At 41.5% G+C, this 140,988-nt stretch overlaps 7 protein-coding genes and 1 long non-coding RNA gene across 17 annotated transcripts; 3 read left to right on the forward strand and 5 right to left on the reverse strand.

The window, feature by feature from the left end:
* The first annotated feature begins 3,672 nt into the window (after positions 1–3,672).
* Positions 3,673–20,468, forward strand: LOC115364428 (myosin-4-like). The gene is made up of 39 exons (XM_030058998.1): positions 3,673–3,876; positions 4,311–4,454; positions 6,013–6,169; positions 6,258–6,285; positions 6,383–6,491; positions 6,605–6,697; positions 6,790–6,853; positions 6,952–7,050; positions 7,171–7,274; positions 7,361–7,499; positions 8,404–8,522; positions 8,620–8,769; positions 8,874–9,044; positions 9,124–9,430; positions 9,939–10,021; positions 10,321–10,408; positions 10,492–10,609; positions 10,680–10,803; positions 10,924–11,060; positions 11,296–11,551; positions 11,693–11,935; positions 13,958–14,134; positions 14,225–14,370; positions 14,756–14,846; positions 14,952–15,341; positions 15,962–16,088; positions 16,184–16,302; positions 16,391–16,587; positions 16,667–16,850; positions 17,059–17,224; positions 17,324–17,448; positions 17,559–17,867; positions 17,949–18,152; positions 19,055–19,180; positions 19,272–19,442; positions 19,726–19,830; positions 19,920–20,015; positions 20,110–20,241; positions 20,351–20,468. Exons 1-39 carry the CDS (start codon positions 3,673–3,675, stop codon positions 20,369–20,371), a joined length of 5,823 nt encoding a protein of 1,940 aa, XP_029914858.1. The 3' UTR covers positions 20,372–20,468.
* A 1,028-nt stretch (positions 20,469–21,496) lies between these two features.
* On the reverse strand, positions 21,497–34,174 carry LOC115363673 (myosin heavy chain, fast skeletal muscle-like). Its single transcript, XM_030057950.1, has 38 exons — positions 33,971–34,174; positions 33,653–33,796; positions 33,406–33,562; positions 32,731–32,758; positions 32,505–32,619; positions 32,301–32,393; positions 31,911–31,974; positions 31,724–31,822; positions 31,531–31,634; positions 31,312–31,450; positions 31,099–31,217; positions 30,847–30,996; positions 30,547–30,717; positions 30,155–30,464; positions 29,983–30,077; positions 29,797–29,884; positions 29,556–29,673; positions 29,321–29,444; positions 29,092–29,228; positions 28,749–29,004; positions 28,350–28,592; positions 28,087–28,263; positions 27,853–27,998; positions 27,678–27,768; positions 27,197–27,586; positions 26,971–27,097; positions 26,643–26,761; positions 26,334–26,530; positions 25,242–25,425; positions 24,994–25,159; positions 24,775–24,899; positions 24,222–24,530; positions 23,856–24,059; positions 23,647–23,772; positions 23,381–23,551; positions 22,130–22,234; positions 21,741–21,836; positions 21,497–21,658 (listed from the first exon to the last, which is right to left on the reverse strand). The coding sequence occupies exons 1-38, from the start codon at positions 34,172–34,174 to the stop codon at positions 21,497–21,499; spliced, it is 5,853 nt and encodes a 1,950-aa protein (XP_029913810.1).
* Positions 34,175–44,386: 10,212 nt separating this feature from the next.
* Positions 44,387–60,701, reverse strand: LOC115364429 (myosin-8-like). 3 transcript variants are annotated; one of them, XM_030058999.1, is made up of 38 exons: positions 60,501–60,701; positions 60,235–60,378; positions 59,451–59,607; positions 59,303–59,330; positions 58,989–59,103; positions 58,779–58,871; positions 58,627–58,690; positions 58,433–58,531; positions 58,185–58,288; positions 57,923–58,061; positions 57,330–57,448; positions 57,097–57,246; positions 56,831–57,001; positions 55,016–55,322; positions 54,818–54,888; positions 54,086–54,173; positions 53,881–53,998; positions 53,658–53,781; positions 53,221–53,357; positions 52,762–53,017; positions 52,131–52,373; positions 51,704–51,880; positions 51,420–51,565; positions 50,577–50,667; positions 50,099–50,488; positions 49,841–49,967; positions 49,633–49,751; positions 48,131–48,327; positions 47,852–48,035; positions 47,593–47,758; positions 47,372–47,496; positions 46,982–47,290; positions 46,115–46,318; positions 45,511–45,636; positions 45,256–45,426; positions 45,050–45,154; positions 44,874–44,969; positions 44,387–44,790 (listed from the first exon to the last, which is right to left on the reverse strand). In XM_030058999.1, the coding sequence occupies exons 1-38, from the start codon at positions 60,699–60,701 to the stop codon at positions 44,647–44,649; spliced, it is 5,805 nt and encodes a 1,934-aa protein (XP_029914859.1). In that variant the 3' UTR covers positions 44,387–44,646. The 3 variants fall into 3 exon arrangements, with proteins under 3 accessions (XP_029914859.1, XP_029914860.1, XP_029914861.1); XM_030059000.1 differs by having other exon boundaries at positions 54,998–55,322; XM_030059001.1 differs by having other exon boundaries at positions 60,235–60,368; positions 60,497–60,692.
* Positions 60,702–66,757: 6,056 nt separating this feature from the next.
* sco1 (synthesis of cytochrome C oxidase 1) lies at positions 66,758–71,609 on the reverse strand. The gene is made up of 7 exons (XM_030057638.1): positions 71,381–71,609; positions 70,770–70,859; positions 69,876–69,966; positions 69,519–69,716; positions 68,174–68,266; positions 67,456–67,571; positions 66,758–67,348 (listed from the first exon to the last, which is right to left on the reverse strand). The coding sequence occupies exons 1-7, from the start codon at positions 71,522–71,524 to the stop codon at positions 67,214–67,216; spliced, it is 867 nt and encodes a 288-aa protein (XP_029913498.1). The 5' UTR covers positions 71,525–71,609; the 3' UTR covers positions 66,758–67,213.
* Positions 71,610–72,212: 603 nt separating this feature from the next.
* On the reverse strand, positions 72,213–74,911 carry tmem220 (transmembrane protein 220). The gene is made up of 6 exons (XM_030057639.1): positions 74,751–74,911; positions 74,634–74,663; positions 74,480–74,540; positions 73,281–73,404; positions 72,783–72,842; positions 72,213–72,684 (listed from the first exon to the last, which is right to left on the reverse strand). The coding sequence occupies exons 1-6, from the start codon at positions 74,856–74,858 to the stop codon at positions 72,552–72,554; spliced, it is 516 nt and encodes a 171-aa protein (XP_029913499.1). The 5' UTR covers positions 74,859–74,911; the 3' UTR covers positions 72,213–72,551.
* A 2,252-nt stretch (positions 74,912–77,163) lies between these two features.
* Positions 77,164–90,600, forward strand: map2k4a (mitogen-activated protein kinase kinase 4a). Of its 3 annotated transcripts, XM_030057635.1 has the most exons (13): positions 77,164–77,650; positions 78,677–78,712; positions 80,019–80,051; positions 81,780–81,882; positions 82,033–82,207; positions 82,507–82,626; positions 83,200–83,319; positions 83,419–83,470; positions 83,577–83,704; positions 88,200–88,277; positions 88,700–88,848; positions 89,132–89,177; positions 90,040–90,600. In XM_030057635.1, the coding sequence occupies exons 1-13, from the start codon at positions 77,479–77,481 to the stop codon at positions 90,151–90,153; spliced, it is 1,326 nt and encodes a 441-aa protein (XP_029913495.1). In that variant the 5' UTR covers positions 77,164–77,478; the 3' UTR covers positions 90,154–90,600. The 3 variants fall into 3 exon arrangements, with proteins under 3 accessions (XP_029913495.1, XP_029913497.1, XP_029913496.1); XM_030057636.1 differs by lacking the exon at positions 80,019–80,051 and having other exon boundaries at positions 77,165–77,650; XM_030057637.1 differs by lacking the exons at positions 78,677–78,712; positions 80,019–80,051.
* A 2,240-nt stretch (positions 90,601–92,840) lies between these two features.
* Positions 92,841–113,616, forward strand: elac2 (elaC ribonuclease Z 2). Of its 3 annotated transcripts, none has more exons than XM_030058546.1 (25): positions 92,841–92,920; positions 93,116–93,332; positions 93,434–93,484; positions 95,935–96,005; positions 97,316–97,380; positions 97,493–97,550; positions 97,652–97,717; positions 97,841–97,981; positions 98,838–98,893; positions 98,994–99,052; positions 99,774–99,846; positions 99,958–100,070; positions 100,183–100,281; positions 100,407–100,545; positions 102,912–102,997; positions 103,334–103,455; positions 103,666–103,762; positions 106,870–107,008; positions 107,196–107,234; positions 107,816–107,925; positions 108,337–108,436; positions 108,528–108,648; positions 110,325–110,403; positions 110,837–110,981; positions 113,135–113,616. In XM_030058546.1, exons 1-25 carry the CDS (start codon positions 92,860–92,862, stop codon positions 113,381–113,383), a joined length of 2,556 nt encoding a protein of 851 aa, XP_029914406.1. In that variant the 5' UTR covers positions 92,841–92,859; the 3' UTR covers positions 113,384–113,616. The 3 variants fall into 3 exon arrangements, with proteins under 3 accessions (XP_029914406.1, XP_029914408.1, XP_029914407.1); XM_030058548.1 differs by having other exon boundaries at positions 92,882–93,002; XM_030058547.1 differs by having other exon boundaries at positions 92,882–92,970.
* On the reverse strand, positions 111,380–121,797 carry LOC115364117 (uncharacterized). Of its 4 annotated transcripts, none has more exons than XR_003928640.1 (6): positions 121,734–121,797; positions 120,486–120,547; positions 119,981–120,090; positions 115,716–115,820; positions 115,101–115,211; positions 111,380–111,482 (listed from the first exon to the last, which is right to left on the reverse strand). It is a non-coding gene; the product is annotated as an uncharacterized LOC115364117 (long non-coding RNA). The 4 variants fall into 4 exon arrangements; XR_003928639.1 differs by lacking the exon at positions 111,380–111,482 and adding an exon at positions 113,604–114,946; XR_003928637.1 differs by lacking the exon at positions 111,380–111,482 and having other exon boundaries at positions 113,604–115,211.
* Between the last annotated feature and the right edge of the window lie 19,191 nt (positions 121,798–140,988).

The following is a 140,988-nucleotide window of genomic DNA, read 5'->3' on the forward strand; positions in this document are numbered from 1 at the left end:
GAGGAGCGGAAATGAAGTGCAGGATAAACCCTCCTAAACTCTAAATTTACCCACCCGGTTCACTTGCACGGAGGAATTCTCCACCTTTTGCAGGTGAACATAAACCTGTGTGAGGTCAGCTGCTGCTCTGCATCAAAGGAAATAGCATCAAACCGCTGTGAGGTATGCGGAGATGGGGTCTTTTAAAGAGGAACGCTTCATTGATTTTGCTCACATCAATCTATGTTTGCCTTTTAAACGTTCAACCAACTGGAGGCGATGCTGCAGCTCTCTCGTCTTCTCATTTCTCCGTGGAGAAAAGAAATGTGCAGCGCTCACTGACTTCTCCCCAACAGGAGTTTCCCCAGCTGGTCGGGGGGGGGGGGCATCTTTCCCATCACCTCCCCGCCTCTTGCCTCCTTAGAAACTAGTTCATCGTCTCTGTGGTGCCACGGCAATACCCTCAGGTCTTCACAGGCTCCTTGTTGTCTGATTTTATAAGCATTTCATAAACATAACGGATGTACAAGGTGACAGGGTTCAATTTAAAGACACGTCCGTATAAACCATGATGAAATTTAACCCCAGATGCCAAAGCCACGGTAAAATCCTGTCTCCTCCCTCACCTTGCTGTTTGTCCAGTAATTTTAGGCCAAAATTGGGATCAACCTAGGACAACTTGCAATTCACTGTTATATAGTAACCTTTTAATTCAAGGTTACTATATAAGATAAGATAAGATAAGATAAGATAAGATAAGATAAGATATTCCTTTATTAGTCCCACGGTGGGGAAATTTCACGCATCACAGCAGCAAAGTGGATAGCAAGATACGAAGCACATATATATATATATATATATATATATATATATATATATATAGTAACCTTTTAATTCACTGTTTAAATATCTGTTCTGGCATGTATTCCAATTAGCACATATCAAATCAGATAATGTGTGATATGCATGTGTAAACAGAATATTTCAAAGAACTTGTAATCGACTTTTTTTCGTCTTTGTGTGTGTAATCAACTTGTGAATTTTTATAGTGATATCTCAAAGAAAAAATTTGAACCCCATTCAGCTGTGTGTTAAAAAAGGCATATATTTTTTTTTTTTTTTTTTTTTTTTTGGTATTATATGGACATATATAGGCCTAGGTGATTTTCAAAACTTTCCACCAATGGGATTCCTTGAGACTTTCTTTCCCTCACTCAGGACAAACTGAGGATACAAAATCAGTTGAGTTTGTTTCTCTTGCAATTTCTCCCAGGTTTTTTCATAAAATGACTGGACTATGTGGCGTTATTAAATGACTTGATAGCAACGAGCAAAAGCTTTGTCCTAAACACCGGACCGAAACAACAGACAGGTGTATTCATCCTGTGTTGGATCTGGTAACACCGGTCACCAAATGTCCCCACGGATGGATAACAGCACACTTTTCTTGATGCGCTGTGCTGTTTGGACTGGACGGCCGCCACAGTCTCATTGTTAAAACAACTGAGCCCCCCCTCCCCTCTCAGGCTTTGATGGCTTGTATTTCCGTCCCAGCTGCCTGCAATAACCCTTTAAAAAGAATAGAACCAATCCTCCTCAAATCCCCTTGTAGAGGTTGTCTGCCGGTTCGTGTCCGGCCTCTAATCACACTCGTTATCTACGTCCACCAAAATAGCCGTTGTGAGACGCTCACAACACGTCGGCTAATTAATAGGAATATTGAGCCGACTCCTGTGGAGATCTGCGGCGCTGAAGTGGGCCGCTGTCTCTCCAGAGATCCTATAGATGTTTAAATAACCCGCTGCATCATGTCAGTTCTGTTAATAGCCACTGTAGCTGCTGCTGATCTTCTTCAATTTGCAGGATGTGGACAGAAGTAAATATTGAACTTGGCTAAAACGCTTGCCACTACATCAATGAAGAATGAATTGATTTTATTTATTTTTGTGTTTTGTCTTGCGACCCACCCCATCCGGGATTATAAGACACCAAAAAACACAATTAATCTGCAAATCATGACAATCACTTTACACACAGAAAGAAGCAAAAAACTAAATTAAAGGAAACATTTGAGCAGCATTTGTTTCATTTACACCAAGAAAAAAGTAAAAGCTCTTTTGTTGGCAAATCTCATGCTTTCTCTAGTGAATCTACGACTATAAGTGGCCCTGCTTTAGTGTTTGATGTTACAGAGCGATGAAAGGAGGACTCAGTCATGGCCAATTCCAAACCGAAAAGGGAGATAGAAGTATCACATATCACTGTTCACATTTTGTGAATGAAGCCTGTTTATTTTGTAATTTCAGTATTATGGGGCTTTCACATAGCACACGCACGGCGCAGACCTCGGCCGGCGTAGTCGCGGGGAGCACAGGTCTGAGCGCAGTGCAAGGCTGGTGCCGGCGCCCGTATGCGCTGCGCCCAAGTTGAACATTTTTTAACTTGGGCGCAGCGCAAAAATCTGGCGGAACGGCAAAAAAACAATGGAGGAAAGCATCACTGTGGCTTTCTCTCTGTGTGCAGAGCGGTGGGACACCAGACTACAGTCCTACCATGATCTCATTAAAACAGCCCAGTCATGGAGAGAGAGATCCAACAATTTGGGAAAACCAGGTGCGTTTAAAAACTGGCAGAGATATATGATGTTTTTGCTTTCCACAATAGGCAAATTTTTTTTTCTACAATCAAAAACCAATACTGTTGTAAACTGCAGGAAATGATTTACTACAGGGACAGGAGGTGGATGTATTTGGAAGTGCGCCCCACTCTGCACGCTGTGTGGAAGGCCCTTTAACCTCTGAGCAAGCTGCCCATTCTGTTCACATTTTGGAAATGAAGCCTCATTTTGTTGTAACTTGATCATTTCATCATTAATCATTGCAGGACAATCTTTTATTCAGTGAGGTTTGGCCTTGGATGGAAATGGAGCTGTTTTCTTATGTTTCATTCATTTTTAGACTTGTCATGTATCCTGTGACAAAATTATTGTTTAAACGTCCAAAATAGGACAGACATTTTTAGCTTACGGCCCTTGGACACAGCTGAATTTTGCTGAGTGGCCCCTGAGCCGTCTTAAGTTGAGCGGCCCTGGCCTGTACCACTGCTGCTGAATGACCTTCTCACCTGCTGTCCTCTCTACTGGACAGATTATAAATCAACCAGTAAAGTTAAAGTGCAGAATCACTTCTTTTTTTTTTTTTTTTTTTTTTTTTTTTTGGATAAACCAGTGTTGGTATGTGCCCTTTTCCACTTCAAACGTGACATTTTCTGGTCTCCAACGCTAAATATAACTGCACCGCATCTTGTGCTTAATGAACTTATCCGTGATGAGCAACAGGTTCGTGTAACTCAACCAGCTCATGCCCATGTAAAGGAAGAGGGCTTTGCATCAAGGACAATGGTGTGATATAAAAAGGGCCACGGCAACTGTCTGCGTTTATTATCCTGCATCATCAACAAGGTAAGACCACGGGTGACGAATGCTGCTGCATTTTAACGTCTCGGTAAATGATGACACATTGTGAATTTGCAACTTTTTTTTTTTTTTTGAACAACAGGTTTTTGTAGGAGACACCAGAGCAGTAAACAGGTGAGCTTGCTGGATCACATTTCAAACAAACAAGCGGCTGCCTGCAGGGGCTCGGGCCGGGGAGATGCTGAAGGAGTTTTTTCTGTTTGATTCAGGAAAGGAAAATGAGCACAGATGGGGAAATGGCAATCTTTGGGCCGGCTGCCCAGTACCTGCGGAAATCGGAGAAGGAGAGGATCGAGGCTCAGTCACGTCCCTTTGATGGCAAGACGGCATGCTTTGTCAGTGACGACAGAGAGCTGTATGCGAAGGCTGAGATCCAGGGCAAGGCGGATGGAAAAGTCACGGTCAAGACTCTGGATGACAGAGTGGGTTTACTCAAGGCTTAGACTGATATATCGTCCACTTAGCTGATATATTGACCTTTTATTAAAAACTGGGCATGGGTCAGGCCCTGCTGCTTCCATATGATGGAGGTTCCTCTCTGACTGCAGCAATAAAAATGCAGTTTTTCATTTTTATTTCACATAGCAGACTGTAGAAATCACTCCAGTAAACCTGCACTAAAGCCAGCTTCACCTGCCTTAAGGTGCATTTAAAGAGAATTTAAGAGAGTTTTGGTGTTTCATTATGGACTAAGACAAAACTGGAAGTCTGTCTTTTTTAAAAATATTGACACAAATTATTGTCTATCAGCAGTGGCCTTCACAAACCTGTATTTTTCTAACCCTAGTCCGCCGTCAGGGCTTTAATCAGTTTCAGTTTTGGGTGTCAGACGGTTTTTTGTGTTTATGTTTGTCAGACTTTAACCGTCAGGGAGGAGCAGGTGTTTCCCATGAACCCGCCCAAGTTTGATAAGATCGAGGACATGGTGATGATGACTCACCTGCACGAGCCCGCCGTGCTCTTCAACCTCAAAGAGCGCTACGCAGCGTGGATGATCTACGTAAGTCACATCCGGTTTGATACAGATCACGGACTAATGAAGCCAGGCCTCGTCCTTCACTAAAGTAGGATTAAAAAAAAAAGAATATTTGTCTCATTCAGTCTGGCACAGAGTCGAAAAACCTTCTCGGCTTTAAAACAAGTGAAATCTGTCAACAGGCCGGGATTAATTCATTTATTGTTCATGCCAAATGCTGCAGTTCCATGTGTGCGATGATATATTTAGACAAAAGTCCTTGTATCAAGATAACATCACTTCATTAAATGCAATTTTTGAATCCTAGGTGATTTGCAGTGGAAATAAGTGTCATTATTGCTATCTGGAAGATGTGTGGCAGTTTCTGTGGGTTTTGATGATTAAAAAAAAGATGAAAAAATTCCTCCTTGACAGTGATGTCCATGACGATGTCACACATCACATGAATGAATTAGACACAGATTTTTTCTGTGTCTAAAATATCGAAAACATCATATTGCAGAAATTATTTCACAGCAAAAGAAAAATAATAAGAAAATCAGAGGAGTGTAATTTAGATGTGCAGCTGAAACACTGATTTCTTAATTTTGTGTAACTCAGATCTTTGTGATTGGCGTGCTCGCTCGCTGACCTGTGTTGGTGCCGGTTATCTTCCTCGCCGTGGACCTTTTTGCTCTGACATTTGTCTTGACATTAAACCTGCTGTGTTTTTTTAATCGAAAGGCCCTATCAGGAATTGGAGTATGGCGCCCCCTGTGGAGCCACAGTCTTCAGAGAGCAGCTTTGTTCATTTACAGGACTGAGCACACAATGCTACACACACTGCTACACACACTGCTTTAGTCTCATAATGTTTAAGCTGTTAATGTAAGTGAGTGTGTGACAGCCAAACATGAAAACGTGAGGTTTGATCCTCAGTGGTACTGTAAAGTGAAAAGGTCTCATTTCCTACCATTCAAAAATCGAATATTCTTAAAATTGTACTTAACAACCATTTTAAGCTGTTTTTGTTAAAGATGACTCAAATTTGTCAAGTATGGAAATTTATTTTTATCTGCCACTAAGTTTATTCTGTGAAGTCAGACCACTATGGGAAAAAAAATGCTGCTTTGAAACACAATCTGAAACTTAGTGTACATGATCTCTGGATTTAGTAAAAATAAATAAATAAATAAATACAAATTAATTAATAAAACCAAAAAAAATAAAAATAAAAAATGGACATAGCTTAAGATGTAAATTCTTCTTAGAAAATCAATTACTATTTAAAAAAATAGTAAAAAAAAAAAAAAAAAAAAAAATTAAACAAAAATACATTTAAAAAAAAAAATCTAAAAACCTAAAAAAAAGAACTATTGCAATCTTTAAAACATTTTTTAAAAAATGTAAAAACAACAAAAAACATATTGCAACATATTTTAAAATCAAGATTAGTCTGTGCATTTTGACCAAAAAGCAAACAACACTGGCAGAAGCAGTGATTTTTTGTTTTATTTTATATTTATTTATTTATTTATTTAAAGAGAAAAAAAGGGGCAGTTGCAGAGGGTTAATGTTGTTTCTGCCTGCCTTCTGTTGCCAGACGTATTCGGGCCTCTTCTGTGTGACCGTGAACCCCTACAAGTGGCTTCCCGTCTACAACCCCGAGGTGGTCCAGGCCTACCGGGGCAAGAAGAGGATGGAGGTTCCTCCTCACATCTTCGCCCTGTCCGATAACGCCTACCAGTTCATGCTCACCGGTACGTCACCAAACTAAGTGCCCGAATGTAACCGAATAGCCCGGTGTTGAGTCGCCGTGTCGTCACCTTCTTCTCTTTTGCTCCACAGATCGTGAAAATCAGTCTATCCTGATCACGTAAGTGCTGGGTGGCTTTAAAAAAAATCTGTTGCCTGACTTTGATGAAACCGTCAGATGCTGAAGTGTCCTGTCCCGTTTTTCATCTCTCGACCAGCGGAGAATCCGGCGCAGGCAAGACCGTCAACACCAAGCGTGTCATTCAGTACTTTGCGACCATCGCGGTGTCTGGAGACAAGAAGAAGGAGACGAACAGCAAAATGAAGGTGAGCTGGGGGCTTTCATCAGTCTGAGTTTTTTGACAGGCTGTCGGTGTGGAGTCACTCGCTGACTTCAGACTGGGGCCTGATGTCAGATATTCATCCTTGCTCTTCAACAGGGGACCCTGGAGGATCAAATCATTCAAGCCAATCCTCTGCTGGAGGCCTTTGGGAACGCCAAGACTGTGAGAAACGACAACTCCTCTCGCTTTGTGAGTCAGCCCGAGTCACTTCCCTCTGAAACTGACTGATCAGAAAATGTACACAGCGCTGACACTAAGATATGCCTCCTTTTCTCGAGCAGGGTAAATTCATTCGGATACACTTTGGCACGACCGGTAAACTGGCATCTGCAGACATTGAAACATGTAAGTTTTGGCTCGCGCAAAGGTTTCGTTTGTACGCTTTGAAAGGCGAAGTTTCTGTTTATAGATTGTTCTGCTTGTGTGTCTCGTTCCCCCGGAAGATCTGCTGGAGAAATCAAGGGTGACGTTCCAGCTGGGGGCCGAGAGGAGCTACCACATCTTTTATCAGCTCACTTGCAACAAGAAGCCTGAACTTATTGGTAATCTGGTGCATCATTTTGTCTACTCCACCTATCCTTCTCTGTTTCTCAGTCACACACACGGTTGCAGACAGGCATCCGAAGAGATTTTTAGCTTGACCCGATGTTTTTTCCCGTCAGATATGCTTCTCATCACCACCAACCCCTACGACTTTGCCTACATCAGCCACGGGGAAATCAGCGTTAAAAGCATCAATGACGCCGAGGAGTTAATTGCTACGGATGTGAGTCGACTCGGTGAGATCTCACGCGCCGGCGCAGTCTTTTCAAGTCGCTGTCAATTTGACATGTTCCTTTTTTTATGAAACAGGAAGCCATTGATATTCTGGGCTTCAGCGCTGATGAGAAAGTGGGCATCTACAAGCTGACAGGCGCTGTGATGCATTATGGGAATATGAAGTTCAAGCAGAAGCAGCGAGAGGAGCAGGCGGAGCCCGACGGCACCGAGGGTGAGGATCATCACTTAAGTTGTAATCTGCATTCATTATTCTGCCGCGGCATTAAAACCTCTGGGTGCAGTTTATCAGGCGGCGCTCAGATTGATCACCGCTGATGGCTCTCAGACGCAAAACTGCATTTTCTGTGAGGAAGTTTGTTGTCCTCCTCTGGCAATGAGACGTGAACAGCAACAGCACCGCATTCTCTTTATCCCGTTAGTTAGTTAAATATTTTACTGGCACAAACAGATAAAATATTTGGCTCCAAACAACATACAAAACATCGTCTAGAGAATAAACACAATAAAGCCAATTATATTACACAAACTGAAAACTTGGCTTTTCAGTTTTATACTTCACACAAGTGGAATAATCAGCTGAAACAGACAAAATCAGACTGTCTGACTGCTTATGAGAAATTTCAATGACAGTGTCATACTGACTGCTTGTGCGTTTTCTGAATTGCATGTGTTTTTTCTGTTTTTTAAATGTAGTTTTATATTTTCTATGTATTTTTTGTAAAAAGAGAGCTTTCTCTCAGCTGGTCCTCCTTGAGTTAAATAAAGGTTTGACTGAATGAATGGCAAGATAAAAGGGTTTGAAATGAAACACATGCTGGTTTGCAAAAACAAGCACCGGTACTTCCAATTATGATCAACAAATTTAAAATACCTGTCTATGAATATCAAGTAATATCAATTTAAAAATCATCCTAGTAGACTGATGTGCAGTCAGCCTCTCTTTTTTTGGACATAATTGTGTATGTTGGATTCAGATATTATGTGATGGATTACACATGACAGTCAATTTATTATTATTTTTTTCTTTCTCAGGAATGGTGTGCATCTGTTTTTGCAAGTAAATGCTTCATATTGTTTATGTTTGTTGTTGTTGTTTTGTTGTCTCCGTTAAACAGAAGCTGATAAAGCAGCGTATCTCATGGGCCTGAACTCCGCCGACCTGCTCAAAAATCTCTGTTATCCCCGGGTAAAGGTCGGGAATGAGTACGTCACCAAAGGACAAAATGTTCAGCAGGCAAGGCGACACCATGCTCAACACCGAGTGACACGTTTCTCTTCGGTTGCTTTTAACTCGACGAAGAAACGACTCTCTTCCTCTTCCCTCTCTCCAGGTGTACAACTCCATCGGCGCTCTTGCAAAATCAGTTTATGAGAAGATGTTCCTGTGGATGGTCGTGCGAATCAACCAGCAGCTCGATACCAAACAACCCAGACAGCACTTCATCGGCGTCCTCGACATCGCCGGCTTTGAGATCTTTGACGTGCGTGTTGGAAATCCTCGCTCATGGCAAACAACGGCTCATCAAATTAAGAATCTGTTTGTTAATCCTGAACATGGTGTGTGTGTGTGTGTGTGTTTTTTCAGTTCAATACACTGGAGCAGCTCTGCATCAACTTCACCAACGAGAAACTGCAACAGTTTTTCAACCACCACATGTTTGTGCTGGAGCAAGAAGAGTACAAGAAGGAAGGGATCGAGTGGGAGTTCATTGACTTTGGCATGGACCTGGCAGCCTGCATCGAGCTCATTGAGAAGGTATGTTATTAAAAATATTGCAGCTGGACTCAAAATTAAAATCCATTCCAGTAATTTGTAATAATTGCTTGTTCCCCAGCCGATGGGCATCTTCTCCATCCTTGAGGAGGAGTGCATGTTCCCAAAATCAACAGACACCTCCTTCAAGAACAAACTCTACGACCAGCATCTTGGCAAGAACAACTGCTTCCTGAAGCCCAAGCCAGTCAAGGGCAAGGCCGAGGCCCACTTCTCCCTGGTGCACTACGCCGGCACCGTCGACTACAACATCAGCGGCTGGCTGGAAAAAAACAAGGACCCGTTAAACGAATCCGTGGTGCAGCTCTACCAGAAGTCGTCGGTCAAATTACTGGCGATGCTGTACGTGAGCTTCTCTGGAGGAAACGGTAATGAGGTGTTTTTGGAATCGCACTTCAGATCGCTTGGCCCCGTATCTCTAAACAGCGCCGTAATAGACAAAATGATTAAAACACTTTAAAGCAATATGTTACTGAGGCAGAGCTTTTTCACAGTTCAGGCACACATAATTAGCATGTTTGTTTGTTTTGTGAGGCCAGTAACTCTTCATTTTTATGCCAAAAAAATAAAGATATCCAGTGTGTCTGCCCAGAATTTTAATCTCGTGGGTTGGAAAAGCTTCTGAAATAGCATTTAAAGCATGAAACAGCTACTCATCGTTGAAATCTATAGTAGAGAAAGGCATTTCCCATCAAAAAAACATTGCAAAGAGTGTCTGCAACTTACCACCTTTAAACGAGCAAAGCCTCTTATCGAATGATGACATTTAATGTAAATGATTAAATGCACACTAACAAAAGTAAAACATCATAGTCATCCCTGAGGGTTTATTTTTTATTTATTTATTTATTTATTTTTCTTGCATTGTCATTACAGAAGCAGCAGCAGGAGGGAGCAGCGCCAAGAAAGGAGCCAAGAAGAAGGGAGCGTCTTTCCAAACTGTGTCAGCACTCTTCAGGGTAAGGTTTCCCAGACATTTTCCTATCCAGACTAAGTTTAAAATAATAAAATCATAATCTCTTTGTCCGACACTAAGAAGAATAAAATGAGAACTGACTGAAAGATATTCATATTAAAGTTTGAGAGAGATCTGAAATGAGAGAGTCCAGATATCTTGATACATAAGATGAACAGAGTGTACTTCACTTCCTTTGAACTGAAGTACACTCTGAACATAGGAAATTCAACTAAAGCTCGCGAAAACTGAAAGCAAAATGAAGTGTAATCAGTCCAATTTTACTGATTTATTTATTTTCAGGAGAACCTTGGCAAGCTCATGACCAATTTGAGAACCACCCACCCTCACTTTGTGCGGTGCTTAATACCAAATGAGACGAAAACACCAGGTAAATTTGATAATCTCCTAATTGCAAAATGTATCCTCTAAGAGCGTCCACAGCTGAGAGTTAGACTGTCACCTTTATGACAGGTGTGATGGAAAACCAGCTGGTTATCCACCAGCTTCGCTGTAACGGCGTGCTGGAGGGCATCAGGATCTGTAGGAAGGGATTTCCGAGCAGAATCATCTACGGGGACTTCAAGCAGAGGTAAATACATGTTTAAGTTGAACAGTTAGTGGTGTCGAGTCGTATTTTCAACCTGCTACTCCTGCTGCAGGTACAGGATTCTCAATGCCAGTGCCGTTCCCGAGGGACAGTTCATGGATAACAAGAAAGCCACGGAGAAACTGCTGGGCTCCATCGACGTCGATCACACCCAGTACAAGTTTGGACACACCAAGGTCCTCATTCGTTTGAGCATGCTGGTCAAAGCATGGTTACCCTCAGGATTAGGAATCTCACCTACTTGAACGTGACTGTAACTGAATAATTTGCATATGGATGATCAACTGTTCTTTCAGGTGTTTTTTAAAGCTGGTCTCCTGGGAACCTTGGAGGAGATGAGAGATGAGCGCTTGGCCCAGGTTGTGACGTCCACTCAGGCTCTCTGTCGCGGCTACATCGTCCGGCTGGAGTACCAGAAGATGGTGGCCAGAAAGTAAAGATATTTATTGCTTTAAAGCTGCACGTGGTCACTTCATACTTTGGCAGCTCCAGGCAGCAGTGGTATTTTTCAAAGTTGGGAGGTCTTCATTGCTCTGATCTCTTGAAACGGGATGTCCATATAGTCTGCAAGTAGTGGAGATGGGACACTTTTCAACTTTGAGCTGTATTTTTACAAAGATTCATGTAAAAGCTTTGAGTAGAAGCTTATCCAGATTTTCCTTTCACAGGGAAGCGATCTATACAATCCAATACAACTTCCGCTCCTTCATGAACGTGAAACACTGGCCATGGATGAAGCTGTACTTTAAACTCAAGCCCCTTCTGAAGAGCGCTGAGGCTGAGAAAGAAATGGCTCAAATGAAGGTGGACTTCACGAAGCTCAAGGAAGACCTGGCCAAATCAGAAAACAGGCGGAAGGAACTTGAGGAGAAGGTGGTTTCCATTGTACAAGAGAAGAACGATCTTCTCCTGCAAGTCCAGGCAGTAAGTTAACCCAAAGCAAGGTTTCAAGAGGTAACAGAAAATCAGATGATCTCTAAATCAACATAATCCTGACCATTAGTGATATCATTTCATGTGTATGGAGGGTTTAGCTATAATATCGGCTCATAAACTTGATCTTAGGAGTCAGACAACCTGCTGGATGCGGAGGAGAGATGCGAAGGACTCATCAAAAGCAAGATCCAGCTGGAGGCCAAGCTGAAGGAGGTGACAGAGAGACTGGAGGATGAGGAGGAGGCAAACGCTGAGCTTACCTCCAAGAAGCGAAAGATGGAGGACGAGTGCTCTGAGCTCAAGAAGGACATCGACGACCTGGAGCTCACCTTGGCCAAAGTGGAGAAGGAGAAACACGCCGTCGAGAACAAGGTAATGCCATATGCTGCCGCAGACACGGCGCCCCGCACACGCTTATCACGCACTGCGCGTAGGGCACCAAGTGCCTGGGGGGGCACCAAAAAAAAAAAAAAAAAAAAAAACAAGCTCGTGAAAAATCATCATAATAATAGTAATCATAATAATGATATATTTAAAATTGTGTAAAGTGTGTAAAACATGTTAATAGATACAAGCAATACAAAAATAACATAGGCTTATTTGCTCGAGAAAAACATGAATCTCCTGTGCGGCCCTCTCCCCAGTCCACCTTTGGTGCCCCCCTCCCCCATCCCCTAGTGGTTTGCTCCATTACGCTTCAATCGCAAGTTTGGCAGACCTTTATTTTTGGACATGTCATCGAAAAGGCAGCAAGAGTCGGGGGCGGAAAAGAGGAAAAGAAAGAAACAACGAGATGATGCTCGCGCGTCACTTGCAGGTAAGACAATAACAAATGTTAATTTTGTTACTTTTAGCCCTAGTATGCATGTCTATGCTCGTGCCAGATAATACTACCGTCAACAACCTTTGTATCGTTAGCTCCCACTAGCCATGTTCAGATGTAAGTGTTACGTTTCAAATAATTGATGCTGGGCTAGCTAGTTATTTTTAGTTGTGTATATGGATATGTATTTGGAGTTGAGATGTCTGTATTTGGCGTTTGTTATGTTCTATGAACCAACGAGTATGTGATTGTGTAGTGAAAAACAAAAATAATGAGTTGATGAATGGAAAACGGGTCTTGGTAACCTGAACTTTGATGTGATATGCCAAATTAGACAGGTGATTGATTATCAGCCCTCTTACACCGGCGATGTCTGCACCGACAGGATTCGGCATGCCGACGTTACATAACGGTGTCTCCATGACCGTTTAAGATATTCAGAAACTTTAAAAAACATCTGAAACCGGAGCTTTGCGCCTATATAGAGTGCCATTACGGTAGCATGTAGGACTACTGACACTTCGACCGTCCAATCACAGAAGATTCCCAGTTTGTACGGTAGCTTAGCACTACCGTAAATCCTGAACCAATTGTGCTATCGAAAAAATTACGACGGTTTCCAAAAGCAGAGAGCCGGAGCTTTCCGATGGAGTGCGGATACACCAGTCATTACGGTGACCGACTGGCCGGCAGCTCACACAACATTTTCGTGAGGTTCATAGGCCAAGAGCGACATCTGCTGGTGAAACTGTAATTTGAAAAAATCAATATTAAAGTTGTGTAGATTTCCCCTCTTCATATTCATAGTTTTCAAACTATGTACAGAATTTTTATATTGTGCCCCATTAATCCTTGTCTATAAAGGTAAAATAATAAATTTTTCATGTACCAGTGTTTTAAATATAGGCCTACATAATACTATAATTAATTTTGAAATATTTTTGTACCATGGTTCAAAACTGTATTTCACTGTAGAATCCCTGAGTATTTTGTCTTGTATTTGTGATTACAGGCTCAATGCTTCGATATGTGCAAGGAGGAACACAAAGCCAAGTGAAAGATCCAGATGATCAACCATCTACAAGCAGACATCAACCATCCACAAGCAGACGTCAATCACCAACCAGTTCCTTATTCAAGGATACTTAGTACTGTTTTTACAGTTTTGACAGATCTTTATTTAATAGTGGTGTCATTTATTTTTTATTTTAAATTATTTTATTTTATTTATTTATTCAAGTGTTTGGTGCCATATTTAGTTAGTGTTTAGTCAGTGTGTTATAAAAAAAATATTATTATTATTTATCTCTTATTTTTTCCAACAGTTTTTGAAACATAAATGTTGAAAAGTTATTTTGTAAAATAAAGAGAAACGCAATGACAAATACTGAATTATTGTTCATTTCTGGTGGCGGTGGCGGCGGCGGCGGCGTGGGGGGGGCACCACAAAGCATTTGTGCTTAGGGCACCCAAATGGCTAGCGCCGGCCCTGTGCTGCCGATCACTTTTCATCACCATGTGCACAGTTACAGGAGAATAGTCTGATTGCTGATTCTGTGCAACGATTTCAGGTGAAAAATCTCACTGAGGAAATCATGAGCCAGGATGAGAACATTGCCAAGCTGACCAAGGAGAAGAAAGCCCTGCAGGAGGCCCATCAGCAAACACTGGACGACCTGCAGTCAGAGGAGGACAAAATCAACGTTCTAACCAAAGCCAAAGGCAAATTAGAGCAACAGGTGGATGAGGTGAGTCATGAAAGGCAAGGCTAAACTGCTTAACGGACCTTCTCGTCTATTTTTCAAGATGCATTGTTGGTTGTTGCTCATATTTCTTAGCTGGAAGGCTCACTGGAACAAGAGAAGAAGATCCGCATGGACCTTGAGAGAGCCAAGAGGAAGCTTGAGGGTGATCTGAAACTTGCGCAGGAGTCCCTTATGGACGTGGAAAATGAGAAGCAGCAGCTGGATGAAAAGCTGAAAAAGTAAAGAGTTCATCGATTTTAAGTTCCGCATCAAATTGATTTGACATTTCAAAACAAACCTTTAATTATCATTTAAAATTCATTCATGTTTATTATATACTAGCCTACTCCTCTCCACATAGAGTTTTGCCTTGCTGCTTTAAGTGTACTCAAAGCACAGTGTGTGTGTATGTGTGTGTGTGCGTGTGTGTGTACAGTATGTGCTTTCTTGCTTGTTTGTAATTTCGTCTGTTGCTTTTTTCTGCTTTTATTCTTTCTGTAAAGTATCTGACAGCTGTATATTTTAAATGTTCTTTAAAATTAAATAAATCTGAAGCCTAAATTCAAAACGCACTAATGTATTTTTTTCTTTTTTTTTCCAATGATGCTTCACTTGAATTTACAGGAAAGACTTTGAGTTGTCACAGCTGCAGACTAAGGTTGAAGATGAACAAGCTCTTGCTGCACAGCTACAGAAGAAAATAAAAGAGCTCCAGGTGAACTTGTTCAGCAGGTTGCATTCTGGCTGATATTACAAAAATAAATCAGTTTAACTAGTTTCTGCCTTGAGTTACAGTGCCGCCGCAATCTCTCGTCTGTAGGCTCGCATTGAGGAGCTGGAGGAGGAAATTGAGGCTGAGCGCTCTGCCCGGGCCAAAGTGGAGAAGCAGAGGTCTGATCTCTCCAGGGAGCTGGAGGAGATCAGCGAGAGGCTCGAGGAGGCCGGAGGAGCCACCGCCGCTCAGGTTGAGATGAACAAGAAGCGTGAAGCCGAGTTTCAGAAGCTCCGCAGGGACCTGGAGGAGTGCTCGCTGCAACACGACGCAACCTCCGCCGCTCTGCGCAAGAAACACGCCGACAGTGTGGCCGAACTGGGAGAGCAGCTCGATAACCTCCAGAGGGTCAAGCAGAAACTGGAGAAGGAGAAGAGCGAGTTAAGACTGGAGCTGGATGACTTGTCAAGCAATATGGAAGCCATGGCCAAATCAAAGGTTAGCTATGATTCATTGTGACTCAAGTTTAGTGCTCAGGTGATTATTTCATGTAAAGGAATACTCCATCATTTTGGGCAAAATACGCTTTGTCCAACTTACTCAGACTGAGACAAGGTGTTGGATACCATTTTCACCTCTGGTTCAGTTCCTATGGATGGCATTTCGTGTTAGCTTAGCATAAAGACTTGAAGTCTATGGGAGTCGTTAGCCTAGCTCTGTCAAAGTGAAAAAATAAACCTTACAGCAACTCTGAAGCTGTCTTATTTACACAGTGGATCGTGTGTATTTGAAACACATATCTTGGAAATTCGAAAACAAAGAAACAAAAGTGGTTTCACAGGCTAATTTGTGCTGGATCTTCCTCTACCTTCAGCGCTGCACAGATCACTGTGATAGACATAAGGATAAATGTGTTCAGCGGTTCCAGTTCCACCATCTAACCTTTCCTGAATCCACTCTCATTAAAAAAAAAAAAAATCCGTGTACATATAAAGGTGAAACTGGTACTGAACATCTTTCTCAGTCGGAAACATTGGAGTATTCCTTTGAGGTTGTACTTGCCATGATTAAACTGTAACGGCAGGCAGTGAGCTGTATCTTTCCTTTTCAATGTGTAGATTAATTTGGAGAAAATGTGCCGTTCGCTTGAGGATCATCTGAATGAGGTCAAAACCAAAGATGAAGAGCATCAGAGACTAATAAACGACCTTTCGAGTCAGAAAGCCCGGCTCCAGACAGAAAATGGTGAGGAATATTTTAGAACATCAGAGGAGTTAAGTCCACTGGCCCATACACTCACAGACCGAGGCATTTATGATTTTTTCATACTTATTATCCAGGGGAAATGTCTCGCCAGCTTGAAGAAAAAGAATCCCTAATGTCGCAGTTAACTCGGGGAAAGCAAGCCTTCATCCAGCAGATCGAAGAGTTGAAAAGACTCAACGAGGAGGAAGTTAAGGTAAAGACCCGCTGAAGAGGCAAACATGCTGGATATGTTTTCCAGTTTAAGGGGTTATAACATGCATTTACTCTTTTTTTCTGCAAAGGCGAAGAACGCCCTGGCTCATAGTTTACAGTCAGCTCGTCATGACTGCGACTTGTTGAGAGAGCAGTACGAGGAGGAGCAGGAGGCCAAAGCTGAGCTGCAGCGCTGCATGTCCAAAGCCAACAGCGAGGTGGCTCAGTGGAGAACCAAGTACGAGACCGATGCCATCCAGCGCACCGAGGAGCTCGAGGAGGCCAAGTGAGAACGATATCCAGCAATATAACAATATCGATCGCTGGATTCTTATACCGTCTCACGATATTAATTTTCCCCACAGGAAGAAGTTGGCGCTGCGTCTTCAGGAGGCAGAAGAAGCCGTGGAGGCCGTGAACTCCAAGTGCTCCTCTCTTGAGAAGACGAAACAGCGGCTGCAAGGGGAGGTGGAGGACCTGATGATCGACGTTGAGAGGTCCAATTCTGCCGCTGCTGCTCTGGACAAGAAGCAGAGAAACTTTGATAAGGTTTTCATTGACTTTCCTAATCTTAAGATTTAAAAATCAAAGGGCTCTGGGGTAACAGGGACCAAAAAACTATCAGGCACCCTGTTTATGCACCTGCTTGCATAAATGTCCTCCAAGTTTATCTATGTTGGAACATAAAGCAAAGTATGCAAGCTTACAAAACAGTGAAATTGCATCTTTCCTCTGATGATGAACTGTACCTTTGTAGGTTGTGGCTGAGTGGAAGCAGAAATATGAGGAGGCTCAGGCAGAGCTGGAGACCGCTTTAAAAGAGGTGCGTTCCCTGGGCACAGAGAACTTCAAGATGAAGAATGCCTTTGAGGAATCCCTGGAACAACTGGAGACGCTCAAACGTGAGAACAAGAACCTGCAACGTAAGTCAAGGCTCTTTGTGGAGCTAACGCTTTTGCATGGCAGATATTATTCGTGCGAGGAAATGATGGGACCTCGACGGACCTTTCCTTTTGTTTCAGAGGAAATTATGGATCTGACTGAACAGCTTGGAGAAACAGGCAAAACCATCCATGAACTTGAAAAATCAAAGAAACAAGCCGAGCAGGAGAAAGGGGAGGCCCAGACGGCTTTGGAGGAGGCCGAGGTAAAGACCGTAAGAGTATCGGGCAATACATATCTGAACTTTGTAATTTTTTGTGTTGTTTTTAAACTAAATCTCTGGTCACCATGATCGTATTTCATCTCCACTTTCAGGCCTCCTTGGAGCATGAGGAATCCAAGATCCTGCGTGTCCAACTGGAGCTGAACCAGGTGAAGTCCGAGGTGGACAAGAAGATAGCCGAGAAGGACGAAGAGATCGAGCAGCTCAAGAGAAACAGCCAAAGAGTCATTGACTCCATGCAAAGTAATTTGGATGCTGAGGTCAGGAGCAGAAACGACGCCCTGAGAGTGAAGAAAAAGATGGAGGGAGACCTGAACGAGATGGAGATTCAGCTGAGTCATGCTAACAGGCAGGCTGCCGAGGCCCAGAAACAGCTGAGGAACATACAAATCCAGCTCAAGGTGAAGATACTTTCCAAAGGGAACACTGACATTGCACGTAGTTCAGGATGATTGCCTACCGTGTGTATTTCCATTCTCTAGGAGGTGCAGATTCACCTCGATGAGGCCCTGAGAAACAGCGATGACATGAAGGAGCAGGTTGCCATGTCTGAGCGCAGGAGCAACCTGATGCAGGCTGAGATCGAGGAGATCAGAGCTGCTCTGGAGCAAACCGAGAGGAGCCGCAAGACAGCCGAGCAGGAGCTGGTGGACGCCAGCGAGAGAGTGCAGCTGCTTCACTCACAGGTTCAGCCTGACCTCTAACATCAGTAACTTTTAACTTTTAACAGGATTCACTGTCAATAAATCACCACATTCAAGTATTATAATCACTGTAATCACCCACATGGTCAGATTTATCAGGAAGTCTACTGGATTGCTTTAATGCCACATTTCTCAATTGGGGTACGTGCGCCCCCAGTGGTATATGGAGATACTACAGGGAGTACATGAAAGTATATCACAGGATTTTGAGAATATGTATTTTTAGATCATAATATTAAGATTTAAAACATGAAATAGAACTACCAGAAGAACCAGTTCAAAAGAAAAAAAAAAAAAAAAAAAACTTTATCACTGACTTACTAAAATTTTATGGCCACAGTATAAAAAAAAATCTGATCAGGAGGCATTAATTACAACTTTTTCACTCCATTTCTCTGTCAAATTCTTCAAAAGGTCCAATATTGTTCGTTCATTGCATGACAGCTGGTGGGCACTGTCACTGATAATGGCAGATGGTGGACAAATCTTCACCAATTTTCATGTGTTGTAATTTTGTAATGTAAATGTTATTATGTGTGTGTTTTGCACCTTGTTTCCCCTGCTCAGGGACTACAGATGGATGGATAAAAAATAGCTGTCTAGGTATATCTCTGTACAATATGTAATTAATTGTGCACTGTCCTTGTTAATTAGATAAATAAATAAAACCTCTTCAGTGAAGCCAAAAATGCCTGAGACAGCAGGGACAGCAAGCACTGTTATGAGACATGGGCTACTAATTATCTTGATGATAGTTTTTTTTTCCAAGACAATAATTACACTAAGGTATCTTAATTAATTTTACAGTGATGTGCTGATGTTTAAAAATGCTTCTTACAGTACATTTGAAGTCGTATCAGTGTTGTAATATCATACATTTACAGAATACCAGCCTGATTAACAGTCGGAAGAAGCTGGAGGCTGATCTGGTTCAGGTTCAGGGTGAGATGGAGGAGAGCAACCAAGAGGCCAGAAATGCTGAAGAGAAAGCCAAAAAGGCCATCACCGATGTAAGTGTATGTGTTTGGTTGAATAACTAATATCAAGAGTCCGTATCTGCCTGCAAAAACAGCAAAACATTAACTTGTTTGCATTGCTCAGGCCGCCATGATGGCTGAGGAGCTGAAGAAGGAGCAGGACACCAGCGCCCACCTGGAGAGGATGAAGAAGAACCTGGAGGCCACGGTGAAGGACCTGCAGCAGCGACTCGACGAGGCTGAGAACCTGGCCATGAAGGGTGGGAAGAAACAACTGCAGAAACTGGAAGCACGGGTAATTCATCATAGCAAAACCACTGAAGAAGAACTCTCCTTAAATAAGTAGAAATGCCTTACATGCCAGGAGTTATTTATAAGACTGGCATAAAATGTTAGAGACTGAGTGTTTTTTTTTGTTTTGTTTTGTTTTGTTTTGTTTTTTTCCATTTTGCTCATTTGTTTGTTTTCTCTGGTTTCCATTTAATCATTTGGAATTTGGGAAGGTGATTTATGATAATGCACCATTTTGGAAAAAACTCCCCTCTCTACATTATAACTTTAGCATTTCCCTATTTCAGGTGCGAGAGCTGGAGAATGAGCTTGAAGCGGAGCAAAGGCATGGATCAGATGCGGTGAAAGGGGTTCGCAAATTTGAGCGCAGGATCAAGGAGCTCACCTATCAGGTATCTCAAAATGTATTTTATTTAAAAAAAAAAAAAAAAAAAACTGTGTCTATAACCTAAAATATATGTTTTCTGCTATTGACAACCAGTCCGAGGAAGATAAGAAAAACATCATGAGGCTGCAAGACCTGGTGGACAAACTCCAGCTGAAGGTCAAAGTGTACAAGAGGCAGGCTGAGGAGGCGGTGAGTGATTTTTCTGTCGACCCTTAAGGCTGAAATGCATCGAATTTGCCCTCTAGAAAGCTCCCTCACCAATCGATTATGTGACACCTGATAGGAGGAGCAAGCAAACACCCATCTGAGCAAAGTGAGGAAGCTGCAGCACGAGCTGGAGGAGGCAGAGGAGCGCGCTGACATCGCCGAGTCCCAGGTCAACAAGATGAGGGTCAAGAGCCGGGACATGTGCAAGGTGAGTCAGCCGGCTTCTGGCAGTCCATATCTATATCTCATAAACACTTTTACAGAAGAGAGGCGTAATAATCCCAACACATGATATGTATCTTTTCTTGATTTGCCAGGGGAAAGACAGTGGAGAATAGACTCGTCTGACTGCTATGAAGACGACAAAGTGTGCTGTGTTTGAACACCAACTAGTATGCAACATACTCTTAACCTACTCTTATAACTGCTTGTATGCCTTTATGCTGTGGTAGTGGATGTATGTTGCCTTAAATTAAATAAAAAACTCAAAATAATGATTCCTTTTTATTGTTTGGATAATGGATTCTTTTTATTGTTCATATGCAACAACAATAGGTATAATAGCTTTTATTTGAAATTACAACAATTTGACAAACTTGCTGTTCTTCGGTTTTATTGACAATCACAATCAAAATCATGCATCTAATCCAATGTTGTCTCGCTGGTCCGAGGTGAGATTGAGTGTACTGTAACTTGAATATGACTCGTTGTAATAAGTGGATTGGATTGGAGACATGATAAATGATCAGTTAGGCAGTTAATAATGGCATTGTTAAAGTGATAGCCACAGTGCAGGACACCCCAGTCTGTACGCAATCTGCATCACAACTACAAACTATTTCCAAACAATTTCTGTTCAGCTACATTTCTGCAGCATTTAAAACAATGGGAATTTTGCATAAATTATTAAAATAATGTCGCTACAGTGGTGAAAAATCTTGAAGTGAGGTTTTTGGTGGAGACTGGTATTAGTAAGCACACAAGAGTAAGGCTCATTTATGCACTAATTTGTAAATTAATTAATCCAAACAGAATAAAATAAGATTCATGTAATTAATGTATAATATGACATCTATAAATTACAATATTGACCTGTGTGATAGATGAATGATGTTATTGTAAGATTTAGGCTTGAGGTTCGAGTTAGCACGCTGCATGGTACACTACAGTGTGCGTTTTGTTCAAAAATGTAAACACTACCGGCGCTACCACGCACATTTGACATGAAAAAAATTGCACATTTGCTGCCAAAATTATACCCTATTCTGTTACTCTCCTTGTCCCTCTTGTGCCTGGAAAATAAACAAATAAACACATAAATACTGTAGATAGACGCGCAAAGAAGTAAGGCACATTTTGGAACAGCAGTAATTATAGAAATTCAGCATTTCACCGTCACATAGGCTACTGCACAAGCTCTGGTATTGTTCTTAGAAAATCACTTTAAGACTCAGTGATAAAGTTTACAGTGTACATGAATCACCCGATACCTTTGTGCCTATTTCGCGGCTCTTCGCCCGCATCTTGTTGGCCTGGGATTCGGCGATGTCAGCTCTCTCCTCGGCCTCTTCCAGCTCGTGCTGGGCCTTCCTGAATCGGGCCATGTGCATGTTGGACTGTTCCTCCTGTGGACCAACAGCGTTAAATGCACCAGCACGAATCATCAGGCATCACTGATTCACTTCCTTTCAGTGACAAATTACTCACGGCTTCTTCGGCTTGTCGTTTGTAGGCCTTCACTTTGATCTGAAGCTTGTCCACCAGATCCTGGAGTCTGGCGTTGTTTTTCTTGTCTTCCTCCGACTGCAGAAAATAGAGTCAAACCTCTGTTGATGAAGTGAACCGCTGGACAAGTCTCCTAGTGATTGTTTTTTGTGATTTTTTTTTTTTTAATGCATTTTGACACTGACTATCCAATCACAATTATTGCATAAGGCATGCCGTGCAAGAAAAGATGATCCAACAAAGTGCCAAAGGACATGAAGGCAGGTTTGAGCATGATGAATATGAGAAGCAGATAAAACCGCCCAGCACACATCAGTCTAATTTACCAGAACAATGGTGGCTGCCCCTCATTATGGAGGATGTAATCTCACCTGATAGGTTAGTTCTTTGATCTTCCTCTCATATTTACGGACTCCTTTGATAGCATCCGCGCCGCGCTTTTGCTCAGCCTCAAGTTCATTTTCCAGCTCTCGCACCTAGGCAAAAGATCAACATATAGGAGAGGTTTTTATGTTTCTAGACATGTTGGTTTTGCAGACAAGCTGTAGGATTTTTTTTATTAGGTCTTTAGTTTAACAACATGTCTGAAATGTCATAACTGGTGCAGGCTGCTAGCTGTCTGGTCAGCTAACTTCATGGACACTCAGCATTGCTTTACTTTGCCTCCTGTCAGGCATTTGGCACTGACTAAAGTCTTTTGGTTCCCAGCCCCTCTTATGTGACTTTCTGGGAGTCTTGTGCTGCATATATAAGAGATGGTTGAACTGCTAGTGGATCTAGTGGATCACTTTGTCCCTGGTGCCTTTGAGGAATCAAATGCCACTTTACAGAAGTCCAGCTCCAGATTTTAAAGTTTTAGTAGTGATGGATTATCACTGAGATTCGTTACTGAGATTTTGTCTTTTTTTTGTCTCTATCCACTCATGAGTCACCCAATGTGTCCTAGTTTCATTTAATGCACAGATGTATAACCTCATTCCAAGGTTTTCTCCTCTGTACAGAACAGAAAGCCAGGAAGAAGGTCCCTGATTTTTGTGGGGGGAAAGGGCCGAGCCAGTAAGACACACCCACCATCCTCGTATTGGTCTCTGAAGTTGTCCATCCAAATTTAAACAGAAAAGCATAACTTGTTATGGTCTTGTTATGGTATTTGAACAAGTTTCTAGAATACCATATTTGAATATGGACCCCTAGAACTCCATATTCCACCAACCAATTGTTTTCGTCGTGGGGAAATATATTGTACTGGGTGAGCAAAAGTCGAAACTCAAAAATTATCTTTTTTGATAAAAACAGATGTCAAAGGAAATAGGGGAGCTTACAGGTAACAAGAACTAAAAGGCCTTGTTCAGACAGCCCAGATCTGTTTTTTGCAAATTAGATCCAAGCCACATTTGGAGATGGTTTGAAATGCAATTCAATGGTTTGATTGGAAGTTCAATCTGATTTCTACAGATGCATCTCAGTCCTGATGCTCTGAACGCTCAAATCAGATTCAAAACTTTCTTTTACATCACTCGCAACGTGACTCACAACAAAGACATTAAATCCAAAGTGACGAAACTGCATCAGAGCGGCATCACAATGTACACCAGCCTCCTCCTCCAACTAGGGACACGCACCCGAGTCTCCAGTTTCTGAAGCTGCTTCTTTCCACCCTTCATGGCCAAGTTCTCAGCCTCATCTAAGCGATGCTGCAGATCCTTCACCGTGGCCTCCAGGTTCTTCTTCATCCTCTCCAGGTGAGCACTAGTGTCCTGCTCCTTCTTCAGCTCTTCGGCCATCATGGCGGCCTGCAAGCACAAGAGGAGATTAGGCCTTTCTTAATTTCATCGGTAAAGGTCGATGTTAACCAGATTAAGACTTAAGGAAGGGGACTATTACTTACATCAGTAATGGCTTTCTTGGCCTTCTCTTCGGCGTTCCTCGCCTCTTGAACAGCATCTTCTATTTCACCTTGGAGCTGGATGACATCCGACTCAAGCTTCTTTTTGGTGTTCAGAAGACTGGTGCTCTGCAGAAGGAAAAAAACAGCTGTGAATCATGAGGGACGCAAATTGAAGCCGGTCGATAACAACACCTGGTGGACAAACTGACCTGAGAGTGGAGAAGCCCTGCTCGCTCGCCGGTATCAATAAGTTCTTGCTCAGCTATTTTGCGGCCCCGCTCCGTCTGCTCCAGCGCCGCCCGAAGCTCCTCGATCTCAGCCTGCATCAAGCTGGTTCTGCGCTCCATCATGGCCACCTGCTCCTTCATGTCGTCCTGTCCTCTGATGGACTCGTCAAGGTGGATTTGGGCATCCTGAAATTGCATTGACTCTTTGTTGAAAGGACATTGGATAAAGGATAAAGGTGCATTTTTTTTCCCCTGGACATCTCGTGTCATAGTTTGCAACGGTTTACATGATGTCTCTGATATCAAGATGGCACATAACTGATGGATGAAGCAGAGCTGTGATTCTACCTTGAGCTGCCCCTGGACATTCCTCAGCTGTTTCTGGGCCTCGGCAGCCTGCCTGTTAGCATGACTCAGCTGAATCTCCATCTCATTCAGGTCTCCCTCCATCTTTTTCTTCACTCTCAGGGCGTCGTTTCTGCTGCGGACCTCGGCGTCCAGAGTGGCCTGCATGGACTCGATCATTCTCTGGTTGTTCCTCTTCAGCTGGTCGATCTCCTCATCCTTCTCCACCACCCTGCGGTCCACTTCAGCCTTCACCTGGTTCAGCTCCATCTGCATGCGCAGAATCTTGGACTCCTCGTGCTCCAGGGAGGCCTTTAAACAGAATATTTATACCGATCAATTTAAAGGTCAGCTGCCTCACAAGTCCATCATCATGCATCTATCCTGCAGTTACACAGTAATCATATAGGATAGAAGACTTGAAAATGCAATTTCTCACAACAAAAAAAATCCGGTTTCTCTGATCGGTGAAAAAAATCAAAACTTTCTTAATATTCCCTGCGGTCATAGTGCGATGGTGCATGCAGGGTATTTACTAATTGCTCTGTCTTGCTACCTCAGCTTCCTCCAGTGCAGTTTGCATATCACACTTCTCTGTCTCCACTTGCTTCTTGAATTTCTCCAGTTCGTGGATGAGCTTTGCATTCTCCCCAAGATGCTCTGTCAGGTCTGAGATTTCCTCTGTTTGGAAAAGTGAAAGGCAGAAAAGTTGGTTTAATGTTAGAATAATTTTTCATTTAAAGGTTATTCCTCACAAATAACAGGCAGCACTCACGTTGCAGATTTTTATTCTCCCTTTTCAGTGTCTCCAGATGATCCAGGGCTTCCTCGTATGAGTTCTTCAGTTTGAAAAGCTCGTTGCTTTGAGACCGAGTTTCCTTCTGAGCGCCCTCAAGCTCCGCCTGAGACTCCTCATACTTCTGCTTCCAGTCGGCTACAATCTGAATCAGTCGAGACATTAGATCTACTTACCAATGGGACATAAAACAAAGGCATGTAAAAGCATATCGCTTAAGAAAATACCTTGTCAAAGTTCCTCTGCTTCTTATCAAGGTTAGCAGCCAGGCTGTTGGATCTCTCCACGTCGACCATGAGATCCTCCATCTCACTGTGAAGTCGCTGTTTAGTTTTCTCCAGTGAGGCACATTTTGCATTCACAGCTTCGATTTGTTCCTCAGCCTCTTGGAGACGTTGAGCAAGCTTTTTTCTGTGGGGAATAAGGCAAAATCATTCATCATTTATTTTGTTGTTGTTTTTTACTGATGTGCAAATAATGAAAAGGTTAAAAATCCAATCAGTGCCCAGCTTTGATCAATATCAGGTAGAAGTATTTTAGGAATGAAATTGATGATAGCCGCTATTTTGCATCTGTCATTTTGACAATTTTCATGCCTAAACATGTCCCTCAAAAAACTTGTTCTTGTCAGGGTGGAAGAGCCTCTAAACCGACCTTTAGACCAGGATATAAGGTCAACACATCTTAAAGGCAGTGAGAACCACCACACCTGGTTTATTAATTCCCTTGAAAAGAATCATAAAGTTACAAAAAAAAAAAAAAAACAATAAATAATAAAACAATTAGGAACTGCACAATAAGTTTAAAAAATCATATTCTGATTATGTTGACAGATACCGGGATTATGATTCTATTTGCCATTTTAGTGGGAGTGTTCATTTTTGCATCACAATTTTCATTTTTACCAGACAAAATAATAGTAAAATGATGATGATGTGATTTTTGCTGTAGTCTGCACCAAGCCATCATGTTTTTATTTTGTTTTTGCTTTTTTTTTTTTTTTTTTTTTTTTTTTACGTTGGAGAATATGATTTGTAGGCCAGGGCATCTCTGTATCTCCACAATACCTCATTCATAATGGTACACTGTCACATTTAACCTTTCTTCCAAAAAATTGCAGCTGATATGATTTGTATGTTGTTCTTATCCATTTATTTAAATATGATTTTGAGAAACTGTGCAGCCCTAAAATGAATGCAAATAAAATGAGGGATAAATGGTGCAGGATAGTATTGATGTGATTCGTCAATATCTGATATTTAATGAAAAGCGTTTATCAGTCTGATATATTGATCTAATCCTACTAAGCGATGGATTACTTTGCCTCCTCCAGCTCGTCGGTGCGCTGGATGGCGTCGGTCTCGTATTTGTTCCTCCACAGAGCCACCTCGGTATTGGCTTTGGACAGGCTGCGCTGGAGCTCGGCCTTGGCCTCCTGCTCCTCTTCAAACTGCTCACGAAGGAGGTCACAGTCATGACGAGCCGACTGCAGACTGTGAGCCAGAGCGTTCTTGGCCTACAGAGGACACCAACATGGATCACAATGACAAAAAAAAAAAAAAAAAAAAAAAAAAAAAATCCAATGACCGGTAAACCGACACAGTTTGCGTAAGCCACCTAAAACTTACCTTGCTTTCCTCCTCAATTTGTCTTTTCAGTTCATCGATTTGTGTTGTGAAACTCTGCTTTCCTCTCGTCAGCTGGGAAATGAGACTTTCCCTCTCCTCCATTTGTCGGGCAAATTCAGCTGCAAACAGCAAAACAAGAAACTGTGTTTTATAAGGGTGCACGATATTGGATTTTTTGACGATATCTAATATGCCAATGCCGAGAATGAGCAGAAATTTTCATTTTGGGACGATACGCCTTTATCTGCTGATGCTGATATATTGTGTTTTAATCAAAAGCCTGTACCTGTATGAATGGTGAGAAAATGAACCAGTGTGATTGGATTACCATTCTCAGTTTGGAGACGAGCCCTCTGATTGTTGAGATCAGTAATTTGGCGTGTGCTTTCCTCGTTCTTGGTCTTCAGCTCTACAACCTGATCTTCGAGTGAGCGGCACATCTTCTCCAGGCTGACCTTTAGGTTTTTTTAAAAAAGAGCAAAATATTAAGCACATACCCAGTGAAGGGCGTTCTCTTGACTTTCAGCACGTTCGGACATTTCAGATTCCTGTACCTTAGTTTTTGCTACTGTCTCCATGTTGCCGGTCAAGTCGTCAATTTCCATTTTGAATTCACTCTTCTCCTTTTCCAGCTTCTGCTTGACTCTTTGGAGGTTGTCGATCTGTTCTCCCAGCTCAGCCATGCTGTCCGCCTGCTTTTTGCGCAGCGCGGCGGTCGTGGCCTCGTGGTGCAGGGTGGATTCCTCCAGGTCACGGCGCAGTTTGAGGAACTCGGCTTCACGCTTCTTGTTCATCTCAATCTGAGCGGCGGTGGCTCCTCCGGCCTCCTCCAGCCTCTCACTGATCTCCTCCAGCTCCCTGGAGAGATCAGATCTCTGCTTCTCTATCTTGGCCCGGACGGCTCGTTCAGCCTCCACTTCCTCTTCAAGTTCCTCAATACGGGCCTTGAGCATAAAAAGAAACCATTGTCAAGTAGGAAGTAGTTGCCACAAACTTACAAATTCAGGCATCACTCATAACTCTGGGCTATATTACATGTAGCTCCTTCATCTTCTTTTGAAGCTGGTTGTTCATCGCTTGTTCATCTGCAATTTTGCTGAGCAGCTGATTGTTTTCAAATTCTTTTCTGTGAAGAGAAAAATATGGATTTTGTACATTTCAATGCAACACATGCGTTTCTTTTACCCACATAAACAGTGCATGACCTCACTTTTTTATTTTTTCCTCGGATTGTTGCTTGTCGTTTTCTAGATCCATTACAGATTCGTGCACGATTTTCAGATCGCCCTCCAGCTTCCTCTTGGCTCTTTCAAGGTCCATACGGATCTTCTTTTCTTGCTCCAGTGAGCCCTCAAGCTTGGAAGCGAGTTGCACAAATTTAATTAAGTTGTTTGTTAATGATTGGCAACATATATTAACTTAATCATTGTTTGCAGCAACTCACATCATCCACTTGTTGTTCAAGCTTAGATTTTGCTTTTGACAGAGAATTGACTTTGTCCTCCTCTGCTTGGAGATCATCCAGGGTCTGCTGGTGCGCCTCTTGGAGGGCTTTCTTCTCCTTGGTCAGTTTGGCGATGCTTTCATCTTGAGCACTCATTTCCTCTGTGAGATTTTTAACCTGCAATGTGCACACCAATATGAATCAAGACACAAAATTAAAATAACAAAACAAAAACAAAACAATCCTTGTGAAATTTTACAAACCTTGTTTTCCGTGGCATGTTTCTCCTTTTCGACTTTGGCCAAAGTAATCTCCAGGTCATCAATGTCTTTTTTAAGCTCAGAGCACTCGTCTTCCAGTTTCCGCTTCTTGGCGGTCAATTCAGAGTTGATTTCCTCCTCATCATCCAGTCTTTCGGTCACCTCTTTGAGTTTGGCCTCAAGCTGGATTTTGCTTTTGATCAAACCCTCACATCTCTCCTCTGCATCGCAAAGATTTTCTGAGTCCTATGAAAAAACAAAAGAACACATCAGCAAACTGTATTGGCACATTAAAAATCATTCTTCTCTGTCACCATGCCAAAGCAGACCTTCAGCTGTATTAACTGTTAACAAGTTGAGCAGAGAATTCAGTCACTGACATTCACATCTAATGATACTCACAGCTTGTATTTGCAAGAGGAGATTGTTTTTCTCCTGCAACAAAGAAACCATTTTCTCTTCAAGGTCTTTTCGCTTGGCCTCTGCCTTTGCCAGATCCTCCTTACATTTGATGAAGTCTTCCTTCATGGTTGCCATCTCCTTTTCGGTCTCTGCACTCTTCAGAAGTGGCTTTATTTTGAAGAACAGCTTCATCCAAGGCCAGTGTTTCACATTCATGAATGAGCGCAAGTTGTATTGCAGGATCCAGATGCAATCTCTGTTAAATACAGCAGTGTTTGTAGTCAATGTGCTCTTATTTTATCAATGTATATATAAAAAAAATTTTTTTTAGAAATGACCTTACTTTTGTGCAATGAGTTTTGAGAACTCTTGTCTCATGAGGAAACCACGACACATGGCTTGAGTCTGGGTGACCAGAGAGGCTAGTTTTTCATCTCGAAGCTCCTCTAGAGTGCCGAGCAGACCAGCTTTAAAAAAGACCTGCAATCATATGTTGAAACAATGGGAACACTGCTGAAGATGCAACTTAATTAATAAGATAATGTATATAATCCATTGCTATTCCATAATACCTTAGTAGTCCCAAAACGGTATTGTGTGTGGTCAATGTCAATTGAACCAAGAAGCTTCTCAGAGGCTTTCTTGCCATCAATGAACTGTCCTTCTGGGATAGCACTGGCATTTAGTATTCTATATCTGTTCAGATGAGGACAAAGAGAAATAAAATCATGTGTATGAACAATCTCCATGAAAACAAATGTATTAGCTCCACTCATGTAATTGCTTAGGGTGGGAATCAGTGTTTACCTCTGCTTGAAGTCAGCGTACAGGATCCTGCTGGGGAATCCCTTCCTGCAGATCCTGATACCCTCCAGCACACCGTTACAGCGCAACTGATGGATGACCAGGTGGTTGTCCATGATACCTGTATGATTGGCAGAAATTAATCAATGATAATAGCCAGTAGCATATCTCTACATAGCATTTTGCCTCTTTCGTTGTACCTACAATGAAAATGAAAGAAACGTGTGTGTTTGCAAATCTCTACCTGGGGTTTTCACTTCGTTTGGAATCAAGCAACGGACGAAGTGAGGATGGGTGCTCCTCAAGTTGGTCATTAGTTTTCCCAGGTTTTCCTACAAGGTGACAACTTTTTTGACAATGTCTTACACTGAAAACTATACATTACTATCACTGCATACATTACAATCGTGTATTTCTACCATGGCTTTACCCTGAAAACTGCTGACACAGTCTGGAAGGAGCCACCCTTCTTCTTCCCTCCTTTCTTTCCACCTTTGCCGCCACCGCCGGCATCACCAGCCGATTCTTCATGAAAAAGAAATATCCGTTGTTAGAATCCCAAAGACATTAATAATTTCTCTTACACTTTGTGAATGCCATACCTGCTTCAGCACCCGAAAACGAGGCATACAAGTAAGACAGCAGTTTAATGGATGATTTCTGGTAAAGCTGCACGACAGACTCGTTCAGCGGGTCCTTGTTCTTGTCCAGCCAGCCGCTGATGTTGTAGTCCACCATGCCGGCGTAGTGCACCAAGGTGAAGTGAGCCTCGGGCTTGCCTTTGACTGGCTTGGGCTTTTGGAAGGCATTATTTTTTCCAAGATGCTGGTCGTAGAGTTTGTTCTTGAAGGAGGTGTCTGAAGCCTTGGGGAACATGCACTCCTCTTCAAGGATGGAGAAGATGCCCATCGGCTGTTGAATGTGTTATTAGCACATGTGAGATATGTTTGATGTGAATTAAAATATCAATTCGTATTTGATGCATTTATCTCACCTTCTCAATGAGCTCAATGCAGGCCGCCAGGTCCATGCCAAAGTCAATGAACTCCCAATCGATCCCTTCCTTCTTGTATTCTTCTTGCTCCAGCACAAACATGTGGTGGTTGAAAAACTGTTGCAGTTTCTCATTGGTGAAGTTGATGCAGAGTTGCTCCATGCTGTTGAACTGCGACAAGAGAAAACCATTCATGTAGCTGCATTTTGTGAGGAACCAAACTATTTTTTTTTCAGTACTGTAGAAAGAATTTCACCATCAACTGACTAATGGTAAACAGTGATGTGAGTCCAAACTCACATCAAAGATCTCAAATCCAGCGATGTCCAGCACTCCAATGAAGAATTGCCTGGGTTGCTTGGTGTCCAGCATCTCGTTGATTCTGATCACCATCCATAAAAACATTTTCTCATAGACAGACTTGGCCAAGGCACCAACTGCATTGGTGACCTGAGGATTCAGCAGATACACTAAAGTCAAAATTTGCTGTTTCACACAAAATTGTACGTTTTTTTTTTTTCATACACTATAACCTTTGAGCTGTCACAGCACCTGGGGCACTGTCTGGCCTTTGGTAACATATTCATTTCCCACTTTCACTCTGGGGTAGCAAAGGCCTTTCACCAAGTCGGCGGAGTTCAAGCCCATGAGGAAAGCGACTTTGTCTGCCACTGATAGATACATATGAAATGCACGATGTAAATGGTTTATCAGGACTGGATGTTTTGAATAGAGTCTTTAGAAATCTAAAGAGCAGAGCCTCACCCTCTGTGCCGTCGGGCTCTGCCTGCTCCTCCCGCTGCTTCTGCTTGAATTTCATGTTCCCATAATGCATCACAGCGCCGGTCAGCTTGTAGATGGACACTTTCTCATCGCTGCTGAAGCCCAGGATGTCAATAGCAGTCTATAAAATTGAAAAACATCCCCGTTAGCAGAGGTTAATGAAGTGCCCGCCTGTGCCATTGAAAATAATTGAGCGCTCACATCAGTAGCCACCAGCTCCTCTTTGTCGTCAATGCTGGCCACAGTGATCTGACCTTGACTTATCATGGGGAAGTCATACGGGTTTGTACTTATGAGAAGCATTTCTGTAAAAAGAATCAAACATAAGAGGTTTTATTTTGGAAATTTAGTTGTAAAAACATCTGTCCTGCATGGTGTAGTGTTCTCACCATACCTATGAGCTCTGGTTTGTGTCCAGTCATGATCTGGTAGAAGATGTGGTAGCTCCTCTCATCAGAAAGCTGGAAGGTCACTCTTGACTTCTCCAGCAAATCTAGATGATGGAACACCATATTAAATGATGTTTAGCCATTACAAATATCCGTGAAATAAAAGTGATATGTGAGAAAAGACAGACTTACATGTTTCAATATCAGCGGAGGCCAATTTTCCTGTTGTTCCAAAGTGAATTCTGATGAATTTACCCTATAAACAGCAAAAAAAGTAAAATTTAGATTTTTAGAAAGTGTTGTTTAGCTGGGAAGTCACCTAAAAACACATTCCTGCGTACAACAAAGATCAAGATTATGTCTTAGGCCGATATTAAGCAGTGCAACTTGCATGCGATTAGTTGCATGTTGTGAATTAAATTTTTACTGTTGCTATCTCACCAAACCCATATGGAGCATTTCAAATAATGATGCAAATCCAGTGCATGATTTTCACCGGATGGAGCCAAGTTGCATCAAAGTGTCACATGTAACGCCGGCCTTAAACCGAAGGACTGATGCATTCTGGGAGACTGGACTTACAAAGCGCGAGGAGTTGTCGTTCCTCACTGTCTTGGCATTCCCGAAAGCCTCGAGCAAAGGGTTAGCTGAAATGATTTGATCCTCCAGCGTCCCCTGGAAACCACACACAGCTCCATTAGTATTCCACACATTGCTTAATACAGTAATTATTTCTTGTCCCATGTTGACGGATTATAAATTGAATTCGTGCCATGTTTTCCATACCTGTATTTTGCCAGATGTTTGCTCTTTCTTATCGCTGCCACCTGACACTGCGATTGTCGCAAAGTACTGAATGACACGCTTGGTGTTGACAGTCTTCCCTGCACCAGATTCTCCACTGTAAACACAAACTAGATGTCAAGACGGCCAAAACATATATTAAAACATATTTTTTTCATTCAAATAAAAAATAAAAGAGACATTCTCAATTTATATGCAAAAGACTCACGTAATCAGGACGGACTGGTTCTCACGATCTGTCAGTGACGTGAAAACATGAAAATGCTTCAGTGACACTTTCATCTTGGCAATGAAAGTGCTGCATGTTGCATGATTGGAATAAAAGCAATTATATTTACTGGGGTTGAAACTGATGTTTGTCTGTGAAGGATGATACTAATATTCTGCAGACTGAGGCTGTGGATGTCTGATATTTGGTCCCGATAATCAACATCTTTTAATTTGATTATTCTCATGCCAAATCATTTGTATTCAGTGTTTCCCTAATAACTGTACCCTTGTCAGATTGGAAAACCCATCACCGAAATATCTGAAATCTGTGGTTTGGTAAATTCCTTTAAGGCAGGGTGATCCATCCCAATCAATCAGTTGTAGAGGAAGCAATGGGATACATATGGTCTTTAAATGAGGAATTAATTCACAAAAACCTTTAGTGAACATTCAAATGAGCCAGTAAAATAAAATAACATTTTACTACAGATTTTATGGAGTGATTTTATGCAGCTGTAACCAGGGAGCAGCCACCACCATACTAGAGGCGGAGGACGCTGACGAGCTGCTCTCTGATATTTAATGAAAGGCGCTGACATCTGACACCCCGACTTAAACCTCAACGCCCTTCAGGGCTGTGCTGCTCCGAGCTCAAAGGATCACTCTTCCTCACCTGTAAGCATATTTTGATATGCGTTGTCAGACACGGAGAAAATATGGGGCGGCGCCTCCATGCGCTTTTTGCCTCGGTAGGCCGACACCACCTGTGCGTCGTACACCGGGAGCCACTTGTAGGGGTTCACAGTGGCACAGAAGAGGCCAGAGTAGGTCTGCAGACGACAGGTCGTGTGAGATTAGAGTGAGAACCACGCCGACAGACAGGGAGGTAAAAGTGTTTCCTGTTTAAAATCCTCACTTACATAAATCATCCATGCGGCGTAACGGTCTTTGAGGTTAAACAGCACGGAGGGCTCATTGAGGTGGGTCATCATGGCCATGTCCTCGATCTTGTCGTACTTTGGGGGGTTCATTGGATGGCAGTCCTCCTCCTTCACTGTTACAGTCTGAGAAACACAAAGATGCCACTGTTGTTTTGTCTTGAGATAATAAAAGACACTTTATTAAGTTGTTGGCCCAGCAAAAGTAATAGGATATGCACACACAGAATATAAAAGAAGCAATTAAAATTAAAACCTTCATGCTTTCATTATATCAATCATCATCGTAATAGCAGTCACCTCCCCAGCTTCAGTCTTCACGGTGACTTGGCCACCTTCTTTCTTCTGGATTACACCTTTGATGTAAAGGTCCTTGGCGTCCGGCACAAAGCAGGCTGACTTGGCGTCGAATGGCCGGTTCTGAGCCTCAATCCTCTCCTTTTCGGGTTTGCGGAGATAGATGGCTGCCGGCCCGTACTGGGCCATCTCCGCATCAGAGCTCATGGTGATACCTCACTGATTTCAAAACAAGACAAGCATGCACAAGGAGGCAAATCACACTTTTCATGAGTTTGATGTATTTTCCACTGACATGAGCAGATTTTTGTCTCTGTCTTACCCTGCTTCTGCACCCCGGTAGAATCTTATTAGATGCACTTTGATGTTGCAGCAAAATCAGACAAAAAATTGAGAATGCAGAGGATAACTGGTGCCCGGCAGCTAATGCTGATCGATGTCTGAGGTAGAAGGGAAAGATGCTGGCTCTTACCGCTGGGTTAGTGAATGTCAGGCCTCTCAGTGAGCCCCGTGGAGAGGTTGAGCCCCTTATATCAAGATGAATGTGCTGGTCAAGCAAAACGGACACTCCAAATTGGGTAATGTCATTCTATTCAAATCTCAATCAAGTCACATTAGCGAATTCTGCTCAGCACTTAAATATGGCACAGGATCCTCAAGTGGTAATAAGAACATGTCAGCAGCAACAGGTGATGATCCTCAAGCACTATTTTTACATGCCTTCGATCCTGTCAAGCCGTGTTGCGAGCTACTTATACAATCAATGCATCTGTTTCATAACATGCACCTTTATGAGCTGCTGGGTTTTAGTTGGCAACAATCTGAATCTGTATTACCAGCAACACCTCATTCTGAACATGAAGCTGATTCATTTAAAAAAAAAAAAAAAATGCCAGGCCTGTAACATTAATTTCAGCTAATTTCCTGTTTATATTTGCCTGTCAGCGCGCCTGCATCTTACAACCAATAAGTTAATCAACATAATTTTGTGCACTGGTGTTATTTTAAAGGGAGAAACTATCATTAAGTGTATTTATGGGTGTAAACTACATGACACCAATAACAGCTTCAGTGTCTCCAAGATGACCTTCATGTTCATCCTGGACTAGAGGAGCCACCTGCTCATCGTCCTCCAAGCCACCTTGCTGCACATTTACTGGCATAAGCCGCTCTGCAGTGCGATGCAACTTCATTTTTTGGAATTTATTCAGAGAAAGAAAAGAAATGTTTGATGGATGCACAAGCGAAATTATTCATTATTGGGTAATTATAATGAAATTATAGAAAGATTTTTTTTTCTTCATAAATTTAAAAGTATAAAATGCTACCTATACATGATCAAACTGCATTACCTAAGATGAAACTTCATTCAATTCAATTCAGTTTATTTAGCAGACTCAGGTCCATAAATACACACATAATAATTAATCCATGGGGGCCAATTAACAGGATTAAACAGGGAAAAACTGAAAAAATACAGTTAAAACAGGCAATACAGAAATCATTAAAGGCAATAGCAGCAATAGACAGAAAGTAAATATTGTAGTATAACAAAAAATATACCACAGGACCAACACATGTGCACTGAAAGAGCAGGAAATATGGGAGTGTAGATCGCTTATGGATCATTTATGGATGTTTTCAGTATTAATTGCTTACTTAAATAAGGATAACCTATGGATAACTAAATTTGACATATGTGTATGGTCAGAGAGGGGGAAAAAGAAGTTTTTTTCCAATGCCTGTGTGATGAAATACAGTTTAAATGTTGTTTTGTTTTCCTCAAGTCCCATATCTGGGAAGGGGAGACTCCCAGGAGTCAACGCACACCCCTCACTTCCGTCAGATGTGAGCGGCAGCTGGTCTTCTCTGTGGCTTCTTACTTATCACCGCTCTGCTTCCAGCCCTATATATCACTGTCAAATCTCCCCTGACACAATGCCTAACTCTTGACAAGCGTTAATCTGGAACGAGGTTTTGCCTGACATTCTGCAGGAGGACGCGCGCTGCCAGTCATTTATAGCCACACCTGCACCCGGCCAGCTGTTCCACGTAAAGATAGACATCCTGCGCCTCAAAGATGCCAATGTTACTGCCTCTGACGGCGGAAATAGGATAAGATGAAACTTTAATGTTCCCCGTGAGGAAAAACAGGGATCAACTCAAATTGTTAGTTTGCTGATATTTTAAAGGGATCGTTCACTCAAAACACAGCATATTCCCTTTTACTCCCAGTGCAGTTTCCACATCCAAATAGTTTCTGTGAGGTTTCCAGCAATGTTGTGGTCTCCCCTGTCTCCCAATACAATGATGACCAGATGGGTTTTCATTTGTGGAGCTTAAATCATCAAAAATGTACATGCAAACAACTCAGCAGCGATGACTCTTCAGAATCAATGACATGGATACCTGGGATAATCCATAGGCCTCAGTGCAAAGAGTTGTTTTGGGAACTATTTCCTGCGAAAGGACACCGGCAAAGTGTATCGATCCACTAGCGAATTGGAGGCGGCAGCGTGACACAGGAAATGTTCTGAACAATATGTTAATATATGGATAATCATTTACATTTTTTGCAATAAACAGATTGATTTATGATACAAGAATAGCCGATAGCTAGAGGCTGTTGCATTCAAGGACCCTAAGAAGTCAGAAAACTTTGGCGGTAACACTGCAGAGAAACCAGATATTCATGTTGGACTGATCAACCCTGGACTGGATGATCATACAGAGCATCAAGACTTATTACAGCCACATCTTTTCTTTGTTTGTGAAAACAGAAAGTAGGATAGGAATTTACTGTTTTTTTTCCATATCGGAAAGGAAACAGAGCAGACACAGAAACATTTTGGACGACGCGATCCAAGTTGAGGTCAGCAGAGCCACTTTTGGTTTCACAGACAGAAATTTTAACGTCATCTCTGTGCACACCTTACGATTTTTAATAAAGACACAGATTTGATTTATAAAATGGATAATGCTGTTGTGTTGCGTTTTGGGGTAAACCTCCAGTGGTAGAAAAGCTCTTCAAAGCCATGATTTTACCACTCAGTATTTTCCGCTTTTCCATGTGGAGTACAAATGCTATGTGCCCATTGTTCGATACATTATTTTGTTTTATTCCCACAGATTTACACCGTGTGAAGCTGAACACCATTTTTGTCTGCGCAGTTTTGTCATGCCAACTCGTTCGATAAGCGGACGCTTCTGAAGAAGTCGTCCGGTGTGTTTGCGAGTTAACAGATAATGATGTCTGTTCTGTGCTTGCGGTTGTTTGAACATCACAAGTGGGTGGCAACACGTGACCGCCTCGTCCCACATTTAGACCGAGCACGTCTGAAACCTGAGCTGTCACAGCGTCAGGGCGGGGGGGAGGAGGTGTGCAAAAGCAAGTGTGAACAGCAGCGTGTCAGCTCGGAAACATGTCACATCGTGTGTGAACGCCGAGCGCTCAGGCACCGTGTGTTCTACACTCCTTAACAAGGAAAAAACAAGACGAATAACACAATCCGAGCTTGGAGTTGTAATTATTTGTTGGGGATATTGACCTGGACCATGACCTGTGTGTTCCTCTGAGCTTGAGGTAGAAGTCAGACACACAGAACATCTGCACACAGCAGGATTACGCTGGTTTACTGGGTTTCTGCTGGGCTGGTAGCAGAATTATTGAATGGCAGCCAGTCAGTGTCGCCCGGTTCTAACACAACGCAGATGAAGCAGCTTACTTACTGTCACACAGGTTTCTCTCTTAATCTGAACTGACACTGAGTCCACTGAGACATTTTGATCAGATTTCATACACATTTGCCAAAATACACTACAATGAATAAATTAAATTAAAAAAGAAAATGATAAAGAAAATGAAATTATGAAATAAAAAATGAAATAATTGAAACAAATGAAATAAATAAATGAAAAAATAAAATAATAAAAAATGAAATTATGAAATAAAAAATGAAATAAATAAATGAAAAAATAAAATAAAATAAAATAATAATTAAAAAAAATTAAAAATAAAATATCCCTTTTAACAAGTAATTGTGTCTTGTCTGCAGTGCTCACATCTTGCTTCAAAAAAGGCAAAAAAAACGAGAAATCTGCCTGTGGGATGAGATAATCCCTCTTGTTTTTTACACTAATCAAGTTGTGTCCAGAATTTTCTTGACTTGAGTGTCATTTTCTTGATCCTAGCAGGCAGATATTTTAATTTAAAAAAAAATATATCATTAATTAAAAAAAAAAAAAAAATCCTGATGAAACTGCACCGGAAACAAGTGCATAACACAGACAGAGTTTTTTTTTTTTTTTTTTTTTTAAGAAAAACTGTTTTAACACAAAATATGATATGGTTCATTAAGATGGAGTTTTTTTTGTTTGTTTGTTTGTTTGTTTGTTTGTTTTTTTGGCAGTGTGTGCATCTCACCTTAGAGGAATCTATGTGCAAAACCTATAAAAGCTTAACTAGGCAGTAGTGTAAGACATGACATTTACATTAAGTCGCTGAGTCTAAAGTTTTGGCCATTTGCACACAAGCCTTGAACTGTGAAACTTTTTTAATTAAGTGGATCCCCTGCAGAAAATCTCCACTTACTGGCCTCCAGCGGAGCTTCTCTCTTTTCTTTCTTTTCCTAGGAACAAGTATAAATCTGTGGAAACAAAGCAGAAAAAGGCAGATCAGCCTCAAGGATCCAGAAAATGTCACTGGATTCAATCAAATTTTGGAAACAAGTTGAGTAGCATTGCAAATTTTTTTTTTTTTTTTTTTTTTTTGCAGTGTAACTCTATAAGATGACTGTCCTGTTAGTGTCATCAATAACCTGTCAGCAAGTACCACCATGTCCTCTCTGCCCTTTCTGCTCAGCTGGAGGTTACCCTAAACATTTGCCCCCCATCTCTAAAGAGGGTCTCACACACACACACACACACACACACACACAGCAGTAATTAAGTGTACTTTACAGGGATTTCTACAACTGTCATGTACATACCAGCTGCTGTGGATTACTGCACCCCTGACATGAAGGACGACCCGGGGCTGAAAAACAACCCGGGACTCCGACCCAGACCGGCCCGTGACAGCTAGTGTGTGTGCACGCTCCACGGAGTGTGTGTGCACGCTCCACGGAGTGTGTGTCACCAAACCTTGATCTTAACTCAAGATAACACACCAGCTGAGATATCACAATGTTGACTGGATGCTGTTCTGTGTGGTATTTAGTTTAACAGGAATACTTGCTAAGACGGTGGTTCTCAACTGAGAACCAAAAGAGGGCCACAAGCTGATTCTATGTGGACCATGAGCATGTAAGTCCACTTTGTCAAAAACAAGGGGGGAAAATATCTAGATCAAGATCATATCAAGATAATTGAAGTAAAAATTTAAATATACACAGAATATATGAATACTATTAAAATATAACTTTAAGAGATTACATTTTGAATGGGTATAAAATATACATTTTCAAGTGATAAAGCAGATTTTTTTATTGTTATTTATTTTTTGAAAGAAATTAGAAATTATAAATGAGTTGACAGAGGTTAAGGGAGAGTCAGGATTCAGTAGATGATGCCCATTTGTCACTTGGTTGTCACAAGTTGGCTTGTGCTGATCGTCTCTTCCACGATGAAGAGCCACGTCGAAGATTTCCAGAGGGATCAGCTACTCGAATAGACACTCATAGACGATTAGAAGTCACCTGGTCAGTGCCTCCATGACCGCATCCAGTTGTTCGACATAGAACTCGGATAAAGGACAACCAGGAGAATGACTTCATTTCATTTTTGGAGCCTTGAAATACTGAAATATCATTTCCCCAAATCAGACAGCATGGTGCAGCGCAACAAAAGTAAAATGTTACCTGGGTCACCGTCCAAATACACTCAGACAGCACCAGTCAGTCAGACAGGTGTGTCAGTTAAACACATAGGTATATATAAATATATTAGATTAAAAGAAAATTTATGGTAAGTTGGGTAAACCCTATTTCATTTGAGCTTCAATGTTCCACTGTCAAATTTAGCAGCCCAATCTCTGTTCCAAACCTCAGCCAAGAGGCTTCAAGCGTCCAAATGGGACCAATTTCCAGACTTACACTGATCATTAATCTTAATTATGCCTCTGGGATCCTCTTTGAGAAAATATGGATGATCAAGCAGGGCCGCTGTTCCTCAGATCTGGCACAAACATTTAAAAGGTGTATGCATAAAATGATCTACTTTCCCAATTCACTCCACATGTTAAATACATGTCTCTAAAGGTGTCTGCACAAGTCAGCAGTATGCAGACTCCGGTCTCTCTGCATGGACTGCAGAGAACCTCATGTTACAGTGGAAGAAACCTCTTTGTTTTAATGCAAACCCGGCTCAGTGGAGCTGTGTGTGTCCTTCAGCTGCTGCATCTGCGATTCCACTTTTTTAGGACGGCCTTCAGCACTGTTGTTCAGGGACAACAGAGGAGAAGCAGCCTCTCAGCATAACTCTGCCTCATTTTTTCTTTTATCTCTTCTTTTGTTTCTTTTTTAGTTTATTTGTTTGGCACCTTTCAAACATGAGGACGTTACAGAAAATTTAAGAAGACTTAAAAACAAGATTTTGAGGACACAATGTAATTAGAGTCAATACAAATAATATTAGGGGTAAAATAAGACATAAAAACAAGATTTAAGATTTAAACTCTGAACATACTGTTGATTAACAGTGGTATTTGCTGCTCTCCTCCACCAGGTTTGGTCCATTAAATCCTTCCCGGCAGCGAGGACGGGAGCTGATACAGATGGTAGCGCTGTGGCAGAAAATAGTTCCTCCATTTTGGAAACAAGGGAAATAAAAACTTGCATTGTGCGTCCTTCAAAACTATTTTCCAGCATCATGTTCAAAATCATGTTGTTTTCCAATTAGGGTTAGCTGTTCATTGTGAAAAAAATATAACATTCATTAACATACATTAAAGAAAAAAAAATCAAATCTTCAACTTTATTTCAGTGTTTCTATATTTATTTATTTATTTATTTATTTTATTTATTCATTTATTTATTTTATTTCCAGTTTTGAGTTCATACTCTCATGTTACCAGAAAAATCTGAATGAGCAAAGACACATACACAGTAAAATGTATATGAATGAAATGTATAACATATAGGGTGATACTTTCCATTATGAATAAATGAAAAACAAAATTACATGTTGCTGTGGTGTTCTGGGCGGTGTTGCTCGGCGGTTGCTATGGTGTTCTGGATGGTTGCTAGGCAGTTGTGAGGCGGTTGCTATGGTGCTACAGATGGCTGTTAGGGGGTTGCTATGCAGTTGCTGTGGTTATGAATACCAAAATAAAAGCAGATAAGCTAAAATATATACTGAACTAAATTGATGAGCATAATAATCATGTGGCGGTTAAAAGTAAATTTGTTTCTGTATGTATTATCAAAATGTGTATTGTAGATATCAATTTGAATAATTAAAGCAAAGTAAAAGCCTAAAGTTGTCGGTAGCCACCTCTTAAACACACCGCCATAATAATATCTTACCTCCTTCATTCTATAACTTAAACTCACTAAACATAAATTTTGTAACTGCATGATGTCCCAATACTGTTGCATCGGTGATATCTGCTCTTTTTGTGGGAATAGAGATTTAATATATATATATATATATATATATATATATATATATATATGTATATATATGTATATGATCCTACAGTGAAATAGTCATTAATAGAAGATATAAATATTATTATGATGATGTCTATGTGCTACCATTTCATTTGTTTTGCCTTCTTTGTTTTGTAAAAATAAATAAAATATCCCATTAAAACAAACACCTTCTTGTGAGTGGGACTGCTCCTCCATCTAGTGGCAGCTGGGTTGATGTGTGTCAGCCAGTAGCTGTGGATTAAGATTAATAGCTGGGTAACAGCAGCTTTATTTTGCTCTGGGTATATTTAATAAGTGTCATCTTTCACCTCCTGAGAAATATGCCTACATGATTTGTTTTTGTCTCTCTGAAACTCCTGTTACCTGCCTTATTTTGCCAGGATTTTTTTAAACCCTATTATCTACCTTGTCATTTTTTCATGGCCTCTATAACCTGGATTTTCCAGGTTATGCAGGCTTTTTATCTTCTGTTATTAAATGGAGGTAATTGCTTTCTGGTATTTTAATAATGAGTGGACTCCTCTACTATAACTTAATATAACTTTATTTTGAACTGAAGAACTAATTCCTGCAGTCCAGTTAATGGACCTTAAAAATAATAGCCACCTTCAAGCTTGTTACATTTTCATAAGTGCTGATATAGTAGTGGAAGAGGAAGAAGAGGAAGAAGAAAAAAAGAAGAAGAGTGCTTTACAACAGACACACATAAAACACACTCACACACACACACACACACACACACACACACACACACACACACACACACACACACACGGTAAACTTAAAATGGACTTAAACGAGCAGTGAAATAGTGTATTAATGTTTTTATGCAGGGTTCAGCCCTTAGGGAGCACTATAGGACAAAAAAAAAAAAAAAAAAAAAAAAAAAAAAGTGTTTCTGTAATACTACTAATGTGCATTATTGATATTATTATTAGTGGTAGTAGTAGTAGTAGTAGTATAATTATTATTGTCATGCTATTTCAAGTCAACCTCTTCCTGTCACTGTGTGTTTTATCTATGAAACTATAACAGCAATACAAAACACATAGATAGATAGATAGATAGATAGATAGATAGATAGATAGATAGATAGATAGATAGATAGATAGATAGATAGATAGACAGATAGATAGATTTACTTTACTGATCCCAAACTGGGAAATTATTAGCACATAATCGTAGGAGGCTGCCTGATCTTCTGCAGAGGAGATGGCATTAACTCTTCCATCTTTAATTCAATCCAGAAGAGGAAGTAACATTTAACATTTAATCAGTAATAGATTAAAATGGCTCTCTATGATCTTTTATTATTTTTATTATTTTTATTTTTATTTGGTCCATCTGAGTCGCTGTCCAGTGCTGAAGTGTGGAAGCCTGTCATGGCGCTTCGTGGGACAGCAAAAAGCTCCTATTTATTTATTTATTTATTTATTTTCCCACACTAATCTATTTGGGGGGCATTTCTGCTTTATTGGACGTGACAAGCTAAGGATCCTTCCCAAAATCAGTTTGTCTCACAACTGGATGAGCGACTGAAGTTCACAGGACACACGAATTTGAGAGCAGAAGGTACAAGCAAGGGGAAGTGATTTACTAGAAAAGCAGTTTGAATTTATTTCACCTCATGGAAAACCTGCATATTATTGGCACCCTATGATACATATTTGTCTGTGCCTGGATTATTAACATTTTAATACAAGTTTATGAGTGCAAATCAGTGCAGGTACCAGCAAAAAAGCCAGGAGAGACCCTTAATTACATTTAAAAAAAAAAAAAAAAAAAAAAAAAAAAAAAATTGATGAATTGTTTAATTGTTCCCTGGATTTTGAGAGATAAATTCAAGTTTATTTAGAGCCCCAAACCACTGTTTATAGTCTCAAAAGGCTTTTCAGGGCTTTTTCAACATTAAAGCAAACAGCAGGAGGACACCCCCTGATTTAATCCTCATAACAGGCAAGAATAAACTCCAAAAAAAAAAAAAACAAAAAAAACAGCTGTTGCAGGGGAAAATAAGAAGAAATCTTGAGAAGGACCACAGAGAGAGGAGAGCTCTTCATGGCCAGACAGGTGTGCAGCAGGTACAGACCCAGCAGGCAAATCACAAAGAAATCCAGTTACATTATGAAAGAAGAAACACACCGGCAGACAAAATAAGGATGGCAGAGCAGCAGGAGGCCTCAACAGCACCGGAGAGAGACCGAGACTTCATGAAGCGAGCGGAAAACATGATGCATAAAGGCATGACCAGACACCGGACACACTCACACAGAGGAGAGCGGGTCAGTGACGCTGAAAACAACACGGTCAGAAGTAAAAGTAGAGAAGAAGGCGAGGAAGAGGGAAACCGAGTGAGGTTACCTGAAGTTTAACCTAAGCTTTGGAGCATTTCTGGGAGTTTATAGATAAATTTCAGTGTGCCTGACAGTGACCAAGAGCTTCATGTCTTCTTCTCTATTCTGTCTCAGACTAACATTACATGGCCTGTAGGCGCCAGACTAACCTGTATATAATGATGACCGGGCACTGCCTCACTTTTACCTCCATGTAAAACACATAAACTGTTTTAAATCTGAAAAAAAAGATCATATCCAGCCTGTTCATGCAGCCATATGCCACAGAAAAACAGTATAAAAGCAACACAAGTTCGCAACTCTGTTATAACTTTATTTTACGATTAAACGCATTCTGGGTGCAGGTGTAGGCATTTATCTGACAGCTTGCAAATGATAATGCAATAACTTTATCCAGGCAAATGTCCCTCGGAGTGAGATGAAAATAGAACAAAAAAGATAATACAGTAACTGCACATTATTATACTGTATTAACGGATGAGTAGCACTTTGTAAGGGGTGTAACATTTAATGAGCTAATAACATAATAACCTACAATATCAGTCATTATTACTACATCACCAGTGGCATCTCCTGATTAAATGACATTTTTGAAACTGGAAGAATCATTGGCATTTGTGTATTATCAAATATTTGTCTCTGTGATAAGAACAGCAGACTGCAACACACGGTTTTACTCCCCTTTGCCACCGACGTCACGACTCTTCGCCCGTAATTTATTCACTTGAGATTCCGCGATATCGGCTCGCTCCTCGGCCTCCTCGAGCTCGTGTTGCACCTTCCGAAATTTAGCCAGATGGATGCTGGTTTGTTCCTCCTGTGTGTCAAAAAAGAGATCAATTTGAGCGTTACAGGAAGGAATGAAAGAGGAAAAGAAGGAAGGAAATTATTCTTACTCACCGCCTCCTCACACTGTCGCTTGTACGCTTTCACCTTCAGCTGCAGTTTGTTGACCAAATCCTGCAGTCGAGCCACATTCTTCTTTTCTTCCTCCCCCTAAAAGGCTCGGCTCATTATTCTCGTAGCTCTTATCGCATATTTTCTGTGCAGCATTAAGCGGCCAAGTCTCCACTTACCTGATAGGTGAGCTCTTTAATTTTTCTCTCATATTTCCGGACACCTTTCATGGCCTCGCCGCTTCGTTTCTGTTCTGTCTCCAATTCACTTTCCAGCTCACGGACCTGAAAAATACGACTCGTTTAAAATGTTCCTTCCATTCATATGACTTTTGTTTTGCTGAGTTCGATTTTCTTGTTTTTTTCCTCAGTACAGTAATTCATACCCTGGCTTCTAGTTTCTGGAGCTCTTTCTTTCCGCCTTTCAGGGCGATCTGCTCGGCTTCATCCAGCCGCTGCTGCAGGTCCTTCACTGTGGCCTCCAGGTTTTTCTTCATCCTCTCCACGTGAGCGCTGGTGTCCTGCTCCTTCTTCAGCTCCTCGGCCATCATGGCGGCCTGTACGCAGATGCAAACTCACTCAAGTCACTGTTCTCCATGTAAATGACTCATTACAACAAACCGGACTGCAGGGAGACTCACATCCATGATCGCTTTTTTGGCTTTCTCGTCCGCATTCCTCGCCTCCTGGACTGTGTCCTCCATCTCTGTCTGCAGCTGAGTTAGATCAGCCTCCATCTTCTTTTTAGAGCTGATCAGGCTGGCATTCTGGTCAGAAGGAGAAATAACACTCTTTAAACGTATGTGTTGCATGGATCAAAAGCCAACAACTCATATTTTTTATATTTATTTTCATAGGCATGAGCTTGTGTAACATCTTAATCCACTGTAACTGAATGGAAATCAATAAGAAATCCATGTTCTTTCCTATACTTCCCACTTAAAGTGCAGTCAAGTGTTGAAACTGGTGGTTGCATGTTGTATTATTTTTTTTTTTATGGGCCAAGTTTAAATTCTTGTTCTCCCTCCTGTTGTATCCTTGTACATTTTGCTGCTGCAGTGACAGAGCCTACAGTTTTATCTCATCTGTTGTCTCTGACTGTTTCACCTCTAATCATAAATCATATCACGCTTCGGTCACAACTCTCATCGATTTACCAAATTCCCGATCAAATTAACACGTGACGTCTTGTCCCTGTATCATCATCCTTTCCTCGTCTCGTCTCTGTCTGTTGCGGCCCCTGACCTGAGAGTGCAGCAGCTGGATCCTCTCGCTGACGTCTACCAGCTCTTGCTCGGAAAGCTTGCGGCTCCTCTCGGATTGCTCCAGCGCCGCCCGCATCTCCTCGATCTCAGCCAGCAGCAGATTGTTGCGGCGCTCGACGATAGCCAGCTGCTCCTTTAAGTCCTCCTGATTGTGGAGGGCTTCATCCAAATGGACCTGGATGTCCTGGGACAGAAAATAATAATAATATAATATATATATAATATAAAATATATATAATCATATAAAATCTTTATCTGTATTGCAACTTTCTGAACAAGGGAACAAGGGCAGAAAAAAAAAAAAACGAAATAAAACAATAAAATAAACAACATGATACAGAACCCCAATGACCAGCAGGATCCAAAACAGTTAAAAAAAAAAAAAAAAAAGATTATAAACAAGGAACAAGCATGGAGGAACTAAAACTGCACACAGACTGTAGTGAAAACTGCACTAAACTCATGCTCAAGAGATTAAGAAAGCCTTTTTTTTAATTAAAACTTTTTTCTTTTTCTTTTTTTAAATTGGTTTGAAAGCAGAAACAGAGCTGGCTAATGTGAGAAAAGTCATTTCAAATCTGAAAACTAGAGCTTGAATGCCAACAGAAGTTCTAATATTTTTTGAAGCTGCCATTATCTGATACTGTGTGCCAATATTTCATTTCAATTTTGACCATTTTTGTGCAAAAATTACAAATAGTCCTTCCTGTTTCCTGCATAAATGTATTCCTGGCAGACGATAACAAAACAAAGGACAGTCTGCATCACACACATCAAATTGGCATGATAGCAGTCTAAACATTAATATTACATATTTGTCAGGATTTAGAAATGGACCGAGTGTTACCTTTAGTTGACACTGCACGTTTCTCAGCTGCTTGGTGGCCTCGGCCGCCTGCCGGTTGGCGTGGCCCAGCTGGATCTCCATCTCGTTCATGTCCCCCTCCATCTTCTTCTTGACCCGGATGGCGTCGTTGCGGCTGCGGGTCTCGGCGTCCAGCGTGCTCTGCAGCGTGTCCACGGTTCTCTGGTGGTTCCTCTTGAGCTGGTCGATCTCCTCGTCTTTCTCGGCCACCTTTCTGTCCACCTCCGACTTGATCTGGTTCAGCTCCAGTTGCAGGTGCAGCATTTTGGCCTCTTCGTGTTCCAGGGAAGACTACAGCAAAAACAACAGATGTTCAGGGAAGTGGTATTTTTTTTTTAATTTTAACGCCACAGGGATTGTTGTAATACAAACCTCAGCTTCCTCGAGAGCCGCCTGCGTGTCCCTCTTGTCCTGCTCGGCTTGCTTTGCAGCTTTCTCTAGTTCATGGATTGTTTTTGCAGATTGTCCCAGTTGCTCACTAATATCTGTTATTTCCTCTGAAAATGGACAAAAAAGGTTATTCTTTACACCTAAATCACACAATCACCTCTTTTCTGCGATGCCAACATAATTGTTTTGTGCAAAAGCCTTACGCTGAAGATTCTTGTTCTCCCTTTTCATGTTCTCCAGGTGATCCAGAGCCTCTTCATAAGAATTTTTCAGCTTGAAGAGCTCTGTGCTCAGTGCCCGGGACTCTCTCTGAGAGATTTCCAGATCAGCCTGACCCTCCTCATACTTCTGCTTCCATTCAGCAAGAACCTGAAATGGAAGCAACAAGAATAAGTAATCACTGCAGCACAACATTGGGGAAAATCAAACAAGTCTCAGTGGCAAAAAAAACAAAACAAAAACCTTGTCAAAGTTCCTCTGTTTCTTGTCCAGGGTTGCATTGGCCGCGTTTGACCGTTCCAGCTCCACCATGAGGTCCTCCACCTCCGCCTGCAGCCGCTGCTTGGTTTTTTCCAGCGATGCACATTTGGCGTTTCCTGCCTCCGTCATCTCCTCCGATTCCTGCAGCCGCTGGGCCAGCCGCTTCCTTCGAATTAACGGCAAACGTTTCAATATTATGAGAACCGATCAGTGCGTGTGTGTGAGAAATATTTATCATATAGAACCAGGTTTGAGTCTCACTTGGCCTCCTCGAGCTCCTCGGTGCGCTGGATGGCATCGGTCTCGTACTTGGTCCTCCACTGAGCCACCTCGCTGTTGGCTTTGGACATGCAACGCTGCAGCTCAGCTTTGGCCTCCTGCTCCTCCTCGTACTGCTCTCTCAACAAGTCACAGTCATGACGAGCCGACTGTAAACTATGAGCCAGGGCGTTCTTCGCCTGAAAACATACAGAGATTTACGCTTAGCTCTCTTGGTGCAGTGGTAACATCCCCACATCGCTCTCTGATTGAGTCCTGATTTGATGCTTTGCTCTTATTTATTTGCACATATGAAACAAAGCAGCAGAAACACAGCAGCAACAAAAGAAGGAAGATGTGCAGGTGAGATAAAAAAAAAAAAAAAAAAAAAAACTTAAGAGGTTTATAGAAAAAAATCTCACCTCACAAGAGTATAGGGTCATTCCATGTCATTTCAACAAATGGCCCACGCACTTGGGTCTCAAAAAATTCTGAAAAATTCACCAGTTGCTCCTTATTTATCCAATAGGCACACTGTAAAATTTTAGTTTGCTCGGATGGATACTTTTTGAGATACGGCCAATTTAGCGACAGGAGTATGTGTCGATTTTGCTGCAATTTTCGCGCATCCTGATTTTTCATCCATTTTCAGGTGTCAATATCTCAGGAACTACACCACATAGGAAACTGAAATTTGGTACGGTAATACACCTCCACCTACTCTCTCAGAATATACAAAAACATCTGTCATACATCATAACTGGTAGGCATGCCAGCCCCTCAAAAATGGAAAAAAAATTACACGGGTTTTGTGGTTGATCATGTTTGGGCCTTCAGAAAACAACTTTGTATTTGCCCCAGCTTTTTGATTTTTTGGTCAAACCAAAATTTTACAGTGTGCCTATTGGATAAATAAGGAACAACTGGTGAATTTTTCAGAATTTTTTGAGACCCGAGTGCGTGGGATGTCCTGAAAATTTGGTGAAATGACATGGAATGACCCCATAAGCAGTAGCAAAAGTCATGCAATCCACAAAAGTGAACAAATAAGCAAACACAAAAATAAAAAAGCAAACATAAATCAAACAAAAACATAAAAAATAATGTAGTCTGTGCATGCATGTTGGCATTCAGTCAACTCATTATGATAGAGAGAGAAGGGTCAGTTATAGTCAGATATGATCAGTTCAGAGTTTGGTTCATCAGGTAGGACCCGAGCCTGTATTTGAAATGAGTGACGTAGACTGAAATGCAATTTGAATATAAGAGAAACTGAATAATTGACCAATCTGAGGGAATGAACGTCCTCTGTACCTACAGAGAGAGAGACATATTAAAAATCAAAAGGGAATAGTTATCCCAAAAATTTAAAGTCATTATCTTACTACTACTACAAAACAAGTGAATGTGAATGGAGACCCTTTGTTTTTATGTCTAAAAGGACAAAAAAAAAAAAAAAAAAATGACTTCACCAGTGTTTCAACTGTGTTTTTGTTTTTTCAGACCTTAATTTCTTCATCCAAAAGTCTCTTCAGCTCTTCAATTTGTTGACTCCCCACAGATTTCACTCTGTTCAGCTGGGAGAGAGCGGCCTCTTTCTCCTCCAGGTGTCGTGACAGTTCACCTGTTCAGGACGGAGAGGATGCACACACATTTCTCAGCTGTTCGTCTTGAGCTTTCTTGTATTTTCCTTTTCTAATGACGTTTACCTACCATTTTCTGTTTGCAGGCGAGCACTTAGTGCGGTATAGTCACTCAGGGACTTCTGAGATTCATCCACCTTGGCCTTGTACTCGTTGCACTGATCCTCAAGGCTCCTGCACAGTTTCTCCAGATTAGCCTGAAATATTGAGAGGCAGTTAAAATGAGCCAGATAAACACATTTAAAGAAATGAAATTGATTTTAGCAACATTAGAAAAGTAAGAAACACTAATAAGCAAGACCTGTGACATTCATGCTTCCTCCTTTACCTTGCTTTTCAGGACACTCTCCACATGACTGGCCATGTCATCGATCTCCATCTTTAATTCACTCTTCTCTTTCTCCAGTTTCTGCTTGACTCTTTGCAGGTTTTCTATTTGTTCGCTCAGTTCGGCGACGCTGTCCGCCTGTTTCTTGCGCAGCGCGGCGGCGGTGGACTCGTGCTGCAGGGTGGACTCCTCCAGATCGCGGCGAAGCCTGTGGAACTCAGCTTCGCGCTTCTTGTTCATCTCGACCTGAGCGGCGGTGGCTCCTCCGGCCTCCTCCAGCCTCTCGCTGATCTCGTCCAGCTCCCTGGAGAGATCAGACCTCTGCTTCTCCACTTTGGCCCGGGCAGAGCGCTCAGCCTCAATTTCCTCCTCCAGCTCCTCAATGCGAGCCTATGGAGATATTTGGCATGTATTATTATTATGACAATGGGAAAAAATACATCAAGGCACTGCTGGCCGGTGGGTCTAAATCATGTACCTGAAGCTCCTTTATTTTCTTTTGAAGTTGCGTGCTGATTGCTTGCTCATCATCAATTTTACTCTGCAGGTTGCAGAGGTCAAAGTCCTTTCTGAAAGGAAAGTTAGGCATTTTAAAGATGGAATGCAAAACTTTTACATTTACAATCCAAATTTACTAGGATTGTGTTGCAAAGGAAATCCGCACATTTGTTGCTCTTCATTTACTTGGGCTGAGAGCAACTAATTTTGCTCTCATTATCACTTAAAATTTTGAGCAAATTACTAACTTTAGGCACAGGTTATAGACTTCAGCTGTTGGACTAATCTACCAAGGCTGGAAGCTTGGTGCCATAAAAAACCTTAGACAAGTGAGGCGTTCTCAGATTCTAGGATGGAAACCTTCGTCCTTGTTTGACTGACAGGTGGGTGTGGTGTTGTGTTGATGACAGCAGCCGTTTCAAATGGACAAACTCATAGACAAAGAAAATTATACCTTTATAAGTGAGATAGCCTAAGTAAACAGGGTGAAATCTCAATTTTCACAACCTCACCTTTAATTTGAGCAAACTCATGAGGTTAACATAGAATTTATATATGTAAGACAATGAAAGGAATATATTGTTTTTTTGACCCGGACTATTAGGCACAATGTCCACTAACTGCACACAGGTGGTGCAAAGCTCAGTATTCCTATTTGATCTTTTTAGAGAGACAGTGCACACTTTTCCCTGTGGAAACATCTGGAGAATCTGGTGCCGTCTCAAAGATGTCCACTATTTAACCTTCACGGTAACACTGAACTGTGTGCAGACTTTTCATTTCATCAGGCTCAGTGGGGAAGGATGAGAAATTCAGAGTTTACTTTTTCAGTCTCTCTTCCATTTGTTGTCTCTCATTTTCCAGGTCCATGATGGTCTCTTGGGACAGCTTGAGATCCCCCTCAAGCTTCCTCTTGGATCTCTCTAAATCGGCACGCACCTTCTTCTCCTGCTCCAGCGAGCCCTCGAGCTGGAAGAGATCAATTACACTCAATATCAGCCCCATAACCACAGGAAAAACCACGCAGAAGCTGTGGCATGAGAGGTTTTGAGATCATGTCGTTACCGTGACCGTACCATTCTCCTGAGAATCCCTCGAGATACTCACGTCGTCGACCTGCTGCTCCAGCTTGATCTTCGTCTTTGTCAGAGAGTTGACTTTGTCCTCTTCTGCCTGGAGGTCATCCAAGGTCTGCTGATGCACCTCTTGCAAAGCTTTTATCTCCTTGGAGGACTTCATTAGATTTTCCTCGAGATTGGTTAACTCCTCGATCAAATTCTTCACCTGCATGAATAAACATGATATTTAAAAAAAAAAAACCTTGAAAACAAACAAGATAAAGCACCAGCTAAGTTTCCCAAGGACTAGGATGAAAAACAAAGTGAAAGTGCTATTTATACTGAACGAAAACAACTTCCCTCTAATCCATGATGCTGATTCTATGGTTTCTCATAATGGTTTATTCTGCGGAGTGTCTTAATGGTATCTTGTGGGATCTGAAAACATGACTTGACCAGTGATCAGAGGCTCTTACTTTATTTTCTGTGGCGTATTTCTCCTTCTCCACCTTGGCAATCGTCAGCTCGAGGTCGTCTATATCCCGTTTGAGCTCGGAGCACTCGTCCTCCAGCTTCCTCTTCTTAGCGGTGATTTCCGCATTGATCTCCTCCTCTTCCTCGATCCTCTCAGAGAACTCTTTGACTTTGGCCTCGAGGTGTATCTTGCTCTTGATCAGGCCTTCACACCTCTCCTCGGCGTCACACAGGTTCTCTCTCTCCTTTACAAGCCCAAAAGTGTATAAAACGACCGTTAAGAGAGCCAATGTAGCGATTAGACTGTAATATAAAATTTCTGGTTTTTATTCTCACTCCTCTCCTTCTTTTTTCTGTTATTATTGCAGTTCTTGGCTTTACACAGTTATTTATAGTTTGTTTTTTACAATGCATGTCTGCATATCTTCGCACTTTGTATATCTATGGTGTTCTATAGACTTGGCAATGCAAAAGCAAACACATTTTTCACATTATCTATGTATTATCTTGAATTTTTTGTTGCTTTATTTCAGAAATAAATGCCTCTTTCTTCTGACTTCCTATCTGATGCAATGTAGTCAACATAAACAAACCCCTATGATCTACTCAGCTGCAGTCTGAGTGTTGACTCACGGCTTGGATTTGAAGATAAAGGTCGTTTTTCTCTTGAACAAGAACGACCATTTTCTCCTCCAGCTCCTTCCTCCTGGCTTCAGACTTTGCAAACTCTTCCTTCAGTCTTGCAAACTCCTCCTTCATGGTCTGCATCTCCTTCTCAGCCTCCGCACTTCGCAACAGCGGCTTGATCTTGAAGAAGAGTCTCATCCAAGGCCAGTTCTTCACATTCATGAATGAACGGATGTTGTACTGGATGATGAAAATGGATTCCCTAAATAGCGATGAAGCAAAAACAATGGAGATTTGCTTTTAAAACTCTTTTTCTGTGACTTTCCACTAGAAAATAAAAGCATTTCTGTCTTGAATATAACTCTACACGTGTCCCAATATTCCAGAAATTCCACAAGCAGTTAAAAAAAAGTGCATTAAACTTAAACAAGCAGACAAATACTTGAAATAAATGTTTTGCGGGACCTTTTCTTTGACATCTCCTTGAACCTCAGCCGGGTGACGTAGCCTCTGGATACGGCCTGGATGCGAGTCATCAGCACCGCCAGGCGCTCATCCCTCATCTCCTCCAGAAGACCCAGAAGCCCGGCTTTGAAGAACACCTGCATGTGTCAGAGGTATTGAATTAAAGTGGCCTGCATTTCATATCATAACCAGAAATAATTACCCCCATCCTACCAATAACTTAAAAGACAGATGCCACGGATGTGGTGTTTTGTCAGTTACTCAAAACTTCAAATTTTACCATCTTCATGCAAAAAAATTACAAGCATGTGGTATTTCTAACCATTTTTTTTTCTCAGCAGGATGGAAAGACGATCATGGGGCACTAAAACTCCATAGAAAGCCACATGGCCCACATGCATTCACACACATACTTATAACACATTTCTGAAAAACACCTTTGTGTATCCAAACTTATACTGAGCGTGGTCCACATCAATGGAGGAGAGCAGTTTCTCTGAGGCTTTTTTGCTGTCAATAAACTGCCCTTCCGGGATTGCACTGGCATTCAGAATCCTGTATCTGTTGGGAATACAGTTTAAATTTTAAAAAATCAGTGAGTTTCTGTGTTTGCTCCTGTGTTTAATCCTCTGAGATTAAAAAACCTAAGCGTGGCATTACCTCTGCCTGAAGTCTCCGTAGAGAATCCTGCTGGGGAAACCTTTCCTGCAAATCCTGATGCCCTCCAGCACGCCGTTACAGCGCAACTGGTGCAGAACAAGATGGTGATCCATGGACCCTGTGTGGGCGATAAATAAATACGACGCCAGGTCAGCTTCAGACTCAGTGAGGTAAAGTAACCACGGCGAGCTGTTCTCCGTTTTACCTGGCGTCTTGGTCTCATTGGGGATAATGCATCGTACAAAGTGCGGATGTGTGGATCGAAGGTTGGCCATAAGCTTGTTGAGGTTTTCCTGTGGGAGATGAGCATGTAAAGCAGTGATTGCTGAAAGGGATACACCAACGTTTTGGGCACAACACCCTTTTTCCGGCTCCCCCAGACTGAAACAAGATGTTCAATACCATTTTCACCGCCCTACGTCCAGTGGTTCATTTCCTATGAGTAGCATTTTGTGTTAGCTTAGCATAAAAACCTGAAGTCTATGGGAATCGTTAGCCTAGCTCTGTCAAAGTGAAAAAATAAACTTTCCAGCAGCTCTGAAACTTACAGTGTATCATGTGTTTAAAATACACATCTTGGAATAGAGAAAAAGAAAACATTACAGTTTCACCTTATTTTCCTCTTAAATGACTAATTTTTCTTTTAAACCCCAAGACGTGCATTTCAAATTGCTGTAAGATTTATTTATTCACTTTGAGCCAGGCTAATGACTCCCATAGATTTCAAGTCTTTATGCTAAGCTAACACGAAATGCTACCCCATGGGTGCTGAACCACCGGATGTACCAGAGGTGAAAATGTTATCCAACATCTTGTCTCATTCTGGGTAAGTCAGAAAACGGTTATTTTTCCCAAAACGCTAGCATATTCCTTTAAGAGAAAACAGTCCTGACATCAACTTAATACATTCAAGTATGATCTTAGTGCTGGTTATTACCCTGAAAAGTGCAGAAACCGTCTGGAAAGAGGACCCCTTTTTCTTGGACATTTTCTTACTTCCATCAGAACCTACAGAAACATGAGAGAAGCATTAGTTCCTATTACACTACTGGATAGGAAAGTATAGCATGTATTCTTATTGTAATATTTCTTATTAAGCTCAGCGGCTCATTTTTACGTTGCAGAATGGACTGACCATCAGCAGAGGCGTAGGTGGCAAAAAGCTGGCCCAGCAGCTTCAGGCCAGCTTTCTGGTAGAGCTGCACCACCGTGTCGTTCAGCGGGTCCTTGTTCTTTTCCAGCCAGCCGCTGATGTTGTAGTCCACGGTGCCGGCGTAGTGCACCAAGGTGAAGTGGGCCTCGGCCTTGCCTTTGGAGGGTTTCGGCTTCTGGAAGTTGCTGTTCTTCCCGAGGTGCTGGTCGTATAGTTTGTTCTTGAAGGAGGTGTCTGTCGCCTTCGGAAACATGCACTCCTCTTCAAGGATGGAGAAAATACCCATCGGCTGTGGAAATGGAAATTGATCATTGTTTTATTCATTTCTGTGCCTTGATGTGGACATTTTTTGCATGTGAGCAAGTTCTCAATCTAAGTTATCGATATTCGGAGTATTAACAGTCTTGTATAAAGTATTTGAAAGCGATACTTGAGTAAAAGTACAAGTATCTTACCAGAAAATGACTTTGGTAGAAGTTAAAGTCACCTTTAAGAATATTACTTGAGTAAAAGTCTTAAAGTACCTGACATTTACTGTACTTAAATATCAAAAGTAATTTTCTGATATTTTCTGTACTTAAGTATTAGAAGTAAAAGTACTTAAACAAAGTGAGCGGTTAGAATTTTGATAATGAATTTATTGTGGCTTCCTTGCAGTAAAAGCAACCTGGGTACAGGAGAAAAAAGCTTCAACTTTTTAACATTACCGTTAAACTTCTGTCACCATCAACATCTCTCTCTGTCTCTCAGCCTCCCTGTTTGGACAAACTGAACTTGGCAACTGGCAACAACATAACTGTCACGAGCGCGAGTTATTATTTGAAATTATAAAACGGGTGCGTCCCATCCTTAAATGTGATTGGCTGAGCCGCGTTCCATGCCATAGTAAAATCAGTGTAACCCACTGGCAGACCGCAGCACAAAATATCCCTGCGTCAGTGTAAACGGACATAGCGTTGCCTAGCAACCAACTACTCTGCGCTCCACTTACTCGTTAGGTCACATTTGTTTCAAGACTTTTGTGAACAAAATGTCAGACTTTGTAGTGAATTTTGATTTGCTGGGTGGCCTGAGCCTGGATGAGTGGTTGGAGGAGGTGCTTGGTGTCTGTTAAAAGACGCTGAATTCACCACCAGCAACAGTGTTTTCGCCGGTGTGGTAAAGAAACTCCGCCGAGAAGGACGTGACAAATCTTCCCACCACCAAGCCAAAACAGAGGCAGACTGCCTGAAGATGAAGCACTTTCAGGCACGAAGTTCAGACACACCTTGGGGGCTTGTCTGTAAAGTCTGGTTTGACGTGCAGCTTCATATGGGACGCAGGGCGAACGAGGGCAACCGCAAATTAAAGGCCGATTCCTTCAGTATTCGCTACGACGAAAATGGCCTAAAATATGTCACCCTGTCTTTCAACGAATGCACAAAAAAATCACAAAGATGCTGCCGAAAAAACACAGAAAGCCTGCGGGGATTCATATATGAGCAGCCGGGTAACCCACTGTGTCCGGTGGCGGAGCTTCTTCTTCGCACTTGGCGGCCGCGGTTGAAATGATAACAAACAGGAATTACGTCACCAACTCAACTTTTATTTTGTAGTAACGAGTAACGAAGATGGTTAAGAGAAATGTATCGGAGTAAAAGTACACATTTTATTTCGGAAATGTAGTGGAGTAAAGTAAAAGTTGTCAGAAATATAAATAACGAAGTAAAGTACAGATATGTGAAAATTCTACGTAAGTACAGTAACGAAGTATTTGTACTTCGTTACATTACAACACTGAGTATTAAAAAGTGATACCTTCTCAATGAGCTCGATGCAGGCTGCCAGGTCCATGCCAAAGTCAATGAACTCCCACTCGATCCCTTCCTTCTTGTACTCTTCTTGCTCCAGCACAAACATGTGGTGGTTGAAAAACTGTTGCAGTTTCTCGTTGGTGAAGTTGATGCAGAGCTGCTCCAGGCTGTTCATCTGCATTGAACGGTACAATTTCATCCGTCAGTAGAGTTATTTATATATTCTGAGATTATTATCAATTTTTTTAGCCTGGTCTGATTCACATTCACCTCAAAAATCTCAAACCCGGCAATATCCAGAACACCGATAAAGTGCTGTCTGGGCAGTTTGGTGTCGAGCTGCTGGTTGATGCGCGTGACCATCCACAGGAACAGCTTCTCGTACACCGCCTTGGACAGAGCACCCATGGAGTTATTCACCTGGAAATGAGACGGGATCGGATCGTGATCATGAAGTGTGATGAACCACCTGTATTGCTTTCAGATGTGGAAACGTTTTGTACCTGTTGGACGGTCTGCCCTTTGGTGACGTACTCGTTCCCAACCTTCACTCTGGGGTAGCACAGTGCTTTCAGCAAATCAGCAGAGTTTAGGCCCATGAGGTAGGCGACTTTGTCTGCAACTATTGCAGAACATAATGACACATTACAATGACACTTATACAGTATTAGGCTTTTTTAAGGATCTTTCTCTTCTTTTTAAATTAGTTAAATACTTATATACCCATGAAGTTTTCTACATTTTAGACTGATGTTTTTTTTAATGTCATGCCCAATGATATGGTGCTGAAATGGCTTTGCTTGGCTTATCAGTCTTATGTTAATTTTCCGAACAGAACTTCAAGTTCGGCATGTTTTTATAGCTTTAGAGACTGCGTTGTTGCAAGCCAGGCACAGATGGAAAGTTACTTAAGATATGGGCCACAGTTATTAATCATATAAATAATGTGGATAAATAGATCCCTCCTTGTTCTATGGCAGAGGAAAACTGGTAAGAGGAAAAATGAAAGGTGAAGGAATTATTATATGATAAAGGGTGAAAGATTTAAAAAACCCTATTATGTCCAAAGAGGTTTCAGCTAAATACAGAAACTGACCCTCAGTGCCATCGGGCTCCGCCTGCTCCTCCCGCTGCTTCTGCTTGAATTTCATGTTCCCGTTATGCATCACAGCGCCGGTCAGCTTGTAGATGCCCAACTTTTCCTCTGTATTAAAGCCCAGGATATCAATGGCATTCTATGGAGCGAAGACAGACGATGGAAGCGTTGTGATTAGTTCTGTGACATTTTAAATCTATGTTTCTGCGTGCATATTTAGACCAAGTTTTAAAAAAAAAAATTGAAAAAGAGGTGCACTCACATCTGTGGCCATCAGCTCCTCTGTGTCATTGATGCTCAGCACAGTGATTTCACCCTGGCTGATGAAAGGGTAGTCATATGGATTGGTGGTTATAAGCAGCATCTCTGTAATGAAATGCAAAGACAGGATGTCTCAGTGCAGCGTGCACAGCTGGATGTGTCAGTTTAACACAGATTATTTGTTCATATCTATCCAAGACATTTAAGACACGGTACCTCACATCTGCACTTGGTTAAAAGCACATTTACCAATTAAATCAGGCTTCTTGTTTGACAAGATCTGATAGAAGATGTGATAGCTCCTCTCTGCAGGCAGCTGAAAGGTCACCCTGGATTTTTCCAGAAGGTCTAAGCATAATCATAAGATTAACAGCAGTTAATGTTTCGCAATTCTTGAAATCAACAGCATGAAAGAGCAGTAACATAGATGGAAGCACACTCACAGGTCTCAATGTCAGCTGATGCCAGCTTCCCCTTTGTTCCAAAGTGGATGCGGATGAATTTTCCCTGGAGGATGTTTTTATTTTAGAAGGACTGAAGTGAGATATACATGTTATATTCCAGATGATACACCACGGGTCATATATGAACTTACAAATCGAGAGGAGTTGTCATTCCTCACAGTCTTGGCGTTCCCGAAGGCCTCCAGCAGAGGGTTGGCCTGGATGATTTGATCCTCCAGGGTCCCCTGTCGGAAAAAACAAAACAGTTAATACACGTCAATAAAATAAACATATGAGCCTGCAAAATCAAGTTCTTGTACCCGATCACCAAATTTTGGAATGTGTGATATCGTGGACTAAACCTGCATTCTGCTGCCAAGTTGCTCCTTCTTGCTTAGGTCTCCAATGGATGCAATTGTTGCAAAATACTGGATAACCCGCTTTGTGTTGACGGTCTTCCCGGCACCAGATTCTCCACTGCCAAAGATTACGTGAAACATGAAGATTCAGCAGATTCAAGAGTTTATTGTCATATACACAGTAAAACGGTAAAATGGTTACACTGTACAATGAAATTCTTACTTTGCTTGTCCACTCAAAAAACTACTTAGATGAGTGCTGGTTATTTAAGTGAATGCAGTACTTTCTGATGAGCAGCATACAAAGTCACACTTACGTGATCAGGATGGACTGGTTCTCACGATCTGTTAAAAATAAGCACATCCATCGGACACTGGTGTGTTTCACTTTAACTTGAGAAGCTGATCAAACAGAAAGCGGTGCCGAGGACAGCTGACATGGCATGCTGCAGGACAAGACTGTACCTGTGAGCATGTACTGGTAGGCGTTATCAGAGATGGAGAAGATGTGGGGAGGAACCTCCTGACGTTTCTTCCCCCGGTAGCCAGCCACCACCTCTGGGTTGTAGACTGGAAGCCACTTGTAGGGGTTGACCGTCACACAGAACAGCCCAGAGTAGGTCTGCGGGCGATGACATGAGGAAATTGTGAATCGACTCTCTGTGGGGTGATTGGTCCCGTCAGTGCAAGTACTAATGCTAATTGAATGCTCTAGTAATCAATACTAGGTGAAAATACTTAGACATATGCCTTCAGTTTGAAATTCCCATAGCATGGCGGTGTCACTGTTTCTGTCCAAGCGCACCGCCTTCCTAAACGTTCAAACGATGCTAAAACCAGACAGATAACAGCAGCGACCGCCAGCAGCCAAGAAAAAGACAGTAAGGATATTCTCCACTTGGGAATAAATCAGCAGAGTGGAAGTATGTTGGATTTCGGAGAAAAGACGGTTAAAATACTGAGGAAACATGACGAACCTCGCCAGGCACCAACAACACAAACACGGCATTGTAATGTAACTGATTGTGTTAAATGGGCATATGGGATTGTGCAATGGAATCGAATTGAAATCATATCGCATGTGATATCGGCAAATATCATGTTGTTGTCCAAAGAATTGATATAATATTGTATCGTGATGAAACGTGTGATTTACACTCTAATAAAGCTTTCTGCTGTAAATTTATTTCCATGGTTTTGAGTGATTTGGGTTGTTGAGGGTGCACTGTGACGAGGGTTTGGCGCTTACGTAGATCATCCAGGCGGCGTAGCGCTCCTTGAGGTTGAACAGCACGGCTGGTTCGTGGAGATGGGTCAGCATGGCCATGTCCTCGATCTTGTCAAACTTAGGGGGGTTCATGGGGCGGATGTCATCCTGGAGCACTGTGACAACCTGTGGAAAAGGAAAACGACGGGGAAAAGATGTACCGGATGTAGTCAGCATTCTTCAACAAACGTTCTCAATAGATTAAAAAACAAAAAAATACATCTCAGTGCTTGTGTTCATACACTCACCTTTCCTTCCTCAGTCTCCACGGTAATCTTGCTGCCATCCTGAGTCTTGATTTTTCCTTTCACGTACTCCTGCCTGGGGTCAGCCACGTACACAGCTGTCTTGGCATCGAAAGGCTTGTTTTGGGCCGCGATCCTCTCCCGCTCCGGCTTGCGGAGGTATGGGGCCGCCACCCCGAATATTTCCATCTCAGCATCACTCATTTTCCTTTAGTTGCATGAACGTAACATTTCATGGTGAACCGGACTAGTTAATAAATGAATCGAAAACAAGACGATGTCCAGAAATTGAGAAGATGTTCAAAGGCGGTAATGTTATGCTTACCTGAGCTCTGTAGTCACAGGAAAGTTGAATCCTACAACTTTAGAGGAGTTTCAGATCCTGTGAATACGATCGCCCACTTGGTGCCGGCACTAATTGTTTTCAGTCTCAACAGTATGCGACAGACATATCTCACCCTAACAAGACTTTGACAGCTTTTATAAGACATGGCTGGGCTTTATCCACTGCTGCTTGACGGCTTCTCCCATATTTGGAGCGAGATCAAATCTGGCTTATATGCCGTCTTGGAAAAGTCAAGTCCATTTTGCATTTTGAACCGTCTATGTATAGCTGTATTGTGTCACTTTTTAAACGGTTTCAATTGTAATCCTTCAGCCTGTCCATTAAAAAGCAATGATTGCTAAGGACGACGGCTTAGGGGGCTTAGGGTCCCGACACGGCAGGCCTCATTTTCTGGGATCAGGGAAGATTAGGTCTGTTAGGGCGTTGCTGAAATTCTGGCATTGGCCGTCTGGAGGGCAGGGTTGATTACACGTCGCTGTTTGGGTTGGCGTTGAGAGCAGCTGGGACTGACGGACAACACTTAGCACATTCCAGACAGAAACCTGTGTTTATGAGTTTCAGTTTATTAAAGAAATGTCTTGGAATATTTTGCTTTTTGGCTCATAGTTTCCACTGCTGGAAAATATTTAAGCAAACTGAGAGTTACTGGCTTTCAGTGTTGATGAGCTATATTTACAATGGGTACAGCATTGTCCTGAATACATAAACTGAATTTATCCTACATATTTGATACTTCAGAGCATTGCACGCTGTTAGGGGCTGGAACATCAAAGTATTTTCTGTGCACGCCGCTGGAAAGCTCATTCATCATTATTCAAAGCGCCTTCAGTCAATTGAAGGCTAAAGGGAACTGAATTCCATACAAATTGCCTTAAAAGCTTGATGGAGCAGTACAAAAGTCACTCCTCACATGGCTTCAGTACATCTCAAAGCGACAGCACATACCAACCTGCCTCAGAGTGACCTATAGAGACGGCTCCAAATAACAGGGTTAACAATGGATCCAAAAAAGCCCAGCAGATCCATTCAAAATCCTTTGAGTGGGCTTCTATTAATGCGTCTCAATCACCCAAGTCAATATAGCGCAAGTATGTGCTTCAAGTTCACAGTGCGTCACTCCGCTCTGATGCCTGACTTGATAGGGAGCTTTGCTAAGGGCAAAGGGTGTTAAGTTCAAGCCGGTCACTTATCTTCTCTCCAAGAATGCAATAGCTTTCTGCATTTAGAGTTTACAGTGCAGTGATTTTCATCTTTAAAGAAAGGCCAAGTGATGTCTTGTTTTGAAATGCAGAACTAAAATATTTCGGCCTTCAAACTGTCTCTCCATAACTTATCTAAAGCCCACTTTCAGTGCAAACCAGTATGATTAGATTTTCAAAATGATGTTGACAAATAATATTTATTATTGTTGTTCCTGATGACTGTAGAAGGGCAGGCAGTATGGATTTGGATCTGTCCATGCATCGTGCACACCTCTGCTGGCCTGTTTTGGACAAAATGGGTGATGCATTTCGGCATTGAGGTCTGACATTTTAAATAAACTGGCCCACCACAGCACCACCAACAGGACCCTAATCTTCACGATCAATATCTCGGACACTTCTGGGTCAAATTTTTCATGAACATTTGGGGAAAGATGTGTTTTTACACTGAGATCCAGGGTCAACAAAATGAAAATGATTGGCTCAATACAGCGCTACTAAACAGCAGTGATGGAAAGAGTACTACAAATTGCCACTCAGGTAGAAGTACTGTTCCTCTGCTGGTATCTGACTGCAGTAGAAGTAGAAGTACTGTTCCTCTGCTGGTATGTGACTGCAGTAGAAGTAGAAGTACTGTTCCTCTGCTGGTATGTGACTGCAGTAGAAGTAGAAGTACTGTTCCTCTGCTGGTGTGTGACTGCAGTAGAAGTAGAAGTACTGTTCCTCTGCTGGTATGTGACTGCAGTAGAAGTAGAAGTACTGTTCCTCTGCTGGTATGTGACTGCAGTAGAAGTAGAAGTTGTGCAGTAAAAATCTCCTGCAGTAAAAGTCCAAAGTGTCTCATTTCAAATGTCCTGGCAGTAAAAGTGACTGAGCTCCTTTTCCCAAACAGTAACTGTGTTAGCTGGGATCTTTTCCATGCAGTTAGAAAAGGAGGAGAGGACACGCTGCACACTGCATGCTTTTAAAGGGGCATTACACTCAACTGAAGTGAGGACCATGTAGACTCAACTGACAAAATGTGAAATAAGCGCGTAATGTGATGGTTGAGTCTACATGGTTCTCATTGTCAGGCCCAGTTGGTGATGTTTTTCCACTTTCTTCTACACTTATCCCACATTTTTGCCGTTTGAGTCGACATGATCCTCGCTTCCATCGACCATCTGTACTTTCTCCATCGTGCAGCTTTTATTGTGAAATTTGGAAATGACAAAAAGTTCCTCTGGCCATCGCCGCTGACGGAGCTTTTATTGTGAAAGGTTCCACTGATCATCTGTTCTCTGTGATGGATCTGATTTGAAATGTAGTGAGGGACAAAACTCATGCAAAAATGTACTGAAGTAAAAGTGAAATTACTGACTTAAAAAAAAAAAAAAAACTCAAAAAATTTCCAGTAAATACTCAATTACATTAAGATGAGTTAATGTAATTACTTTACTACTTACTAGTTAGTACTTCTACCTCTGCCAAAAAGACCAAAATCTTAACTTTAAGGTCCTGGCTGTAATGTTAAACTCCAGCCATCTCAAGCGGGATGAAACAAATACTCAGAGTTATTTGTGAATACTGTTTGGCCCAAAACATAACTCCTCATATCTCCCCTGAGGAGTGTTTACATCAGCTGCAGGTGGTCGGCAGCGCTGAATGGAGATATCCTCTGTGAAGGGGCCAAGCCGAAACATGTAGGCCAGCTGCAAAAAATGTATAAAAAGTTTTTTTTTTTTTTTTTTTACTTTTGCACACAAAACAAAAATGCCATGACCTCCTTTTTTTTCAAGCCATTAGAAACATGTTGATGCACTACATCAGTGTTGAAAAGTAGCTCTTCTTTAAAGGGAATCAGCGGGGAAAAGAGCGGCATGGCAGTCATGTCGTGGCACACTGGAACAGCCCGGGCCGAGCGGCACAGACACTCTAATTGGTGTTGATTTAATAGACCCTTAATGTCACTTGAAGGTCTGGCAACAGCTGCGATTATAATTGGGCCCGAGTAGACGGCCGCGGTCCTACAGCTCCGGGACTCATGGAGCGCTGACCCCTCCGTCACGTCTCGACACGGCGGCAAATGTGTGGGTGGAAGCAAGACTATGTCAAGGACATTAGGGGGCCAGCCGTGCGGATTCACAAAGGTCACAGGACAAGAAAGAGAAGATGTAAGGAGAAAATCCCTATCAGCTGGTTGTGTCTGAGAGAGACGGACGCCTAACCCCCGGTGGAAAATAGATCTGACGACGGGTGCATCTGCCCAGGATTAGGGGGGTCAACGGGAGAGAGAAGGGCCTGCCTCAGAGCAAAGCTACTGCCCGCCACTCGCCAGCCAAGCGTCCGGCTGAATCTGGCGGAGGGCGTCCAAAGAGAGGCGAGAAATTCAAATGAACTGTAGTGGACCAGCACAGCTCTGGCAGGATGGATATTCTCGCTCAGTCTTCCACCAAGCGGTCATCTGTGCTTTCTCTGAGTCTAAAGATTTATAGATCATGATTTTTTTTCTAAAATTCAACAGATCAAGCTTCAATTCTCATATCATCAAAATGACAAACAAACAAAAATCAGAAATGCAAAGATCAAGGCCTGAGTGTCCTTTAAATCTCCTCAGATGGCCAGTGAATGATCACATTAGGAGATGATAGAGTTTTGTATTGATTCGGCAAAAAGTTGATGAGTTCTGGCTGTTTTTGTTTGCATAAATTCACAAACGCACTGAAAAAATCTTTTGACAACTTTTGGTCATGAGGCGAGAGGTTATGGTAAATTTGGCGATGATTAGATTTAACCTCAAGCCCCTTTTGTTACCTTCAAACTTACTGACATTTTTTTTTTAATCAGTTGCGGTCAATTTGAGCCCAGTCATTTAAAAATCCAGAAAATCATTATAATAAAAATTGCTACCAAAGTGTATGTGTCAGGTACCTCATGTGTCTTGTTGGTTACCTAAATAGCTGAAACCATATCATGTTAATTTTTTATTTGCCCAAATTAGGAAAAGTCATTAAATATGAAGCAAAAAATGATTCATAGATAGATTAAACACTGAATGGGGTGAAATTTACACCAAAGATAATAGGACAGTGTGGACATTCAAACTCAGTGACTGAATCGGGTAAAACTGCACACGCATCATTCGAGCTGTGTGGGCGTGGCCTACACCATGAGATCCAGCCCAAGGCGTTGAATGTGCCGATGTGAGATTTTTCTATATGCGATGCACGGTTTTTGGCCAAAATGTGAAATTGTTTAATAATTGTTTAGTGCCACATCTGGCCAACTGATGTCATTTTTGTTGCCTGAGCAGTGGGTGAGATTTGGGACTGATGTTGTGAGATCGGTGGCTTTAGGTGTTTTGAAAACCCAGATACTTTTAGTGGAGATGAAAAAATAATAATCCAAGCAATCATAAGAGATCTCCTGCAGCTTCAGTGCTTGGATCCATAAAAAGGAACTCCATGGGGACATTTTTCACATTTTGCTCCCATCTTCTCTTTCGTCCCAGTCATCACAACGCAGCAGCCTTTCAGGACTGAGCGCAGCATCTGGTCCGGTCCGGTGTGCAGGCATAAAATATTATAATCAAAACTAGCATGGGGCAAACTCAGGTTTCAATAAATTAAGACCTTGCAGCTTTAATTTGCAGACAACAGAGATAAAAATTAATCAATAATCAAAACTGAACGTGCAAGACTGGAGGAGAAATTAGTAAAACAGTGCAGACAAGAACAACAACAAAAAAAAAATAGACTTGAGTGGTTCAGGCAAGCTGCATGTTCACTGTCTTTTTGTAGTTTCCATTCATCTCATATGAATATTGTACCATGAGTTCAGTACGGGATGATTGACTGTATTTGATGCTGATATGAATACACCCGCAAAACAGAATGAAATTAGGCTTTTTTGGCATAGACCACTCTTTTAAATGAAGTACTGAGATGCTATGCTTTGACAAAGTCTGTTACACACATTTTTTATTGAAATATGGAAATGAAAGGAAAATCAACCAACTTAGTCATAAAAACTCCAGAAACCTGTGATCATCATAAATGCTGCAGCTCTAATAAACGTGAAGTGAAAATATTTCCAAAAGTGAGACCAAAGCTTCTTGGTTTCCCGACTACTAATCTGTTTTTGTTGTCTTCCATATTCCCTGTCATTATGTTTGAACTCATATGAAGCCGTCAAAGATGCCAAAAATTCACTTTGAGTCTGGTCAGCGATTCACCAAATACAGGGTGACCCAAAAAAACGTGAACTTTTTAACAATCCAATAAAACCAAGAGTGATGGAAGAAAAATATTTTATTCATAGTAATTGGAAGCTGAAAACATGCCATTTAAGAAACAATGATGGAATTTTCATTTTGTAAAAATTGTGCTGCCACTTGCTCATGTCTGCCAATACGCACTTCAAAAATTCCCGTTTTTTTGGGTCACCCTGTACAAACGCACTTGTGACAGAGCTGGGGTCCATATGAATAATATATCAATACTGTGATATGATACTAGATATCATTTGGGATTTGGGGTAAGTGTTATGTTTTCCTGGTTTTAAAAATTGCATTAAAGTAAAAAGATGCAATTTTCTGGACATATTAGACAGCTCTGCTCGCTCATCTTCATCCAGAATCTCCTGTGTGTAAATATCTTACGAGAACATGAGTGGTGATGGAGGTAGTTGGCTAAAGAGCCATGATCACAAACTGAATTCGGTGAAGAAAACGGTTCATTTTTGATGGTTTTATTTGAAACGAACGTGGACTTCCCTGCACCGGACAGCAGGATTTCCCCTCGCTGAAGGCATCAGAATTCAGGAAGTCAAAGAAACCAGAGTCCAGTGAAAAAAAAAAAAAAAAAAAAACATGAAGCATTTACCATTCAACAGTTGAGGTAAATTATATTTTCCAGAGGGAGGTTTGCACCTGCCATGATTCTGATCGGATGTGAATGCAGCAGCAGCAGCAGCAGCAGCAGTGTGAAACGGAAAATGACTTCTGACCTGTGATCAATACAGAGGGGAATGTTGTTCTGCACACGGCGGTGAATTTAAAAATAAATACATGACGGCGACATCGTGAGTTGGGAGTGATGATTCGAGTTCACTGAGAGGCTCCTGAAGTCAAAAAAATCACACAGGAGGCACCTTAAAAAAAAAAAAACAGGCCTCTCTCTGTCAGTCCTTCACTTCGCCTTCTTGTACTTTCTCATGTGTGACGCGATCGAACCGATGATCTCGCCGCTTCTTTTGTTCTGTCCAAAATACTCCACGAATTCTCCGTCGGGGCCCACCAGGTACATGATGATGGTGTGATCGACCTGGAGACGAGAAAGCACAAGGAGACTGAATTAAGACGGAGACATTTGTCCTAACGGATCAATAAAAAAAAATATATCATCACATGCAGGAGCAGGAGGCCACTCACAATGTAGTCGTTGTCTTCATCCTTCGGCCCCTGACTGTAGTAAACTCTGTAGGCTCGGGAAACCTGCTCGATCTGAGCCACTGTCCCCGTCAGGCCAATCAGCTTCGGGGAAAACTCTGGGAAAACAAACAAACAAATAAACAAACAAAAAACGTATCTATTTGACTCAAAGGAATAGAAACAAGGTACGTACTTATGAAGTGAATCATGGGTCAGTATTCAGAAATAAATTAGATAAGATGGATACACACACAAAATAAAATTATGAAAAACTCATGCATACCCACAGCCATAAACATATTAAATAAACAACGAACAATGGACAAAATAACTCTTACACACTACGTCACTTTACACAAATCCAGATTTTTTACCTCGTCTATTTTTTTTTTAAAATATAGTTTTAATTTTTATACTAGCTTTTAACAATCTATACACACTGTGTTTGCTTTCAGAAATCTGTGTTGCGTAACTGTTTCTAGTCAGTGTGTTGTTTACTGTTTTTATACGTTGAGCAACGTCAAGGAAAATTTTCTGTTACGACAGACAATAAAGCTTTCTGAATCTGAATCTGAAAAAAAAAAAGGTTCACAAATGCAGATTCAACAATTCATGGCATGTTTGGCTCTGAGAATACGATGGTGTCCGTAAAAAATATATAAATATCCTTGAAGATCGGTTAACGTTTTGGGTTTTTTTTTTTGTTTGTTTTATTTACCTTTCACATACGTAGCCATGGCCTCGGCCGTGTCCCGGTCAGGGTCGATGGTGATGAGGATGGGCGTCAGATTCGGAAGAGACTTGATTTTGTCTGTTGGGAGCCAGATGAGAACAAAGCCTTCGGTAAAACTGCGGCAATTTACATTTAATTTTGTTTTAAAAGTGAACCACAAATGATTGTTGGAAATGTGACAATATCTTTGACCGAATACCTCGATAATCAATATTGTGACTGTAGGGATTGTAAGGAGGGCTGCACTACGAAGAGCGTTCAACAGAGCCAGGCTTTTTTTTGTGTGTGTGTGTGTGTGTGTGTGTGTGTGTGTGTGTGAGCTGCTCGACAAAACCTAAAGCCCCACTCTGAGATAACTAATATCAGGACGGTGATTATCAGCTGGCTTTGTGCAGCCTGGCTCTCTAAAACTGGCTTTTGGTCATGTGACTCTTTTTCTGCACAAAATGGACCAATCTTATGCTGCCTGCTTCACTCAGGAGGAACAAACTGTCATTAAGGAGAGCTATGAGGAGGATAAATAATTATTACTGTGGCTGCAAATAAAGCCAGAGAAGAATGCTGGCAGAAAATTGCGGATCCTGTAAATTTGTAAATTATCTTCCAGTTTATTTCTATTAATTAAAGATCACACTTAAGAACTGCATTTAGGACTCAAACTGTCCTATAAAGTAGGATACATTTAAATCACTGTTGTTTTTTGTCAATATCAAGTGAAATAAATGTAACTGATATCATATTAGGCCTATGTGTGTTACACTTTAATTTTTGACCGCTATTTTATTTGATGTGGTACCAGCAGCGTCAAACAAACTTGGTAGCAAATAAAAAGCAAGCATAAAAGTATCATTAAAAGTGGGATGGAGCTGCTGTGGCTCATTATTCTGGTATTTTGTACATGATACTCTGTAAAATTTAAAGGGTTAACAGACGTATTACCTGAGGCAAACAGGGGGAAAAAAGCAGATTTTAAGCCGACACTATGAACATAACCCGGTCCGGAGCAGGTTATGTTTGCAGCGTATGTTACCATGGCGATGAAGCCGGGTCAGAAGAGAGCCGCCTTTGTGTGCGGTAAACTCGGGCTTTAGACTTAATCTCACTTCATCGAACAGCCCTCTGGTGCTTTCATATTAACACACAAGAGGCCAGTCAGTCAGCAGCCATGTGGATATGAAGACCTACAACAGTCTAATAACTAAAGACAACTGCATTTCTTTACTGTGATGCAGCCTTTAAAGCCCATAATCAAGACGATATCTAGTTTCTTATCACAATATTGCTAAGATTTTGATATAGACAGATATATATGTCTAGCCTTAGCTCTTACCTATTTCATCCACCACTTCAATCATCTTCTCTATTTCATCCGGACAGATGTCGGGGCAGTGTGTAAATCCAAAGTAGATGAGGATCCACTGGCCGAAGAAGTCCTCGCTCTTGCTGGGTTTGTTGTTGTGATCGATGAGGCTGAAAGGCCCGCCGAGCGCCGGCCGTCCGATCGACTTGTTCCTCTCCTTCTCAATCACTGCAAACCGCAAACCAACACAAACTCAAAGTTACAGAGTAAAAGAGTAAAAGAGAGTTAGTGTCGGCGCTGTCTTTGATTTAAAAGCAAAGCGATCACTGTTCATTTTCACTAAGTTGCATTAGCTCAACATGTTGAGTTCACTGGTGGCAAGCTTACATTCCTCCTTTTCTTTCTTGAAGTATTTCATCCCTCCGAGGAGAGTGCCACCCAGAGCGAACGTCACCGCTAACGATTTCCACGTCACGGGCTATGGAGAAGAAAGAATGAAAAAAAAAAACAACAACAAACAAACATGAAGAAATTCAACTTTCAAGATAATTTCTACTTAGTTCACCTGGGTTAAAACCTACTGGTTGTTCAGTGTCATCAACAGCCATACCCCTGAATTAATTTCATTAGTTTGGGTTTCAATGGCATTTTAGTGTCCCATGATGTACTAAACACTGAGGCTTTTCCAAAAAAAAAAAAAAAATACTATTCTAGGTGGAAAACATGTAATTTTTTCTCTTTATTTTACAAGGGTTTCATTTAAAAATACCACACAGTTATACAAAACATTGTCCACGGAGGACTTCAATGCAAAAATAGGGTCGGACCATCAAGCTGTATTAGTCAAACCCTGGTAAATGGTTGACTAGAGGTAGGAACTAACTTGACTTGAACGGCTGTAAATACAGTTAGTACAATCAGAAAAAAAAGATTTAAATTATGTAAACAACAACACTTTAAAACATAACTAATCAGAGTTATACCAGTGTAAATTGGTAAGACAATAGAATCAAGTCAAAAAAAGAGTGCAAGAGTAAAAGTGCAAAAGAAACCTGCCATCATGTGGTGAAAATTGAAATGATTCATTTTAAAACTTTCAAAGGAAATGTGACTGCCCTGCGCTTGGGAAATGCCATATCAATAGACAATAATGAATGTAAACGTATTTAAACTCCATCCCTACGGACAACTGTGAAAGAGGCATTTTTTTGATGCAAATAAAAAGTGATTGTGAATAAGCACATTCATTTCATTTAAAAGACAACATGTTAAGCCACTTACACCTGATTTTTTGGACTTGTCTCCAGGTGAATAGGGAGGAGGCAGGGAGGAAAAGGCTCTGGAGCGGCTGGAACAGCAGCTCAGCCCCACCTGTGAATGAGAGGACACGGTCACAGCACAGCAGCAGGACTCATGCAGGGCTTACATCCGTAACATCACAGCACACTGCACGCCAAACAAAAGTCCATTCAGATTTGCCATTTTAATACATCCTTACTCTTCATCTAAAATTAACAACTCAAATAATATCACCAGGGATATTTTGTGAATCGATACTTGTTGTCCTTCAATTCGGCTTGCATCTAATCCACCAAACACGACGTTTTAATAAATGTTCAACTTCAATAGCCTGTGCTCACTCGGCTCTGCAACGCTGATGGAGGCGCGCAGTGTACATTTTTAAAAATCAAATTTCTGTTTAAATAAAAGTTGCTCGGTGAGTTGTATGTAGGCCGAAATGATAAGCGGTGATTTATGATTCACAAAAAGTCGCGAGTTAACTTTCACGATGTGTCTATCTCTGTCAAGACGGAAGGAAATGTTAAATTGTCAGATTTATGAATGGACATTGGTGGTACTGCGAAAGCTACCGGGTGCTAGCTTTGACCTACCAGCCTGTGTCTGAGGTCTGTGTGTGCCGCTCCACCGCTGTGTGTGTATCTGACAGTCTGGGCCAAAGTGCATTTTTGTAAGATATTAACGTTGCAACTAAACAACCGGCAGCCCAGTTTCTGGTATAAAACGCTCGGGTTCATGTTTGGAGCCCGACAAGGAAGTGATGACAGGTTTACAAAACGTGAGCGGTGACAGGGAAATACATAACATCAGCCTCCAGCGTCCCTCAGTAACCGGATGTGGCGTTTTTTTTTCCAGCGTCTTCCTCTGTCATGCTCTCAGTGGACGTGCGCTCTCTTCTGCCACCTGGTGACGGGTCTGCTGTAGTGCAGCGTCTCTACCAATCAAGGTTAACTAAAACTAAATAAAAAGCTAAAACAAGGTGTGAAAAAATAGCCGGAAAAAAAAAATACACTTTACAAAATAAAGGGGGAAAATGACTTAAACAATATTGTGTGCTTACAAGACTAACTAAAGAAAAATAAAAATATACAGAAAATGTCTTTAGTTTTAGTTTTTGTCAGTTTGGTCAAGTTTGTCAACACAACAAGCATGAGGAGGCACTGGGGCTGATGATACCTGTCCTGAAATTATTAAATCTTGACCCTGACAAGCACCCCCATATTATAATAAAATAAAAATTAAATTAAATTCAAATTAAACTGAAACTAATAAAATTAAAATAAAACTAAACATTTTTACACACTAAAAACTAAGCTGAAACAAGCAAATCCACTCTGGAAACTAACTGAAACTAAACTAATTGGGGAAAAAAAAAAAAAAAAAAAAAAATTGGAAACCAATGAGAAAATACAAAACCATAGCTGCTAGAGCTATTAATGATTCACCGAGTTTATTACAATATTCAACATTATTTTACACAGTGCATACATTCATATTGGCAGAATCATATAATTTTCTGCGGTTGTAGAAAAAAAAAAATATTCAAAAAAATATTCAAAGACACACAGCACTTAAATGCATCTCTTATGACAGTGTCATTTGGTAATACTGCACAAGGGTTTCCTGCACAGGCAAATTTGTTGGCCCACAGTTATCAGTCAGACGGAGGAATGAGAAGAGGAGGGATGTTGGTCAAAGTGCTTTCTGTAGTGCTGGGAACCAGATTTGCCTTGTAAACTTACAAAAGAGGCACAGAGCTGCCGTCTAAATAGCAGTTTTGCAGTGAGATGGCCAGTTGGACCTGAGCTCCTTGTTGATGTAGTAGTAAAGCCAGGCCACGAAGGGGAAGGCCGTGATGGCCACCGCAGTCGACACTCGGAGCATCCCAACCGCAGATCTGGCAGAAAACAAAACCAGAGAAAAATGATCTGCAGCTGAGAAAAAAAACAGAGGCAGCACAGATCACCCAGACGTGTGAAATTATTTAAACTTTACCTTCCAGAGTGACGACACAGGAGAAGCCAAACGACCGTCAGCGCCAGACCAGAAAACTCTCTAGGAAATTAAAAAAAAAAGGGAAAAAAAGTCCATTTTATGATTTCTACATCAAACCTCGTCTGCTTTCCAATGCATTTTCTCGTTTTCATATTTAAAAACCAGGCATTTTGCTGCCATCCTAATCTGGAGTGATGCACAACAAGAGCAAGAGGAGAATAAAAAAAAACGTCAGCTCCTGGATTACAAGCAGCCTCTTGGGATTGTAAAGGATGAAATATTCCTCTGATCTTAGGAGGATTATGAGAACAGAAAGGAATAAGGGCTCAGGAGAAACGTGGGGATTTTTCTCCAGATCTAATGTTTTTGAAATCTCTATTAACTGTGGTAAAATGAGCGTGCAGCTGAGGGAAACCTGATGGAGGCGGAAATAAAACGGATTTCAGAGCTCAACGGCGCTGTGGGCTCTGGCTCTGAGGACAAAAAGACGCGCTCTACCTGCCCTCCTCTTGCTGGAAAACGTCGGTGATGCGCTCCTGATACAGAGTCCATCCCAACGTGGCGATGACGCCGGTGGAAATCATCACGTGGAGGTCGGCGAGCCTCCTCCAGGCCAGAAATTCTGCAGGAGAGAGAAACCAGAGAAACCAAATCACCACTTGACATGACTTTATTAACCTAATAAAAGGACAACAGAGCAAAAACTAGAGCAAGAACTAATAAATTCACTATTTAACTGTTTATTTAACCTTCTAACTCTTTTATCTCTCTTTTTTTTTTTACCATATGCTCAATTTCCTATTTCTGTGTTTGTTATTGTGATATTTGCAGGATTAATGCACACATTTAGACATCGTGCGCTTCCCTTTTTACAGATTAGTGCACAAGTAATATTAATGCACATATTTAGACATAATGCACACACTTTTTGCACATTTCGAAGGCACATATTTTTCTATTTCTTATTTCTTTTTCTATTTCCTCTAATTTCATTCATCTCTTAAAAATTTGAGCAACTGCAGCTGACTCAGTTTCCCCTTGGGGATCAATAACACGTTTCTGATTCTGATAACCTCTGTAATAAATAGAAATAAATAAATAAATAAAATTAATTGACATTAAAAGCGTACAAAGAATTATGCAACTGATTTATTCTATTCTGTTCTATTCAAAGGGGATAAAGGACTTGGAATGGTGGATGCCTATACAAACAGTGCAGCAGGAAAAAAAAAAAAACACATGCCAATATGTGCTCTGGTCTAAAAAAAAAAAAAAAAAAAAAAAAAAAAAAAATCAGAATTTGCTCACTGTTTACTGATCACAACAGGACGGCTCTCTGGGTTTAGTTCCAGTGATCTTAGTGCACATTTTATTTAACAACATCATTCAAGCTGTTTCTCTCACGCCAGGCCTTCAGATCATGCAGCATATTTGCTCTGTAACTTTGGATCAAACTGTGCAGGCCTGAGGAAGCCACCTGATGGCGCCCTAAGCAACAGAAAGTTGCATTCAAGGCAAAGTTGAAAAGCAAGCCTGCAAAAAAAAAAAAAAAAAAAAAACAGGAAAAATAACATTTGTCCAAGTCCCGGGTCAGCGAGTTCTTGAGAGTTTATTGGGTTCATGTCATTATTAATCAGATTTTTTTTTTTTTAAGATAAGAGCCAGGTGGATCTGGTGTGTTTACCCATAGTGTTTACCTGTCACCTGAGGTTTGAGGCCCAGGGCGACGCAGAGCGCAGCCGGGACTCCGTATCCGACCTGCAACACAGAGCCGAGCGCAGAGAAAAGTGAATTATTAAAATGAGAAAAAGTGCCAGATACATAACATGTGACACAAGTGTGTGATCTCACCATCCACACGCCTGCATCGGGGTCATTGATCTGCAACACAGGATGAGTCTGGATTAATAATCAGCGCACAATCTGCGGGATTGGGGCGTCAGACAGGTGAGAGTGACGCTCGCTCACCTGCACGTACGTGGCGAGAGCGAAGAACACGGACATGAAAACATTACAGACTCGCCAAACGACAAGAAGCCACGGGCTGCTGCTCTTCTCCGTGCAAACTTCCCCCATTCTCCCTTTTTATTGGCGTCTCCGCTCCCCCGCCCGGCTGAGCGGGACGCAAAGGCGTAAGAAACAGCCGAACTCGCCCAGTCACTGAGGGTGTGCTCGATATGAGCCACAAGACACCCCGAGGTGCACCCACAGCCTGAGAAACCGGGGTTTCTCAGGCTGTTATCAGTCCCCTAGATGGACACATATGAGGCTTAAAATTATGAGGAAATTATGTAAATTATATCAGGCAAATAATCCTCACAGTGTGAAGGTTTTAATTGTTAATTCAATATTAATATGCTTGCTCCCTGTCGCTGTCTGCGCTGAGCGACATGCGGGGGAATAATCCTGTAATTCATATAGTCTTTCTATAAACAGGCTAACATGTAGTGAAATGAATAATTGTAAAGTCAAATTGTTTCTTATTTGCTCAGGAAGTGTTGACGCCGCCTGCCCATGCTGCCCAGTGTACTAAAACAAGCGAACAGGCCGGTCCGCCCACAGTCTCTGCGTCGAAGCACGACGGTCAAGTTATTAAAGGAAACCATGGGGCAATTCAATATCCTGTGTCGATTTTTAATGTAAAAGCATCATTGACTCATATTATTTTGGTCTCTTGTTGTAAAACTAGGACTTTACATTTCTTCTGGCTATCTTCAAATTTATATTTTCATCAATTGAAAATGATAATGATAAAACTGTTACCCAGGCTTATGTGTCAGGAGCACGTGATGCGTCTTGTTGACCTAAACAGCCCTGTAAATCAAACACCCCCCCACACCTGTGTACTGGAAATATATGGAATATACTTCTCACCCTTCTGCAGGTATAGTTGTGTTTGCTGCAAAAAACTCTGCTGTTAACTGTGTATTTAGGGATGTTACATGTTGTATAGGTTCAATGACAGGGGAGTGAACAGGAGGGTTAAATAAATATTTAATACTACATAATAACATCTAATAAATAAATGAACAAACTTAGGTTTAAATTCCATGTTGGTGAAATCCTAATGAATCATGACTGAAGGGATCGTGATAAACATGTTGAAGGAATAATTTGTGGGCGCTCTTCAGCAAAACAGTTTAACAGGAATAGTTTGATTTCACCGCAGCCTAATTTAAGTCACTAAAAATTTATATTAAAAAAAAAAAGTGTATAATTGTAGCTCCCTCCACTTTGCTTCTGTTTGTTGGTGTGCAGGTGTGTGATCAACACAACTAGACACTTAACACAAAACAAAATCTATTTTCATATCAGGGTCCTTCAGGAAAGTCAGCTCAGGGGCCCGGAGCGTGAAGAATGACCACCTGCTCAGTTTGTTGCATTTGCTTGATCACAATCAGAAATACTTTATCGATCTCCAAGGGGGGGAAACTGAGTCAGCTGCAGTTGCTCACATTCTCAAGAGAAGACATAAATTATAAGCAACAGAAAAAGAAACAAGAAATAGAAAAATACTTGACATGACCACGGACACAACACTAGAGGTAGCCTAGGTAATGTATCCCTCTACAGGCACAGGACAAAGGTTGGAGCACTCTCTTCAGATACAGCAGTGCTGTGGAGTGGAATAAACTCCCTCTCTCTACTAAAGAAGTTCAGAGTCCAGCCATTTTTAAGATGAGGATTAGGAATGAACTCCTCAGTGGTCTTCCTCTCTAACCATGCAAACAGTGCAGGATGAATAGGATGCTCGTGTATTTGTTTTGTGTGCCTTGTCCAATTTTTGAAATGTCCTGTGTGCTCGTTCCTTATTTATTTTATTGTCTACCTTGTTTGTTGCATCATTGTGACCTTAGCTTTATGCTGGTCTTATTGTATATTGTCTGAGTCGCTTTGCTGAATTGTTATGTCCTACCTGGCAAGTGCTTTTGCCTTGTGCCATGCTGAAATGTCTGTGCCATGTCTGTCTCAATGTATTCCTCTAACCTATTTTCCTCCTCTATCCTTTTAAAAGGACCACAGTGGAAATAAGTCACTGACTTTTCTGTGTTATCCTTGTTAGTTTTTTTCTCTTTCTTTTTAAGACATTCTCTGTGTCTTTTAAAAACTATCGAATAAACTAAACTAAACTAAATATGTGTCTTAGAAATTTGTTAACCAAGAATGTGCATTATGTCTAAGTGTGTGAATTCATTAATTATCAGAGGACAGCAGCATTGCGTTTTGAAATCTTGGCTCTCAGCAGGTTGAGAATTCATCCATAGCCTACCACTATTTTGAAGTGAATTTTTCTTTTTATTTTGAAAAGAAAAAAGGATCCCATCCGGCCTCGTGTTGGCACTTCCGCCGCTAGCTTGCCGCGGTGGGTGTTGACATCAAGTGTCACTTGGTCAGCTGATTGCGGGTCGGAAAGCTGCTTGGCTAGCGCCGCTCCTGCTAGCCAGGTTAGGTAGCGTAGCCTAGCTGGATGTTTGTTTTGTTAAGGTTATTAGCGACACAGTTAGCAGCCCAGCGAGTCGCCAACTTTTTTAAAACATCGCCTACGTGCGGTTCGAGCGGCTCCTCTCCGCGCTAGCTGTCGGCTCGGCTCGGCTCGGCTCGGAGGTTAGCCGTTAGCCCGGCTCTTGTTCTCCTGGCCGGGAGGGAAGGGTGAAGCTGCTCTCGGTGTCTCTGCATTGCAGCCCCGGCGCTGCTGATGGAATTCAAACACACAACAATGGCGACTCCCAGTCCGAACAACTCAACAACATCCAGCAGCCACAACAGCAGCAGCAGCAGCGGCGGCGGCAGCAACAACGCAGGATCCGCGGCGCATCACCACCACCAGTCCCAGTCTCAGCACATCACCACCATGAGCAGCATGCAGGGTGAGGACGGCGGATCTCAGCCCGCTGGGGAAGCACATATTGTTACAGTGAAGGTTAACATTAGCAGGGCTAGCCGTGGGAGGCTCAGGCTACTCCCCGAATTGGAAGCGTATTCCTCGGTGGACCGGACTGCGCGCACAAACGTGGTTATTCTCCAAATTGAGAATAAATTGGCATAATTTCTTGTAGCTATATAATGAAAAGGTATTTGAGTCCTCGTCGCAGTTTTAGGTAGCCGCTCGGTTTGTCTCGCGTGGGGAGAACTGCACACCAAGGTCCATTTAAAATTCTGTCAATTTAATGTGCACATAAAACATTAAAACATACAACACGATAAAATATGCCACCATCGATTACGATACACCCATCAAGTCTTTACTAAACAGCACCAATCCAGTTAGCTTAAATGTCCCTTTTGAAGAGGTAGGTTGTTATTTCTGCAATCTTTTAGCCAAAATACACCCTTTTCTAGCGTTTGCAAGCAGTGTGAAACACTCCTGAATGGGTGAAAATAAGAAATGTTTGTTGGACGAAATGTTTGCCGAAATAAAGACGCTAATGCTAAATACATTATCCTAAGTGAGTAAACACAATTGGTTTTATGCAGTGCCATTTTAAATGCCTTTTAAAATTTTCACTATTTTTTTAAAGGGAGTTCGGCCCAGGTTTCTTCAAGAGAAAACGACACATATCGGGGATAAAACAAGAATTACATTATCATTATTATTATTATTATTATTGTTATTATTATTATTAATATTGTTATTATAATGAGTAGCTTTCATTCATTCTTCTCAACTTTCCGAAGTAGGTAGTGAATGTAATAGAGCTGTTATAGCAAAATTTCACCATCATCTTCTGGCCTGGAGGAATGAGCTTACTGAAACTTGAAGCTGAAAGGCTGCATCCTCTTTAGGACTCTGTCAAGTACTACCTCAGCCAGTCTCTCATTCCCAGCCACCACTAAACCAATGCTTATTGACAATGCTGTTTTTTGTACAAACAATGTCTCGTTCTAACTTTCAGAATCCAACACCTGCTGGAGATGTCAGAGTGAAACAGGTAGCTACACACTTTATTGACTTAGTAGAGTAGGACAAACAGTTTGATTGTAAATTGATCATGCTAAATGTTTACTCTTATGTAGTATGATATGAAAGTAAAGGGCTTTTGCTGCTTTGTAAAGGATCGCCAGTGTCAAACGCAGGTCAATATGCTCGGGAAAGCAGTGTAATTATGTTTTTACCCCTCAAAGTTAACAGAACCACAAACCTAGGATAATGCTACACCTGCAGGTTAGACCCAACATCAGTTGTTGTTGTTATTATTTATTTGTTTGCATTTGTCTGAATCACAGATTTGCCGATGTCTGTCTGATTTTCAGACTACACCTCGGCCTATCCCATCCACCTCATGCAACCTACAGTAGCTACTAGTTTTGGAAAGTGTGGTGATTTTATTCAGCGTACACACACTTTGTATGCCCACGACTGTCGTTTTTTTGTTGATTTCATGATGTGTTGGATTTTTAACTCAGTGTACGTTTTATATCCCTGGTATCTTCTTTTAGCCAAGGGATTTATGAGCAAAGTGATGCTACTGCAGTGATGCCTAACAATATTATGCCTAGACTGATATTAGAGCTTGCCAGCTGGTAGTTTGAGTTTAAAGATTATATTAAGCATTCAGCCCTGTGGTGTAATCCTCTGTTTTCTTTCACATTTCACCTGACCATTTTTCACCCTTACCTTAATGCTAACTAATGACCCTTAACTCCTGACTTGATGCTGAATTATGGTGAGCTGTCCCAAGATAAAAAAGCTTATTTACTGTAATGTTTTTTCCTTGCAAAATCATTTTATGGTTGTAAATCATCCTCATTTCCAGATCTCCTTTTATTATTTAATCTGCGGATTGTTTTTTCTCCTTCATTTGCCATGTTGAAGCTCTTAATTCACTGACATGCCATACTCAAGTGCTCATAGTTGTTTTCATAAACGTGTGCGCATGCAAATGCATTACTGTCCAGAAAATGCATTTAACCCTGTGATTGAATTCTGTAGTTTGTCTGACAGCTCAGTGATGCAAGGCCAATTACTGCGATTGGTCACCCGACATGAAATTATTTGCCAACCCAAAAGCTGCAGGGTTTTCTTTCAGTTTTGAGTTTGCCATGTGAAACGGGCACTCTTGCATTTCACGACCGCTTCATCTGGACGCCGATAAACGTGCACTGAGAGCCAGATTGAGGGACCCCTTGTAGGTGACGCTAATCCCCACCGAGTGTAGTTGCAAAGCGGTCTGTCACAAGTTGGGCTTGTTTTTAGGTGAAATACGAGGAAAATAAAAGCTCTCTTCTCACCTCTAGGGTTTCAGATAAACCTGTCTGGAGCTCCCCCAAGTAAGCCAAACCTCTTTTGCTACAGCACCAACAGTTCTCATCCCTTTGTTTCCGCCTGACAGTCTGGTATGGGGGAGTCTGTCCCGTTGTTCTCAACTAATCCAAGTGAAGACTCGATGGGTTCCAGTAGGCTTGTGCCGGTCCCTCCTAGTTTAGCGATTTAATGTGACTTTGCTCAGATACCTGGGTGTCACTGGGGTGGAAGAGGCACTCTGTTTCTGACTGTGGTTTGTCGCCAAAACAATCAGACTGCAGCACCGATCCACACAGCTTTCATAAATCAGTGCCTTTTTGTAGCACATTTACTGAACTGTGGGCTACCAATGAATTTCTCTTGGTCCCAAAAAGTCCCAGTTAATTGTGTTAGTGAGTCAGCAGCAGTTTAGCAAAGTATTGTCCAATGCAAATACAGGCCAGATCTTCAGTGTGTGTTTGTTCATCGGCACAAGCCTAAAGCTTAGAGCTTCCATTGACAAGAGCGTCCTCACTGTAGTAGCACAGGTTTGTCAGAACAAGAGAAAGATGTTTTTTTTTCCTTTATTTAATTAAGTTCCAATCAAATACCATAATGGAAGCTCTACCTCATTGGTTTTCAGTGTGCAACTAACAAGCAAAAATAGTGCCTGTAGTGTTTTCACAGTACCCGTTTCCAGCCAGTTTGTATTTGGTTCAGTGTAAAAGCTACGCCAACTTTGTTTTGTTTCGCTTTGTTTTGTTTTTGGCATGGGGTGCACTGCAGCATAGCGCTTGCTTGTCGAGACAAGGACACATGCTCGCAGTTTTCATTTCCAACGATGTTTTTTCCGCCCGAGCCTATTGGAGTTGGAGCACACGCATTCTTGTGGTATGTTGGGTGGAGCGGGCGTAGGATGCTCCCGTCAGTTCAAGGTGAAATCAAAGCAGTTGGCCTTGAGAAGCATGTTCTCTCGAGATCCATTAGTGTTTTCTTCTCCATTTTTATGTTTACCTGTGGGTTTCTGGGTCTGTGAATGTAGGTGTCTGGGATCTTTTGGTAGCATGCTCTGTTGTCTGAATTAAAAAAAACAAAAACAAAACAAAACAGAAGTGATGCATACAGGACTCAGAGGTAGATAGTAGGGTAAGAAAACGGTAAGCAGATTTTCTGAGACGTGGTTAGTATTTACAGGCTCAGTGCGCTAATAAAACCCCCAGAAAAGCAGTGTTAAATGCAGGGCTGGGCAATAAAACAATAATTATTGCAATATACTTTCCTCTATAAATGTAGAAAAAAAAGGTTCAAATTTCACACAGTAGAAAAAGTAGTCTTTAAATTTGACACAATAAGTATTATTAATATGCACTGGACTAATGCATTTTATTGCAGTAATATTTGGCCATAGCAGCAGTGACACTAGTGTAAATTTAAGGGGTTACCCAGCACCTGGTGACTTGCTTATGGGTGAAAATGGCAAATATGTAATATGTTCAGTAAAACGTGCATAGGGTGATGCAGAGGAGGCCGTTCCTCACACTCTTATTCTATGGAAAGCATGATGTCCATGAATTTGAGTAGATTTGGATGAATCTGCTTGTCCCCTCTTCAGTTTTTATCCTCATTCTATGGTTTTGTGTTGTGTTTGCACTCCGTTAGCTCTCTCTTCTTTCAAGTGTGGTGTGTTCTGCTCGACTCCTTGCTCAGTCCTTGCAGCCGATGCTTCATTTCTAAAAATCTAATCGCTTTTTTTACACCGCCTTGTTCCCAATCAGGTAAACGCAAAGCGCTCAAGTTGAACTTCGCCAACCCGCCGATCAAATCCACAACTAGATTCACACTGAACACGGCGGGGACGCCCTTCCAGAACCCACACATGTAAGTCAGCCCCTGCGCTCTTCATCCACACTGGTGCCAAAAACATCCAGGGTTGATTAGCCAAACGTCATGTTTTGCACATTCTTCTCTCTCTCTCTCTCTCTCTCTCTCTCTCTCTCTCCTGTATGTGTGCTCGCTTGCTTTTGCCAGAGAGAGGTTGAGGACACACAGCATCGAGTCGTCGGGAAAGTTGAAAATATCCCCGGAGCAGCACTGCGACTTCACGGCCGAGGATCTCAAAGACCTGGGCGAGATCGGCCGAGGGGCTTACGGCTCGGTCAACAAGATGGTGCACAAGCCGAGTAACCAGATCATGGCGGTCAAGGTGACTGGCTGTCCTCCTTTACCTGTCTTTGTCTCGAATAAAGCAGAGCGAGACGTCGACCTTTTCATTTGTTCTTGCCTCTGTGTGCTGAGTCTAATGAGGTTCCTGAAATAAACCGCGACGAGTGAGTGGTAGTAATAGATGAGTGAGTGATGGTGACTAGACTCATTAGATACATCTGATCGTCCTGACGGGGAATAAAAGTCCTACAGGGGGGCGAATCTGCAGGAAGAACTTTGAATCCTGATTGTTTGGTTATGTCTTTGAATATAATGTTTGTCGATGTGTTTATTTTGCAGAGAATTAGATCAACGGTCGATGAAAAGGAGCAAAAGCAGCTGCTAATGGACTTAGACGTGGTCATGAGAAGTAGTGACTGTCCCTACATTGTACAGTTTTACGGTGCTCTTTTCAGAGAGGTGAACAGGCCTTACATCACGTTTATAACTCCTCTGTGACCGCATTTTAATGTGTGGAGTGGTAATCACTGGGCTTCGGGTGATATCAGATAATATCGAATATCATGATATTTGCAGCCATATATGACATTTTCTACAATATGAGCTCCAAAGCTGAATGACTGTGCAAGACAGCTCTGTAGTGCCTTTAGCCACGTTCTTTTGCCAATTCTAATCTTTGCACCAAAGTTCTTCTTTGATTTAAAATTCATTTCTGTCTATTTAACTTCTATTTGATTAAAAACCGTTACATTCTGTTTAGTTACCTGTATAACAGCTGAACAGATACACAGAGTAACAAAATAGCATGCACAAAACATTAAATTCAGCACATTTTATAATAATTAAAAAATAGAATATATGGATTCTTGGATAAGCTTGGTCAAATATCACACTATTTCAGCAAGATGATATCATGATATTAAATTCTGGACATCGCCCAAGCCTAGTAATCACCGACTTAATGAATTTCAATATTTCAAATCGCATTCTCGCATGAAAACGTTTGTTTCTTCTGCCTCTTTCTGCTTCCAGGGCGACTGTTGGATATGTATGGAACTTATGTCTACCTCGTTCGACAAATTCTACAAATTTGTATATTGCTCATTAGATGACGTGATTCCAGAAGAAATATTAGGCAAAATAACATTAGCTGTAAGTTTTGATACAACATGTCACATTTACATATTTAGCCATAAAGCAGCCTTGTCATTGTGTTCTGATGCTCAAAGATGTTCTGTGTGTTTATTGCAGACTGTGAAAGCACTTAACCACTTAAAAGAAAACTTGAAAATAATACACAGAGGTAAGACCGTAGCAGATGCTTTTAATTTCCACAATGAATCCGAGCACATGGTAGCGCCTTGATGTTTTTCACCGCCTGCCCGTTTGGTTTTCTGTGTCTCCTGCAGATATTAAGCCGTCAAACATTCTCCTGGACAGGAACGGCAACATAAAGCTGTGCGATTTCGGCATCAGCGGCCAGCTGGTGGACTCGATCGCCAAAACCAGAGACGCAGGATGCAGACCCTACATGGCAGTAAGTCATATGGCCGTCCAACGTGTGGCTTACAGAGGAGAGTCCGTGTGTTTGAGCCTGTTTGGAGATGAGAGGACATGTGGATTGTCTCAGATATGCTTTATTGGGTGCAAATATGGAAAGACTAAATGCTTTGACATAATCGCCATCTTGGTCATGATCTCAGCGTTAAATGATGACATCACGGGCTCCTAAATCACGCGTGCGTCCCCCGGTAGCTGGTTCGCTCTGTTCGGCCACGCTCGTCGCTCACGCTGATGCTGAACGATAACCGGCTGCCGGCATTAAGCAAGATAAGGTCGAGGTTACATGTGAAATCATGCAGTTTGACCGTATGCTTGTGTTGTTTTGGAGTCCCATCCAGTGAAAACCATGAACTGGGTTTGCGTCATGGTTTGAAATGCTCCATATGGGTTTTGTTGACATAGCAGGAGTAAAAAAAATTAATTTAGAGCCTGCAGCGAGTTGCAAGATTGACCATTTCGTTTTCATTACAAGACCTGTGGATTGCTGCATATGAACACTATCATTATCTCATTATGCTTGAAGGAGTCAGGTTTATTTTTTTGGCACTGTCTCAGGTGATTCATCCTCTCTGCGGTGATTTACAGCCGCTCGCTCTCATCCTCCGTCTTCACTTCTAATGGAAACGGGGAAAGTTGATCCTGGTCGTCCAAAACCACACGTGATTCTTTTATCCTATGTTTAAATTTCACCACTTTCCCTCATAAAACTGCCACACTTGGCGATTGTAGATCTATTAACATCATCATTTAGTTTTAAAGCTTAGTTTTTAATGTTTTCATATCGAAGATAATCCCAGTAACTTGTTCCCTCTCCACATGATGTATGCTGCAGTGTGAGTGTGGGTCGTTTTAGTGTTGTCAGTGTTTAAAGTTTAATCAACCAGCTGTATGTGTGGGTCTGTGCAGTGAAGCATAGCCTGCAGTGGCTCCTTTTGGAGAATATTGTGATTCTGACTAATACCGACGACCACACAGTCATGAATTACAAAAGTAAACACTTGTAGGTTTCTGCATCCCGTAATTCCCCAGAGCAGGACACAGACATGAACAGGAGCAAGCGACCGGCTGTCTCATCGGCCGACACGAGAGCAGGAAAACAGTCGGCGTTCTCCGGATGAGATAATTAATTGATGGACTGACATATCGGTGCGGCTCGTGGGAAATGTGCTGAGGACGGTGAGAACGGATGACGACATCGACGGGCTTAGTTCTTGCCGAGGCCCGCGAGGGAGGCGGGAGGAAAAATCACGTTCGGTTTTTAAAGGCGAAGTTTGTAACGTCTGACTTTTTTTGGGGGTTCAGAGGATGGATAGATCAGCAGCCGGTGTGTATTGCTGCTTATTGATTATGCATATGAGTCTTTGTTTTTGCCTTTTGAACGTGAAACTGTGATGTTGGCCACTCAGTTGTGACCCTGTCCTCCGTCACTGAGCTGTGAAGGGAAGTGAAGGGATTTTTTGTTCAGAGTGAAGTCTCCAAAGTGATTTTTTTTTTTTTTAAAAGCCAGCACCTGGTCAAATAATTATTGAGTTATTGGTATTTATCAACACGTTCTTTGGCGTTATTTTCTGTCCCTTGCGGTTGAAGATTTGGGAAAGGACTATGGATTGATCTCCGCCCACACATCCTGTCTGTCCATCACGTGTGACATCTGAGCCTCTGCTGGCGTGTTTTGGAGAAAACTTGGGGAAATAATGAATTATGACACTGAGGTCTGGCATTTTATTCGTACACTGGCCGCTATTTCATTGGAAAGGAAATTATTATTGAATGGAGTGGTTATTGATCAGCGACTGTTTAAACATTCCTGCAAGCAGAAATCAATGGATGACATGATAGGAGTTTTTTTTACATTTGACATCTCAGTAGCTTGTTTATGAGCCCACATCCTGGGGGAGTGCCCTGTGTGTGTGTGTGTGTGTGTGTGTGTGTGTGTGTGTACATGCAACATAGTTGACCCACACCAAACTGCTGGCAGTGCGCAGGAGTGATCTCACCACGTCGTCATCAGTGAGGTTTATTTTTTGTCGCAGGGTTACGTCAATGCGAGCCGGGTGCTCCCGCTCACCCCCCCCCCGACCCAGCCCCGCCCCACCCCACCCCGCCCCCCTCCTCCCTTCTGTTTCTGCACAGCACTTTCCATTCTAAATTTGGTGAGGCGCTATCAGGATGCAGCGGCACACCTCCGCCACGCGCACTCCGAAAGGCCAAGGAGGGGCGGCTTCATTCATGTCTTGGTTCCAGTGAAGCCACCTAGGAGCTTCCCACAGCTGTGAGCTCACGGCCCAGGAATCTCAGCCACACGGCTCCAGTTTCCTGTTTCCAGCTGGCAGACCTGCCGGCTGCTCAGCCAGCCCTACGCCGGCTACTACAGGCTCTCTGTGTCATCCAGCCAGCGGAGAGAGAGAGAGAGAGAGAGACAGAGAGAGAGAGTCTGATGGCAGAAAAGACCATCCAGAGCTCAGAAGGCTGGCTCAGTGTTTGAATATGTTGCTACAGTGAAGTATGGAAAGCATGATCTTCACCTCAGGCTACGTTTGGATGTTGAACACACCTACAGTTTAATTTGCACTGTGCAGTACCAGAAACCTTCACCCACTGCTTTTGGTTTCCATGTGGTTGTAAAGGTTATTTTAGCTGATCCAGTGTCTAATGTCTTTGGAAATCTAAGCACAAGTAATTTGTCAGAATGCATGTCTGTCCTATGTGTTGGCAGTGGCTACATTTCACAACTAGTGCTGAAATAATTAGTCGAATAAAAGACTTATCGAGTGACCAAAACATTAAGCAGCTAGAATTTTGACTATCAAGTAAAAATACCAAACATTTGCAGGTTATGGCTTCACAAATACTGAGTTTTTTTTTTTTTTTTGCTTTTCTCCATTTCATATCTTTAAGAAATGAAAATCTTGGAAGATTTTGGCTGTTAGTCGGACAAAGGAAGCCGTTTTAAGATACGGTATGGTATATGCTAACTTGTAATGGGCATTTGTCATTATTGGCTCTTCATATAATTGCTTAATCAAAAAATAAACAGTTGATTAATTGGCAATAATGATAATTGTTAGTTGCAGCCTTATTTGCAATATAATAAAACCATCAGATGACAACTACTGATGCAAAATACATCAAGTAGACATTGTGCAGATGGACATGTGTGCAGTTTATATTTCATAATTCTCCTCGGCTGAAACATCATATTTTAATAAACGGGAGGCGCATCTTTCTATAGAGCAGGTGCCGTGCTTTTATTCCTCTGCTGATCCGTTTTTCAGCAGCGCCTCGTTCTCTCACTCTGTTTGAGCCCAGACCTTTTCACCCTGTGAGCGCGCAGCCTCTACATTTTCCCAGATGAGAGCCAGGCTGTGCACAGCGGGCTGCCGTCGTATCATAAGACACATCGGTGCTGCAGTGCCGGCTGTCCCACACTGCTGGGTGACATCAGCATCTAATTTGGGCCTGTAAATGAGCCAGAGAGGTTCTTCCTCCTCTCAGCAGACCGGCTGGGTGTGATAGAGGACTCTGCCAGTGATGCTGGCACCCTTCTGCCGCCGCTTCCACCTCTTTGCTCTGGGCTGTGACGGTCTGAGGGGGAGGTTTGTCGATGAGGGAGCTGTCACAAGTGGTCACGTAAGGTATGCAGAGCGGCGCTGCAGCCCACAGGGGCAGGAATGAGAACGCGGGACTTGTTTCCGCAGTCGGAGAGCCGAAGGCGTCGTGTTACTGCGTTACTGTGCAGGTGAAAACATGCCCAGAGGTGATGAGGTGGCTCGGTATTCTCGAGGGTGGGGGGGCGTACCTAGAAACACGCCGCATAAAGGCTTATTTTGGACATGTCTCTTGAACACTTAATTATTAAATTCAGTATGGAATTTGGAAAGTAAGAGAGGAGCTGGATCACAAGCATGTTCTCATTGCAAATAAAAAAAAAAGCCAGATTCCAGGCGCTTGGCTGGGCTTGAATGTTTGAAAGCCTTTTGTATCATCGGCTACATCATGACCTGGCTGGTGGCCACACTCCAAATAAGGTCATATGTGGGTTAAGCTGTGAACACACACCTTTGTACATCTCAGACTGTACCCGTGTGAATTGTTGAATTGTTTTTTTTTTTTTTTTGTCTTAAACACAAGAGAATTGCCCAAGAGAATTGTGACAACAGTATTTCCCGTCTCACTTTCTAATTGTGTGAGTTTTCACAGATGGCATGCGCTAAAGTGAAAATTGTGTCCCGGCCACAGTAGCCAGTTTGATATGGGAGTAAAACAGGCACCTTCACTGGGACCATGAGCCATTAGCTGTGATATTCCCTGTCTGTCTTTGGCATACAGCTCCTGAAGTCTAAGAGCACATGTGTTTGTTCGTTTTTAATTTTAGTCTAGATGTTGTTTTTTTGTTGTTTGCTTGTGGTTTTTTTTATTTATTTATTTTTTTTATAAATAATTTCTTCTGTGTCCTGTTTAATCCACAGCCAGAGAGAATAGACCCCAGTGCTTCCAGACAAGGCTACGACGTCCGATCGGATGTGTGGAGTTTGGGAATCACACTGGTGAGTTCATGAAGTTCATGAAAAAAAAAAAAAAAAAAATTAGAAGCTGTATTTTTGTTCTCCCACCATATTACATAGGTTTTTGCTCAGTAAATTTCATTTTGGAAAATAATGGGAATGCATGTCTCTCCTGTCTTTGTCCACTATCACTGTCATATGCAGCAGAAATGGCAAAAAAAATACATTCATAATAATAATACACAGTGGTTTCACAGTGTTTACACAGTATTGCAAATGTGTGTCGTGTTCATTACGTATGCTTTAATAAACACAGTTGGGCATCATGCCCCTGTGTTGGTGGTGTTTTTTGTCATGCATTGTTTCTCACCGTTATTTTGTTTATTTTGGTAATAAACCATTAGTTGCAGGTCATATTTAATAATCCTGTGTCGTGCCTGTGTTGTTCTCGGTGTGTGTTTCAGTACGAGCTGGCCACGGGGCAGTTCCCCTACCCAAAGTGGAACAGTGTGTTTGACCAGCTGACCCAGGTGGTGCGGGGCGACCCCCCACAGCTCAGCAACTCAGAGGAGAGGCGCTTCTCCCCGAAATTCATCGCCTTTGTCAATCTGTGGTAAGAAAAAAAACAAACAGAAATGTGTTCACATAGAGCTGAGCTGACCAGAGCAGTTGTCACAGATCTGAAGATGGAAAAAAAATATCTGCTTGCAGTTTGTGTGATTGCTCTAATGACAGGATCTGTGGTGTCCTGGGTGAGTGTAGACTCCAGCTGCTGCTTGCTCTTGTGGCCCCCTGGTGGACAAAATGTGTCATGGCCTGTCACAGTGAAACCTCAGTCTCTGCTGTATTAACATGTTTATCCCTTTTCTTCTTCTTCTTCTTCTTTTCTCCTCAAGCCTTACAAAGGACGAGTCAAAAAGGCCAAAGTACAAAGAGCTGCTGGTGAGTTCACACGGAGCAGGGACACTGCAGGGTTTTGAACGTATTTAAACATATTAAATCTTAAATACAGTTTTTGGTCATCTTAATTTTCCATCTTTACCACATTATGGCACCATGGCCTCTAAGTGCTGCTTGTCAAGTTGTATGTTAATACAGAACAGACTTAGAGCAACATGCATCCTGTCTGCTTTTGTGAATTCAACTTCATGAACTTTAATAATAATTTTCTTGATGTCATGTTCTCTTATACTGCCCTTTTGCAGTTTTGTAAGCAGATTAACTTAAGTGGGTTATTAATTAGTTTGTAAACATTATATAAGTCATTAATAAACTTATTTTAATTATTAATTAAAATGATTAATTTTCATACATCAGTGCAGGCTCACAATTTGGCAAGATCGAGTAACGTAAACTAAGTAACTAGCAAGACCAAGCTTTAACAGAATAGATGCACTGCAGTGGTAATTTGATCTTGCCAAATAGTGAGCCTGTATCCATGTGTTAAAACTGTGTCATAACTTGTTTATAAGTGTTTACACATGCTTTATAGCCTCTCCAACCTAATTAATGACCTAATTATAAACCATTCATAAAACGTTAATGAAAGTAGTGTTATTGTAAAGCGGTACCAGCTTATTAGCAGAAGCAGGCTGGTTCACTCAGCCTTATTTATTTAGTTAGTTAGTTAGTTGGTTAGTTGGTTAGTTGGTTGGTTAGTTATTGATGCCCTGTTACCAAGAGTGACAGCAGTTTTTGTACATTTACATTCTGCAACATAAATGACAATATATTTGACTGCATTTTTGAAAATTGGTGGACCAAGTGCAAATAATTGTGTTTATTTTGTTTTGTTTCCCTGCAGAAACACCCGTTCATTCAGATGTACGAGGAGCGCTCGGTCGATGTAGCCAGTTACGTCTGCAGGATCCTGGATCAGATGCCGGCCTCGCCCAGCTCGCCCATGTACGTGGATTGATAGCCGGACAGGACGGGAAAATACATAAACAAACAACAACGACATCAACGACAACGAAAATGACAAAAAAAAAAAAAAAGTAAACAAAACCTGGTGTAAATTTGCTTGGTCCCATTATTGCAGTGTTAAAGAAAAAAAGAAAAAAAAAAAAAAGAAGAGTTGTAAAGCCTAAAACACCATGTGCGATGAAAAAGTGGTGTTCATTTCAATCACATCTGTATAGTATTCAACATTCACACACACTTCTGTCACGCTCTCTCTTCGTCCACACACAGACACACACACACACACACACACACACACACACACACACAGTCATGTAAGTATAATAGCAGCTGAATCGATCTACCATGGTCTTGACTCATCTTGATGTGAGGCCGCATCAATAAAGTGAATAGTTCAGTGATTCAAAGACAAAAAAAAACAACAACAAAAAAACAACAAAAAACAACCTGGAAGTGTATTTATAGAACTCAAATCACATGTGGAATACTTGATTTGGAGATTCTTCGACATACTGTAACCATGCTCTTTGTGAATTGCCCCACCTCTTCCATGTATGTGAATTAAAGCATTGTGTTTGGTATCTTAATGGAACTTTGCTTCTTAGGGTATTAAGCAATTTAAAAGGTGAGCGTGTCGGCGGGTGGACTCGGTGCGGAGGGGGGTTGCTTCCCTCCCTGTGCAGGCGACGACATGCTGAGATATGAATAAAGAGAGAGGAACGAGCTACTGTGTTGAGTTTTTTTTTTTGTTTTGTTTTGTTTTTTGAAAGGGGATCTCTCCTCACAGGTGAATTTGCATGCAAAGTCCTTCATCCAAGTGGCAGATCACAGTTTAAATTCATAAAACTCATTAGCTACAATTAACCCTGACATGTAGAAGTGACTGGTCCCTCCACTTTATAAGCTTCAGTGTATTTTTCAGTAATTCAAATCATTATTTTCATCATTTTTGCTCAACTTTATCAAACCAACGCATGTGCTGTGCACAATGATTCATTGTTTAAAATACGGTTATCTGTGCTACATATTTTTACATGCATTTGACTTGTGGATAACAGGTTTACTTGTCATCAGATCAAACTAGCAGCCCTCCTTCAGCTTGGGCTTCCAGACTAATTTTGCACTCAGGCTGCAGGTTAGAGGTCATGAGGAAATCTAAAATAAATGTGCAGGCCGGCAGCTTCAGCACCTGCTTCTGTCTTGTTGCTCTATTCTGTCTACGAAACACACACACGGCCTATAATAATGTCAGCAGGCTCTCTGTAATAACACCAGACAGATAAAGTTATGATTATGACTCACAAGGTAACTGAGCCACATGGTTTGAGGATTGTGGTTATAAATGTGTAATGTTATGCTGTTATTGTCAGTTTAGCTTTAGGAAAGAGCTCCTGCAGGGAAAAAAAAAAAAAAAAAAAAAGATGAGATCATATTGAAATTATTGATATGATATATCAAAATAATGTGTAAAGTAGTCTTGGTAAGTGGTTACACTACTGACATTTCAAAACAGGATTTATAATCATTAGACTCCACAGGAAATGTATGCTGATCATTTTTGACCCACTTATGGAAACGTGGGGTAGTGATACAAAAGATTAATTTTCTTAAAAGTACAAAAAGTTAATAAAATATTTGAATGGGACAGGATCACAAACAAGATTTTTGAGGAAAAGCAAGAACATGAAAAGATGAAATATTTTCATCGGAGAGATTGGGGAAAAAAATGAGTCATTTTTGACCCACTTTGACCCACCCACCCAAGCATTAAAAGCTGCATCATATATTTTTATACATTTTACCACCAAAACTGAGAAAAATAAGTCGACTCAGTTTCTCAGGACAGAGTAGAGAAATTACTGACTAGGTTTAGTTATTTAATGTGATAAATCATCTGAAAAACTTTAAACTTAGAGGGAACGCTGATTTCAAGTGCTTACCTAATGTTTTTTTTTCCCCTTTAATTTTATTTTTGAAAATGTTTATTTATGTAAGTATGTTTTAAAAAGTATTTCAAGATGTAACTTATGAATAGACTTTGAGGAATTTGCACTTGATCTGCACTCCAGATAATAATGAAAAAAAATAAATAAATAAAAAAAAATAACACAAGATAAAATTAGGGCTCAACAGACATAACATTTTCAAACCCAGCTGATGCCCCTGTACTATTACTGTTAGTTTTATTTATTCATTTAGTTTTATTCATTTATTTATTATTTTAACATCCTGAGGAACAGCAGCTTTTTGTTCATAAATGCTGACTCACCTGTCATCGTCGGAAATGTGAAATCTTCGTCCTTAAAATCGCCTCAAAATATTTTAGCATTATTGATATCATTATTTTTGTTGACAACCATTAAAATTATCATTAAAATAATTAAAATAATATATTCCACTGTAAAATATTTTAACCACTTTTCAAACCTTACTCATATACATCTGCTTACATGTGATTTATTGTTGTTGTTATTATTATTATATTTTATTTATTTATTTGGCCGGCTGTTTTCATCATTTTAACATGAATTTACTTGTTCATCACAGCACTTTGCACCCGTTTCATGCCGTCTGTTTATCCGGGACACTGCTACTCATTTCCCCGCCTACTTCTCTCAAGACGCTTCTGTGATTGGTCCGCAGACTTGCCAATCTATTCCCTGCGCCAATGGGGGATAAGACGTTTTGACATCATCAGTAGATGCCGGAAGAAGTGTCCCATGTGTCCAGCTCTGTCGTACTGGACGAGTATCTCCCTTTAGGTAACAAATGTCCTTTTCCGAGCAGCGAGTGGAAATGTCTCCCCGGAGCGGTACTGAGTGCTGTTGCCTGTGATTTGCCAGCGTTGGTTTCCTTGATGTCGTTTATTTATTTTTTTTAATATTTATTTCGCCGTGTTTTTATTATGAATGCGGCTCATCTGAGGCTGAAATCGGTTGCATTGCTGTTTGTGAAAGGCGGAGCTTCCCCCCGGACTGTCCTCCAGCCGCTGCGGGACATGGCGACCAGCGCCAGGAAGGCCAAGCAGAGGGACACGCTGCGGCGGGTCAAGGTGAAGGAGGCCCGCAGCCGGAGGGGCGACGTGCAGGGGCCCGCCACCGTCTACCTGCAGGTGGTCGGGGCGGGCAGCCGGGACAGCGCCCCCTCCGTCTACCTGTTCTCCGAGTTCAACAGGTAGACCGGCTCAGAGCCACAGACAGGCTGCACACTACACATGTTTTTAGCTTTGCATCATACCTGTCTGTCTGTCTAAACACCTGTCTGTGTGTCTGTAGGTGCCTGTTTAACTGCGGGGAGGGCACGCAGAGACTCATGCAGGAGCACAAGTAAGCCTCAGTCCCGCACAAAACGCACACATCATCTTCACATGATGCTTAAAACAAGGCTGGAAAAACTGTTTCAAAGCTGGAAACTTTCCATGGTGTTGAAGCCAGTTTTTATATTGTCTTTATTATATGTATACGAAGTAAAAGCTGTTCATTATATTGATTTTTTTTGCACAGCAGGTGGGATCAGGAGGAAAGGGGATTTATTTATAAAAATGAAGTCATAACCACAGAGCCAGTGTGGTTAAATCAAGTCAAGTTAACGTGAATTACCTGGAAATATGGAAAACTGCAGGTTAGCCTGTAACAGTTGAAAAATGGGATGGGGTGATTTCATTTTATATGTTCATAGGGAATATGTTTATTTTAATCAATATTATTATTATTATTATTTTTGTCGTTCAATAAAGAATCGATTAACGTTCTTAGAAATAAATCAAAAATATTATTTTTACAATTTGTATTGGTGTGCACGCATGTCTGCTGATGACAAAACAAAATGTTTATTTATGTTTGCACATGATACAGTTTGTATGAATAACCCCAAATTTCTAGGTAATTCCCGTTAATTCCCGTGGAAAGCTTCCAAGTTGGAATATTGCCCAAATTCTCGAGCTTAACTTCCCATGGAAAGTTTCCAGAAATTTATCAGAAATTTTCCGCCCCTTTGCAACAGTTTTTAAAACACATTACCGTAAATCGCACAACATACAGTAATAAAAACACAATAACAGACGTGGTTCCTGTCTGAATGCTGTTTATGAGTTTAGCAGAGTTATTCCATGTGGTATTTATTGTTTTAGATTAGTTATTATTATATTATTATTGTACTTGTATATTTGTTTGTTGTTCCTCATTATTATTACAACAACATATCATTGGCTCACACTAACAGTTTATTGTGGTGGCAGAGAGGCAGAAAAGGGGCTTGGGCTGAAGCATCTTCCTGTGTGTCTGTTAAATTTGGTTTTTAGTCCAGTCATTTTATGAAAAAACCTAGGACAAATTGCAAGAGAAGCAAACTCAACTGATTTTGTATCCTCAGTTTGTCCTGAGTGAGGGAAAAAAAGTCCCAAGAAATCCCATTGGTGGAAAGTTTTGAAAATCACCTATTTAGGACCACATATTACCAAAAAAACACTGTTTTTAACACACAGGGGAAAGGGATCAAAATTTTACTTTCAGATATCACTATAAAAATTCACAAGTGGATTACACACACAAAGACAAGAAAAAAAGTCAATTACCAGTTCTTTGAATTATTCTGTTTACACATGCATATCACATATTATCTGATTTGATATGCGCTAATAAGGAATATGAGGAATAAATGCCAGAACAGATATTTAAACAGTGAATTAAAAGGTTACTATATATATAGTAACCTTTTAATTCACTGTTATATAGTAACCTTTTAATTCAAGGTTACTATATATATAGCAACCTTTTAATTTACTGTTTAAATGTCTCTTCTGGCATTTATTCCTTATATTCCTTATTAGCGCATATCAAATCAGATAATGTGTGATATGCATGTGAAAACAGAATAATTCAAAGAACTGGTAATTGACTTTTTTTCTTGTCTTTGTGTGTGTAATCCACTTGTGAATTTTTATAGTGATATCTGAAAGTAAAATTTTGATCCCTTTCCCCTGTGTGTTAAAAACAGTGTTTTTTGGTAATATGTGGTCCTAAATAGGTGATTTTCAAAACTTTCCACCAATGGGATTTCTTGGGACTTTTTTTTCCCTCACTCAGGACAAACTGAGGATACAAAATCAGTTGAGTTTGCTTCTCTTGCAATTTGTCCTAGGTTGACCCCAATTTTGGCCTAAAATTACTGGACTATTTGACCCTCCGCTGCTGAAGGAGGCAGTGATGATGTTAATAATGATGCTCTGATAGAGATGGAAAGAAAACAAACACGTGAAGAGCGTTCACATCATCATCATAATAATGGATTATATTTATATAGCCCAGACACTTAGAGCGCCTCACAGTGAAGGGGGGAGACTCACCTCAGCACCACTGATGTGTAGCAGTTAACCCTAACCCTAGGACCAGATGGAAGACCGCCCCCTAGTGGCCCTTTAACACCACTCCTAGTAGCAGCTTGAGTTTCCCCAGTGTGTCTCCCATCCAGGTTCTAGCCGAGCCCACACCTGCTTAGCTTCAGCAGGAACCAGATTCAAATCCGGTTCAGGATCACATGTGAAAGTGGCTCAAATCAGAATTGAAAATGTCATATTCATATATATATATATATATATATATATATATGTATTTTTTTTTTTTTTTTTGCTGTTCACACTGGCATAAAAAATCAGATCTAGGCCACTTGTTACTGGCCATAGAAACACATGCAGCATCATCCTCCTCCTCCTCCTACTCTCAGCAGGTTTGATGTACAAAGCTCCTAATTTGTTGATCCGTCTGTTTCCTCCCTCCAGGCTGAAAGCTGCTCGCCTAGACAACATCTTCCTGACCAGAGTGAGCTGGGAGAACGTCGGGGGTTTATCAGGTTTGCTGTTTCTTTTTTTTTTTTTTGGGGGGGGGGGGGGGGTGGGGGGGGTTTGGCTAATCTCCAAGTCATGTTTCTTTCTTCCTTTCTTTTGGCTTATTTACAAGTCCTTTTTTTTTCTTTTAGCTTATTTACAAGTGTAATCCAAAGACTTGTAGCACTGAAAATTAATTATAGCCGAACAATTCATCAAAATATTATCGAAAGTGCAATTTGGCCAAGTGCAATATCCAAATCACAGGAGCTGCAGTTTTTTGTTGAAGATAAAATATGACAAAATCCCATTATCTATCCCATAAAGTGCTGCGCTGCTCCAGAGGGGCTCTGGCCCACAAACTGTGTTCTGGTGTGAGAAATCATGTTTGTTTGGCACGAACCCCAGTGAAGTCAAACAAGCATCACTTTAGCATTTAATTCTGTGAAAATGGAAATGACGATGCAGTAACTATCAGTAATATTGTGAATTATATTGCAATCTCACTGTCTGAAAACAGGATTTTTTTCATCATATTGCTCAGCACTCATAGAAAGTTTCATTGTTTTCATTGTATGACTGATAGATTTGAAAATTCAAGAAAATAAATGAAGAATCGTTAACAAGGTACAGCTGATTTAGCCAGGTTGTGCAGTGACGAAGCTGAACACAGTCACTTTACAACAGTATTTCAGTATAATATTTCATGTCAATTTTATCTCCTTCACAAAACAACCAGATGGAGCCACATGTAATTTTAGACGCTTAACTGTTTGGCTTTAGACGTGAGACGTTTGAGATAATTCAAGGCGCATGTGATCACTCAGCACTTTAAAGGCAGAATGAGGAGGATTTGTCAGCTGCGGTTTGTAAGCCCAACATTCAAAGCCGGCCCCTTGTCCCTGGCTTAGCTAACCTCCGGCAGCAAGTTTTTTTTTTTTTTTTTTTTTTTCCCCTAGGATGTTGACGGAATGAAATGACCTCCCTCGGCGCTCGCCAGTCGGTGAAAGCCAACCCCAGATTCACTCTCGCGGTGGAACGAGCTTTGTCCGCTTGGCATTTCGCCTTGCTAGATTTCCTTTTTTGCTCGGTCTGCGTCCCAAGTTTTTCATAGGTCTCTATTGGATGTGGTGCTGTCGATCTGGCACTGTGCGCTGTGATTGGCTGGGAAAATCCTGCTCATTCTGCCTTTAACACAAGTAATCTGTCTACGTTCTGCTCAGATAACGGGCAGTTATGGAACCTCGTGCTCTCTGTCAGAATTCATTATCAGAGATTCACGGTTGATATTTTTTGCTTCACCCTCACCCAGCTGTGTGTGTGTTTTCCCCTGCAGGCATGATATTAACCCTGAAGGACATCGGCGTCCCTGAGTGTGTTCTCTCTGGTCCTCCACAGCTGGTGAGAAAGTGATGACACATTTCTGTAACACCTTTTTTTCCCTTTATGTCATTTGCAATTACCTAAAATCTCTCTCTCTCTCTCTCTCTCTGATCTGCCTTCTTCAATAAAGGAGAGCTACTTAAATGCCATCAAGGTGTTTTCTGGACCGCTGGAGGACATCAAACTGTGTATGTTGAATTTGTTGCTGTTGCTTAGACCAAGAGAATAACTGTTTGTTTTTTTTAATCTGTTAGATTTTGTGAAATATTTACCTATCATGAACTTACAGCGGTTCGACCGTACACCGAGACATACACGGACGACACAATGACAGTTTACCAAGTGCCAATATTTGGTAAGTACACATTTATTTTCTCTTGTCTTTTCCACTCTGCATATCTGAGTCTTTACATCCCTCTAAAAGTCTTTAAGTTGGGATCTAGAGCTTTTTTTTTTTTTTTCTGTCCCGGCTGCGTAGCCCAGCTGAGAGGCGATGGCAGGAGGCCGTCCCCCGGCTCGGGGAGGAGCAGCCCCACCTCCCACAGGAACGAGCTGTGGAGTCCAGAGGACAAGGAGGACGCCCATACAAACAACAGCAACGAGCGGGCAGCCAGTCCAGGTGAGGCCACGCCCGGGATTATGGGCTGATTTTATATTCTCAAGCAGTCGGGAGGAGAAATCCTGTCAAGAGTCTTGACCGGGATTAATTTCTGGTTTTCAGATTCAGTCTCAACCAGCCTCGCTCACAGTAAACCTGTTTGATAGCTAAAGCCTGTCGAGTGTGTACTGTTTGGGAAGAGCTGTTATGAATCCCACCAGAGTTCTGGGCAAGATTCGTCCACATGGTTAGGGTTAGGTGTTCAGGGTTATACTGAGGGCTTTCCTGGCTGTTTATATCAAATCTGTTTTAGCGAATGGGTATGCCCAGAACTGCAGTGGGATTCATAATAACATATGTACTAATAACTTCTACCTATCAGTGAGAGCTAGCTTTAATATGAAATGAGACAGAAGTATTATATTGAAAAGCAGGCTCCCAGTAGAGTACATGAAATAGAACATTTCTTTTAAATAAAACATTTTTTTTTTTTTAATTTTTTGTGGTCATGGACCGGCCTGATGACATTACCTTACCTTACCTCCTGTGTTTATGTATCTCTGTATTGATTCAAATTCTCATTCCTGTTGTTTACTTGATTTTTCAGTGCATATAAATTCGCAATGCATTAATGTGTATGTCAGTGCACATTTTGGATTGGGCAAGATTAGAGGCTCTGAGTCATTTGTCTCACTTACATCAGCAGGTGTACGATTCCCCGTTTCTGACTAATCATCTGCTCTGAGCAAGACGGAGGAGAAAAACAAAATAAAATCTGTGAAATCCACGGTTATGAGTGCAGCAATACACAGTGTAACGTCACCTTGTGTTTGACACTCAGTGCGGTTTTTGAGATGTCTGTGAAAATATTTTGCAGGCGGAAAAACAAAATCCACAAGAGACCCGTCGCTGGTGGTTGCCTTCGTATGCAAGGTGGGTCGTCTCAAATGTCGTCATCCTCTGAGTGGAACACACATGGAAGAGCTCTCTCGTTAATTCTCTCTCTCTCTATATATATCTAACTCTTTTTCAGCTCCACCCTAAAAAAGGAAATTTCTTAGTTGTCCAAGCCAAGGAGCTCGGATTGCCCGTGTAAGTGGATTTTCACTTGAGTTGTTGCTGCAAATCTGATATTAAGCTTTTATTAAAAACCAAATCTGGTCGGTGTAGTCCACCTTAAATATTATGGATATGAAACTGTTTATTGATGACACATTATTGTAGAATTGCTGAATACCATTTTGGTTGTCTGTGGGATACAAGTATGCATGGATTTCATTACTATTTTTAATATTGTTACTGTTATTATTTGTTATTTGTTGTTGTTGCAGAAGTAGCAGTAGTAATGGTGGTAGTTGTCTAAATGTTATTTCAGACTTTTCCATCATGTCAAGTGCACAACTCAGTGAAACAATGAAGTATTACTCTGATTATAGCTTTGTTAATTGTTGCTTTGTAAATTCTGGGTAATTGTTTAGCATGTAAATTATTAAATGTCAATATGCCACGGTATCTATTTTAATTTATTTTAACCTGGTTAGATTTTTTTTTTTTAATGGCACAACAAAACAAGCAGACAGACAGACAAGCTACAATGAACTATAATTAAGAACAACAGGATGAAAAGAAAATGAGAGAGAGAGAAAAAAAAATGGAGTGTGTTTAGGTGTAATGGATTATTCCAACTCGGTGTTCATGGATTAAAACCAGCTTGTCTTTTTATTTATTTATTTTTTTAAATGTATTTTTTCTTTATATCATTTTGCAGGCGATGAGATTACTAAACTTTTTTGTTTCCTTTTATTTTTCGCAGCGGCACAGCAGCGATCGGCCCACTCATTGCGGCTCTCAAGGATGGGAAAACCATCACGTACGAAGGGAAAGAGGTAACTTTCCAGATGTTTTTTTGGGCAGATACTTTCTCACCAGGCTGCAGTTTTTTCAGAGCAGTGGTATCTTCCAAATTCAGGGTTGACTGTATTCCTGTCGTCCCGTAGATTCGCCCCGAGGACGTGTGCACCCCGACCTACCCGGGCCCAGTCTTCATCGTCATCGAATGTCCCTCTGAGGAGTTCGCCGAAGCCGTATGCACCAATCAGGAGTTAAGCAGGTAGCGTCCCGGTGGCGGATTCTGCACGGTCTTTGAAACTACATCTAAGAAGTATTTGTTTGTCAAACTGAGTCGGTCGAGTCTCTTAACTGAGGGGTTTCGTTCACTTTAGGTACCAAAGAGGAGGGACGGAGGACCCCGCTGCGCTGGTGGTGCACATGACCCCCGAGTCCGTTTTGAAAACGGATCAGTACAAGCAGTGGATGGAGAGGTGCTCACTCCCTCACTCACTCCCTCACTCACTCACGTTCGAGCCAGACTCAGCGGAGGCTTCTCGTTTTCCAGATCTGTCGTTTCACAGGTCGAGGCTAAGAGTTTTGTCTGTGTTTTCTTCAGGTTTCCGTCGACAACGGAGCATCTGATCCTCAATGAGCAGGCGTCTACGGTCCACAACATCAGAAGCCACAAGATTCAAGCTCAGCTGAATATGATCCACCCAGAGATCTTCCCAGAACTCAAGGCATATAAATCAAAGGTAACGGCAGCGGTGACACACACTGATAGGGGACACGTCCTACCTAAATGCTCTTTTAAAGGATCGGTTTTGGTGTGTTTCCACCGAGCCTGAATTAAAATCATTTATAACCGTAAATAGCACCACCTCTTAACCTCGGCGCTGGGCGATGTATTGATATAATCTCAATAATGTGATATGAGACTCAACATTATCTTGGGAGTTTGGATACTTTAATATTATATGGCAGCCGTGCAGGAAGCTAGGACAGGATAATTCAAAAATAAAGAACCAATAAAACAAAAATAACAAAGAACACGCTACTGAACACACCTGCTCAGCTAGCACCTCGGCTGTTCCACACCAATCACGGTTCCCAAAAGAACAAACATAACCAAAATAAATGACCTCTGGCCCGTGGCGCTGACATCAGCTGCTATGTTATGTCTGGAAAAACGGATTCGGAGGATCATAAACTCGACCGTCCCAAACAAATCTGTGGACGATGCTGTGGCCCTTGCCCTCCGCTCGGCTCGGAAACATCTGGATAACCACTGCACTTGCACACACACATGCTCTTCCTGGACTACAGCTCAGCCTTAAACACCATCTGGCCGTCTGAAACTGGCAGACTTGGGGATACCCACCCCCACCTGACAGACCATGGCTGCACTAACACATATTCCCACGGTAACTTCATATTTAAGTTTACAGATGTCATTATCATCTTCAAGTTGATTAAAGATGGTAAAGAGCTCCCCTGCAGGCAGCCTGAGGAGAACAATCTCGTCCCGAACACAGTCAAAACAAAGGCGTTCATTCTGGACTTGAGGAAACGGGCCTCCCCTCTCTTGCCGCCGACCATCAGAGGGACCGAGGCGGAGCAGGTTGGCAGGTTTAGGTTCCCCGGCTTGTGCACATGTCGAGGAACCTCAGCCACGGCCAAAAGAGCTTAGCGGAGGCTTTATTTTATAAGGCTGCTAGGGGAAAAAAAAAAATGGCCTGAGCCGTCGGCCGCCCACCGGTGCCAACAGAGGACTCATTGAGAGCATCCGCACCAGAGGGATTAGTGTGCGGTTTGGCAAGGCAGCGTGGATCGAGGGTTCTGCAGCGGGTCAGAAAGGCGGCAGAGAGGATCATCGGCTGCCAGCCACAGAGAATCTGAACACCAAGTCCTGCACAAAGAAAACACGAGCCATCACCCGGTCACTCAGTCTCTGTTCAGACGCAGGAACACAGGAAACAGCCTCAGAGAGCAGAGAGCCTCTCCACACCGGGCCAGGTCCAGTCACGTTCTTTAGACACAGTCGGACTGTTTGCTGGGGTCAAATCCCCCTGTCCTCGGTCTCTGGTCCCCTCTACCCCACTCAGTCCTCCTTACTGCATGTAATGATATTTCAAAGTGGACCTACCATGCTTCTCCCTGTTTTCTGTCATCATGTTGCTGTGTTGCTTCATATTAAATGTGGCCTGAGTTTAGAATAATGAGCTAAAAGGTTAATACGTCTGTAAAAGTAATCCCTATTAGCAGAAAGCTCACCGCTCTGAATACTAAGTTTCCAGTGTTGTGTCACAGGTGTGATCATTCACACCTGCGACACCTCATCACGGATTTTTTTTATATGGTCATCCACCTCTGGCACAGTTATGCGAGAGAGAGAGAGTGAGTGGTGGTCGTGCGACCTAGAGAGTGAATGAAGAGCGGGAGCAGCGGTAGCGAAAACAAATCAGTTCACCAGAGAAATAAAATGTTATTTTCGGATGGTTTCATGGCGGTTATGTTCTAGAGCACAAATTAACATGCCCGCACCTCCGACCAGCCCTGTGGGAAGGGGCCGCGTTGCCTTATTCTGTCATCATAGGGGGGAAAAAAGGCCAGTATAAGATAAATAAAGATATTTTTTTTTGCAACTATGAATCATGCAAAGCTGTTCTAGTTTAGTTGCAGAATAAAAATGAGACATAAACATAATTGTACTCTTAGTTTCATACCGCATATTTCACAATGTTACCTTTTTTTTAGTATTGTATGTGCGCATTCATTTTTCATTTCCTATATAGGTGGTTATTTTGCACACTCTCAAAACTATCATCCGTACTTTTCCCAGTTTACCATACCATTTACCACTGTTTTATTACACACACACCCTTTGCCCTATTCTTATTTATATTTATGTATTATATTTATATTTATTATATTTTCATTACTATATTCTGTTCATATTCACTGTTGCAGTGACACCCAGAAACTTTATGTATGTAGAGCTTGTCAAAAAAAAGACACTATAGTACATGTAAATGATGATTTTAAAAAACGTAAAGTACAATGTCGAAAACTAACTCTTCTTTGTGTGTGTGTGTGTGTGTGTGTGTGTGTTATTCCTAAGGAGGCTCAGGCTGCCCTGCATGTCCCTAACATCAGAGCGGAGTGTCTGCTGAAGTTTCAGCTCAGACCTGTAATGGAGTGGCAAAGGTTAGTTTGTCCTTCAATCCCCCCAATTTACTAAACGTTACTCTGCAGCTCCGAGGCCTGCCTTGTCACAGGGAACAATCTGGAATGGACCGCTGCACTCTGCAATTTTTTATTTTTTTTTTAAACCTCATCTTAAAAGTGTCAGGCTTTTGTTTTTTTTCCCTCCCCTGTTTTTCTGAAGCACTGTAGAAATGTACCAAGGTCAGAAGTGAGAAGTATCCCTTGTTTTCCCCAGTAGTGTCTCTGCAGGCAGTGGTGTGTGTGTGTGTGTGTGTGTGTGTGTGTGTGTGTGTGTGTGTGTGTGTGTGTGCTTTAACTCTGTATCTCCTTCGTTAGAGATGCCATCCCTGCTTGTGATACTGAGGAGTTTGTGAAAGAAGCTTCAGAGGTCCCGAACTTTCTGCGAGAAGTGGACGAGTGTAAGCGGTTTCGCTCCACTGATGCTGCCGTGCTGTCTGGTGAGCTCTCCTCTGGAAGACAGCCATGCCGCACCAACTCACTTATTTATTTATTTAGTTGCTTTTAGCCCAGCAAAACTTTTTTTTTACTCTCAATTTCTCGGCGGTTGCTCCTTCGATGACTTCTGAACAAAGTTTTATTCGCTCAGTCTTCTTTTTTAGTTTGTTTTAATTTTAAAAGAGAATAACGGTAATGTGTTTGTTGTGCAGGGCGAGCAGAAAAACACCCGGAGGTGGTTTTCTTGGGAACGGGATCAGCTCTTCCTATGAAGATCAGGAACGTCAGCGGCACTTTAGTCAACATCAGGTACGCGCATAAACATAACCCAATTTTCCCCCGTGGGGATCAGTAAAGTATTTCTGATTCTGATTAAATAATAAAGCTGCACTTGACAAAATATCTATAAAAATGCATCCACCTGATCAGGCTAAATCGCAGAGCGGAGCTGACGAGTGAAAAAAGCGTCCCGTTTGACTGAGACAGACGCTGAATTTGGTGTCAGTGAAATTCCTGCCGTTGGGTGGAGCTGGGAATCTTTGGCCACCTCACGATTCGAGTCGATTATGATTATGAGGGCAACGATGCGATTATAAAGCAATGATCGATGCATCTCGATGCGTATTTTTGCGATTGTCATTGAATCGTTTTTTGCATCATTTTTCAGACAATTTGTTTTTTTTACTGTGCGACAACTAAATTAAGGGGTATTTGTAGTGAACTATGATTTAAAAAGAATGCTAAATAGATTAATTTACTGTTATTTACTGTAATTTGTGTGACATAACTTACACATTGTTTGGCTCTTACCCAGGTCTTTTGTCCCTTCCTCTTCATAAAATCCGAAGTGATTGTTTTCTGTTGTGTGCGTCCGGCTGGACTCTGCTCATATACTTCAGTTCCTCCAGTTTTTTTTTTATCATTTTATAACCATTGATTATTGACATTAACGCATCGATGCCAGCTCGCCCCACGTCCGCATCACGATGTATCTAAAAATCGATTTTTTTTCTCCCACCTTTAGCGTCGGGTAGAGTCACTTTTCACTTAGAGAGAGACACAGAGAGAGAAAGAGAGAGAGGTCTTTATCTTGCCCCTTTTCTATTGATTCATCTTGATTGATTTGACCTTGATTGATGGAGATACACCCAGTCCCTCACCAAAAGATATAACATGTATGCACTATAGTTTTTTTCCCTTTGTATTCTGTTTTCCTTTCTCCCTTTTTTTTGGGTGGACTCATTCTCCCAAAAATGTGTTGTGGCTCATATATAAATTGTCTTTTGAGTATTTGCACATGGGTGAAGTTATAGGACTCCATGGAGCATCTGTATACCATATCCTATATATATACCACCGACATGAAATTAAAATCAAAAATATGTTGTTTTTGTTTTCTTATTCCTTTTTCCAGTCGAGGGAGTTTTGAGCTACTGCTTTGTTTGTAACCACACACACACCTCCAACGCAGCTGTGTGATATTATGCAGTTATGGATTGTATTTAAGCGCTGTGCCACATGGAAACTCCTGTGTCTTGAGGAAGGTTCTTGTAAGCGAAACGTCAACTGACTCCCCGAAATAAATCAGTGCAGAGGTGAAGAGGTTTGTGCAGGAATTGACTTTTTTTTTCTTTTGAAATATAGACAGTTTTCCGCCAATACGGGAAGTCAGAAATCAGAACTTGAGAGTGAAATGTAAACCGCCTCCAAAACGGGAGTAAGCAGCACTCTGTCCACAGGAAGCTGGACTCAGTAACTTCTTTTTATTTTTTATTTGACTCAAAGTTGCTTCATTCAGGATTCCCTGACCTTAAAGTGAATTATAAGATAAATAGTATTTCATTTATCGTAGTTAGAGGCAGTATTCTTACACCACAGCACATGTTGGGTTTACACATAAGGTCAGAAATATTTGAAGGGGCTGCAGGTTGTAGCAGGGCAAGCAGCAGACGGAGGAAACAAGGCAAATATGTATTAGGTGCTATTCTGCACTTACCAGGATGTAGTTGATTTCTAGCTTGGCAGATAGTTAAACAGGTCCCTCAATAAACATCCAGGAGTCAGCAGGTAAGTTTCAGATGTTTACTGCGAGAAGCACTGTGAAACTGCAATACAGATATAAAGAATAAATAAATAAACTGTTATAATTTATACTGTATTTAACTTTCTTTGACATCAACAAACACTGAGTAGTTAATCATTATATAAAACACAAATACACAAAAACACGCTGAAATGATCAGGGATTAGCAGCTATGTTACAACTAACTGCCGATTAGCTTAATGCTAACTTAACATTGAAAATTCCATAAGCGGGCTAACGCGTTAGCATCGCTCCCGTTTTTAATTTTCCATACAAATATCAGCTGACTTAAGAACACCGGTAACAGGTAAGTTAACATAAAAAGGTAGGCTAAATATTTACTCACAGACATGTTTTTTAGGGTTCAGCAGAGAAACTAACAGCTTTCCTTCTTAGTTTGTCCGTTGGGAGGAAACCATGGCAACCGAGCACAACATTCACTGAAATTCTTAATTGTCTTAGAGGGGCAGCACAGGGGCAAAAATTCAACAAAAATCGGTCTTTCTCAAGATTTTCCTCCATATTTCCCCCCCTTACAGCTGGGTATTTCTGAGGAGTTGTTTCTTGCTCGCCATGAGGATCAAGTCCTCAAGGTTGTCATCCATGTCGTAAACAGTGATATTTAAATAAACTTTAAATGAACTTCAACGAGTAGGATGATGGCAGAGCAGAAAGCAGCAGGTGTTGCTCACCTGGACAAGGAATGTAACAGCCGGTCGTTAGTTCACTACAGATATTTTCCCCAAAACTGGACAAAGCGGCTGGATTGGCTTTTTTTTTGTTTTGTTTTGTTTTTCTACCTCAAAATTTCAGCAGCCGTGAAGGTTAACAGCGGACTGACAGAACTTGTGATCCCGCGCTTTGCTCATTTGCAAATTTGAGCAATTAAATTATGACATATGAAGAGTTCATTTGCAAAAACATATATCTCCATTTGAATTTATTAAACCTTATCAAACTTTTTTGAATTTTATTACAATTTACTTTATATTTATTTCTATTTTTTCTATGTTTATTTAGCCTGGCATAATGTTTATAATCCTAAATCATGCTTTGTGTGTGTGTGTGTGTGTGTGTGTGTGTGTGTGTGTGTGTGTGTGTGTGTGTGTGTGTGTGTGTGTGTGTGTACTCCAAGCAGTATCAGTGAAAAAGGTGTATTCATTTTAAGGATGGCTTTTATCTGTTTTTGCAAATGAACTCTTCATATTGTACCTTTTTTTTAACAGGTGGGAATGATAAACACACTTATCTGCACACAACATAAGCACTTGATCTGTCTTTTTTTGTTTGTTTGTTTTTTAACTCTCCTTTCTGTCTTTGCACGTCCACGCAGTGCCAGCCAGTCGGTGCTGCTGGACTGCGGCGAGGGAACCTTCGGTCAGCTGTGCAGACACTACGGAGACGACGTGGACGAGGCTCTGGCCAAGATCTCCACGGTCTTCATCTCACACCTGCACGCCGACCACCACACAGTAAGCAGCTGGGGAAAGGAAAGGGAAAAAAAAAAAAAAACAGCAGTTATACATGGCTGTGCGTTTTAAGTGCGAAATAAGAGCACGAGTCTATGTATAGCTGCTTGTAGCCTGTCCTACACAACCACTAATGCTGATATTCATCTTTTTTTTTTTTTCTTTTTTTTTTTTTTTTCAATTATTAAAGGGGCTGTTGAAGTTGCTGTACCAGAGGGAAAGAGCATTGGTAGGTAAAATAAATAAATAAATAATAAAACATGCATTTAAAATAGTTCTCAGTTGTGTCGTCACCTCTCCTTAGGTCATTTAATGTTTAAAAAGAAAGGCAGGACATGATAAATGAGGATTAATCCTTAAAGTAATAGACCAGGATTTTGGTCAGTTTACCTGTCAGGTGCAGAAAACATCCTAATATCTGTTAAATCATTCAATCTTACATTGTGTTGACTTATCGTAGGTCCAGTAGCATCATCCAAAGTGAGAAGACGATGTTCTGGTTATGAGAAGTTGTTTGTTTTTTATTATATGGACTATAGGTTTGTAAATTTTACAGAATACTAATGCTGTTTTGCTGATTTAGCCACATTTATATTTGGAACCGTTTGTTTAAACTTCACTTTGTTTTGCATTGCTTATCATTTAGCCTCAGAGCCGCTGCACGTTCTCATTAGGATGAGAAAGTGTTGGCATAAGCTGTGTTGCATAAACTCGGTCTGAGGCTGTTTTTTTTTTTCCCATCATTTTTGGATTCTGCCCATCCCTTTGCACCTGTAACTGACTGACTTCCTCATGCTTATGGATTTTCAGACAACACTAGGAAAGGCGTTCAGCCCTATCTCCCTGGTCGCTCCGATTCAGATCATGACCTGGCTCAATCAGTACCACGACCACTGTGAGGAGATCCTCAGCCATGTCAAGTACGTAGACGCCGAGGCCTGCAGACATCAATACAAACCTGCAGCTCTCACGCACTCAGGCTTTATGGATCACTGTTTTGAAAACCTTGAGAAATGGAAATTCGGTTCAGTTGAATTTCCACTTTGGCTGGAAGGTTTATGAGCTGAAAGGTAGTCGATAACATAAACCATCCACTGCTGAAATGTGATTGCAGTTCGAACATATTTTATCAGGGCACTTGCTGTAACCAACTTGGGACCCAGGAGGATTGATCTGTTTTTGGGATGTTAATCTGATGCTCGTTTATCCCGTGCATTACAGGAAAAGTTAAGAAAACCTGTTTGCCTAACTTCTTGTCGGTCACACACTTCTCAAAAGAGTTATTTTTCACCTGACACTCTTTAACACGGCCTCTGCTTTTCCCTTTTCAGCATTATACCCAACCGGTTTTTGTGTGAGGGCGCCGAGGTGCCCAAGTTCAAGACCAAGTCATTCATCCAGACGCTGCTGAAGAAGAACGATCTGGAAATGGTCTGTTGCTGTTTGAACATCACATCCTTCAGAGTCAAAGGCCTCAGAGGTTGAAGTTCTACATTGTGGTGTGTTTTTTTTTTTCTCGCAGTTCCAGACGTGCCCGGTGCGACACTGCAAGAACGCCTACGCCTGCAGCATCACCCACCAGTCCGGCTGGAAGCTGGCCTTTTCGGGCGACACCAGGCCCTGCGACGCCTTCGCACACCTGGGTTAGTACCGCTCCGAGGAATCCTCTGTGTAAACAGTGGAGATCTGCAGAACTTGGATGGCGAGATCTTGTTGGAGGCAAGCCGTCTGATCGATCGGCTCTGAGTTCAAAGGCTCCTCCAGAAAGGGCACCTCTGCTTTGTTTTTCTTCTCGAGGCCGCGAGGGAACGTAGGAGTGCTCACTGTGTCGGTGCTGGACTGAGACAGAAACAAAGTCCTCAGTCCAGACACCACCGCGCTCCATGTTCAGCCTTTAATTAAGCTCTAAAGGGGACGGTTAAATAACATGAAAGGATACCACATCCTTTTATACTCTTGTAGTCTGTCCAATGGCCTGAGGTGATGGAGATACATCTGTGAAGCTACAGGCCATTACAATAATCTTCATACGTGGATAAAAATATGAGCCATTATGGTACATGGTTTTAAAAAAATCATAAAATTGACATGTTAATCACCTTGATCATAGGTTTGAAAAAGCAAGAGCACACACACCAGACAAGCCGAGCCATCATGGTCCTCGATAGATCTGTTGTGTCCTATTCCTATTTTATTTTCATCGTATTTCTGGCTTTGATGTTGCCTTACTGCTGCTGCTGCTGTGTCATATTTTGAATTTTTCCTTAAGGGGGATCGATTAAGGTAAATCAAAATCCACAAAGTCACCATGTTGACTTCGTGTATGTCCATCTATAAAGCTACAAACTGTCATGATGCATTTAGAGAGATTCTGTCGAGGCTGAAATTTGGTTCCTTTATTATTCCAGCCTGGTTAATGATATGGACGGATGAAAACTTGTCATGCGTTTGATTTCTCAGAAGTAAGTTATGCGCTCAACGTCAAATTAAACCGATGAAGCCTTCACAGCGTCTTAGTTTGAAGCCTCTGCTCCAATTAGGATGTTTACCGTCAACCAACGGGAAAAGTTTGATTCATCAAACTCGGCTGGCAGCCCATGATGCTGCACATGAGAGAGAGAGAGAGGGAAATCTGGAATCTGTAAAATCTGTCATCTCGTAGCAATAATGGACATGAAAGACCTTATAATGGCGTTTCTGTCACCGCCTTTCGTCCGGCGCCGTGCCCCGCCCTCGTGCGGTTTTATTGGTTTAAAGCTTCACAGCAGAGTCTCTGCTTTTCTCCGCATTATTGGTGATAACAAGATCTTGTTATCTCCGTTGTGTTTAAAACAGAGGGCTTGCTATGTGAGATTACACTCCGGTCCAGTCCATGCAGGCAGACATCCATTACAGCAAATAGAGCGGCTGCTTCCAATATGTCCGACTCCTTTATGAGCATCCCGGCCGGGGCTTTACTCTTCAGGCCGCCCTGCCAAATGTTTCAGATATTTCTTAATGCTTTCGATCACTCTCGTAGCTGGCAGGCTCGTCTAATGGTTCCTGCGGGATCCCGCTCCATTGACTCTTTTTAAATTGCTTGACTGGATTCTGTCCAAGCAAAGCCTCCCGGAGACGGCGAGTGTATCCCACGCCTGTTCATTATAGATGGCTCGGCTCACCGGACAAACAGGGCATGCTAGTTCTTGATTACGCCGACTACCTGATTGATTTCCTGCGGGACGGGACGAGGCTGCAAGCGCTCGTCTCTGCAGTGCCTGTGAGGTTCAGGTTTTTTTATTTTTGTGTGTGTGGTTTTTTTTGTTTGTTTGTTTTAAAGGAAAGAATGCGACTTTACTCATCCACGAGGCAACTTTAGAAGACGGCATGGAGGAGGAAGCTGCAGAGAAAAGACACAGGTGAGTAAATATCATAAAGGTGCATCATAAGGTGTGAGCCAGTAGTTCAGTGAGGCTTTAATGGTGGTTTATGCAAATGACAAAAAAAAAAACCCTGCAAGAGAAAAAGCTCTCTCTCTCGGCAGACAAAGAAATACACTTCCTTTTTCTGTTGCTTTTGAGTGCTTTGTTATTTTCTGCATTCTACACCGAAAGTGCCATTGATTTTTTTTTCTTTCTTTTTGTTAAGAAATTAAAAAAAAAACTGTGGAGGCAGAGTGAGCAGACTCTTTATGTGTATTTTCATTGAATTTCCCTGCGATAAGCTCACTGAGCCGAGCTGCCGGGCAGTAAAAACTAACTTTGCTGCTGCAGGTTCTTGTGTTTTCCATGTTGCAGAGTTAGGGACAAGCAGTGTGACGAAACTCTGTGCTTGTTTTCTCCGCCCTGGCAGCACGACCTCGCAGGCCATCGGCATCGGCATGAAGATGAACGCCGAGTTCATCATGCTCAACCACTTCAGCCAGCGCTACGCCAAGATCCCTCTGTTCAGCGAGGACTTCAACGACCGGGTGGGGATATCGTTCGACCACATGAGAGTAAGTTCTTTAAAACGTGACTCTGTCCAATTGATTTGATTGGATTGCCACAAGCCTTTGGGCAAATGAGCCACCTGGTAACCCCACGCGTTGGAAATTACAGCCGGCAAAACTGAAAACGAAAAATGTTGGTAATCAGTTACAGCTCTCATATCACATCTATATACATATATAACATTTATATCTAGGATTGCAAAATCCCATTTCCATTTCCATGGGAATTAACAGAAATAAACAGGAAATTTGCAAAATTGCAGGTTGGCCTGTTACAGGAAATTTGGAAAAAAAAGATCTTGCAGCATAATCTTGATTAAAACAACCAGATTTAATGCAAATCAGCCGTATCTCTGCCGCGCACTGTGCATTCCCCAGTCCCGTGCACACAGAACATTACTTACTGCAGGGCGGTTGAGGCCACGCCCACTGCATGAGGCCACGCCTCCTGCATGCACTGTGCATTCCTCCATCACATGATGAAATCCAGGAAGAAGCCACCGAGACCTGACAGGATTGAGGAAATTGTTCAAAGAAAGAAACGATTAAAGTTTTACTCTCAAATAAATCAAAGTCAAAAATGTCTTTTTTTTTTTTAATTGTATTAGTTTGCATGCGTGTGTGCTCATGACAAAACAAAATGTTTATCATTGTTTGTATATGATACAGTTTGTAGAAATTACCCCAAATTTCCACTTAATTCATGTTAATTTCTTTATATTCCTGTTATTTCGAATTGATAGTTTCCAAGTTGGAAAACTGCCAAAATTCCCCAGGTTAGCATCTCATTGAAGGGTTATGGAAGGCTTCCGGAAATTTACCAGAAATTTTCCGCCCCTTTGAAACCGGATTTATATCCAGTGCAGTTTTGTCTCCATCAGTGTCGGCCATGTTGGATTTTGCACCATTTTGACTTTCCTGCTAAACTATTTCATCACTTGAAGTTTTTTTTTTTCTTTAATTCCCTCACGGCCCTAAAGGGTGACGGCATCATTTGTATAACAATCAGAAATGCCAAATATAAAGGAAGAGCAGACAGAGCAGACGGCCCCACAGAATCTATTTGGCTCGTTCCCAGCGGGCCTGAAGCTTCGACCTTTCCTTCATCTATGTAATTTGTCTCTGATTGGTCCAGAGGGCGACTGCATCATTCATGAGGGACGATGTATTTGCTGCTGCCTCTGTTTGATTTAATCTTCTCATTACGCCGGCTCACCTGAAGAGACCTGAGGCGGTTTCAGATGAGGTCCCGTCTGAAGGAGGCCGAGGCGTCTTTAAATTTACACTTTGAGCCGCAGCGGCAAGACGGCGACCCAAACCGCCACCGATCAACAGACGCAGATCGTTTCTCAGCCGGCTGACGCTGCGCGGCTTCGTGTCTATGACAGCGGACACATTTCTCCCCAAAGCAGACACTAAACCTCTGCTTTATCGTGGTGTTTGTCTTTCCTTTTGGGGCCGTTACTGCTACTGATCTTAAAAATAAATAAAGGAATAAATACATAACTGACTCACCGACTCCAGTTCCAAAGCAATTTTCTTAAGTGTAATTAACAGCAGAGTTTTTTTTTTTTTTTAACTTAATTTCTTAAAGTTAGACAAAGTTAGTTCGATTTCTTTGTTAAAGTTAGACAAATCTGCCAAATGTTAGATATGCAGAAATCTGTCAGAATTTTTTCCATAGTAAAAAAATAAGAAAACTTTTCCAAATAAAACTAGTGCAAACTCTTAGTAATGACTGTCTTCAGAACAACAAAATAATTTATTTCAGCCCTCAGAAATAAATGTAACTGAGTTAGAATGAAATGAAGTATAGATATATATATACAGGAGTGTTGTATAATAATTTTATTATCATCATTATTATTATTATTTTTTAAACACCATGTAATCACTGTCTGGCTAGACAAGTTGATCACTTTAATTTTTTGCAAAAATAATCTGGTTCCCATCACTGATTGGTGCATTTCTTGCATAACAGGAATTCCCAGGTATTCCCCTCCAGTGTTTGAGGTGTAAAATGTGGAATAGGTTGACAGTCAGACTCCTGTCGTCTGGCACAGCTGTGTGAAGAAAGCTCGCTTTTATGCAGCTCCTGTCTAAGACAACAGACCTCCTACCCGTCTGCTGACTGCTCTCTCTCTCTCCTCCTCTCTCAGATCCGTTTTGGAGACTTCAGAGTTCTCCCCAGGCTCATTCCAGCGCTTAAAGCTCTCTTTGCTGAGGAAATTGGTGAGATGGAGGAGAGGAGAGAGAGGAGGGAGCTGAAACACAGTAAAGGAAGCAGCGCAGAAGGAAACTGTGAGCAGAGGGAGGCTGAAACGGTGGAGGCGAGCCGAGGTGCCAAACGAGACCAGGAGGAGGCAGCGGCGCACAACTTAGAAACCAAGAGACTGAAAGCCAGCTGAAGTCCCAGCCAGGAGTGTGGGACTGAACTCAACCTCAGAAAATAAGACTTGACTGAGTGCATCATTTAAATTAACTACAGCATGGACAAAATGTTGTCCTGTAAGAGATTTTTATTTGTTTTGTGTGGTTTCACCACATGAGAGGAAAAACGTCTTGCATTGCAGTGTACATACAGCAAAGATATGAAGATAGATTTTTTTTTTTCAGCAGAATAAAGCAGTATCACACTGTCTTTAGTTTGATAGTCATACTTTTATGAGTTTGTTAGTGGAAAGAGACACTGAGACATGAGAATTACAATTTCAGATGTACAATGGAATGAAAAGGGTATATTTTTACTGATGTCTCAAAAAAAAGCTAAGACATTGACATAAATCTCAACAAACCTCCCCCTTGAAGAGAGCCATTCATGTGACGTTCTTCAATATTGCCGGCTCAAAGATTTGCTGAGCATTGCAGGCATCAGCAATTTAACAAAATTTATGAAATCTTATTTAAAACATGCATTTCTCAAACCCAGTGTGCATAACATAATACATACATAGCATGAGAAACACCAGGAAACAGACATGGGGAGAGAAAATGGCCCACATGGTGAGAGCACAGGAAGTAAGAGACATTTTTCTCATCTGTACACATGGGGGCTGTAGTGAGCCGTCTGAGCCTCCACCAACAAGTGAATGAGGCCATAGGCCAAAGCTAAAATCATCCGACATGGTAATATTCCACTAGAGAATGACTTTTTTTTTTTTTTTTTTCCATTTACCACTTGAGGGAGTGGTAACAGTGAAAATCTCTGCCTGTGGCAACAATGAGTCTAAGACGAGGGAATTAATCCATTAGAGGGGTCAGTGTTGCATAATTGCCAGCTCTGCTAAAATCATCAGGGTCCGACACACTAAATAGCCTTCATGATTAAACGAAGGTTTTGCAGGGCAAACCACTGAGTTTGGGATGTGTAAGCAATATTTTTATTTTTATTTTGATGGTGGTTTGGCCCGCCCGCGTCGGCGTCATGACATGACACGTGTCAGCTGTTTCCTGCATCACAGTGAGAATGAACTTTGATTTCCGAGGCTTGACCTTTCAATTATAGAGCAGACCCAGCACTTCTTTTTCCCTCTCTGACAACATTTTGCAGGTCTGGCACTGAGACACAATCTTGCACACACACACACACACACACACACACACACACACACACACCATACTAGTGGAGTTAAATTATTTCTCTGTAAAGCTTTGAATTGCATCACCAGTTGTTTACGCTAAACTAAGCTAATGAAAAAAAAGTTTATTTTTGCAGATATCACTGAACTAAATTCAAAGCCAAGAGTGAGACAACTTCATGTTGAATGCATCAATAATATCAGGAGGGTCTCCTCGTGTACTCCCTCTTCAGATAAGACAGGTGCTTGAAGTCGAGGTAAACAGGAGTTTCCTGAGATTAGTGCGCCGGTGATTCACCAGTTTCCTGGAGGCTGAAGCGATGAGATGAGCGTTCATGGCTCCCGGACCTTCAGTCTGTTAAAGCCCCTCCCAGCAACCGTGACCACCTCTACCTGAGCAGGCCCAAGTGCCAAGCAAGGGGAAGGAAATAACCTTCAAAATAACCACTGCTGAGCAGGGCCGGAGTGTTGGGTCATGGGGCCTTGGGCCACAAAACTTCATGTGCCCCCACCCTGCTCACACTGAATGAAAGCCCCAGTAGCTCACCTGGTAGAGTGTGTACCACTTATCAAAGCTGAGTCCTGACCACAGCAAAACTGGGTTTGGATCCAAGCCCAAGCTGTTTTCTGCATGTCATCCCCTCTCTCTCTACCGTCACTGTCAAATGAAGCAGAAATGCCAAAAATTAATCTTATAAATAAATGAAACGATGCTTACTGCTCGGTACAGAACACAAGCATGAGGAGTTTCGAATAGTTTGTCGCCAAACTTCATCCATGAATTTTTTTTGCATAACTGTGTGATGAGCCAAATTTTAGCATTTACCTGTATTCATTTAGTTTATTTTACAAATTTTACACAGATTTGAGAGATGTGAAAGACTCTGGGTCTGTATAATGTTGATGATGATGAGATTAAACAATATATACACAAAATAATCAGACAATGAACGATCGGTGCCTCTAGTGATTGTGCCCCTGCTGAGCCAAAATGGCGTTCTGACAACTGCTCGACCAGCAACGGATCCCTGCAAGTTGGCTTGAGTTTTGGAAGCACGGTTCAAATTTATTTAACACCATCATTTTCAGACAGAAAACACCAGAGGCTTCCTTTTTGGAGTGCACCAATAGCTGGCCTGCTTTTTTTTTTTTCTCGTCTGACCTGAGTGGTGTGCTCGCTGAAGTAGACTGTTTTTGGGGTTAACCACCTCAAGGCGACTAATTCCACATCAGCAGGCTGTGGCCCTGGAATGCAAAGAGTTTCTCCCTGGAAAAAAACAAACAAAAACAGAAGAAACATTTACATGCTTTGTGTAGTGTATTGTTTCTGCCAGTTTCTTCCATTGCAGATATTTGTGGATATGGGTTAGGCCCTCAAGGGATTCTCTTTTAAATTTAGGCTAATAAAAGGAAGAAGCCTCGCCGCCACCCCTGCATTCACTATCTAGTCCGAAGACTCTCCCAAAAATAGCTGTGGATAAAAGGGGATGTCATTAAAATATAACATCGTCAAACGGGCAGGCACCTGCGTTGCTTGTGTTCGTCGTCGTTTATTTGGTGAGGAATGAAGGGAGACGGATCTAAACGGAGAGGAAAGCGGTGGGTGGGTGGGTGGGTGGGTGATGCTGGCCACCATCAGATACACCACCTCCGCCTGAATTCTTCGTCTCAGTCCCAAAGTCAATTATGCAGCCTGCTCACCTCTCTTCACATTTTCTGCCTGGCTGCTGATTCAGAGAGCAGCCCTATTCTCCTCTGGCAGGAATCAAAGTGTGAGGTAATCTGAGGGGACTTGTGTGAAAGAGGATGGCGGGAGAGAGGGACCGGCCGGGGCTCTGAGCCTCTCAGATCGGGGGTCACAATCCCGGCCTGAGCGCCACTGTCACACGGACAGGCTGGTAATTGCAGGCGGGCCATCCACGCGTGGCGATTGGCCCGGGATTCATGCATTACTGTCAATCAGCTGTCACCTCGCATCAACGTCTTCATCCTGACCGCTCGTACACCTTCATCCTTCGGGTGTAACTCACTCTCTCTCCTGCAGCCTTTAAAGCCAGAGGGCACAAACCCGGGGCGTCTCCCAATTGCCTCCCTTGTACAGCAGCGAGAGAAAGACTACAAAATTGAGATCAAAGTTCCACGGCAGACCTTTGATAACTTTTGCAACACTGTGAAAATGGCTTTTCAGATGTGGTAAAGCAGCTTTCAGAGTAACACACACACAAAAAAAGAGGCTGGTGTAAGGGGTGTGTGTACGACAGAGGGCATTAGTATTCCGTATAGCGCTGCCTCGGTCGGCCTCTCTTCCCCGGCATGGCTGGTCTGCATTAACAGACCGTCTGAGAGAGAAACCTCAGGAGACGGAGAAGCACTGGCACTCACCTGGCCCTGCATGTGAATAAAGTTAGATCTTCCCCAGTCAAAAACAATGAGGTATTCTTATATTCACAAGCAGTAACCACACAAATAGCACCTGCTGGCTTTTTTTTTTTTTTTTTTTTCATAAATCCCAGATATCAAACACTGGAGACTAAAGAAAATCTTTCTTTGTACATGCAGGGCTCTAACAGACAAACTGACATTGATTTTTTTCCCCTCCTTTATTTGGTTTGGTTTCCATTCAGACTCATATATATGATTTATCCCTCAAACTCCCTCAATTTCCCCTTACATTTCCCCTCAAGCTGCTTCAGTTTAGAGTAAAAAATTGTGATTCCCCATATTGTACAGTAATGTCACATATATATTATGTATCTGTGGTTGCCACACTTCACTGGAGCTACATCATGCTTACACTGAGTGAATCATTCAAAGCCAAGATGCCTTTGGTTTTATGGCTGCACATCAGGTAGAAAGCATCTAGGTGTCTTGAGCATCATTTTATACACATTCCCCTGTAATTCCCAGTAAATGGCACCAGCCGGGCTGAGGTGGTTTTAAGCAACCAGCACTAAAACAATAAAGAATGCCTTTTAAGGGCATTAAATGAGGTTCCATTGAGAATCTGGGTGCAATCACTGTGTGTACGTGCCTGTATTTCCCACCTTATCCTAATGAAAATCCTGCTTTAAAATTTCAAGTGGAGAATTATAGGTCAGCTATTTGGGTCAACCTTCTCGCTCCTATCGTTTGGTGCTTTGTTCATGGTGGGAAACGTCACAGCAGCCGCGCCAGAGTCTCCCAGTTTAGTGTTTGGTGTTCAGAGATGTGGTGACTGACACAGTTGTGGTATGTGGCTAATTCAGTGGGGAATAACAGCAGGGATGACAGTATTTAAGAACTTCCTACATCTACAGAAAGCTTGCACGAGCAAACAAGCATTACTCTCTCCTCATGCAAAAACATGAGAGAAGAGAGAATATAGTAACACAGTATACAGAGTGGGAAAGAAGGTGACCCTCATATTATTGAGGGATCTCCTGGGATAGGTGCACATCTGCTTAGATATGGTATATTGCATTCACAGGGCAGCTTCGGGCTGTATATTATGAGGACGTCAAAGATCACCGTCCTGATTATGCTTCTAGTGTTAGGGGAGAATTGTTAATTGTCTCAACAACAAGCCTATATTCTCATTAGCATGGCTCCCAAGCTGCATGCAGATGGTTCAATTTGAGCCACTGAGAAGTCGTAACACAATATCAAGTAGAAATCACTCAGCAGAGCGTGTACCTCTGCCAGCACGATGCCAGTATTTGCCAGTTCCACATGTTTTGATATTCACTCAGTTCATCACAGCCATCGCCAACACCCGCCTTTGGCCAACCAGTGGGGAAAGTCAATCAGCTCCTCCTTGCCACATGACCAACTTTTCCACCAATTTTGATGCAAATATGCTGGTAAGATTTCCCGCCTAGACTATGACACATTGCTTTTTAGAGCAAATAACTGAATTATCCTGCAGATGGCAGTATGGTAGGGCAGCTCAACATTAGGGTCCGACCGATTTATGGTTAAAACGAACGATTATGTTCATATATATTGTACAGAATCATCATCATCATCATCATCATCATCAATACATTTATGTAATATAACTGTATAACCAGACTGTGAATTCTTTTGCAGGTGCTTAAAATAGCCAATGCTGTGATTTTTCTATGTAATCTTCTCATATTGTTTGAGTATTCAAGATTAATTTTTGTAATTTATTTATAATAGACCATAAACTGACTACTTTATAAGCTTTTGGTGTGTAACATGATCTGTTCAGAAGCATGACTTAATAATAGGCAGGGCAAGACCAAATTTATTTGTATAGCACATTTCATACACAATGCAATTCAAAGTGCTTTACTTAAGTGTGCAAGAAGCATTAAAACAGAAATTAAAAACACAAAATGTAAAAAAACAAGAAACTGTTGGAGTTGTTCTTTGTTGTCAGACAAGAACTTAGACCTGGGGATGTTTTCTGTTCAGCTGAATATAGTGTAGTCAACTGACATCCTTCTCTTCCTCGTCGGTCTCGTTCTGTGTTCTTTATACTGTGTTTTGTAGGTATCAGGGACTCTCTGCAGATGAGGCTTGGATACTTTTACTTAAATATGGTTTTCAATGCAAGACTTTCATTTGTAGTGGAGTATTTACACTTAAAAGATCTGAATACTTTCCACCACTGTATGATATGATTTTATGATCAGAAAACTGAATGTGCTGTCCAAAGTAAAATCTATGATGTTGTACAAACCTTCAATCCACTGTACTGCCCTTTCTTTCCTCTTGCGAGCTCTCTCAATGTTCCTTTTGTTGGCATATTGCATACAGCACTCAACATTAGCTGGCACACTTGGAAAAACAGTGTCTTTTAATAAACTACTATATGCTACAAGGGATGAGTCTGAGTTTTTTTCTTCTTCATTTTTATTTGTCATCTCATCTACATACTGTAACACCACATGTGTATATCTTACCTGGAAATACATGGAGTGCTGTATGTATGTAGCAGGTAGCACAACTCTAAAAATCATACAATTTTCAGCTGAAAGTTGGGCAACATTTGTACAAAGTTCTTTGGAGTGAGTCGACCTTAAGTCCATCATTAAAACAATCAACCACAATCAACAAAACAAACAATCAAACAACAACAAAAAAAAAACTTTTTTCTTGGGCTGTGGGTTTAGGCTCCCCTTGTCTTTTTCTTCTTCCTCTTTATAACAATTATTAATAAACATGTAAATGTTGAGAAATACATACTAAAATGTGTAATATTATACAGACTGACTTGTCTCCACCGTCCTTAGCATTCTCTGAACAAAGACAGAAATTCTATTTGGTTTCTCAGACATTTTACCACACTGCCACCTAGTGACATTTTTAGTAACAAATTTCTGAGACAGTGAGGTACTATAATGGCATCATTTTCTTGTTATAAACCACCAAACATGCATTGTTTGACCATGAGTGGAATGCGAGCATCATGGGCCGTACCTGTGAACCTCCACTGAAGCACCGAGGGTTTCTCCACATCTGGCCGTCCTCTGGATTCTGCAACACCTTCCACCCACAAGAAGAACATGTCAGGATCTTTATCATTAAACCTGGGAACAAAGCACAAATTTTAATCATTTCTGAATCACCTTTACAAATATCACTAGATAATCACACAAAGTAATGTGACCGTGTACACAAAATTGGAACCAGAAACATTTTACTACCTCAGCCATTCAAACACCACAGGCACCAACTTCATCCTCCTCATATCACACCCACAAAACAATGAAAAAATAAATAAATAAATAAATAAATAAATAATAATAATAAAATAAAATTTAAAAAAAATAAAGATGTTTTGAATGACTAAAAAAAGTTTAAAAAAAAAAAAAAAAAAAAAAAAAAGCCACAAAACTGCTAAGACATTATTTATTTAGAAAGTGTTGCTCAAATGCATGTGTTTCATTCACTTTTATTGGAAGAAGAGAAAACTATTTCCAACCTGATTAAGCTTTGGCTGCAAGGTGTCCTTATGTTCTCCAGAAATGCTGACAGAGGTAGACACTTGTCAACCAAGAGACATGGCAAACACGACAGACAGGAAACAGAGGCCCGTCACAATCTCACATCTCTATGATTTGTCAAGGCTTACTGTAACACCATGTATACCAGAGGTTAAACATGCACCCATTATTGCTTGTGGACCTGTAGTTGGTGTGATCCGTGATATACATACACAAATAAATGAAACAACGACAATACACAATAACAAAGTGACCTGTGTATGCCTGGTTTGCTCAATAAAGCCAAGTACGTTTCAAATATCAACCTGGCCATAGGGAAATGACATATTTGCACATATTAAATTAAAAAAAAAGCAACAAAACAGACATTGTAGAAGATTCCCAAAGACAATCTACTATTAGTGAAGGTGCAAGGGATATATCACTGTCACCAATAGTAGCTGTAGAGGTGTGTGTGTGTGTGTGTGATTATCATCTGCACCTGCTAATTGTCAGTCTCCTTTGCAACAGAGAGGGGGTGAATAGGATTTTCTGTTGCTCTAGTTTTCAATATCTAATAGGAGCATCACGTAACACAACCAAAACAAGTGCAATTGATTGGACAACAATTAAAAAAAAAAAAAAAAATCACACCCATCATGTCAACAAGTGTTTCATACAAGAGCTTTAACATAATTAACATAATGCTGAAAACTAAGGCAGTATCAACGGGCTTATCTGACCAGCGACCGTTCACATCCTTTTACATAGGCTAAACAACATAAATATCCCTCTATAGCACAGACAGTAGAGTTTCCATTAACCTGTCGTGAGGTGAGTCAAGCAAATCAGCCCAGTCCTTTCACTAATGGCGTCGCCCGCTCAGCCAATACAACAGAATCAAAATAAAGTTTTACCACAAACAACAAACCAACATTCAACCAGTTACCCACTAAACACCACCGGAGACAGATACCTGCTATCAACACGTCTTACAGAAACATGTCGTTAAAATTCAACAGCTTTGAATCCATTTTGCTTTGCTAACGTTGCCTGGCAGCGGCTCCTCTCGGCTCAAACCGTTTGAAAAGTAACGGTCGCGGCGTTCAAACCACCGGCATACGGCCCCGTTAGGCGACCGCGATATTTGAACAGATGTTCCGTGAATATATATACATATATATATAATACATAAATATATAATGTGAATTTATTCCGTGAATTTATTTTAAAAACTGTTGACTTACTATGAAGAGATGAGGCAGCCGTCGTCCGGCCTGTTTGAAGACCGGGGTGGGCGGCAGGGTTGCCAGATCTGTGAGACAAAAACAACCAAACAGCAACTAAAAACCAGCCCAAAACCCGCCCAACCGGGTATAAAAACGGCCCAAAAATCAGAACTCAAAATATGCCCATAAAAATCCATATATGTTGCTTTTAAAGTCCAACAGCATTGCTATAATTGCAAAATGCACTATAATATCTATAAAATAACATCATAAACATTATAGGCAATTTCCCAGGCAAAGGCAATTGAAAATCATTTCAGCTCACCTGTTAAACTGCTGGCTGTCTCCAACATAAAAAAGAACGGGAAAAAACTCCATGAACTTGAACTATTTACAGCGCTGTCCAGTTTCTTTTTAGACATGTTGAGATCCCTCGCCCTTGTCCCTGTCATACAGAACTGTATTGGACAAGGCCAGCATCTCTCTGATGGGCTCAAACTCGTGGCAGCAGATTTCATTAGTCATTCAAAATATGAATCTTTATTCACAGGCATTATTCATCATCTGTATGCCCAAGCCCAACCCGCGGACAAAATTTGTTACCCGTGGCAACACTTAAAAAGTAGCCCAATTTGGCGGAAAAAAACGCGGACTTGGCAACCCTGGTGGGCGGGGAGATCTCTCTCACGACTTCTACTGACACAAACTGAGCATATATGTTTGTTTGTTTGTTTGTTTGTCATGGCTGACGTCATGGTGCAGTGCAGTGCCGAGTGACGTCATAATCACCCATTGTGCTTGCTGATGTCATAATTGTCTGCCATTACCTCACAGAGAAGGAGCATAAACAGAGGTCACCTGCCTAGCTGAGTTCCCCCCCAACTCATTCCTACCCACAGCAAAGCACAGCAAACATGTTCTCTTTCCTTTCCGAATATGTCCTTCAGCCCGTCTGGGCCATCTTCACCCACAGGAGCCGTCCACAGATGACCCTGCCGGGACACATAGCTGCTCTCGAAGCAGAGAACCAGGAGCTCCGGCACAGGCTCCAAGATAACCTAAGACTCCAGCAGCTTGAGACCTGCGAGCAGCAGAGAGACGACCTTCAAAAACAGAAGGAAGAGCTCTCTATGATGTGGGTCACAAACAGCGAGCTGCTAAAATCCTGCCTGGATGACAGAGCAGCCCTCTGGCGACAAGTGGAGGAATTGAAAAGTGGAACCATGACCATGGACGCCGCAAAACTCCGTGCTTGTCAGAGGGAGAACAGGACTCTGCGCAGGGAGAGGCAGCACAGGATGGTGGTGGCCAGGCAGCGCTCCCAACGTATGAGTCACCTGGAAATGCAGCTCATCACCTGCCAACAGCAGAGGGATGAGGCTCGAAGAGAGAAGGAGCAGAGCGACGAGAAGGCCAGACAGTTGGCCGAGAACAATAGGCGCCTGGAAATGCACCTCATGAACCGTGACCAGCAGATAAATGAGGCTCGAAGAGAGAAGGAGGCCCTCCGTATAAAGAACGAGGTCTTGGAGCTGGAATTGGAGGCACTGAGATCTCGCCTTGAGACCAACTCCGATAGGCCTCTCAACTCCATGAGACAACAGGTCTGAGCATACTTACACTGTACGTACAGACACAAACACACATACAAGAAATCACCAGTGATATCCAAACTAATACACTCTGTTTAGCAGTGTATGTTTTTACTTTTGTAGAGAATTTTTCATATCCATGGTAAGGTATCTGTATATTATACCATGAATATGAAAAATTCACTAAAAAAAAAATAAAAAAAAAAATAATAAGAATCTGAATATTTTCTAGGAGTGCGAATTCCAATATACAAGTTCTCATATGAGTTGCTTTTTTTCTGTGACCTCAACTTGTGTGTGCATATTTTAGACAAAGTGAAAATTTAAGCATATGAGATGATATTTGCTCTGCAAGCTCTCAAATCGTCGTCTACAAGCTCCTGTTTCCAAGTGATGGACATGTCTGGCTTCACTTGTAAGTGTCCTCTTCCCTCTTTTTCTGACTAAAAGCAGACTGAGACAAGATGTTCAGCACCATTTTCACTTCTGTACGTCCACTGGTTCAGCTCCAATGAGTAGCATTTCATGTTAGCTTAGCATAAAGACTTGAAGTCTATGAGAGTTGTTAGCCTGGCTCTGTCAAAGTGAAAAAATAACCCTTACAGAAACTCCAAGGCTGTGTCCGAAATCACTCCCTAATCACTATATAGTGCACTATAGTGATTACACCATTTTGTAGGGGTGTCCGAATGTTTAGTGATTATTAATGTTCACTATATAGTCCACTGGATGTATCCCACAATCCACCGCGAAATGTAGTGAACATCCGATGGTCACTAACCAGGCAATATATCCCATCATGCATTGCGGAACGGCGCCGAACAACGGGCGAAGTAGTGTCCGAAACGCTATTGAGTTCACTATATAGTCCACTATATTGAATTCCCTATATAGTGAGTAGGGAGTAGTGAGTGAGTGAGTGATTTCGGACACAGCCCAAAGCTGACTCATAGACGGCGGTTAAGTTTAAAAGTAGTATACCCTGCTGAAAAAAACAGCTTGACCAGCTTAATTCCAGCCAACCCAGTCTCACTCCAAATTGTGTAATAGCTACGTTGGTCCACAAGGCAAAACGTAGTCATTCCACTAAAACGGCTCTGAAATTGTGACATGGGTACGTCTTATCTGCCAAGTCTTTTCTGCGGGCATACTTTAGGTTTCGGTCACGTGACTGCCCAGTTTCTCCCCGGCGTGAACAAAAAACATGGCGGACATCCTTCTACTTTTGGTGGAAATTGCTATATTTTAAGATAGCTTGTGGCTTTAGCTTTGTTTTGATAACATTTCTAGCGACAAATGTACACTTTATTTTCATAGTATTCATTCGGTTTGTGTATACGATCCGTAGTTTTGTCGTTTCGACGTACATTCTTTCAGATCTCCCTACGAAACTGTAGTAAAAATACATTTTTGTTGTTGCTACGGTGGTAACTAAGGACGCTATTAACAACGAACCGGAAGGAAGTTGATGTCGGTCACGGACCGACTTGCTCTTAAAACCTGGTTTTGCTATTATTTTAAGATAGCTTGTGGCTTTAGCTTTGTTTTGATAACTTTTCTAGCGACAAATGTCGGCCGTGCCGCTTCCGCGGGCGCCCCCCTAAACACCCTGGGACTCTGCGTTGTGTTAATGTGATGTGGGGGGTGTCGTGCGGGGAGGAGAAGCACGGCGCACACACAGGAGAAGTTCGATTTGTGGCTGGGACCCGTGGTTTTTATTTGCACAAAACTCCGACAACTCCACATGTCTTGCTGGCCCTTTCAAAGCAGTGAAATAAACATAAAGCAATATAGCACCCGCACGGAAAAGAAAACTTCAATTACGGTGTCCTGTAAGGGACAAACTACAACAAAACGCAAACTACGGTGTCCTGTAAGGGACAAACCACTGCGAACTCTGGGTTCTCTGTTCTCATTCAATGTTCGTACAACTTCCTATTGCTCTATAATTCTTATATAAACCCATGTAATCGGGAGCCAGAAAGTTGCGATCACGTGACCTATGCGCTGCAGTCTGGTCTTTCTGTGAAAGCAAAATAAATGGCGGACATTCCTTTTATTCTCAGTGGAAAATGCAATATTTTAAGATAGCTTTTGCATTCAAATGCGTTTTGATAACATTTCTAGCGGGAAATTAGTATTTTATTTTCATAAACTTCGTTCAGTTAATGTATATGATGTTTACTTTGTTAGTTATTATGAAGATTCTTTCAGGTTTCTATCGTTGCTATGGCTGTTGCTATGGACGCTGCTACCACTGTCGCTGATGGAGCTTCCGCTCGGAAGTCCCTTCCTCACTGTCACCGTGGAAATCTGGGGAGGGAGGCGTGGGGTGAAATGGGTTGCTGTGGAATGAGCACGACCTCTTACTAACGCATTGCGTGCTCCTCGCACATAACCTGTTATAATTACTTGTGGTCACCAGGCAAACAGTGCCCACTGAAAATCAGTTAGGATACCTGTCCTGGTGGACACGGATTCTCGGCTTCAAAGACGTCACGCTATGGGTGGTGCTTCACAGATCCCGGAAGTGCAAATGTAATCGATATTCCGGGGAAAAAAAGATCTGATTATTAGCCATAACGTTGTAATCATCCAAGGCAGACTTGCCACGAGCTATGAGGATGTGTAACGATGACATGTGCTTCTACCGAGTCCACAACTCCCGTATAATATCAACTTTATTTTAAGAAAACACGTTTTATTTGCGATGTCATATCACGGAGAAGCACTATATTACCCATAATCCTACGACAAAACTACGGATCGTATACACAAACCGAATGAATACTATGAAAATAAAGTGTACATTTGTCGCTAGAAATGTTATCAAAACAAAGCTAAAGCCACAAGCTATCTTAAAATATAGCAATTTCCACCAAAAGTAGAAGGGATGTCCGCCATGTTTTTTGTTCACGCCGGGGAGAAACTGGGCAGTCACGTGACCGAAACCTAAAGTATGCCCGCAGAAAAGACTTGGCAGATAAGACGTACCCATGTCACAATTTCAGAGCCGTTTTAGTGGAATGACTACGTTTTGCCTTGTGGACCAACGTAGCTATTACACAATTTGGAGTGAGACTGGTATGGTATAGCTGGTCTAAGGTGTGTTTTGGACACACTTTAGCTGGTCAAGCTGGAGAGGGCCAGCCTATGATGGTGGTTTTAGCTGGTCAAGCTGGAGAGGGCCAGCCTATGCTGGTTTTAGCTGGTCAAGCTGGAGAGGGCCAGCCTATGCTGGTTTTAGCTGGTCAAGCTGGAGAGGGCCAGCCTATGCTGGTGGTTTTAGCTGGTCAAGCTGGAGAGGGCCATCTTATGCTGATGTTTTAGCTGTTTTATACTGGTTTAAAGTGGTACACTACCTTGTTTCCTGAATAGAATATATGATGGTGAATTTCAGCCAGTTGCAAACAGCAGGAGATATATAAAAAAGGTATGTATTAACAAAATCCATTAAAATATGAGAAAGTTGAGTGTCAGTTTCATATTTACTGCAAACAACAACGTACCATCATTTATGAAGTAATTTTCATCATAACATTTAGAACCTTGGAACAGTTAACAGAATCAGACGGTTGGTTGAGCTGGTCATGAAAATGTACCTAAATGAAGGCTATTTAAAGTCTATTTGTAAACATAAACAAAATAAAATAACACATTAAGTGAACTGAAGCAGAACTTTATTTAAATAAATACTCAATGGTAACTTTATAAGTTAGGATAACCTAGCTTAAATATGACCTTGCTAAAACCAAGTCAGTGACGGCACAATAAACGTAACGGTAACGTTACAGTACCTCAAAGTAATTTTACGCTCACTCAGGCAGCTGCACGCTACCAGACCAAATAAGACTGGAGCACATTTGGATAACGTGTTTTCGCTGTGCAAAAACCCTTGTGGGCTGCATTTATTTACAGCAGCGCACGGACTGTGTTTTTTAACTTATAGGCGTTGAGGAGGAAAAAGCGTTTCTGGTCCAAGTTATAACTTCATGGAGAAAGGAAAATGTGAACGCGCGTTTCGAGAGAGAGAGGCACATTTCAAATCATGTTTTAGCAGAGACTTTTATGACGCTGTTTATCCACCTACCTATTACCTACAGATAATAATTCATTAAATACACTTCATTAGACACTGTGCAATGTAATGCACGCCAATAACAGCCCTACCATGAATTGTACTTTAATAAATGTATTACTTTGTAAATGTTGACACTGTCAGAGAGACTTCTTTATGTTTACTGAGATGATAGTGGGTGTTGCTGTTGGTGTGGAGAGCAGTATATTGAGAGGTGTTCAGAGTATTTTGACCCTCTGATGCATGTAAATGGGGCTGACAAAATATTAGACACCTCAATGTGATGCTCCTCACACCAACACCCACTACCACCTCAATAATAATTTAAAAGTAATAGGTTTAGTCTATTGAAGTGGCCGGGAGTGTACACGCCTAATTCATGTGAACACAAGTAAGGCAAATGATTAATGCCCACTTAACTAGACAGATTTGTAACATTATTTTTTAACTAATGCATATTACATCTTACTGTTGTTGTTGTTTGTTTTTTTTTTTACAGATGGCAAAACAAGGTGGACGTAGTATGTTGTGGGACTACTTCACCAAGGATGTCACTAACCCTATGTTCAAACTGTTCATACGCTGCTTGTTCCACACAATTTCTGCTAATAAAAGTATTTGAAAATAGCAAAATGTTCTCCCTTCAATTTTTATCTAATCCATCAAAAGCAGGTATTTTGCCTTTTTTGTTTAAATTGAAAAATGTAAAAATTTAATCGTCCGATATATTGGTTGGAATTGGAATTTTTTATTCCCTAATATCGGAATCGGCATCGGCCCCAAAAAATCCATATTGGTCGGGCCCTACTCAGCATGTTCTGTATTTTCTTTAGGCAGAATTGGGCGTGAGTGCTGCCGCTTTCCCAATCATTGCGTGCTTTGTTTCTGCAGTGTGTTTCAAATTTATGTACTTGTGCTTACATTTGGAACAGTGTAATCTCAGTATTATTGTAGTGAACACTATCAAAGAAAAAAAAAACAGAAAGAGGCTGATATATGATCTGTTAAAGGTCTGCAACCACTGAATGATGTTATAGCACAGTTAAAACACATGAAAGCACCAGATTATTTATAACATGAATGTGAAAACAAGACGACTGGTTTTTGCATGAGGATAAAGTCGAAGTAGAACCAAAAAACCCAATGCGAGCATCAGACAGCTGAATATATAAGACATGCCGGTGATGTGGCTCAGCGTCAGAGTGCAGCTAAAATATGCGACAATCAGACTTGATCATGTGAAAGTCAAAAACACTGCAAGATGGGTAATGTGAAATTAAAATGCAGTTTGATTTGCATGCTGCTTAGGTCAAAGTGCATGAGATTTTTGAGAAAGCACTTGTGTCATGTCGGTGGGGGTGGAGGGCGGGGGGGTGGGGGGTGACTTCCTCTCCTGCCAGCGCCAAAATCATTTTCCACTGGATGATAGAGATCATTGCAGCCGCTATTGGCACTCAGCTGTGAAAGCCCAGCTCTCAATATATTTTACATCCCTCATTAACTCCGAGCCTTCCTTTATTTTGACATTTCCCAATATTAGCCATTCCCCGCTGCCAGTCACACGGTCGTTATCTTGTTTATGTTTGAGCACACTAACAGTCACAACATTATGATATATCACGACATAATCATATATCATAGCTCGTAATCATCCGCTGACCCATCTATTGTATCTGCTGAACCGTCAGCGTGCGGCACTCTGCATTGATTTCTATTAAAGAGACGCCGGCCGGCCTCCTGCTGCACACAGTGAGACACAATTCAGCACGAGAGATGAATTTGCTGCAAATCAACACATATGCTAATTTAAAAAAAATTTGGGAAATATGGTTTTAGTCTAAATTAGGTTGCAGTGTTTCATTCCCATTTTGCTAGTGTTGAGTGAAAACCTCATTACTCCAATTTTGATGTTGTTGTTTTTGTGTGTGTGTGTGTGTGTGTGTGTGTGTGTGTGTGTGTGTGTGTGTTAACTTTGCCATGGAGACAGCACCATGGGCTGAGAAAACCCTTTAAGAAAAAAAAAAAAAAAAAAAAACACTGAATAAACCCTAAAAGTCACAGTGGGCAAAAGGAGTCTGTCCTTCTTGGTTCCTGAAAAGGTGACATTTTGGAGAAACAGGGTTTTCAGCTGACAGAGACGACTCCTGCAAGTCCAAAATTACAAGTAAACAACAAATTTAGTTGCAGTACTGTTAGATTTCAGTGCAATTTGAATAGTTTAAAGTCATTACAAAGAGAAAGTTTGCTGAATAGAAAATCTCATACAGTGAAGACCTAGATTGCATGTATAATACAAGTTTAAATGACTTGAGAAATCAGAAAATCAGAAATACTTTATTGATCCCTGAGTAGAAATTGGAGATAGATGAGCTTCTCCTGTTTAACAGTTTGTGTGTTCTGCTGTAATCAAACACATGCAACTCAAATCAAGTGGCAGACATCCTTATATTACGAAAATAAAAATGATAATAATAATACAGGGCCTAAACGAGTAAGTGAAAAATGTCTCTAAATGGGTATTACTGCTTTATTTGGGTGACAAGTTTAAATACAGTTTGCATCTTTTAATAGTTTGTTCACCCTTCTGTTATCACTGGATTTTCCTTCCTGTTGCAGCTTCTGGGTTTTTGGGAGGAGTTTTTGGGACTGTTAACGATGATACTGGGCTTCAAATAAACTTGAATTTGAACTTGAACATGAACTTAAATGCAAAATATGGACACTGATGTGTTGAGCACCCAAAGTAGACATGGTGTCAACCCTCCTCCTCTCCTAAAAAATCATTTAATTTATTATGCATACTAAAGAACATCAAGTCTAATAGCAGAGGTAGTTGTTCAAAGGTGAGACCAGAATTGAAAACATGGAGAATATATCAAATGCATCAAGAACAGACAGAGAATAGGTAAGACAAAGCTGAATAAGCAGAGCACCTGTGAAGACTGAGGTGAGCAGCTGGCTGTGAAAGTCACAGCCTCCGTTGTGATGACTGTCACCTTTTGGTTGAGTGACCTGCAGGGAAAAACTGGTGCAATAATCGGGGAAGAAGAAAAAAAAAAAAAACCCAAACCAGAGCTTGTCAGACAGTTTCTGAGGTTGTTGGGCAAAACTCCCCCATTCCTCAAAACGAGCTTCTTCTCCTGTTCCTTGCTGGCCAAAGAGAATCGAGATTGTGCCTGTGAACAGCACAGCGCACAAAGATGCATTTCTCAGGACAAGAAGTCACAAATGATCCCGAACTGCAATTCCACCAAATGGAAAATTGAGAACAATGATGAAAAGATTGCGATGTACAGCTGCCAGCGCTTGACTGCCTGTTAGCCTGGGTTTTTTTTTTTTTTTTTCCAGAGAATTGTGGATGTGCCTGTGAACTGAAATCAGACAGAAGTGGAATAATGGCAAATTGTACCTCCCAAACAATCAACCAATCCAATCAAGCCGCGCCGGATCCAGGTGCTTTGCAAACAGAAAAGACACCGGGCCGGTCTGTCCTCTCTGAGCGAGCAGAGAGGACAGAAAATTCAACCTGAGGAGACAAGCGACAGACTTAAAAAGGCACAAAAAAGAGAAATCTTAAGTATAACGGTGCGATGACCTTCACGAAATCCAAAAACGATACGTGCACAACTGAAAATATTCACGTCACCATTTTGAATCTTTTGAAACTTCCTACTGGTTTTCTTATTATCATTATTTGACAGTTTTGAGTGTATTTCAAATATGCAGTTAAAAAAAAAATATCCTGAAATATAACAGATGTAGGAGGAGCCTCGATCTGAAACTCTAGTGAAATATTTTGAATTGATTATGTCATGCAGTTTGAATAAAACCTGAAGCTGCAACAAGAGAAATTGTGAAAAAGAGGCTCTTTTAAAAATGAGGATTTAACCATTAAAATTAGTATTTGTCAGTGAAATGCCATTTTTTATCATTCTTTTGTTTTATTTTGTATCTGAAAAGACAGCAGCTGATGGTGAGCCATGGACGGATAAGACATTAAACAGCACGTGGCTATTCATCTTTGGGAAAATGCTGAATTTTTGTGCTTTCAGTGCAACTCTCAATCTTTTGCGTGCAGGGAACATTGGAAAATATTATAAGAATCATTATGAGTATAATGATTAGGCGTTGTGTTTACCTCTCCCCCCTTGAGTCCAAGCGGGAAGACAAAAAGTTTCTGCCTCATGTCTAATTGTTCACAAAACTCTGATGCTCTGATGCATTTGAGAATGTGTTTTTAATGCTGTTGTTTCATTTTACATTCATCAGCGTGACAAAGAGGTGAATTAATATTCTCACACGGACAAGTCTCATTTTTATTTGCTCTCATGAAACAATAATGAGTCCTCTGGGATGTATTTTCATTTCTTTGCCAGTGTATTCAGTTTAACTCCAACTCGGTGGGTTAAACAGAGATAATGATGGGAGTCGAATCAAAAAGAATAAAAAAAAAAAAAAACAACTCTGGAGACGGTGAAAATCAGCAGCATTAGATGAAAATGTGAAGATGTTTACAGCTGTTTAACTGAGGGAACTGAGCAGCTGCACGGACTCATTTACAAACAGTGAGATCATTTCTGTCCCCACAGCAGAACCACACCAGTCAGACCCTCACCCGTCTACAGTTCAGCTCAATTTTATTTCATTTGTGTAGCACCAAATCATAACAAAAGTTACTTCAAGGCGCTTTACAGAAACCCAACAGATATCGGAGATCGCTTTCCTTTATTGTTGTCATTCAGTCAGTACACAACAATGTACCCAGAACGAAATCACGAGCACGGGCAAAGACACGATCCAAAAACACAATAAAAACAGAAGTCAGCACGATAAAAAAGCAGAACTGTAGTTATAGTGAAATGTAGTGAAAAAAATGAATACATGTAGAAAAAGTACGTCTAAAAATATATATGTGTATAAAAAGAAAGGACAGGTGTTGGACAGTATTGCACTGAAATAATAAATAAAACCACTTATTGCGCTGTACAAGTTAAAAACCTTATATAACACAGGGATGTATAGTAACACTAGTGGTGATAACAGCAGTAACGACAATACTAATAGTGGCTGCAACAACAGTAATAATCATAATAATACTAATAGTACAACACTAATACTGCTTCTAATAATAATAACAGTGAGAACAATGATCGCAAGAATAGTAACAATGATGATCATAGGTCTGATTGTAGCAGGACTGAGTAATACTAATAACTGGAGTAGTAATAATATGACTAATGATGACTGAAATACATATTGTAGAAATGGGTGTTGATCAGGATCATGGAGGACAGGGGGGCAGCAGGTGGTTTGTCATCACGGATGCAGATGCAGACTCTCCAGCTCCAGAGGCAGAAATACCTGCTGGAAAGCAACAGAAGAAGAGAGGAGGAAGAGGAGAGAGAGCACGAAACTATGGGAGAGAGAAGATGGCCAGTTAGTAACATAACATATCATCTTAGTGAAGGAAGTTTCTCTGCAGCTGTAGGTCACATTTAGGCTTGAGCATGCCAGATATACGATATAGATATAAGACCAGGCAGATGAACGCCTTTCACCAACACAGAGCTGTTGACCTCTAACATACTTAGGGAAAGAAACCTCCTTTAAATGAGGCGTGCCGGTGAGCGACCCTCAGAATCAGTGTGGTACTACACAATGTTCACTCTCATAGTGCACATACTCTCTTCTCCTCAGCTGAGCATCAATAATAAGCATCAAACATCCTTTGCATAAGACATCACAGTCTCCTGAGATCTCCATCGACCAGAACCTCGCTCTTTTCCATCACGTCAACCCAGAGACGACATGGGCTTGAAACATTGCTGAAAAAACTAAACCAGAGCAAGAGACATGAAGGCTGTGGCTAACCTCTACGGGTGTCTCCACCTTTCTGCAGGACAGAAACAAAAAACAAGAAAAAACATAGTTCAATTAACTTTATTAAGTCAATCACATGTCCGTTCTTATTCTCTGTTGTTGACGTTGAGCTCTGACGTGAGAAAGCAGCTGGACTGTGAGTGAGCAGTGTTTCACAACTTGCGCTGCTCTGTATTTAAAGTAAAAGTGACCGAAATATTGATCTGGACAAGGTCAGGCCTCTAGATAAACTGCTGAGAGGAAATCGGAAAAAAAAAAAAAAAGTTTGCAGGCTCGGTGTTGTAGATTTATAAAAGATTTACACCTTATAGAACTGATGTAGTTGTAGTTGTAGTGTAATGCTATGTTTGTATGACCAGTTTTGTTTTCAAATGAGCATAGAGAGATATATGAAAGAAAACTTACCCTGCCAAATGTTTCTATTGAATTCCAGGCTCTATAATGTTCTATCATTTTCATACAGTGTGGAAATTAAGGTAGTGATCTCCAGAGGCTGACATTAAGAGATTCATATATTCATTGCTGAGTTTTGGCAAGGACTTGACAATACAACAATACAATAAGTGTGCCGATACATGGATCATGATACAACCTACTGCACAACACCTGGCTACACTAATAAAATACACAAGACAGTTTTTGTCACAATCAGGTCACAATTTAATTCAAAATTCTCATCCCACTTTGCTAAAACAGAATTAGCACAATGCACTTACTTAACACAGTGCACTGTGAATGTAGATGTCATGGCATTGTATGAAAATGAAATGAGGAATCTATATTTATTGGTAAAATGAGCTGGAGAATTGATAGAGTGTTGATTTGATTGTATTTCTATATCAAATTTATCTATTTGTTATTGCACATTTCTGATCAGCAGCTCAGCTTTGAATGTACTGTATTTTGAAAGTGATTTATAAGCAAAATGAACAGATTTATTATGTGCTGTTGCTGGATCCTTGCTTGTCATAATTTGTACTAAACCAGCTCTGATTGCTGTCTTTGTCCCTCTGCTCAGTGACTGAATGGATTACAAGAACTTTTTTATGTAATCGTCTTTCTGTAAATCTCATTACATGTGATACTATTTTTTTTTTTTTTTTTTTCCCACTCAACTCCGCAAAGGTGAAAGTGAGCGAGGAGCCCCATGTCGCTGCCGGCGGTGGAAAAAGCCGATGTCCTATCAGGCTGATCAAACTATCTCTCACCTATCTCTCTTCCTGCACATTGTGAAGGAGCCCCAATTACCCCGGGTGGTCCAACACTACAGATCCCATCGTGTCAGATCTCAGCATTTACAGCCCGGTAGCCTTTAGCTTCCACGTCCACCTCCGCAGCTTTGATTTCCCCGCGGGCCAGCATGCAGCCCTGTTAGATTCAAGCCTCTGCGGTCGCATTTTCCTCCCTCATGTCTCTTTACTCCTGTAATAAAGAGGAGGAAACTCATGCTTCATCAAAGTGGCACACATTAGAAAACCGAATATGGTGTTATCCAATGCTGGCAGAACATCCCCACCTTCCTGAAGAAAAGTAGGCTGCGGTTATTAACTCTTCTGTTTTTGATGAATCAAGATGAAAAAAAAACAAAAAAAAACGCTGCCCTTCAGTAATGGGCTCTACAGAAAAGTGGGAAGCGGGAATCCTTTTTCGCACCCCGCCCTCCCACAATTCAAATGCTAACAAGGTGATCGCGCACACCTCAAAGTCTTCTCCATGTGCAAAGCCGGGTGAGAGAATGACAACATTTCTGTACCCGCTGAGCAGAGAGAGTGAGGGATAATCACACACTGCAGTGGCTTCTCTCTGGAGATGCTGTGAGGAGATAAACACAGCCCCCTCGGGAAGGTAGGCAGACAAAGATGGATTTGCCTTATCTTCCTTAACAGAGACATATGTGAAAGGTTGATTCAAGAAGTTCGGAGATAATTAAGACTTCAGCCTCGTGTCAGCCCCCTTTCTTCCAACAGGCCAATCTAAAGGACAAGCATCCCAAATCTAAAATATATATATTTTTTTTTTTTCACTCCTTAAGTGTTTGACTGGTTCCATCGCCAGCGGCCTGGATGGGGTTCAGTCCTCTCTGTCTGAACGGCATCCAGTGGCAGGAGCGGCAGGCAGAATTTGTGGTATGAGGTTGTTTTGGGTGTGTTTGCAAAATCCGATCTGACACACCGTTTCAAAAAAAAGGGGAAAATAAAGGGAGCGCTTCTGTGCTCTTGTCAGGCACAGCAGAGAAAGGTTAGAGTCATTTACAAATGCTGTCAGATGGCAGACACGATAGCAGAAAGATGAAAAATTGTAAGGATTGGGTAGCATTTTACTCTAAGTGGCACTCAACACATTATAAGGCATCATGAGTGCAATATAATGCATTGCACATTGTGAATTCACGGTAATTAATCTACTCAGCATATTATAAATGTGCAAAAATGTAAGGGATTTAGCATTTTCTGGAGTTGTAGTCTCGACTGAATGGCAACTCAATTTGGACCCAGCCGTACCTTGGGTTATGGATATGAAACGTTATGAGGCGTAACATTTTTTTTTATTTTGAGTGTCGTTATTGCCGAGTTCATGTTTTAACGTTACACTGGAGAATTTGTTTTGCAGCTGGTGGGAGGTGTTTTTCGCAGGTACAGTAACGTAAAGAGTGTAGTCGTCGTCAAATCGAGAAACTCTGTCTTCACCCCATCTGGTTCATTGTTCCTCGTTGAAACACAGAGAGCAGAGGAGAGGAGTGAAACTAGCACAATCATAAATGACAGAAACAAGTGGCCTATCAGTACGCAGGTGTTGGTCAGCGTTTGAGCCAATCAGAGGCAGAGTAGGGCGGGTCTTTGCAGGATATTCCATCGCCATCCTAGCAAATAAAAATCTGCTGTCGGTACTTGCAGGCAAACAATGCCACTTCTCCTGCATGGCTCAAATGTATTTTGCGTGTGTTGAACTTGATGTAAAAGTCATAATTGAGTTGATTAAATGTATTTTTTTGTTATCGCCGCATCGTTCCAGACGGCTGACCTTGAATAAAAATCAGATGCAGACCTTTGAGAAATAAGTTTGAGAACCTTTGATATATAAGAACTGTATCGCTTCTGACATGAGATAAATTTTAATATAGATGGTTATCTGCAGTACTGAAGGCTTAGTAATCTAAAAAAAAAAATCAGATTAAACTGACAAAACACATGGAATAAACACACAATTTGAAGACTGAATCCACTTGGTTCTCACTGCTGACCTGGCTCACTGGCAAATAAATTATTCCACATTTTTCCATCAGTTGAGGCCAACTCAGACTTCAGTTTTGATAGTGCACCTTTAAGTTAAGTTATCTAACAGTTGGCAACCTCGCTCACCAGTTTATAAAAATTGCGTTAAGGGACTAAAATAGGTCGGTGACAATGTCGAACTGGACGTGAGGAACCAAATGTTGATGGGCATTTTGTCTTTTGCAACCATCGATCGCAGCTCAGAGAAAGAAAGTGTAAGCGTGTCAGCAATTACCAGCTTCTGTCCATTTACGTGGCTTTTTTGACATCAGCGCTTTTTTATAAGGGCATTAAAAAAAGAAAAAAAAACCACAAGTGTCAAGGCAAAGAATTCAAAGATTCAGCCGCGTCTTGGAGATCCGCACGCCTCAAAACTAATTAAGGACGTCAGGGAATATTTTTGTACATTTGTTATGCTTGCATTATTGTTCTGTAAAGGAACTGCTTACTCATTACTGAGAGAGGCGGTGATTTCCAAAGTCAGTCCTCCAGCCTTCACCTTTCACTTGTCTGCCTGAATAGAGCGAGCTGAGCTTCATGCCCTCGCTGCGTTCCCAGCACAAAACAAAAAAACAAAAAAACACGTTGGCAGGGAGAGACATTTCTGATAACAGCATCCAGATCTCTCCTCTCTCTCTCTCTTTTTTTTAAAGTGAATACAAACAGCATAGCTAGCTGTTTGCGTCTGCTGAAAGAGAAATGGCAGCTTACAGTAGAAAATGAATTAACCCCGTCAAATGCTTATGAAAAGACAAGAATCCACAAGGAAGCCAATTGTTTCTGAGCTGGGGAACTTTTCATTTATCACAGGGAGGAATCAGAAATGGAGAGGAGAAAAAAAAAAAAAAAGAAAACGGGATGTTAGACTGTCTCTATTCAGGAGGAATGAATGGAGACTTTAGCTGAGGTAAGGCTTCCTGGCTGTGGTGATGAATTGGTGCAGACTTATTATCATTGTACAGTATGGTGATATGATCTCAGCCCCTCTATAAATCCCCGGCTGCAGTGGAAGACTGTCCTTGGTTTAAATTTACTACGAGCTCAAAAACTTTAACTGCTGCAGAGCTATCCAGGGTTGTTTTCACTCAGAGGGTATGCTTGCTGGCTTTTCCACTTTTTTTCTTTCTTCTTTCTTTTTTCTTTAATGCAGTGCACTTATAGAAAAAGGCACTAGTAAGGCTGCGGTGGAAATGACAGGCACTGTAATCTCTGACAGGACAGAGTAACTGGTTTACTGGTGCAGTACTTGTTCGGAGGGACGGAGCGGCAAAAGTCAGCGCCACTCACACACCATTAATGCAGCGGTCCGACTCAAGAGAGACAGAGAAGAGAGGCAATTCTTCATCCTATCCCAAATCATTAAGGCTTAATGATTGATGTGAGGGACAATAGCAGAACCACGGTGCGTTAATTCATCATAATTGCCCATTCTTTTCTGAAAAAGCAATTAGGTATTTGAAATCAACAGAAATGACTTGGGTGTGTGGATTTTTCCCTTCGAGCCAAGAACAACCAACACGGCGGACGGCGCCGGTTGCCTTTGAGGGACTCGACTTTCAAGTCGTTCTTATTCATTATGGAGGGAGCGCAGTTAATATTTGATGGATGTGTGGTCTTTCTGTTGGGTTTTGAAGGATTTAGGTTCTTTGAGGGATTATTGTACGGCGTTGTAAAGAGGAAAAGTTTGGCCCGCGTGGAGAACGGGCGAGCGCTGTGAGGGAAGTGATGGATAAACGCTGAAGGAGCGGCGCTCTGGGCGTTACGCTGAGTCAGTGCTCTTTCTGCCACCGGCGTTTGGATTGAATTTCAAAATAAGGACTTTGACTTGCAGATGCACACGCTCATGTTCATATAGCCATGACTGTGTTATCTGCACATCAAAGCGCCTCGCTTTACTTTTGAAAGTGATATCACAGAGAGGAACTTCCTGTTGTTTTTCAGACAGTTATAATTTCTTACTAACTTACCCACCAGGGAAAAAAAAACCTATGGAAAAAAAAAAAAAAAAAAACACGACTCAAACCCCTCTCAGTCACAATACTGACATAACCAGTTTGTGTGACTGGCAGGTCGGTGCAACTCCACCACATCAAATGTGACAAACTTGCAAAGCAGAGGGAGCTGCCATATTTTAGCTGTGTTATAGGTCAGTTTCTGAATTTTTATTGTCGCCGCCGTGCAGCAGCAGCATTAGCACATAAACCTCAACTCTAAGATAAGTAGACCTCCGAGACGCTGCCTGTGAGAGACTCGGGGCTTTAAGGGGATTTAGACAAATGGGAGTCATACCAATATGAGGGTGGGGAGGAGGAGGAGGAGGAGGATGGGTACGGGGGGACAAAGTATTTTACATTGTGCCACGTAAATGGAAAAAAAGCTACGATGCACTCAACAATGTCAACTTAAAGATTTAGGTTGAAGTTAACTTTACGGCGGAAGCCTGCACCTGGAAGTTAAAAAAAAATTCATCGGTCAGCTGCTCAAAGTTCACCTCTGAGTTTTCCGGACACTTCAAGGTTATTTTGGAGAATGTTTTCCATGATTCGAGACTGTTCGGCGACACACAGCCAGCTGTATCAGGGTTTGGTGGTTGGATAAAACGGTAGAAACGGTTAATTTACAGAAATAACAACTAAATCCTGCCCAACACATGATTACGTTCTCATATTATCTGCGATTCTGTTTGGAGTTTTGTTTGTGCCTGAAAATATTTGAGAGGGTGTGCGCTTTGCATTCAGCAGAGGCTTTTTTTAAAAAAAAACGGCGCAATCAGATGAAAAAACGATGAGAAAACGGGATTTTTTCATCAATTTCTTTCATCTCCGAAGATTAAACTCGGTATTGCTCAACCAACAAATTGCCTCTGTTTGATTGGGGATTAAATCTTTGTTTTGCCTTTTTTTTTTTTTAAGCTGGCAAAGTTATGTGTCATTTTGACGGCGGGATTTGATTGTATTTTATTGTATTTTGGCAAATGTGTGTTGGCGGTGCCTGATCAGTTCCTGGAGTTGGCCTGGAAGTGAAACAGCATCTTGGCATATTTTTTTTCCTCACATCGTGCCAATCACCTCGACTGTGCCTTTTCCTGTATTTCAAAGTTTCTTGAACATTTCACAACACAAATTCATCATCTTATTTTTCTACTAAGCGTGAAGGTCTGTTCTCATTTTGAACGGTGAGGGTTAGGGTTAGAGTTTTAAACTGAGTCTGTAAATCAGTGCGCCAACATTACTGGAGTTTGTCCCATTGGTTCTAATGGGGCGAACGTGCAGCATTGGGAAAGTTGACCTTGTCACCTTGTCCAGTCTCTGATCTGAGGACTGGCACTAAAATAATCTGCGCTACTCCTATAGATTACTCTGCCTGGTGTGCATGCTAACACTTTGGCAGCGGACCTCCATATGTTAAGTAACTGTGTTCAATTAAGGTCATGCAAATAAATACATAAATGAATGAATGAATGAATGAATAAATCATGATAATCCAAAGTAGGTAGTGGTTTTTATTCCATGGCCTATTGATCAATAGCTTCTGAAGACAAAATGACAATTTTTATTATTTGTGAACAGCACGAAAACTTCAGCACTCTGGCTCATGGGCTCAAAGGGAATAATCATTGTTTTTTGGAAATATGCAAATGTCTGTATATCAGAACATCAGATGGCTCCGCAGTCGAACAGACAGACAGGTAGTCTTGCTGCCCTGAGTGCGTTACCAAGTGATCCCACTTCATTTAAGAGGAGCTTTGGTGGAAGTTTCCTGCAGACGCTACCTGGGGATAGGAAAGTAACAAGAACCATTTAACTTCCTTGGAAAAAAAAAAAAAAAACAGCACTGGGACTCACTGTTTTTTATATTGGCACAATCTGGGGACGAGACTCAGGGGATGGGACGACACAACACTCCCTGAACAACAAAGTTCAAATTTGTTTTAAAATGAATTTCCCATAGAACTTTAGAGTGGCTAAGTTCCCCTTAACTCACTTTTACCATAATAAGAGTCACATATAATTACTCACCATGCTGTACACTGAAGCAGAGGTTCTCAAACGTTTTTGTCATCAGTACTCCTTTCTCTGATTTCTGAATCCAAGTCGCCCCTGTACCCAGTTACGTCATTTTGCCAAGAAAACTGTGACAGAAAACCATCAGCTATCATGCAACGAACGAATGGTAACCCACCTTTTGAAGAATATTTTATATAGGAGTTTCAATTGGTGCAGTGTTCATTTTGGCAGCTGATTTTGATTTAGTCTTGGTCTTTTGACTCAAATGGATATTAGTTTTAGTCACATTTTAGTCGTAAGTATTGTTAGTTTTAGTCTAATTTTAGTAAAATGCATTTTTGTGATTTTCAAAATGAAATCAACACCATAACAATTCATCAGGCACAAACAGATGATTTTAGATTCTCTTCAGTCTGAACTCCATGCATTTAATGACCCAGTGTG

The sequence above is a fragment of the Myripristis murdjan genome, chromosome 8 (assembly GCF_902150065.1).
Source record: "Myripristis murdjan chromosome 8, fMyrMur1.1, whole genome shotgun sequence".
Classification (NCBI taxonomy): domain Eukaryota; kingdom Metazoa; phylum Chordata; class Actinopteri; order Holocentriformes; family Holocentridae; genus Myripristis; species Myripristis murdjan.

Bases quoted from the DNA above. Each gene is read 5' to 3' on its own strand.
- tmem220 (XM_030057639.1), bottom strand. From the start codon at position 74,858: ATGGGGGAAGTTTGCACGGAGAAGAGCAGCAGCCCGTGGCTTCTTGTC. The intron at 74,664-74,750 runs GTGAGCGAGCGT...CCTGTGTTGCAG, and splicing joins CTCTCGCCACGTACGTGCAG to ATCAATGACCCCGATGCAGG. The intron at 72,685-72,782 runs GTAAAGTTTAAA...GTTTTCTGCCAG, and splicing joins CTGTGTCGTCACTCTGGAAG to ATCTGCGGTTGGGATGCTCC.
- LOC115364428 (XM_030058998.1), top strand. From the start codon at position 3,673: ATGAGCACAGATGGGGAAATGGCAATCTTTGGGCCGGCTGCCCAGTAC. The intron at 8,770-8,873 runs GTGCGTGTTGGA...GTGTTTTTTCAG, and splicing joins CCGGCTTTGAGATCTTTGAC to TTCAATACACTGGAGCAGCT. The intron at 17,449-17,558 runs GTAAAGACCGTA...CTCCACTTTCAG, and splicing joins CGGCTTTGGAGGAGGCCGAG to GCCTCCTTGGAGCATGAGGA.
- elac2 (XM_030058546.1), top strand. From the start codon at position 92,860: ATGCCGGAAGAAGTGTCCCATGTGTCCAGCTCTGTCGTACTGGACGAG. The intron at 97,381-97,492 runs GTGAGAAAGTGA...TCTTCAATAAAG, and splicing joins TCTCTGGTCCTCCACAGCTG to GAGAGCTACTTAAATGCCAT. The intron at 103,456-103,665 runs GTGAGCTCTCCT...TTTGTTGTGCAG, and splicing joins TGATGCTGCCGTGCTGTCTG to GGCGAGCAGAAAAACACCCG.
- LOC115364429 (XM_030059000.1), bottom strand. From the start codon at position 60,701: ATGAGTGATGCTGAGATGGAAATATTCGGGGTGGCGGCCCCATACCTC. The intron at 59,331-59,450 runs GTACAGTCTTGT...TATTTTTAACAG, and splicing joins CTACCAGTACATGCTCACAG to ATCGTGAGAACCAGTCCATC. The intron at 47,759-47,851 runs GTTTTTGTTTTG...CTTCCATTTCAG, and splicing joins AACAGAGGAACTTTGACAAG to GTTCTTGCTGAATGGAAGCA.
- sco1 (XM_030057638.1), bottom strand. From the start codon at position 71,524: ATGAACCCGAGCGTTTTATACCAGAAACTGGGCTGCCGGTTGTTTAGT. The intron at 70,860-71,380 runs GTAGGTCAAAGC...TCTCATTCACAG, and splicing joins CAGACCTCAGACACAGGCTG to GTGGGGCTGAGCTGCTGTTC. The intron at 68,267-69,518 runs GTAAGAGCTAAG...GGCTCCCAACAG, and splicing joins TGAAGTGGTGGATGAAATAG to ACAAAATCAAGTCTCTTCCG.
- map2k4a (XM_030057635.1), top strand. From the start codon at position 77,479: ATGGAATTCAAACACACAACAATGGCGACTCCCAGTCCGAACAACTCA. The intron at 83,320-83,418 runs GTAAGTTTTGAT...TGTTTATTGCAG, and splicing joins TAGGCAAAATAACATTAGCT to ACTGTGAAAGCACTTAACCA. The intron at 88,849-89,131 runs GTAAGAAAAAAA...TTTCTCCTCAAG, and splicing joins ATCGCCTTTGTCAATCTGTG to CCTTACAAAGGACGAGTCAA.
- LOC115363673 (XM_030057950.1), bottom strand. From the start codon at position 34,174: ATGAGCTCTGATGCGGAGATGGCCCAGTACGGGCCGGCAGCCATCTAT. The intron at 29,445-29,555 runs GTAAACACTGAT...TCATCTGAACAG, and splicing joins TACGCTGACTTCAAGCAGAG to ATATAGAATACTAAATGCCA. The intron at 24,900-24,993 runs GTGAGTGCTGCC...TTTTCCAAACAG, and splicing joins GGAGAATAAAAATCTGCAAC to AGGAAATCTCAGACCTGACA.